This window comes from Falco cherrug, chromosome 5, assembly GCF_023634085.1.
Source record: "Falco cherrug isolate bFalChe1 chromosome 5, bFalChe1.pri, whole genome shotgun sequence".
Lineage (NCBI taxonomy): Eukaryota > Metazoa > Chordata > Aves > Falconiformes > Falconidae > Falco > Falco cherrug.
Window position 1 is genome coordinate 34,182,776 of NC_073701.1, and position 141,960 is coordinate 34,324,735.

General features: G+C 45.1%; 4 protein-coding genes and 2 long non-coding RNA genes across 11 annotated transcripts in view; 2 read left to right on the forward strand and 4 right to left on the reverse strand.

The window, feature by feature from the left end:
• Nucleotides 1-11,968: 11,968 nt before the first annotated feature.
• On the reverse strand, nt 11,969-65,258 carry CACNG2 (calcium voltage-gated channel auxiliary subunit gamma 2). 2 transcript variants are annotated; one of them, XM_005446710.3, is made up of 5 exons: nt 64,611-65,258; nt 63,922-64,067; nt 17,967-18,050; nt 14,039-14,179; nt 12,930-13,535 (listed from the first exon to the last, which is right to left on the reverse strand). In XM_005446710.3, the coding sequence occupies exons 2-5, from the start codon at nt 64,061-64,063 to the stop codon at nt 13,000-13,002; spliced, it is 903 nt and encodes a 300-aa protein (XP_005446767.1). In that variant the 5' UTR covers nt 64,064-64,067; nt 64,611-65,258; the 3' UTR covers nt 12,930-12,999. The 2 variants fall into 2 exon arrangements, with proteins under 2 accessions (XP_005446766.1, XP_005446767.1); XM_005446709.3 differs by having other exon boundaries at nt 11,969-13,535; nt 63,922-65,258.
• Nucleotides 65,259-76,097: 10,839 nt separating this feature from the next.
• On the reverse strand, nt 76,098-91,872 carry IFT27 (intraflagellar transport 27). 3 transcript variants are annotated; one of them, XR_008732412.1, is made up of 8 exons: nt 90,387-90,543; nt 86,956-87,035; nt 85,823-85,882; nt 85,093-85,152; nt 83,452-83,569; nt 82,988-83,097; nt 82,142-82,776; nt 76,098-82,035 (listed from the first exon to the last, which is right to left on the reverse strand). XR_008732412.1 is itself a non-coding variant. In XM_055711567.1 (7 exons), the coding sequence occupies exons 2-7, from the start codon at nt 86,998-87,000 to the stop codon at nt 82,678-82,680; spliced, it is 492 nt and encodes a 163-aa protein (XP_055567542.1). In that variant the 5' UTR covers nt 87,001-87,035; nt 91,558-91,872; the 3' UTR covers nt 76,098-82,677. The 3 variants fall into 3 exon arrangements, 2 of the variants coding, with proteins under 2 accessions (XP_055567542.1, XP_055567541.1); XM_055711567.1 differs by lacking the exon at nt 90,387-90,543 and adding an exon at nt 91,558-91,872 and having other exon boundaries at nt 76,098-82,776; XM_055711566.1 differs by having other exon boundaries at nt 76,098-82,776.
• A 9,184-nt stretch (nt 91,873-101,056) lies between these two features.
• Nucleotides 101,057-112,820, reverse strand: PVALB (parvalbumin). Of its 3 annotated transcripts, none has more exons than XM_014286267.3 (5): nt 112,770-112,820; nt 109,132-109,199; nt 107,072-107,204; nt 106,558-106,667; nt 101,057-101,279 (listed from the first exon to the last, which is right to left on the reverse strand). In XM_014286267.3, the coding sequence occupies exons 2-5, from the start codon at nt 109,190-109,192 to the stop codon at nt 101,251-101,253; spliced, it is 333 nt and encodes a 110-aa protein (XP_014141742.1). In that variant the 5' UTR covers nt 109,193-109,199; nt 112,770-112,820; the 3' UTR covers nt 101,057-101,250. The 3 variants fall into 3 exon arrangements, with proteins under 3 accessions (XP_014141742.1, XP_027671862.1, XP_055567543.1); XM_027816061.2 differs by lacking the exon at nt 112,770-112,820 and adding an exon at nt 109,541-109,559; XM_055711568.1 differs by lacking the exon at nt 112,770-112,820 and adding an exon at nt 108,723-108,889 and having other exon boundaries at nt 109,132-109,194.
• A 5,796-nt stretch (nt 112,821-118,616) lies between these two features.
• Nucleotides 118,617-135,186, forward strand: LOC129736259 (uncharacterized). The gene is made up of 3 exons (XR_008732594.1): nt 118,617-118,697; nt 133,310-133,418; nt 135,114-135,186. It is a non-coding gene; the product is annotated as an uncharacterized LOC129736259 (long non-coding RNA).
• Nucleotides 118,691-136,353, reverse strand: LOC129736258 (uncharacterized). The gene is made up of 4 exons (XR_008732593.1): nt 135,708-136,353; nt 135,093-135,277; nt 133,224-133,398; nt 118,691-121,080 (listed from the first exon to the last, which is right to left on the reverse strand). It is a non-coding gene; the product is annotated as an uncharacterized LOC129736258 (long non-coding RNA).
• Nucleotides 136,354-136,805: 452 nt separating this feature from the next.
• NCF4 (neutrophil cytosolic factor 4) overlaps nt 136,806-141,960 on the forward strand; it is a 10,831-nt gene continuing 5,676 nt past the window's right edge. The window contains exons 1-4 of the mRNA XM_005446715.4: nt 136,806-137,078; nt 138,819-138,903; nt 140,698-140,851; nt 141,151-141,221. Coding sequence (XP_005446772.2) covers nt 136,822-137,078; nt 138,819-138,903; nt 140,698-140,851; nt 141,151-141,221 — 567 coding nt within the window. The 5' untranslated portion in view covers nt 136,806-136,821. The remainder of the gene's footprint in view (nt 137,079-138,818; nt 138,904-140,697; nt 140,852-141,150; nt 141,222-141,960) is intronic.

Below are 141,960 nucleotides of genomic sequence, written 5' to 3' on the forward strand. Positions count from 1 at the left end.
TTTGATAGAGAACAGACTTACAGGGCTCTGGGCATGAAGTGTATCAATAAAGCCATGTGTCAGGAGAGGAAACGACTTAATTCTGTGCTTCTTGATTTTCTCCTACACACAGCCTCTTGAAATAAAAATGTATCCCAAACTATGCAATGGTTTTATAGAAAAGCAAGTACTTCTCAGGTTGTGGTTGTATGATTATTAAACTGACTTTGTGTTTTAGAGGCTGTTACAAAGCACTTGGCTTTGAGAGGTAAAGATATGCGAAGAATTGGAATTCATGTTGCCCTTGCTGTATTTGCAATGAGGTATTCAAGGTTTTCGTTGTCCCTGATAGTTTTCCTTGACCTGGAGGGGAGGCCTGGAAGCTAGGATTCAGCCCTACAGCCTCTCTAGGAGACCATGAACCAGTGATTTAATACAGCATGTGCCTCAGATCCCTGTCTCTGTGACTGGCATAGTATTTCTTCTCAGGGAGTGAGGGCAATAAATCATGAAATCTCTGATGTTCACATGCCAAAATGATTGTAATTTCCTCTATCCCTAAAAAGAGCAGGATCCAGTTTACAGATCTGTTCAGCACACAGGCTAAAAACTAACTCTTCCTCTTCAGAGAATTTTACCGGGTATCTTTTAGCTAAGAAGAGCCTAGATCAATATTTTCCAGGCAGAGATGTGCGTTTTCTTCTTTATTTACCGCTTATAATTCCTCCTTGAGAAAGAACCGAAGCTGCAGCAATCTTTGCTTTGCCAAGACACCCCGCCATTAATCAGAAGTGGGATTATTAAAGCACTTTTCCCTGCTAGCGAAAAAGATCCACTTATAGAAATACACTTTATAAAATACAATTTGTAACTGTCTCACCTAAGCAGCCTTTTTGGAGATAAACATAATTAGTGTTGGAACTGCCTTGTGGGTCTCTGGCAGTGGCTCTTTGCAATCCCAGCTCCGGGTAAACCCCACGGTGCCTGTCCTTCACCCTGCCTGAGCCAGGGCAATGGGCTGAATGGGCTCAGAAAAAAGCACAAAGTTCTGAAGGAAAAAGTGGACTAAGGAATGATTGAAGAGAAGCAATGACAAATAGACTGATAAATGAAAATCCCTTCCTTCCACGGCTTCACCTCTGCTCCTGAGCCTGCGTGAGGAGTGTACAAGAGAATGTAACACTGCTGCTGTCTCCCAGAGATGAGAGATCATGTGCAGTTGAGGCTTAGCCCATCAAGCTACCTTTACTGGGGATACAGTTGGGTACAGGTGTGGGTCAGAGGAGGGAGCAGCGTGGGATATATGCTCCTTTGGGCACAGACATAACCTTCTAGTTTCTTATCAAAGGGAAGAAAGGTTATGAGAAAAAAAAATAGTCTTGAAGTGGGTGAGACTTGCTGCCACATTTAGGTCAAATTTACTAGAAGAGGGGAGGGAGCAGGTCTGTCTCACTTTCTGCTTCACACCAGGCACTGCACCTCTTGTGTTCCATGCCATGCTGCAGCCAGTGCCCCACAACTGCCTGCACTTCTTGTCCTGTCTTGCTGACCCTGAGCATCATGGCTGCAAATGGTTCGCCACCCAGCCTCTACTCTAGCTTTCGTTAAAGGCACGTGAGATATGTCATTTCCCGGAAAAGTACTTAAAATACACTTTCTTGCAATCATTTGATCCTAGATCCATAATTTCAGTTCATCAGTTAATTAATCACTTAATCAGTTAATAAGGGTAATCACTCTTCCCTGGAAGACGGTCATAAGAACAGCCAGGATAAATTGCTCCCATCTGGTTTTCTGTTCGTGTCTCCCACTTCTCCGGTTTTGGGCTGTGTGCTGGTATTAGCAGATCTGTAAAAAAAAAGGGCTTGTTCCAGCACCCTGGGCATTCCAGCACCAAAACCTTCACCACCATCAGCCTCCAGCACAGTTTGAGGCTTGTTGGAGGGCTGTTGCAATTTGAGCTGGCTCTGCATTGAGCAGCAGCCTCCTCCTGCTTAGCGGGGACAACGTGCAGCTTGGGCACTGTTACCAGAGGTTTGCCAGGTTTAAATGAAGGAAAGCAAGTTGAAGCGCCCAGCCCGTTAGGGTCCTTTTCTAGAAAATAGATCACATCTGCCTTGACTGATTATGCCTCAGAAAGCCTTAAGACAGGGATTGCTTTCTGGCTTGGATGACTATACTTCCACTTAAAGAGGCAGCTGAGGATTGGAAGACTAATGTTCACATTAAACCACTATTTTCCAGTAGTTCCTTTTCTCATTCTTATACTAAATGCATCAAAAATAGCCAGCTGGTTTTTTGTTCCTCACTAAACAACAAACACACCGTATGCCTGTGCCATATGCTTAGTCTCCACTTCCCCACGCTTCTTCACAAACCCAGAAACCAAGGGAAATAGTCTTTAGCCTTAACGCCTTCTCACTGTGGAGAAGCCTGATGTTTACACACCTCTTCAGGTCAGACTCTTCTTCTGAAGTCATCGTTGTTGTCTTTACAACAGCAAAATGCACTGCTGGCTCCTAGGCTCTCCTTGCAACTGACCTTGGCTGTGAGTGAACTGGGGCTCCTGGCACAGGGCAGCCAGGGTTCACAGGCTGGGAAGCCCTCCGTCCTTCCCTGGCCTTCCTCTTTGCATCCCATCTTTTCCATTGCACTTTTATCTGCCTTCTCAGCCCGCTGTTCTCCCAGGCCAGGTGCTTCGCTGCGATGCATGGCCTCCTTTCCAGTGCCTTCATCCCTCTCCCGGGTGCCCTGGAGGCTGAACTATAAACCTGCCCTCCTTGCGTGGCAGTTGCTTGCCACTTTTGGGGTGAAATGCTTGACTGGATTTTCAGGAACCCTGGAAAAATGACTGTAAAGCAACTTTACTGTGCACGTGCTGCAAATTTGATTTTTTAATTTGCTGCCTGTGCAATTTAGTGGGGCTGGGAGCAGGTGGCACCTGGCAGATTTGCTGCATGTGTTCATACCAGCCATGTCCATACAGTAAGGTCCATGCAGGGAATGTGCTGAGTTTATTATTCTTGGTATCAGAGACTGTTTTCATTGCAAGCTTTCTCCCTCCTCCTCCTCCTGTCATGCTGAGCTTTCCCTATGACTGCTGGGCCATACCGTCTTGCCCTCAAGGACAGACAGAAACCTGACAAGGGTAGGCCTTCCCATGTTGCTTTTGTAGGCTGGGCTCAGAGCCTGGCCTTGTGTTGTCTGCATCTTCCATGCTACCAGGATAAGCCAGAAATTTATCACCAGTGTCAGATGTCTCCCAAGGCTTCTGTAGCGTTGACCATCAGGGCCTGGGCCACATGTATTGCGAAGAGGCAGCGCGTATCATGCTCTGTCCTCATCCTCCGCTGCTGAACACTGCCCTTTCCAGAGCTGTAGAAGGAGCCTGGGTCCAGCTGTCTCCCTGCAAACTGTCAGCAAGATTGCCTCCTTTGATCTGCACTCAGGGCTGGATTTTAACCCGGCAGCCAACAGGCTAATTCTACAAGTTTATTCTACAAAGCTCAATTAGAGCAGCTGGCACTGGCAGTGTCCCTACTGGCTCTGAGCCTGCAGAAGGAGCGGAAGGCTGGTGCAGTGGCTGGGGTATGAGCCTGGGAGTCCGCAGGCTGAGCTACAAGTCCCTGCTCTGTGGCTGTCCTCCAGGCCACCCTGGTAAGCCTCCCCAGTGGGAGCTTGACACCTCCATGCTGCACAGGGAGAGACATTTCCCTGCCTCACTGGAGGAGAAATGCATTAGCGATACAAGCTATCCTGGTGATGGGGAACTGTGTCAACAGAGGCAGAAGCAGGTCACGGCTGCTGCATCTGGGAAATGCTGTGTAGATCCAGCCAGATCGACAGCAGGCAAGAGGATAGGGCCCTGGGTGATGGAGGGTGCAAGGCATGCTGTGCCTTCTCACCACTGAGTTAGCAGTTTGCTTTTCAGCTGCAGGAGCCCCGCTCCATGCCCTGCAGTTCTGCAATGCCTGAGTTATATTCAGCGCTGCCCTGAAAAGGATCCTAGTGTGTGTGAGCAGAACCGCAGGCAACACAGGCTTCCTATACAAGGGCTTTTGCCCAGCACAGAAGCGCCCTCAGTTATTTCCTTGAACATCATCAGTGTTAAGTTATCCTCAGTGAAAAATCAGAATCTTCTGGGGCTAAACGTGCTCTGCAAATGCTCCTGCCTCACTGGTCCCTCCTCTGGAAGGCTTACTGTTTATGCCAGCCAGGCAAAGATGTCTAACAGGACATCAAGAGGCAGAAAGAGTTCAAGCGATTTCTGCTAGGGAATTGAACCCCATTTGTGCAAGACCTAGTTATCAAGAAAGTAAGGAGCAGAATGCAGATGCTACCTATGTATAGCATGCTGTTCCCCTCCCAGGGACTCTCAGAAAAGTCTCTGCTAAAGACAATAGTGGCAAGGGACGTGCAGGAGCCCCGCGAGCCTGCAGTTGCCATCCCCTTCCCTGCCCCTCAGTAAGTCAAAGATGGGTCTGGCTGACACGCTTGGCTGGGGACAAATGTGCCTGTCGGGGTACAGGGAGTGCAGAGCCTCGGGGCTATTCCTTCCTCTCCTCTTGAGCAGATTTCAGTGCCATCTGCTCTCTTCTGTCTTTGCAGGAGTCATCAGGGCGCTTTTGTCCCTTCCGGCAAAGCCATGCTGCGTATGTCCCCCATAGGGTGTCAGGCAGCCTGAGGCAGCTGGGAAGGATGTGCACTCTCAGCCTTGCTCCAGAAAGCTTCCACTGCAGCAGCCCAAGGTCTTTCTTCCTTTCCTCTTCTCTGTCTGCAGCCTGTCCTTCTGGATGAGGCACTTCCCAAGGTCGCAGCTGATTCCCAAGGTCAGGTTCAGGCTTTGCTGTGGCCTCTGCAGGAGGGGATGGGAAGGGGCTGGGGCTGAGAAGGGACCCTCCCTGTACTGCTCACTCCCTAAAAGGGCCCAGAAGCAGCACCAAGCCCTTGGGGGAGAGCAGCAAGGGCAGGAGGAGACATGGGGCAGCCATGGGGCTCCCTGACCTGGGAACTGCTCTGTGGGATCGCTCTGTTTTCTGCATGCGTGAAGTATTTCCCTGCTAAACACTCCTGGATGATCACTAGCCCCGCACCAGCTGGAGACAAGAGGCGCTGCAAAATTTAGGGGAGGAAAGATGGGGAGGCTTGCTGATGGCAGGCAGCTTGCTGGGACATGCTGACTCAAGCCTCACGGCCACACCAAGCTCCGGGTAAAAGCTTTGTTGTCTGCCTTCCCCACTTAAAATCATACCTGCCTCTGGGCTGGCTGGAGCCTGTCGCAGGTGGGAGTGAGCCAAACCCCCATGTCCAGGTGAGTTACGTTGTTGTGGCCCCTCTGAGCTTTCCAGCTGGAAGGAAAGAGGGAATGAGGGGAAGCAGGTCATGAGGAGCCCTGGCAGACTGGAAGTGGGCCCTCGCCACGTCTGTGCACCAGTGGGACTACTGGGCGAGGGTCCCACTGCCGCGTCTCCTGTGGAAGCTGTGTGGCTGCTCCGGCTCCCACACTGTGCGGCTTTGCGACTCTGCTGCTGTGCCAAGCTTGTCCCACGGGATGGCACTGCCTGCTCAGGAACGGGCAGCCAGGCCGGCGCTCCTGGCAGGCATAAATTCAGCAAATTAAACGGCAGTGGCAGATTCTGATTGACAGGTCCCTAGAGAGCAAAGTCCCTTGTTTTCTCCATCCCTGCGGGGATCAGGAGCAGCAGGAAGAGCAGCAGCAGAGAAAACCCTTTCCCAAGCCTAGTGCTTTGCCCTTGCAGATCTGTTTCTGGGACTCAGCCCATACCCGTATATCTTGACCCCTTTGCTGAAGCTGTCAGTACCGGGCCAGCCGGCTCCTTCACTGCGGACTTTCTGCAATGTCAAGAGCCAACCTCTGCAGAGGATGCCAAGGCCATCTCATCCCAGCCCTGACTGCACGCACAAGCTGTTCCACCCTTGTCATTCTGTGCCTGGGGTGCAAGGCCTGGAGGTTTCAATAAAGGGCAAGCGAAATTAGGCCAGCAGGGTTTAGCGTCATTCACACATTACTCCTCTCTACGGTGTAAAACTGGCACAAATGACAATACCCTGCCAGAATGGTTCATGCCTGTATTGGCTCTGCTGGAGCCAGGTCAAAGCTGGGATTTGCAGCCCAGGAAGTTGCGGGCTGGGTGAGTGCCCAGCCGCCACTCTCCTGCTTCTGCTCCTGCGTGAAGCAGCATGGTCCACGGGGATCTTGGCTCCTCTGATGGGCTCCTCACTGCAGCTCCATGCCTGGCAGGTCCTCAGCACCCCTCTACCGGCTGGTGGTTGATGGCTTTAGGATGGAGTATCCACTGTGGACACTGGGACATTACAGATATCCGCTCTACCCTTGTGGGCACAGATCCTCAAGAAAAGGTCTTTCTAGGACCTGTCCCATGTCCTGGGGACAGGTCCCTGTCCTATCTCCTGGGCTGGAGGGGAGTTTCTTCTCTCTGTAGGGTATTTTGGCTGCACAGCTGCTCTGGATCTCTGTGGAGCCACCAAACTGTGGTGCAGATGCACTCAGTTTGTTTAGGACTTCTTGTAAATGTCCTGCCTGGGTGCAGCAGCCCCTGTGGGGTCCAGTTCCATGCCTTGGCTTAGCGAGAGGGATGATGTCTTCTCTACTCTTGGAGGGGAAACTCAGGCTGGTGACGACATTTAATTCATATCCCCTTAATCTGTATAGGTCCTTGGCTACTTTTAAAATTTACCCTCCCTCTGTCTCCCTTCCCTACAAAACCTGCTTCCTCTTCTTTCTCTCTCTTCAGGGGTGTCTAGAGGAGGGGGGGAAGTCCCCAGCAGCTGGAAGGCACGCGGGGAGCGGATGCTGAGTCATCTGGAGCCACCTCTACCCCTTGGACAGACCTCCACAACATTCAGCTGTCCTGCCCTTTGAGAGCCTTGCTTACCTAGCAGCTTTCATTATGTTGACTGTACCTCCTTACAGGCCCCCTTTCTCCATCAGCTCTCCTTGAGCGTCTCTCCATCCTTGGCCTTGGTGCTTGGCTTTGGAAAGGTGAGATATGTAGTTGTCTTCCTCCCCTTGTGTCAATCCTCACACGTAAGCGAGACGGCAGGCTTGTGTTTCTGACACTTGGCCTCTCTGTAGTCATTTGGCACTAAAAATTATCTGCAGAGAAAAGTACTGGGCTCCAACCCTCGGTCTTAATTTCCTCCCTCACCAAACCGTTATTACTAATTACCACTTCTAGGTGTTTAAACCATTTCAATAATGCTGTTAAATGCCCGACATTAATTTAATGGCCAAGTATCTGGGTTTCCCCACATGAAGAACTCTCAGAGCGTCTCCCACAGACCCAGCCAGCCCTGGCTGTGGTCCATACGAGAGAGGCAGCAGGGGAGCAGTGAGCATAAGTTAATGTCAGACCCACCAGTGCCAGGACCTGAGCATTACTCAGCAGGAAGCACTCCCTCACCCCATACCATCTCCCAAAGGGAGCCCCCTCTTCAGCCATGCTGCCTCCACAGAAAGAGAAGACCTGGCACTGCTGCCAGCACTGGCCAGCATCCTGTGGGCAGAGTGTGCCCTCTCAAGCTCAGATCCTCTGCCAGAGCTGTCCTAGGGGATTGCTCCATCTGACTGGGACAGCACTCTCCCTGGCAGATGCCCTGCCTGCCTTCCACCCATCCATGGCCAGCATTTGAAAGTATGTCCTCAGATTTTGGGGGGGGGGCGGGGGGAGAGGGGGGGGCTGTCAGAAATAAGCCCCATGCAGGGCTGGGAGCTGCTTTCCTCCCGCACCTGAAAGCAGGGAATAGCCATTGCCCCAACAGAGCTCCCAGGACTGCAGTGCAATGGGAACCTGGCTGAAGGCATCAGGCCAGGCTTTTCCTGCTGCATCTCTTCTCCTGCTCCACTGCAAAGGGCCTGGTGGCTCTCCTCCTCCACTGCTGGATCTTGGGACTGAGGCAGGGGGACTTTTCCAACCCAAATGTTTTAACTGACCTCTCAGTCACAAGTGTCCGGCATCTCCAGGACCTCAATGGCTCACTGCTGTGGAGAAGACCCTGGTGCCCTGTTCACCCCTGGTATAACCAGGGCCTGCCAGAGCACCAGCCATCACCAGGAGAAGCAAGCAAGTGGCACAGGGAGCACTAAGACCCAGGAGGGACACAGGGTAACATTTTAGGATCTTGCACCCACCAAGTGTTAATGCACCCTCGGAGAGAGGGGGAATGAGGGCTCCCACCTGTGCGCAAGCCTTTTGCTTTCAGTGACACCCCTTTAAGACATCACTTAATATGACAGCTTTATTTAGTTAATGTTTGTAAAGTGCTTTGAACATGAAAAGTGCTGTATAAGTGCTGAGTATTACTATTAATTATTATGGCCTGGAGGCTGGCCCTGTTTGAGCAGCATTCCCCATGCCTAATTTCAGGGTGCTGCAGTTTCCCTGCCTCTCCCCCTCTGTTGCCCCAACCTGTAAAAGCCAGAAGGAGATGGGAAGAAGCAGAGAGGGAAAAGTAAGCCCATCTGCACCCTGCAAGAAAGGAGCACCTCATGGAGTTGTGTAGGGGGGCTGAGCCATGCATGCACCCCCAGGTGGGCCATCGCATGGGAAGTGGAGACACATCTCCCCAGTGCCCCACTGGCATGGCTGGGGATGAGGGAACACCCCCTCGCCCCCAGTTCTGTGGTGGGCCGGTGTTAACAGCATTGCAGGGAGGATGGAGGATATGCGGGGGGGGTTCTCCAGCTCATCCCACCCATGTCTGGGTGGGGGTACTCAGCGCTGGTGGTGGCTTCAGAGCCAGGAAAGAGGATGAGAAAGGGGTGAGAAAGTTTTGGGGTCTGTGAGCTAGACGGAGCGGGGAGGCAGCTGCGTCCTAGACGTGTTCAGGGCAGGGCCAGGAGCTCCCCACGTCCCCTGGAGCCGGTGCCTGGCCTGCTTTGTGGCCTCTTCCCTCCTCATGCCCTCCTTCTTGCCGAAGCTGCTCCCGGGAAGGGTCCCTGAGGAAGAGCAGAAATAGGGCGGCGGGTGCCCCCAATTACCTCAGTGCTGAAGCGTCCCACCGGCCCACGAAATGTGTGTGCTGAGAGGCTCGCTGGGGGGGCACGGGGTGAGTGTGAGGTGTGAGGTGCTGCCAGGGGCCCAAAGGAGAAGGGTGAGCTGGAGGGGGGTGGGCTGGAGGCTGGGGGCTGGGGAGGGCCAAGGTGGGGATTCAGAGGTGCCAGCCGGGGGATCTGGATGCTGAGTACTGGTATCAGCCTGCACAGGGTGCATCAGGCGGTGGGAAGGACTGCGGTGCTGGGATTGCACTGTGACCAATGGGGATACCAGGTGTGCCTTCACCCCACTGCCCCCCTGCCACCACTGAATTAAACCCTCTGGTCCCACCTGCTTGTTCAGCTCGTGGTCCTGCTTGCCCTCCATGGGTCAAACCCTGGCTGCATTTTGGAGGGGCTTTTTTACTCAGGTGGCTGCCCTTCCCTGTCACCTCTCTGAGCTGCTGGTGGTGGTGTCTGGTGGGGATCCTCATCTGCTTCGGAAAGCCATGGCCGGTCCCATGGCAAGCAGGAGCCCAGTGGTGGGCAAGGGGGTCTCAGCGTGTTGCTGGCACACCTGCTGCTGCTGGTGGGGTGGGGGGTGAGGGGACATGCCGGGAGGCCGGGCCTTTTGCAGTACTCTCGCTTCCCTGCCCTGCTGCCGCCTCACCCGTTTCTGGGTCTGCAGCTCCAGCTGTAAGCCAGCCCCTGCTCTGGGCTCTGACACTGAGCATTTCCACCAGACAGCCACTGCCAACCCAGCTGCTGAGGAAATCACCAGAAACTGCATGAGTGGCTGAACAAAGCCCTGAAACAATGTTAGGCCTGCTTCCTTTTCTTTTTCCTTGTTGAGCCCTCGAGCCTGTGCAAATTCTGAGCTCGCCGGCGGTCCTTGGCTTGCTGCCATGAGAGCTGCTGTCTTCGGGTGGGAGTTGAAGCATCATCCCCTGTGGTAACACCACCCTGGGAGGAATGGGGCTGGAGGGGTGGCACTGGGGGCTAAGTGGGGGCTGGAGCAGACGTTTTGGAGGGCAGCAAGGAAAGCCCACATGCGTGACTTGAGCTTACCCACTCTTGTTTAAAAAAAGTTGTGGCAAAGCCCTCTCCTCTTACCTCATCCTTCCTCCTTCTATCTTGAAGACTGGCTTGAGAAGAGCAGCTGAAGGCAGCCTGTCTGCTGAATCGCCAAAGGGGACAAAAGTGTTTGGAAAAGTTGACTTTTTTGCTGGGTTTTGAGGTACTCCTCTGGCACAGTGGGACAATAAATCCGCCCCAATAAAGCCACATAAACGAGGACCAAGTTATAAAAAAAAAATCTTTATTTCATGTACCAGGATTTTTTTTTGTCATTTTCTCTTTTTAAAATTTTTTTCTTTTTAACAGTCTGAAAAAAACCAAAAAATAAAGAAAATGGAGGTCGGTTTCTTGTACTGGTTTCAGCTGGACATGAGCAACACCCTCAGAAAAAAGCTTTTCAGCCAGCCCTCGCCTCCCGCATGTGCTCTCTGGCACGCTGCCGCAGCCCCCCCATCCTGCCTGGCCCTGGGGGGGCCCTCGGCCCTGTGAATGCTCCCCAGCCCCACGGCAGGGGTCGGCGGGCGAGGGCAGCTGGGGATGGACACCCCAACGCTGCCCTCCCTCTATGCTGGGGTCTGCAAAACTGACTTAACTTATTCCTTGGGGGCCACTGCGGGGAGGGGGTTCCCTGTGAATCTTTTTTAAAGGGCTAGGGGGTCACAGGAGGGGATTTCAGCGGTGGAGGGTGAGGGGTGCGTCTGAACACCCGGCCAAGCCGCTTGCATCCTCCTCTTGCCCTGTAATGCTGTTTTTTGGGGGTGACTCCCTCCCACTTCTGCCCCCTGCCCTGCCCTGGAGCGGGGAGGGGGGTTAAAGCAGCGAGGGGGGGTAGGTGCAGGGAGGATCAGGCTGCTTTAAAGCAGAAATCCCGCTGGGACCCGAAGCGGGGGACTGTGCAGCTCCTAAAACTGGAGCAGCAGGAACGGGGACGGAAAAAAAAGTCAAAAAGTGGGTCTGAGCTGCCGAAGGGCTTGGCGGCCCCATCCTGCAAAACCTCGGCCCTGCGCTGGCTCAGGGCACAGACCCGCAAGGGCCCTGTCCTTGCCCCAGGCTGGCGCTTTCGGGGTGTCACAGAGAGCCCCGCGCTCCCCTGCCACTGCCTCCCCTCCTGCCTGTGTCCTCAGAGGGTGAGCTGGGTTAAAAGTTGTTCCTGGCACCGCCGGTGCCCTGTTCCCCCGCCACGGCAGGGAGGGAGGGGGCTGCGGCCAGGCCAGGGGTCCCAGCGTAGATGGTGGGGGCTCAGCTCAGCTCACTGCTGCGGATGAGACCACAGCAGGCTGGGACCCCCAGCGACAGGGGGACGAGGACAAAACCCAGCAGGCATGGAGATGCCCGACAGCTTCACACCTGTCCCTGGCATGGCCGTTGGGACTTGGGGGGCTCAAGCCCAGAGCCGGGGGCTTCCTGGGATGGGGGCCGGGGGGGGACGTGTGAAGACCGAACAGCTGGCAGCCAGCTTTGGGTCAGGGCGGGCTGGCTGTGCCCAGGGGAGGACAGGAATGATCTCGGGGTGGCTGGGTGGGTCTTGCCGTGCCCCCACAGGCAGGACCTAAGGGCATCCGGGCAGCTGTAGGGAGCATGTGGCTGCCCTGGGGACCCTCCGGAGCATTCACAGGCATTCACGAGTGCCACCCCTGGCATCAGCACGCTGCCCTCGGCTTTGGCCTCCCGGGCCTCCCCCCCACCCCCAGCAACATCATCCTGAAAGGATGGGAGCCCCAGTTCCCCTCCACCAGCCCCCACCTTTTCCCTGTGCCTCCCATCCTGCTCCCCACTGTCTTTTTTCTTTTTTTTTTCACAGTTTAAAGCTTGAGAAAACAAAATGAAAAGAAAAAAATACTATCTGCTTTTCTTGCAAGTAAATCCACTTATTATATTTACATTTATTTATAGCTGTTGTTTTATTAAAAAAATTGCCACTTTTTTTTTTTTTAAGAAACCTTTTTTTGTCCTTTTTTTTGTCTCTGTGTGTGTGTGTTTTTGTTTACTGTGTCTGTTTGCTTTTTGCACTGTCACCATTAACCTCAGGGTCCCCAGGGCCAGGGGAGTGGGCCCCCTCTGGGGACTCTGCGGAGGGGTGACTCAGCATTGGCTCCCACCCTCCCTAGGGACAGGAGTCACTCTTAACCCCTACGGACTTGTAGGGGATGAGCAGATCCCCCTGGATCCTGGGGGCATGGAGCAGATCCCCATGGATCCTGGGGCAATGGAGTGGGTCGCAGTTGACCCCAGCACCCCAGGATCCTCCGTAATTGGCCCAAGGACACTGAAGCTGCTGCCAGGCGAAGTCCCATCCCCTGTCCCCCGAGGAGCCCATGCTGGGTTAAAGGTAAGTGGGAAACGAACTGTAAAATTAAAGAATAAAACCCCCGAAAATCCAAAGAGCTGCCTCCTTCTCCTCCTCCTCCCACTTGATTTATTGTCATTTGTTGTTTCTTGGTTCCCTTTTATTTTTTTTAAGTCTGTTTTTATTAAATGTTAAAATAATGGTACATGGGAAATCATGCATTTTCTTTTAAATTTATTTCTATTTTTTAAATCTCTTTCAGTTTTAAAGTTTTTCTTTTTTTTCCTTTTTTCTTTTTCTTTTTTTTTTAAAGAATTTTTTTTCACTGTTGTCTCTTTCCTCACATTTCCTTTTCATTTGTTTGTTTGTTTTTTGTTTGCTCGCTTGTTTGTCTGCTTATCTGCTTGTTCGTTGTTTTTTTTTTGTTTTTGTTTTTTTTTTGTCATTTTTGTTTTTGTTGCTTTTTGTGGATTTTTTTTTTTTTGCGCGTTGGGAAGGTCCCCACCCCCCCAAGGGGTGCTTCCACCTCCTCCTTCCCACTCCTCTTCTGCCCCCTGACCCCTTCCACCCTCCCCACCCCACAGCCCACCCCGTCTCCTCCTGCCTGCTCCTGCCCCATTTTCAGCTCCTGGTGACGGCTTCATACCGGGGTGGTCCGGCGGTTGGCTGTGTTGGTGTGGATAGAGTCCTTGTTCTCTTTCTGGATACAGTTGTGAACCTGGAGGAAACTGTTATCCCTGTCGGAGTTGTAGGTGGCGGTGGGGGTGGTGGTTGCCTTCAGCGGGTCCCTGGTCAAGGTGTACATCGAGATCTCTGTTGATGGGAGGGTGTTGAACCCTTTGATCCCAACAGGAGAGGCATCCCTGGAGTGTGAAGGCTCGGTGGAGCGGGAGCTGGAGCGGCTGCGTCTCTGATAGCGGTACCGGTAGCTGGGGATGCGGGTGATGGCGGAGGACTGGAGGTAGTCCGTGGCACGAGCGTTGGCACGCAGCTGTTTGTGCCGGTCTATGAACATGTGGACAGCCAGCACTCCCACCATCTCAGCTATAATGAAGGACAGGGCCCCGAAGTAGAAGGACCAGCCATAGGAGTAGCTGTTCTTCTTAGAGTCGCTCTTGGAGGGGTCTCCAGCATTGGCTGATATGTATACGATGATGCCAATTATATTACTCAGACCTGCCAGCCAGCCAGTGGGGGAGAGAGAGGGAGATGTCAGAAGGGTCACACATGGCAGTGGTGGGGGCTGTGGGGTTGAGCCCCTGTCCCTGGGAGGTGAGGACGGGACGGTCCCCAGCCACCCATCCCCTCCTGGTGGGAAGCTTTCCTTGGGAAACCCAGGCAAGACCCTCCTTGCGTGCCTGCCACATCCCTGGACTGCATTCCCAGCTGGTCCCTGAGATGCTGGGTGTAAGGAAACCCTCTCCCTCCAGCAGCTCCCAAGCAGCAGGAAAGCCCCTACCTGCAGGGTGCTGCTGCCTGCCCCTGCCAGGCAAGCAGGCAGGGTGGAGAGGCATCCTTGGGATGCTGCTTTCACCCCGAAAAAGGCTCATCAGGGCTGGGGAACACACACACTTCAGCCTAGGTAACCGTGCCCCTGCAGGATGCCCTGGCTGGGCAGTCCCCCTACCCTCCCGCCGCAAGCCCATCTCTGGGGTGTCAGGCCCTGTGCATTCCTTTACCTGCAGACACAAAGAAGATGCCGGCACTAAGGATGATGTTGTGTCGGGTTTTGTAGAACTCGCTGGCTGCAATGCAGAGTCCACCCATGAAAAGCAGAATCACACTCAGGATCGGGAAAATACTAGAGGCTCTAACAGCCCCTGTGGAGGAGCGAGGGAAAGGGGAAGAAAGAACAGTGCAAGTGTGAGAGCGAGGAAAAAGGGGCACAGAAACAGCGCCGGGGTGGGGGGACAGAGGGATGCGAGCACATTTTGTGGGTGGGGGCAAAGGGGAGAGACAGAGGGCAACATGCAGGCAGGGAGTAATTCAAGGAGGGATAAAGGCATTGGGGGACAAAAGGAGGGAGAGAGAAACAAAGTGTGTCAGAAAAAGAGAGTGGTCCGAAGAAACTCTCCTGTGCTTTGGCCGCTGCCGTGAAGCCAGTGGCCTGGTGTGGGCAGGCAGAGGGGGCTAGTGGCTGAGCTGGGAGCCTGCTTGTGCTGCCTGTCCCTCCTCGTGCTGTCTTTTCCTCTGCTTTTGGGGGGGACTATGGGCTGCATGGGGAGCCCTGGCACTCTGGCTTCTCCTCCTGCAGAGCGCTGCCTCTCAAGCCCACTCTTCAAAGAGCAGCAACCCAAATGCTTCCTGTGGAGCTGCTCAATCTGGAATCCTCCCAAAAGGGCATGAGCATCTCAAGGAGAGAGATTTTTTTTTTTTTTTTTAAGGGCTGGGAAGGAGCTCCTGGTGCTGTGCACTGCTCTGTGGCTGCAGTGAGGACTGAGAAGCGAGTCTCAGCCCTGCGTGCTGAAACACGGGGCTTATCCTAGTGATTAAATGCCTGGGCTCCTTCCAGAGGGCAGTGATGGGTTCGGATGTGCCAGCTCCCACACACGCACGCTCTCCATCGGTCGATACGCGAAGAGCTCAGCCAGCAGAGGGCAATGGCATAGATGCACGTATATACTCACACACACACAAATCATACCCCAGAGCTTCTGGGGGGACTCTCTCGTACTCAAGCAGTGAAAGGCCAGGACTGTGTATACACACACCCCCACACACGCACGCATGCACACACTGCTCGTGGGCTGTTCAGTGGGTACCAACAGTCTGCCTGAGTTTGTGTTGCCAATATTCATATTTTTTAACTAGGAAGGCCTTCCCTCCTCCATTCCCAAAAGAAAATAAGCTGCTAAAGTGTGAAATGAAGCCTTGCTTGGTAACAAAGGTATCAGACGGGCTGTGGTGCAATTCTGCTTGTGGAGCAAAGATCTGGAAGGGGGGATGAAAGCTAATCCCTCCTTGCCTGCAGGAATGAACTGAAACAATCGCAAGACTTTTTCTTAAGTGAGCAGAGACTGTGGTTCAAAGACCCTGTTGGCATCAGGATCCTACCAGGCACAAGCAGTCAGCTCTTTGAGGAGGGCTGTAGCCCACTGCCTACACATGGGGAGTGCAAAAGGCAGGGAGAAACCTCTCTTGCTTGCTTTCCAGTTCTGCTGGTCTGTGTTTCAGGGAACAGGATAGTGATAATAACCATCTTAATAGCTTCTGGAAAGCGAGGTAGAATTTGACAAATGTGAAGCTTAAATGGCAGTAAGCAGACTTCCACTGTTTAGGGGGTTTCTAGAGGGATGCTTGGTCAGTCCCGCAACCTGGCCCTGACCACATCAGTTTTATCTGGGTCTTAATTGTGAAATTCACATCTGTTGGGAGGACACAAAGTTGCTGGCTGACATGGGGAGCTGTGGGCATTATGTGATGTAGGAGGACAGCAGCCTTGCTCAGCTCCTGCTTTCTGCCCCTCAGGGGGACCATACCAGAGAGGGGCAGAATCTTATCCAGTCTTCCTGGGTCCAGAGCCTTTGGTTTATAGAGAAGGGGGCTCAGATGGTGTTTGGATGCTCCCTCGTATCATCCATCTACTCTTAACTCAAGTGTCTTCTAGCAAAAAAATTCAGGGATGCTTCTGCTTCTTCTCTGACAACAGGCACCTGATTTCAAAAAGACATGTGTGGATGGCTGGCAGAAATAAAGTTCAGCGCTTCTAGCCAGACCATGGGCACTGCCCCACAATCATCCTGGTCCCTTGAATGAGGAAATCGCCTGGGCTGATACTAATAAACAACTTCCTAGCCGTTCTTGCCAGTACTGCCAGGCATTGCCCATGCAGAGTGCCCAGGGACTCTGGTTTGGCAGAAGTCCTGGGAAGAAGCTGTTCAGTAGGGTCCCTGTCCAGTCAGGTCTAAGCCAGCAGAAATCCCACTTCCCTCCAGAGTCACCCAAGCAGTCCTTTATTGATTTGCCAAATCCCTCTTTGAACCTGCTTCTTTCTTAAAAAGGGCTCTACCCTGGGGATACTGTCAGGTCCTGACACTGGGCCAATTTTTGTCTTCAGATCTTGTTCCCTCTGAGGGAACAGACCCTTGAGACTTCTCAAGATGTTCTCCCCCTCCCCCCAACTCTTCTTTCTGAAGTGTTGCTGATGCTGCAAGCAGAGTCCTTGCTCCCAAAGCACTCTGCAAGAGCTGGTTTGCCCTCAGAGGCAGCCTGCACAGTCACTGTGCCAAACCGGATCAAACCCCAGTCTTCAGCTCTGCTGTTCAGGGGCCATGCAGCGATTAAGAGACCAGCGCTGCAGAAAGGCATCTGAAGGAAGCAGTCTCCCTGGGTTATTTACAGTGGATGAAGAACTGTTTGAGAAACAAAGAGGAAGCAGCATAAGATCTGCCTCTTTTGACATACAAATGAGCTTCACAGAGACTAAATTATCTCTCTACCGCAGGGCTGGGTCTCCACATCTGGCTTGGAGCACACCAGGGTGACAAGGACCCTTATGCTGAAAGGGTCCCAGCCTTTGGAGACCTTGGACACTTAACCTTGGGAGGTCAAAATGTCAGATTTCTGAAGGGAGAAGATCTCTTCTTGTGATGTCAAAAGGCATTGGGCTTGTGGAGGGAGGGTAGGGTAGCAAGGTAGGGACCTAAGAGGAGGAGTGAACCCTGTTCAGCTGTGCTAAAGGAAGAGCAAGTCCTTGTTCTGGGGCAGGTGAAAATGCTGACTTGTGATGACACGATGTGGATCTGCCCCACTGGCCAGGCTGCCTTCCCTGTTCCCATGCACAAAGTAGTGAGAGCTTCATCTGCACATCACAGGCTGGGCTTGGAGCTCAGGTTAGGTTTCCTTACAGAGGCGCCACGTGCCTGGCATACAGCACCTGTCCTCAGGGCCCTGAGTGAGCACCAGGTCTTTTCTTCAAAGGGCTCTGGCTGTCCTTATTCCTGCTTACCATTCCCATCACTAAAATCACTAAAACCAGCAAAGATCCGATTTACAGCCTCTAGTGGTGTTTGGGGAAAGGTGAAGACAGAAATAGGTGTTCTTCAGACACAGTCCAGCTGATTTCTTAAATCTGATGCAACTGGAATATCAGGTAAGGAAATCATATCATCACAGAATAGTTTGCGTTGGAAGGGACCTTAAATATCATCTAGTTCCAACCCTCCTGCCATGGGCAGATATACCTTCCACTTGGATGAGGTTGCTCAAAGCCACATCCAACCTGGCCTTCCTCTGCTTTAGGAGGACACACACACACATTCACACTGCCCCAGCTAGCCCAGTCCTGACCTGAAGCTCACTCAGCAGTTCTGCAATGGATTTGAATTAAGACTCTGGATTTATATTGTAATTAATTGGTGTTATTAAAAAATATACTATACTATTGGTTGTTACTATGAGTTTGAAACTTGCACTGTCTTATGGGCATTGCCCCAGGGAGGTGTGAGCAGAGCTGGTTTTGGGTGGTGGCAAGGCTCTGGGGTCACCTCCTCTGGCTTGGTGAGCCTCACAAATCCCAGTGTCGCCACCACCCTACCTTCAGAAAGCAAAAGGCACCCGATGCTAACATCTACAAGCCATTGCAAGGAGAAGAGCCTGCAGACTTACGGAGGAAATATTCTGCTGTATCGGCTTCATAATCTGCATCCTCAGGGAAGTGATCGATTTGCTTACACAGACCTTTAAAATTCCCTAGGGAACAAGAGAAAAAAAGAACAAATGAGAACACCAAAACCTGCCTCACAAGAACAGCTGCCTTCTGCGTCGCCCTTTGTGCCTGCTCTGCCTTCCTCCCAGGCAGCACACCCGCTCATGTATGGATGCCCATTAAATGCCCAGGTACCCTCCTGGCACACTCATACACCAAATACCCTCTTAATTGCACAGGAACATGTGATTTGCTGTCTAGATCAAGCCTGGTGCCCTCCTAGCCCCATGCCCCTCGCTTCAAACGGTGGGGAGCACCAGAGGCTTTGGCTAGCAGGTGTGACTCCTGCCACCAACAGACAGGAGAGCACTGCCCACCTCTGAGGGAGGTGGGATGGGAAGACAAGCCAGAGTCTGGGTCAGGCTGTGAAGCATGAGGCTCGGGGGCCTTTCCCTCAGCATCAATCGGCATAACTGTGGGTGTTCGTGTTTCAGCTGGTGTGGTCCTGGTGGATCCCAGCAGTGCTGTGTACGGCGGGGTGATCAGGTTTGGGTGGAAAAGCGTGTGTTTCTCTCAGCTGTGAATTTGCTGCCTATTCATTTCACAGACAGGATACATGCTATTGTTCTGCTCCCATAGGAGAAGAACAAAAGCTCTTAATCTACTTCCTCTGTATGACTGCTTGTTTTTGCATACCTTCGTCAGGCCTCCTCTTGTGTCCATTTGAAGACTAAGGCTACAAGAAGCTTGGTGCAAGTGTGTGTATGCAGCAAAACACCCTTTGCAATGGGGGAGTAAAATCTTCCACCACAAGTGAGGGAAGCTGGGCTGCTCACCCTCAGTTTCGTCAGGCTGGTTTATGTACAGGGCCTTCTGCTGGCTTTATTCATGGGCCACCCTTTTTCACACACTCCATGACAGCAAAGCTACCCCAGCAGGAAGCCAGTGACATCTTCCCAGTCTTTTGCCATCTGGGATGTCTACCAGGCTCTTATTTTCATCATTCATGTCTCTCCCCTCTTGAAATCAGGAATACCACTCCAGGTAATCCTTAAGCCACATCATCACGACCACTAGTTGATTAGTATCTCAAAGGATCAGGTTGTTCATGCTTGAACAGATGTGATCATGCAGAAGGCAATTTCATTATACCTTCTGGGGCTCCCCCAAAGTTTTTATCCTGCCTTCCCTTATATTTCCCTCTGGACTTTTGCACAGAACTGATGGGCATGATCTGTCCAGAAAGGAGGAATGCAGTGCCCACATGAGGTGTATGGATAGGCATGGTGATCCCATGGGCCCCCTCCCCAGAGGTCAGCCACCAAAGTGGGTCAGGCTGACTGATCCGTCAGCAGAAGAGTTTGGAGCCTGAGTCTGGAGAGTGACAAATGCTGTGGCAACCTGGGAAGGCCCTGAGCCCAGCCACTGGACCAGGTGGATGTGCAGGGTGATGGGACAGTGAAGCCACCACACTTGTGGTTGTTGCTTCTGGGAAGGGTTGCTCGTGAGGAACCCAGAGCTCTTCCAGGCCAACCCTACCCAGGTTGAGACCTGCAGGTATCATATCAGGTCCCTGAGTCATGTCTTGAAAAGTTTATTCCAGATAAATTCCAGTGATCTTTCAGGGATTTGGGAATGGCTGAGAGAAGGACCAAGCTCAAAGGATTTTCTTCTTGAGACCAAGTCTTCCTGGAGCAAGGTCTGGGATGCTTTGGGAGGCAGTGCTGAGCAAATAGCTGTAGAAGGCAGGTGGGTCAGCCCCCAAGCTCAGCTCCTTCTGCATCCAGTCAGCTTGTGTCTGATGCTTCTGAGATACCTATTGCCTTTAACTACTAGTTCAATGAGCTTCCATGAAGAGGCTAGAAACAGTAGAGAGGAGTGTGTGTGCATGTAAGAGGTAAGTAGTAGCAGAAGAAGGTAGGAACAAAGCCTCTCCTTGTACCTCTGAAGTATATTTCCACACTGAAACTGTGGGTTATGAAAATAGTTTATTAACCACCCATCCCCAATCCAGTTGCCTCATTCAAGAAGTGCCTGCATCTCAGCCATGGCTATTCTGAAAGAAAAGCTTCAGAGCCGAGAAAATTCCCTTGCACACTCCCACCCTGCAACGCGCCCGTTTAAATACGGCATGAAGGGGGCCCTATCCCTTGCTTGCCCCTGACTGCCTGGGGCCACCTGCCAGCGACAGACGAGCAGCTCGTCACCCTGGTCCTTTGGCTGCGGTCACTGCTCTACAGTGCACGTGAAGACTGCCACTCTCCGAGGCACTGGGGAAGTCTCCAGCCTAAGATCTCAGCTCCTTGCCCAGCAGATCCTGAACGTTGAATGCCTCCTGCCCATACATGCTGGGAGGGCAGGTAGAGACTGCATGCACCTCCCAGGTGAGGCTTCCAGCGCACAGCCAGAGCCCCCCAGTTGGAATCAGCCAGAGAGGGAAGAGGCACTGCACCTGGAAACCCCCTCACTCTGTGCCATCCTTTCCCTGCTCCCCTGCTCCATTTCTTGCTGTATTTGAGCCTGATTAATTCCTATGTAAAGAATCGAGCTGCTTGGGAAAGATGCTGCATCTTGTGCAGTCTTTTATATGGACTTGTGAGAAGCTCATCTGCTCCTGATGCTGAGTGTCCAAAAAGCCTTGCTGATCTAGCTCAGCAAGGTGCTTGGCCACTGGGACGTCCAGCCTTGGCTTGCTTAAAATGCCATGGCATTGAGGAGCTGCCCTTCACCACAGCCTGATATGCTGCACCAGGCTGATCCCCCTCCCTGGCTCAACCCTGCCAAGGTTCATGAGGGCAGGGTGGGCAGCGTGGGTCCCACTTTAGTCCCTGCTTTGTCTGTGCTCAGCACAGAGCACCGTGACTCTGGATGCTGACTATTTGCCTGTGCTACCACACCCTCTCATCCAATGCCTCCTAGCTCCTCTGGGGAATGGATGGGGAAAGGATGCAGAATTTAGGTCATTAATGTGCTAACTGGGAATAGAAGAGAACAAGATTCAGTTTTTGCTCTGCCACAGGCATGCTGTTAAAACCGCTTTTTCCCTCTGCCTTAGAGTCCCACCCTGTGAAATGGGGGTGACCGTACTGCTCTGCCTTGTGCCGAGCGGGGATGCGTTAAAGAGGGCATGGTGTGGGTGTGCTGGTGCCTGCAGCTGTGCAAGCACATGGAGTAGGTGGGTGATGGATGGTGGCAGTTCAGAAACCTTCTTGGTGTAGGGAAGGCCTCGATATCGCTTCTTGCGCCAAGGTCACTCGGCAATTCTCTGACAGACATCTGTGGCCTGCTGAGATGGTGCAGCAGCCTCCCTGGCACCTGTGTTGGTGGAAGCGCTGTGGCCACACACGGGGAGGGGGATGGAGCAGCTCAGCAGTGCTGCCGAGATCTGACATAACAGCCTTTTCCCGTGCTGCACACGCAGTTTGCAGAGCCAGGGAGGGAAAAGCCATGTTCCACCCTATAGTTAATATTCCTGAATGCCTGAGCAAAAGCAAATCATTATTTGGGAAGGCGAGTAGGGCTCTGAGAGCCCCTCAAGGGAGTGAGAGCAATGTCTCCTCTGCATTTGTGTCCCTTTGCCCTTCCCATTCTTTCCAACTTGAACTATTTCATGCTGCAAACCCTGGAACAGGCTGGTGTTGAGCACTCTGGCTTCTCCTGCATGTCTCTCTGAGAACCTTCAGCCACGCGCTTCCACCTCCTCCCTGCAGCTCTCCCAGCACAGTTTGGACTTTCCTCTCATCCTCTTTCTCATGCTCACCCACCAGATCTTCCTCCTGTTTCTCAGTCTCTCTCATTCATTGCAGCCACCTCCCTCTCCCTGGCATATCAGTGTGGGCATCCTTCGAGCAGCCTGCTTTGGGATGTGCAGGCTGCAGAGGAGGCAGGGAGGAGCTTGGATTTTTTTCAGGACAGAAAGTCTGGGGATGCCCAGGTCCATGGAAAATCACAGAACATCCCCCAAGTGCCCTGGGTATTACTGGGAGTCCTTAGACAAGATCCTCACTCTTTGCTTGTTGCTTGCCCAAGCTTTGGAAAATGCAGTCTGGAGGAGCTAGGACTGGTGCAACAGGCATCCCCTCAGTGCATGGACCAGGACAGAAGTTGCCCAGCTGGGGCAATAAGAGCAGAGACAAGCTGCCATGCTGCCAAGAGGGACTGAACGTCTAAGATGCATGAAAATCAGCCCTTCTCCAATGCAGCCAGGTCATCGTTTGGGTACAGGCTGTCTATCCAGGACAGCTGGCAGCCGTCAGCTCTGCTGCAGCGAGAGTCAGACTGAGTTACCCCCGATGAGAACCTGGCTTGGTATTGCTGGTAATACAGTTTATTTTTGTGCTGCTTTGTGCAGTCCTGTCTCTTTCAGAGGTCTCGCTTGCCTGCAGAGTGCAATCCATCACAAAATAGTAAGTTCCAAAGAATGAAAAGCTACTCCCTTCCTGCGGGGTAAGAACACTTTTAAATGGCCAGGACTGTACATCTGAAAACTGGGAGCCAGAGGCAGAGGAAAAGACATCCAAAAGGAGAGAAGCAGACAAAGAGGGATGAGAACAGAAAGACCTGTTTTCCCAGAATGATTTGTGATATTTCCATTTATGGAAAAAAGCAATCCACTGAAAGCTTTCTTTCAGTCTCACTCTCTAATTTAGCAGAGGTTTTGGCATGATGGCTTCTAGAGAAATAAATAAAGGGGGCTGGATATAGCTGTTGTCTCTGAAAGCTCGGAAAGATGGCTTGGTGTTGGCCAAGAATTCAGTACCTCTTTCTCCCACACACTCCCTGTATCATTTTAGGCAAGTCACTTAACCCTCCTTTTCTTTCACACAAAATGAGAATAATGGTATTTCCCTGCCTCAGGGCTATAGCCTGAGGATATTTATATTAAAAATATGGAAGTGATCAGACACTGGATCATTTGGGCCAGATAATTCTCCCCACCTTCCAGTTCAAACATGATGTGCTCATCTTTGATGTGACCTTCTCTCAGATAAATGTGAAGGCTGCATGCATGTGAAAGCTCTCTCAAATTCACACTTGTGATTCTTGCCTTAGAAGTAATCTTCGTTGCAGATTAGACTAATATTTACTATCTAGCCGCAAAAGAAATGTGAGAAATGGCGCATGAAGGGCAGGCAGTCAGACACAAACATTCCTTTCTGGTCCAGGACCCTGCTCCTGAGCATAGCCCATGTGGTACCAGGTGGTGAAGTGGGGCTCAGAGCCAGCCTCTGGGCTTGGAAGACAAATTCCACAGCTACATGGCAAACTGTTGGCATGTCTTTGTTACATGTATTGGCAAAGGGCTTCCAAACCAGGAAAGGAGGTCTGCTGTCCCTGTCAAAGAATGACACAAGTGGCACTGAGTTATTAATGCCCAACCTGACATGACTTCACGAGGTTTCATGAAGCGTCAAGGGAAGCACAGGAAAAGCCCTTTGAAGGCATTTTGAGTGCTCTCCACCCTTCCAAGAATGAAGCACTTGAGAGTACTCACTGTTTTGGGGGATGTGGAGCTGATGAAGAGCACAGCAGCAGGGAGCACAGACAGGGCTCATGGGCATCTGCTTTTACCCACCTGGTTGACATGCCCAGAAGAAAGGCTGGCTTTTCAAAAGTGTTCATTATCCCTTTTGGGGAATCTCTCCATAGATAAGCACCTTACAAAAATGAGACCATCTTTTTATGTGCCTCAGTGCATTTAAAGGCCTTGGCTACAGGGTGTAGGGCTATACCAGCAAACAGAGCCACTGTGCTGCCAGGGATGGTCATTCTGGGGTTTGAGCAGGTGCTGCTCTGACAGCTCTGACCCTGCACAGCAGCTGGGGATGCTGTGCTGGTGGCAATACCTTTTGACTCAGGCAGTTAGTTTTAAGACCAAAGAGTTCGCAGCTCTCCTTAGGGGCAGAGGAACAAGGTAAAGCTCAGTGGGGCAGCAAATGAGGTCTGCAGGGATGAGCCTGGGACGATAGCAGAGATCTCATGTGAACAAAGGACCATCAGAAATCTTGCCACCTTCCTGTCTAAGTGCAGTGCACCTGCTTTGATGCGGTCTTCCCCAACACAAACATGCAGCAGTGCATATGTTAAAAAACCCAAACAAAACCCTAGCAACATAACCAGTATGTTGCATACATAATTCTCTCCCTGGGGAGAGGATAAAAGAACAAACCACATGTGACTGTTATCAAGCCCCATCACTTAGTGTGCCACTGGAAATCATTCAGATATTGTGATGAAGAAGCCTGTAAAAGAACTGATGGAAAACAAAAATTAATCTTATGGTTATGAAAGAATATCCCTGCTGCCTGCAAGGTAGAACCATTATACCAGCTCTCCTCACCTTATTATTAATAATCATGTTTATTACAGCTGTTGCCAAGCATCAGATGATAAAGGGAGTTTACTGCAGTAAATATGGTACAAACACTGCCTTATAGACCATTGCTGCCTTGACGGGCATGAAGGAAGGGGTATATCACAGCGCATTAGCAATGACCAAGGCTACATCAGTAAAACGGCCTGATAATACCAATCCTGGGGAGATGAGTTTAGTCAGGAAATAGTTAATAAATAGAAAAAGAAATACAGACATAGATGGGCAGGGGAGAAAAAAGTGGACAAAGCCAGTATGGGGTAGCACTGAGGAGAAGATGACAAGGTGGAAGGAAAGAGGTGTTGTGAATGGCCATCGAGCACTGGGGAGAAAAGTCCCATCCAAGCCAATACAAAGCTCCTGTTCTGCCTTTTTCAGCACTTACTCCTCGCTTGCTCTCTGTAGCCCTCCCTGAGAGACACTGGCAAAGGAGAGGGGGCTAATGACAGAAGACACCACGTGTGCCACTGGAGGCGGCTCGGATACCCTCCATAGAGCCTTTACAGCGTGGGAGTGCAGAAAAGCCCCATCACATCCCAACGTCACCCGCATGGTGCCCCAGCAGCGCTCTGCCTGCCTGGCGCTGCAGCTGAAGCTGCAACGGGGATTGCACTGCATTACGGCCGGACCCTGCGCCTGCTCTCAGCCTTGAATTGTTTTGCATTTTTCCTTGGAGGCGGCAGCCTCCTCGCCTTCCCACCTCACTCTGTAACACTGCTGCATGCTGCTAAGTAGCTGATAGATTCTGCCTTAGAGCTGGCTATAGCTATTCCTTGTACGTGGGTGGAGATGCAGTGGTAGCAAAACCTATTATTAAGATTATATGAAGATTTCCATTTATAAACACCCTCTTTTTACAGGGTTGTAACTTTCAAAAATATCCTCACTGTGGTTTGAAATTTCCCATGCTTTGTCACCGGCAGAGAGTGAGATTGGCTGGGAAAACTGGGCAAAGGCTCTGGAACACATTTTGGTGCAAACACAAATCCAGCATGCTTGAGCTTTACAAGCTGAAACATTGCGGGTGGCTGGTTTTCAGGGACTGCTAGACAATTGTCCAAGTTACAAATGAAAAACCTCAACACAGCAATGATAAAAATAATTCAAAAAATAATTTTTGCATGCATCCAGTACAAACATCTCCCCCAGTAAACAATGGCCTCTATTTTCTAGACTTCGCCAGAATCAAACCTGAGCTGAATTTCTTCTGAAAATAGTGCTAAACACAAAAATGTATTAGGCTCATCTAGATCACCTAAAGCTGTGGATAACTTTGCTCCTCTTAATATTGTATTTCTCACATTTCCCTGCTGTGCTGGCATTCTGAAATAGAAAACAGCTTTATATAAACTTATATAACAAATGCATGTTATGATTTCATATCTATGTCAATGAAATAATTTGTTTTTTCTAACTGATGTTTTCCTGTGTGATTCAGTGAATGTGTAAAGCATTGACAGTATCTCTGATTCCTCAGCAAAGAGGTTAGAAACGATTTCTACAGCTGTTAGAGTGACTAGTGTCGCTGTAGGTAGGAAAAACATAGGAACTTTCTGGCATACGAGCCCTGTTGCAGAGCTTGCAAAGTATATCAGCTGAGTTGGTAAAAGCTATTGCTTTCACCTTGCAAGAAGAGGCAGAACTGGTCTTTAAATGAGCTTGAAAATAGTTTGAAAATGAGCTTGAAAAGAGTTTGAAAATAGTTGTGCTCATATGCTGTAACATGATGCTGGGTTTTAAACTCGTGGAGTGCAACTTAAGGGATGGAGCTGCTGGAGTGAAGGATGGAAAAGCAAAGGCAGAAGTTGATCGGGACATTGAGAGAAGTCCAAGCACAACAGAAAGGGCAAGTGAAATAAATCAAGAGATTACAAGGATTAAAGTAAAACAAACCAAAACTGGCAATTTGTACCAAGAACATTTGTGTATGTGTGTAATGAGTCAAATGTGACACTACAACTGTGAGCCGAGTGACAGGAAGGGTGATGCAATTATCTGCAGTGAGAGAGAAATGATGTGCATAAGGTGTGGGAGGAGAGGAGATGTTCCATAGCTACCACAGGCAATCCCAATCCACGGCTGCACATCCAGATGTCACAGGAAGGGAGATACTAATGTAAGCCTGGAGGGAAAGGGGTGGATGGGATGAAGGGAGTATTTAAGAGCTGTTGCTTCTCTTTTTCCCCCCCTTCTATCACAGCAACAATATTGTTTTGCATATAGGGTTACAACATTAAACTCTTAGAACTAAATCAGAGCATCCTAGCCATATGGGGGCGTAAGGGCTGAACCATCTCCAACTTGAACTCAAAGACCTAGAGCTCAGATGGATTAGTCTCTCCCCAGAAGTATGTAGAGAAAATCCATGCGCCAGAAAATTTATAATTCATCTCATCCTATCGGGTTACATTTTTCTCCTCAGATATAACTGTGCTGCTGATCCGTGAGCATGTATCAGAGGACAGAGACAGGCTCACCTTGTACAGTAGGTCGTGTTTTGGGTCAGAGACTGTAACTCTAGGGGTGACTGGAAGTTATTGTGCACAGTATTTACTAGGCATGGCTTTACCAGGCAAAAAAAGAAGGAAAACCATCCCTCCTTACACCACGAAAAGTGATGTGCACAGCCTGGGACACAGCCACGAGGCGTACAGTGCCTTGGTTCAGATGCCGGCTGAGCCCCTGCCCCAGTAGGAACCTGGGTTTAGCTATTCCCAGACTCCAGATCTTGAACCTTGCAATTGTAATGCTGCATTCACAAGGCTTTTTGAATGCAATTTCCTTTGTCGTTTTTAAAATATGGAGGAGAAAAGGCAACTCAAATCTTTCATCTGCAACTCCACGCTGCATATGTCTCTGACATACCCAGCCAGATCTATAGGGACACACTGTCCTCAGTTAGACTGGAGTAAATCTAGTGTGACTCTGAGCTGCTCCTTCAGCAGATACGGTCACAACCAAGAGGGGAAATAGGCTCACAGCTGGGAATTAGTTTATGAAGTATGGGTTGTGCTTTAGGGTCCTTCAGGATGCAAAGCGCTATATAAAAAATATTATTAGTTATTAATGATAAAAATACATGAGAACCCCAGGGAAATAATCCATAGAGTGGAGCAAATAAACAACAGAGGCAGCTTTCACTCCATCCTCCCTCTTCTGTGCCACTTAAACCCTCCTTCCCTTCCCCTCCACAGCTCAGACACTTGGAGGAAGGGAGAGACCCCCATCACGTGTTTAGCAATTTGGCAGTCTCAGCAAGTCTCCTGTGTTCTCCCACACAACATCGTCAGCCTGCAGTAGGAATTGTCAAATCTGTAATGTAATTGACAGTCAGCAGTAGAAATTTTGGAGAATAGCGGGGCGTGGGAATTCCTCAGCTTGCTTCCCATGGGAAAACTGCAGCCCTGCCCTGGTGGTTCTCAGGACCTTTCACCTCATTGCTCTCCCTGCCCCTGGGAAAAGGACTGGGCAGGTAGGCTCTGTCTGATTCCTTTAATGACCTCTGGGTAAGAATTCGGGGTCTGGCCACGGTTGCCCGGTTGCCTGAGTTGGGGTGAGCAGCTCCACTGGCGATGCACAACCTGTTTTGGCTATTCCAGCCCAGCAGGTGAGTGTGAAGTTTATTTTAGGCGAGGAAATAGAACAAGGGAAGGGCTGGGTTTTCTCTAGCACTTTTTATACCCCAGGGAACCCAAAGCCCTTCATGCAACACTGAGAAAGATCCCCCAGCGCAGTGGCTCTGCAGAGGAGCATGGCAGCCATTACGTGCTCACTGAGCTCACACACGCTTGCCCTCGGAGAGTGGAGGCGGATTTACCCAGGCAGGGAATATTGGTTATCCCTTACTCTGTTCAGAAAGCATGCTGGAATTTTTGCTGTCCCTTCAGGCAGCCCACCAGAGATGGCCAGGAGGGAACTCTGCATAGGATTTCCTTGGCAGAAAGCCCTGCTGACTGCAGTGCTTTGGGTTGAGCTGCAATGTGCAGGGCCATGCACTCGTGGAGCTTTTCTGCCCTGTGCCCTTTATGCCCTGAAATGCACCACTTCAAATCAGAAACTGAAACCCTCGAGGAAGGGGTCAGGACTTTCTAATTTTGCAATTTCCTCTAGCAGTCGCTACATCTTGGCCTGCAGCACTGGTGTTTCAGGAGAAGCCAACCCAGAGAAGCTCCCCAGCCGGACCAGGGCTGCCCAGCACTGTGCTCTGGGGGCAGCCCGGGATGAGGGGAATGTGAGTGTGCCGAACCTCTTCAGGATGCTCACCTCCCGTAAATCCACTCCTGACCTGGGCCTCACTCACAAAACGATCCAAAGCCTCCCAAATACTCCTCAACTAATAAAGAATATGAAACTGGGGGGAAGACAGGGCAGGAGGAGTGGATGGCTGATCTGATGTACAGTAAACCCCTTCTTGAAGACAGCTGGGGAGGAAGCCACTGGTGTCCCCAGCTATCCCAGAAAGGGGAGCTCCCTGCCTTGGCCATGTCCCCAGGGTGGGGACAGCCTCCATTGCAGCCCCTTCCCAATCAGCCTGAACACTGAATCCAAATACGGCTTAATATTGTTTCATGCATTTCCCAGCTATGCTAAGATTCAGGATTTGAAGATTTGCATGGGTTGCATGTATGGGTCCCAAAGAATTTTATGCTCCTGATTCCCTGGGATTATTTTGGTGCAATTGCTGGCAGGGCAAGTATCTGGAGTAACAACTGGCCTGGTCTGTGAAAGCTGTAGGAAAGCAGTGCTCTCTGTGCTAAAAGGGCCAGGACACAGAGCTTCCTATCTTACACACGAAAGAAAAATTACGCTTACTTTTTACTTGGGTTGCTGGAGTTCAGAAAGTGTTGGTAAACACAGTCTATACCCCACCAGGCTGAACAGGGTAGCTGGCCCGTGTGAGTATGATCAAATTGCTTTAGCACAGCTATGCTGTGGCTCTCAATGTCTCCAGATGAGCTGCTGCTGTTCCAACTTGCTGCTTTACTCATAATCCACATCAAACATTGGGTGTTAAAGTAGATATTGCATGGATTTGATTTTAGGTTCCTTTTTATGCAGCTGAGCAAAAAACAAATGTCAAGCCTTGCGAGTGGTGTTAGCTTTTAGAGGCTGCTATTAGAACATTAATAATTTTATTATTGTTATTTCCTCTGGGTTGCTGTTACCCCAGTGATTTACAAGGAAACATAGTGACTTGGCCCTCTCCTGAAGTGATTACAACAAAAGTTAGACTTAAGCACAGCACTGGGCTTGTTTAACAAGCAAACAGTGCCAGCAGGGTGTTTGGAAGAGGGAGGTTTATGGCAGCACAGGATCATGAGACATTTATGGTTGTGTGTGTGTGTGTGTGTGTATCCTGTTAGTTTATGCTGGCTTTTAAAAGAAAACCATGGAGGGGAGAAGTGTGCTAGATTTAAGGGTGATGCGTGCCAGAAAGATGAGAGGAGGTCAGTGAGGGAAGGATGATTTGGAAAGGGGAGGCTGAAGGGGAGGCTGAAAAGGAGGAGTGTGAAACTACCTGTGGAGCAGCCAGAGAAGACGTACAGGGGAGCAGGTACTGTTGCTCAGTCATAATAACCCTTCTGAAGCTTGACTGCAAGCCGCACTACTGCACCAATATTTTTTCATCCATTGAGCACGCTAATTTATTACGGAAGAGTCTGTAGGTGTGAGCTATGTGCTAGGGCTGATCTCTGAAGCGTTTTCAGCTGCTCTCTACACATAACATCACTCTTGCGTCCTGGGGAGGAGGCTATTCATAATGGGATAAAATTTACTCGCAATACTAGACTAAGGAATATTATTTCTAATGTGATCTGGTCCAGTTACACTCAGTTAGAAACCTGAAAGGCTGTTTCAAGGTTTTGGATCAAGTCCAAGCCAGGTACCAAGCCACCTTCTGTGGCCAGGATTGTACTACCTAGAGACATGCCCATCAGAGCTTCTTACACCAAACCGTACCTCCCCACCTACCCCCCACACAGAGTAACATAGGTCTCAGAACTGAAACTCTTAAGTCTGTAAAAAAAGAACTTGTCTCTGAAAGACTGCCAAGGCCCAAACTCCTTCCATATTTGCCCACTTTTCCCTGGAAAAAAATCACCAGTTCTGCACTGGAATTGCTGGTCTGACATTCCAGCCCCTTCCTCAGTTTCTAATTTACTGCTATAGCTATAGTTATAGTCTGTGAAGCAACAACAAATGTTGTGCCGCACCTTAGATCTTAACCTCATTACCCTACCTTTGAACTGGAGCTGCCAGTCAGGAAGTGTGCCAAGATAAAGAACGGCAGCACTTCAGTTCCACTGTGTGTTTGCCTCCATGAATAAAATCCCTTTTTTTGCCCATGCTACAGCCACTGCTGAAAGTCTTTGTCTCTTGAAATTGGTCAGAGTTTTTCAATGAAAATTTCTCAGAGGGATACAGAGACTTTGACCTGACCATCTGAATCCCAGGTGAATAAGGTGAATACCTGAACTATTGGCTTACTGACAATTTCAGTGCATCTAACTCACGGTTTTGGTCTAAAAAAAAGCCTTTAAAAACCGTCTTTGTCCCAACCCGGTGCAGAAGAGGAAGCTTTCTAATTTCAGAGTTTTGTGGCGCAGGAAAATAGTTCTTCATGTTTTTTCAGCCTGGTCTCTTCATCTACCAGACTTCATGTCAGCTACTGTGCACCTTATTTAGCATATGTTTGCAGCTTCTCTCTGGGTCCTGCTGGGACAGCTGTGGCTGTTGAAAGTACAGCTGGCCCTTGGGGACTTAGGCTTAACTCTACCCACAGTTGCCACATCTCAGTCTATCAGTCTGCTTCTTCCCAACTGATCTCTGAGATACCTTGTGTACCAAGAACCTCTTGGCCCTCTTGATCAGCACAGCCTGGGAAAGCTGTGGCCTTGGTTTTGCCAAGCCAGCGTTAGACTTATGTCAACCTAAACCATGAAATTCCGTCTACGCATTAGTCTCTGATCCAAACTGTCTCTCCTGGAGTCACTTTTAGTGGACACCAAAATGAGTTTTGGCCAAGCTAGAACCACAGCCGTGTGAGTTTTCCTGTCGCCTCTTCTGTGACCTGACATAACAATTCATTGTGTAAACGCCTCTTCAGGGCTGCCCTCCATTCCTGCTGAAGGGCTCCTCTTCTCCTGTAGTGCACTTCATGGTGCGCTGCGGAGCAGAGGCGATTAAAACATCAGAGCAAGAATGAATGACTTTGCCTAACCACTGGGATCCTGTAACAACCCCGGCACTCGGAGACTCCCCTGTGGGGGGGAGAAGAGTGAGCATTTCTTGACTAGCTGGAAGCCCTGTGTACAGAATACCTGTGGAGACTGGCAGGGAAAGCGAGTGAGCTGGGACTGGATGCCTTCCAAGCATCAGAGCAAAACTGAGTCTCTCAGTGGAGGATGCTAAATTTTGACAACAGGAAAGAAGCATAGACAAAGGGTGAGTGGGAGGGGAAAGCCTTTCCCTGCTAATGCTGTCTGCTCGTAGTGTTAAGCATTATTATGTATTTCCACATGCCATCATGTGTATATGCTGTTTTACTGGCAGCTAAAAAGGCAGTATCTTGCCCCCCAGGATTTCACAGTACAAAGACCCCAGCCTTTCTCAACCTTTCAGAAGAGGCTCTCAGCAGCTGTTAGGCAGCAACTGTGAGGCCTGGATCTTGCTTCTGGTGAGGTCAGTGGGAAAACAGTGGGGACAAGATTAGGTCTGAGACGTGCAGGCTGGAATGAGGGAAGGAAGTGCCCGAGAAAGGTCATGAGCTGAGCGATGGCATGTTCGTGTCTTGTTTGCTCCTGGCTTTGGCTGGGTATCTCTGAATCATTCCCCATTCTAAAGATGTAATATAGTAAACAAAGTTAATAGTCATAAGGGGCAAATCTTGCCAAAGGCATAGGAGAAGTAGAAGTCATTAATGCAGGAAGACTAGCTGCAGTAAATGAGTCCTGAGGGCAGGCACGAGGGAGGTGAACCAGGTTGTGCGGTGAGGGGAGAGGGCAGCAAGAGAGAAGGAGCAGAGTCATTGCTGCAGGGAGATGGAGGGGGGGCCGGGGAGGGGGAGATGTGCTGACTGAGCACTGAGTAGGGTGGGAGAAGAAGGAGGGAGCAAGCTCTGACAGAGCCACGTGAGGCCTTAAAGATGAAATGGGGAACTGAACTTTGATGTAGAAGGAGACTGGAAGTCAGCACAGGGATTTGAGAAGAGAGTGACACAAGTGGAACAGCAGGTAAGGAAGAGATAATGTAGTTGCTGCATGCTGGGTGTTTTAGTGTCAGTATTAAGCCTCCCCTATAGTCCTGCTGGGCCTCTCCGGCTCTGAGAATTGAGTGGGTTTGTGCTTTCGTGATCTGGTCTAAATAGCTTGGTAAAGCATTGTCTCTATATTGTTTTTGCCTAATCAATCAGCCATGCATCAGGAGTGTTAATTTGTAAGGGAAGGCAGTCACAGGGAAGGGCTGTCTATGAGCAGTGGGATGGGTGCCATCGCAGCAGCGGAACAACAGGACACTGAGGAGCTGAGGATCTCCCAGCCCAGCCCACAGGTTGTAGGGTGCAGAGCATTTCTATAGAGAGGAAAGCAGTGGGATTGCCTCCAACCTCAGGACCTTGCCAGAAGGTGACCAAGGGGATAATCCCAGCACTAGAGCATTTTCCACACTCAGCAGGTTCCCAAGCAGATCAATACCACTGTCTCTGTTGTTTATTGCAGCTTCCCTAGATCATGTCCTACCAGGGGTAGTCCTTGCAGGACAGAACTGTAGCATGAGCAAGAAACATCCCTGTTCCTTTGGGTCCCTCCTGGAAGAAGCCCCATCCTCCTTCTCTGAAACTCTGAATAGATCCTATGTCTTGGTTGTATTATTTTTTTTAACAGTTCATCTCTCTTTTCAATCCTGAAGCAATTTTCTGCATGTGAATTTCTTCTATTTTCTTACCTTCTGTGATCTTTCAGACTTCTTACAGTCTTTGCTTTATTACTCCAGCTGCGGTAACTCTTTCTTCATGCTACTCCTTCTTCATTCTTCGTCTTTCCCAACTATTGGCACACAGTTTCTCAGCTCTACCTTTCTGATCTCTGGGACGCTGTCCTAATGAGCCCAACTTTTCCCTCCCTGCCCAGCGGTGCCTTGCTTGATTTGCACCAATCCCTGTTGTCTTTTCATCTCAGGATTGCACTGAACCTTTGATCCCCTTCAAGCATTCTCCCCACATGCTTTTTAGTGCACATCTGCAGCCTGACTGGCTCCCTCCTTCCCTCTCTCAGTCCTTTATAGCAATACCTGCAGTGCTGTGTTAATCTCTATTTCTGTCCAACACGGTGTGCATTAAAAACCAAAACCAAACAAAATCCACCACTTCAAGATATTCAGGATGCTTTTTCCAGTCTCTGATTTTCAATCGTCTGGGTTATATTTTCAGAAACAACAGTATGAATCCCTTCTTCATATCCAGCAGGAGGCTTAGGGCATTTTATTATGGATAGTGTTCCTATTCCTTCTTCATTTCTCAAGCTGCTGTTAGCCCTTCCTCCCTGTTTCTCTGACACTGGGATTCTTCCAAGCACTTCCATGTGCTTCTTCCATGTTGTTCTCACTTCCTAGCCCTTTTCCAGAAAAGTACAATATACCTTTTTCATCCTTCAGTCACAGATTGCCCTGATTTATCTCACTTAGACTTAACACCCCCCTTTCCTGAGCCTTTCTCATGCCTCTCCTCCTACTCTCTTTGCAGCCCTGGAAACATCTGACATAATTCAGTCGCTCAAGAAAACAACTACTTCTCTTGACCCTGGTACCTCTCATCATTTAGGCCTATCTCCTTACTCCAGCTTTTTACTTCACTCCTGTTTCCAGTAATTCCTTAGCTTCTGGTACTCTGCTCAGCTCTTTGAAAATAAGCCATTATCTGCTGTGTCCTCAGGCTCCTCCATCGACACCGCCGTTCCATTTAACAAGCACCCAGAGCCTCCTTATTCTTCATAGAGCACTTAAGAGAGTCACTCCCTCCTATCTCTCCTACATGACTGTCCTCGTCCATTTTTGCTGTAGGTTCATGCAGACTGTAGTGCAGAAATCTAATGATCTCCTTTCTGCTAATGACGCCTGGTCCCATTTCTTTTTTACCTCGTTGCAGCCTTGTGAAATGGTTGCCCACTCCATCCATCTAGGGGTATTCATTGCAATGAAGGTACTCTGGTTTCTTAGCAACTGCTCAACTTTCAAGAAGTTCTCCAGACAGAGATACCCCCTCTGTGCTGGGATCCCTTCTCTGGGGATAAATGATCCTTTACATCTTTTTCTACTAAAAATTGTAATTATACTTAACATTCATACTGCTTTTCATCTGTAGAGCTCAAAGCATTTTGCAAAATCAGTAAGCATTGTTTTCTCCATTGTAGAGATGGAAGAGCTGAGTCACAGAGATATTAGGGCCAATATTTTCATGTGTTCATTCATTTTATGCATCTGCATTTCTGGGAACCCAATCTGAAATAACTTAACCTAATTGCTTTGCTGTAGGACTTGAAAGGGAGCAATAGGTCTTCAGCACCTTTGAACAATACAGAATAGAACAGTAGGTGCAAAGTGTCTCAAATGAGGCACTGAGAAATAAGTACCTATGAAAATGTAGTTGTATACCATCTGATCAAGTCCACACAGAGCTCAGTTACTTTGGGCATCAGAGCCAGAGACCTCTGTTCATAAGGATACTGCTGCTTCAGGGTCAACTTTCTGCCTTAAGTGGCGGAGAGATGTGATGGTGTAAAGCATCAGGGTATTTTAAAGCTTTCAGAATAAATCTTCAGCTTGTGCTGTGACATATCCATACCTCCTTGGATGTTTTTTTTCTGTGAGGAAGGGAGGAAACAACCTTGCCCTAGAAGAATTAGTGATCTAGGAGCTAGACTTAATATTGAAATGGTGGAAACTGGTTGAAAATCTTTCTTCTCACCCAGCAAAGACTTCACCCTGGCTTTCCTGTATTCTAGATGAGTGAGTTAATTATTTGTCTCTTCTGATTGCCTCTTGCCTTTCTCTTCTTCTGACCAGTGGTCCCATCTCAGATCTAAGCAACCTTTTCCGCTGAGACTGGGAAGTATGTTCCTGCAGAGTGTCAGCTTCAACAAACTGACATTCACAGACAAAAGATGTGTTTCAGTAAAAAATTCCTGTGAGCTCTAGCAGTCACTTTAATGTCAGCAGTATTCAAATACACACACCTTTTATAACTGCACTGGCTCTTCCCTGCTTACCTGTAGCCTTTCCTGCCTAAGAAGACTTCTGGATTTATATCAGCTTTTCTCAGGTAACTCCTTCACAGGTAGAATACTCTAAAATGCTTCAAATAATGTATATTTCTTTCCTGTCCTTCTTTGAAACCCATTCTGCATATGCTAGGCATAACCTGGGCATTTCTGTGAATTTTTAACTCGTCTTCTCTAGCTAGGTATGTCACAACAGCAAATCTACCAGTCACAATGTCTACAGTATGGTCTGACCTTTGAAATGTTCTTACTCAAGGCTTTCCCAAATTTGTGTGAGCAACTAAACACAACTGGTATTGCGTCTTTGCTTTTCATCTAAAACTCTCAGTTTCCCACTTGTTTTGGGGTGAATTTTGAGATTCCTCTCCTTTATCTTCTGAGCTGATTTGCTCCAGTCTGTGCCATTACTCACAATTCTCTGCTACCGCCGGCTTCCTCAGTGTCCCACAGCTCCAGCTGTTGACATATCTTTTTCCAATACTGCTTCCTTGGCCTGGACTAGTGTTTCTATCTCTCTGCTTTTTGGATTTTCTTTTTCCTCTCTGTCTTGATTTCAATTGATCTCATATTTGTTTTCAGTTGTTTTTTAAAAACTTTAGTCTTGTATTTTTCCACTGTGAACCCGGGCCAGCCTGCGTTCCTCTAGCACACAGTACAAATGTTACAAAAGATGGGATTGAAAGGCGATGTAAAAGTACAACTCCATGCACGATCAACAGAAAACCCTTCTCTCTTTCAAAGACCCTGGCAGATATCCACTCCCTCAACACCATTAACCCTCACTCCCATCTGTTTTCAGATAAATCTTGGAGGGAAATAATAATAATTTCCCATAATTTGTTTGTTGATTGACATTTTTTGACAACATAAGGGCAAGTCAGCTTCTGATTTGTTTGCTAATCCATTTCTTCCAGCACTATTTTACATATATGCAATGTAAAATTCAGTTCTTTTCTGACTGACATGCACACTAAATGACTTTTATCCTGTACCATCAACATGAAATAGTTTCCATTGCCTCCACAAAAAAAAGAATATATCAAAAATATGCCTAGAAAAACAGATATATTTGCATCTCTTGTAATTGTGTGTAAATTCTAAGTTTCCCTCAGACAAAAATTTCGTAGTGGCTTTAACTCATTAATAGTAGTGTCTTATCAGAGTGAGTACTATTTGATTATAGATCCAACATTTGTTTTTTACGAACATGTTCACTTAAACGTTGCTGTTTGAGTGAAAATCCAGTGCCAGTAAATATGTTGCTGGAAGAGCCACAGAAGGCAGACAAATGGAGTGGGAACACAAGTGAAGCAAATTTGTTTAAAGTAAACTGAATGATCACACACAAATACTTTATGTGTTATTTACTACAACCTATTTTCTTGCCGATCTGATAACTACCACACAATTTTTGCAAAGTAAGACACAACATCCTAACAACAGGTCCATCAGAGCATAACCTGTCCCTTCAAACGGTGGGAGTTAACAGGGAGATGTAGCATGCTGAGTTTTCATTAAAAGGGTAGTTTTAGAGGTTAGTCCAAAATTCAGGTCACGTGCACTTTTCACTCCAAATGCACGTATATGCTCAGTCAAGGTTTGACTGCAACCACAGAATCCCTCCTTGATGAAATAAGCCATTTAACAAAGAAAATGTGACTGGAGAATCAATACTGAAGGATAATGATAGGTAGAGGGTATGAATTGCTACCTTCTTCTGGTGGAAATATATCAGCTTTCTCAATTACTGGTCTGCCAAGCTGTTTCTTTTCTTGGCTGCTCCGGGAACACTACTGTTGTAGTACAGGGCAGTCTTACAGGTGCTATTAGGAGCACCACATCACTATCCTGTTTATTGGGCAGCAAGGGACAAGTGCGGGGGAGTCCAGCGGTAGTTAAGATAGTTTAAGTTGTGTGAGTTATGTGCTGGCAGGACAGAGAAAATGACACATTACAAGAGCTCACACTGCCTCCAATTCTCTCAGCTCAAACTGTGAATGTAGCCAAATGTATATGATTTGCTGGCATTTTTATTAGTTATAAACTTCCATCTTCTTCATCCAAGCCAGTGAAACTGCTCTTGTAGCTCACTGGATGAAAGGCCTTTGCTCCTGAGTGGAGAAGTCCTGAAATTAAATCCCAGATGTTGTGTGCAGTGAAATGGCTGCAGTGCAAAGTAATGGCTGCGGGTAAATAAAGTTGGTATTGGAGACTTATATTGCAAACATCTGATGAACTGTTCAAAAGAGAGATGACAGAGATGACAGTGTCACCACATCTAGCTCTGGATCAATGATGCTACTGTACACCATTACATGCCTAACATATAGATTATAAGCCAGCTATAAAACCGATAAGCAGCCCTGGGAATCATACACATTTCAAACCTAACAAAACACCAAGTGCTCATCTACCATACGTAGCGCGGTGACACTCGGTGCCATGGGGCGTGCTAGTGAATACAAGCAAGCAGATTCTGGGCCATTTGCAAAGTCATTTGACTGGGTTCCTCTGGCTGCACATAATTAGGTTTGGAGCAGAGTATCTCTCTCTAACATAGCCGCATTTCCTAGCTGGCCTAGGCAACCAGCTCCAGGAAAGTGGAGCTGACAGTAACCCATATGTGTGCGTGCAAGGAATTACTGGAGGTGACAGTGAGGAGGAGATGCCTGTGACCAATGCAGCCACTGCTATGGCAAAGGGGAAAGCTTCTGATCATGCGAGAGGCCCAAGCTGTTACCAGGGGTCTGCATGAAACTGTTTGCAGCCCTATGGCTGCTGTCTCTGGAGCATCAGTGTGCCGTGCCACCCAGAGATGCAGCCTCTCCCAGCAGCCCAGAGTTTGGGAAGGCTTCTCTGGCTCCAGGTTTGAGTGCCCTGGCTGGGCTAGATCCTGTGGGCCAGCCTAAAGCCTTTTTTTGGTGTTTATCTAACATGTATCACAGTAGGAGATACTGCTTTATGAAATACTTTTCTATGATGATATCCTGAAATGTTTCTAATTACAACCTAGGGTTTTCCAGAACAGTGGCACGGGCTGGCGGATGTTCGCGTGGTCTCAGATTGCCTTTTACTGTGTCTCTTATCCTCTCGTTTGTCCAATAGACCATTGAACTATTGAGCAGCCCTGGCTGACACAGTTTTGCAGCTCTGAGACCTACAGCAGTAGATCCTTAGCACATGGGGACTATGATCCTTTGTCACATTTAGGGAAAAAAAAGAAGTTTTAGTCTGAAACAGCCACATTGGTTGGTGTTGCTGTTAAAACTTTCCTGTCTACTTTGCACTGCATGATGACAGTAGCATAGTCTCTGAGCTGTTGTACAATTTTCTGAATAAGGAGCCAAATAAATGGGATTTCAGAGGGATATTTTTCTCCTTGTCCCTCCTGACCAGGTATTATACCTTGGTGCAGGAATCCAAATCCAGTAGCATCCATGCTGACCAAAGGCAACTTCACTGCACTCATACACCCACCCCTGCTCCCAGGACTCTGAGGATGACTGGGATGGGTTATGATACAGTGATTCCTCCAGCCTAACCCTTTGCCAACAGAAAGGCATGAGTTCCTATTCCATGTGCAGAAGCCTGTAAGATGTGGCTGTAAGAAGGGTCCACTCATCCCCAGGACAGAGGGGAGCCCCATGTGCACCTGACTACCAGAACGAGAAACAGGGTGTGTGGGATTTCACCTACTGTTGCAGAGGCATCAGAGATGTTCACATGGGTTCACAGCCTCTAATATGCACACTGTGAGCTCCCAGGGAGCCTGATACTGCAGATCACATTTTCCTACATCACTCACTCTCTGGCTACTCTCTAGTTATTGTGATATGGTAGATGAAGGACTGCTTTCTCTCTACTTGTGTGCACCACCTAGGAAAAGTCATACAAGGTGCTTCCTTTGTAGTTTTCTTACAAGTATGTGGCCCAAGCAGGGCTTACAGCTTATATTGATTTGAGATCTGAGACGGGCTATTTTCAGTTCTTGATCTGTACCTACTGAGGACTGCTAGAGCAAGGAGCTGGGATAAGTTTCAAAGACATGATGCACAAACCACTAAGACCAAAGTATTACTTTTTAAAAAGCTATGTGCCTGTGGAAGTTTGACCAGGGCTGTTCTTCAGTGATGTACCACATTCATTTGAAGTTCTGTTGGGATATGACATCAAACCTGGCCCTGGCTGGATAAAGCCCTAAGCAACCTGGCCTGACTTCACAGCCAGCCCTGCTTTGAGCAGTAGTTTTGGACTAGGGACTTTGTGAGGTCCCTTCCCACCTGAATGCTTCAGTTATCTTATGATTCAAACTTAACTAACACAACTGTCCGACTGACCTTTTCTTTACCAACACCTCCTGCCCTGCAACTGGAGGATGTATATAAACAAGCACAACCAGAGATGAAAGTCAGTGCTATGTCATTGCAAAGCCTAGAAAGCCAGTGCTAAAATGCATGCACAGCACGATAATGACCAGACTATAAATACCTATGGAGCAACTGTAAAATTTCAACCCACCACAGGACCCAGCTGTTGAAACTTGTGTTATAACTAGAACTTAAAAGGAGGAAAGGAATCAAGGAATCAGATTGAAGAACATATACAGGGAAAAACAGACTTTCCCAAACCGGCAACATATTGACAGACTTCTGTCAGTGCATCATATATTAAAGTAAAAAAAGAAACTTCCGTGCTAGTCTAAACACAGGAGAAGGATGAGTGCTCCAGCGGATACACCACATTAGCTGGTCATGACTTTCTTCTTAACTGGTAAGCCTCTGAGAACATTTTGGGATGGAAGCTCAGACTTCACCCAAGATTTGTGATGCATTATTATTTCCAACTTACCAGTGAAACTGATTCAGAGAAATAGGACTGAAACTGAACTCTGACTCAGGCCAGGGGTGTTTTATTTGGCTTGAGGTGACCATGGGTCAGCATTTGAGAAGTGCTGTGCACAGAGCAGGAAAATTGGAATCCTGAAATCCCAGGGAAGCAGTCTCAGCTGCCAAAAAGCAATGCACTTCACTGGATATTGCTGCATTCTGGTGGAAATTTAAAAATCTGCTTGTAGTTCACAAGAAATTACAGCAAGAATCCAAAATCCACTGTCTCTTAAAACCACCAGCAAACCCTAGTTCCTTCCCTCTCTAGCCCTGGGCATAAGGTTTCCTCAGAGGCACACCAGGTCATTTCTGGGCACACACTTGCTGCAGAAGAGAAAATCAGGATTATTAGTTTTGTCCCTTCTCCAGTGGGGCTTGTACAAGTTCATTCCATTACTGCACCGATGAGACTGGTGCAGGCAATGAGGTTGTGACTGCAGTTACCTTGGACCTTCAAGGGTCTCTGGGGAATTGTAGCCTTTTTCTCTAAGCATGCAGCTGCACACATTCAACCTGCATTTATCTTGCAAAGCAGTGTGTCCCGAATTGAAGTTCTGCACAACAGGATTCTTCATAATGGACTTGACAAATCTGGGGCAGTGCATAGAAAATCTCCCTGAGAGGGAACAGGTTCAGGTGCACCAACACCAATTTTCACTCTTCAGCAGATGGAAGGCTATTTAGAGGTGGAACACTGAAGATGGCATTATTGCCAAGACTTGCACCCTGGGGTTGAAGGGAAGGGAGCTGTCAAACAGAGAGTTATGCTGGTAAGAAACTCCCAGACCATGCCAGCTCCATTGCAGCTGGAGGACTGAATGATCAGTGACCTTGAGCAGATATTTCTTTTATGGGGGTAGAGAGCTTCATAAAGAACTTTTTGTCCCTGTGGAATGTGTCCAAGGAGAGATATGAGATGTATCTAAGGAAAGAATCTACAGCCATCCAAGCAGATGGGAAGTGGTAGCACTGATTGGCTTGACAGACTTGTTTGTATGTGCATGGTGAAGCCTGGAGATGAGCTGCCAGGGATGGCTGAGCGCATTGTCTCCCTGAGGACATCTGGATGGGATCCTTAGACTGGGATCTCCCTGTGAACTCAATGAAGCATACACCAGTTCCAAACTGGGTTGCCATGCTCAGTAGCTTGTGGAAGAGGAATAGTGTAAAGACAGTCTTGCCACTCTGGACTTTAGAGGTTACTCTGGCAGGGGCTGGGATCTTGACTCCTCTGCTGTAATGAAGGAAATATCCCAGGCAGGAAAAGAGTCCTGGGGGATCATACAAAATAAATCTAACACAGGCATGCTTCAGCTTCTGATGAATGGTGAAAGGAGAGGGGTGAACCGGCTTTCCCTGTTGTTGCCCCATCCTGCCAGTTGCTATTTGACTCTGTACAGCTGCTGATGTATTGCTAGCTCACTGTGTTAAAATCTGCTTGTTAATTCCCCATGGATATAAGAGAGGAGCGAGAGCTCATTTGGGAAAAGGCAGAAAAAGAGGCAGTATGGAAAAGATCTTGGAAGGAAAGCCAAGGACAATCAGATATAGTCACAATGCTTTGGCTGGGATGTATATTGAATAATACTTCCGAGTTGCCCATAAAGTCAAGATCCTGGCAGAGAATGGATCTGGATGCTAACTCAGCATTTGTGTCCTATGGTGAGAATACCATGGGGACTCAGTCCATTTTCCTCATTGAAATGATCAGCTCAAGTGAATTAACTTGGTTTCCACCTCACCCAAGCTAAAGCATTCTCCTTTGAAGTTCTCCATCCTCATTTGTGCTATGTTTCTGCCCTATATATAAAATCCAATGTGTCTCAAAAGCAACTGGAGTAGAAACCATGGAAGGAACACAGAAGCCTTTTATCCAAAACAGACCTACACAGAAAATGAATCCCGTTTTTGGACACTGTAAAGCTCTCAGCCTAGAGAGGCAGAAGAAGGTAGCACGGCTGGACTGCTGACTGTACCTCTGCTTGCTGCCCTTGAAAGGGACTGATTCAGAGGACTTTACCTACCCACACTAAAACACTTGGTGAGTTAGAGGAAGGTGATGGTGGAAAACCTTGTCCTGGTGTTACATGAGCACATCGTGTAACTTAAACTGAGGGATCAGTTCAACTCTGTAACTGTGAGCAGGAATAACTGTAGTGAAGCAAAATTATTATGAGAAGGAGTAAGAAGGGGGTTAGGGACTGACTTTTCTGTCATATTTCTCAGGGAAAAATCTCAATGAAAACCACCAGTATTAATGAAAGCCAATTGGAACTTGATAGGAATTATTTTGCTATTTTGTCAGCATTGGTTGGAACACAGGGATTTAGGAAGATTTCCTTTGTAGAAGCATATCTAGGAATGCTATGCTGTCTCCTCTGAGCTGTGAGATGCACAAGCCTTTGGGAATTTGTATTTCTCTCCGTATCTGGTTTTTATTCAGCTTTTCAGATTTTTATGGGAGACCAACAAACCCACTTTACTGGCATGCGTTAACTGGATGAGAACATGTGAGCACAGGCACAAATCCTACCTACGTGCTGTGAAGGAACCAGAAGGATAGAAGGGAAATTCAGGTTGCCAGCTCTAATCACTGCACCTCTTCTAAAAATCACCCCCATCAGCTAAGGAGAGGAGAGCCAGGATGGATGAACAAATACTTTTTCGCAGGGGGATAAACTGGCAAGTCCAAAATGATGGACTTAAAGAAAGTCCTTCTCAAATTGTTAAACAGGTCATATCAAAGAAATGACAGATGAGAAAGTGGCCTCTGTTGCCCGCTGTCATGATGGGTCCAGGAACTGGAGTGGGAAGGGGACATGGTAAGTGGGGACCAGCACAGCGTGTAGGGATCACAGAGAAAGGCACATGCTACAGCTGAGACATCTCCTAACTGCATTTGCTGATATTGCACTTGACTGTGACCAGAGCTGTTCATTGCTCTTTCTCAGGAACACACAAACATTCCCTCCCATTTAAAAGGAAGGAGAAGGAAGAGCTTAGCTGCAGGGGAGAATAGAAAAATCAGAGAGCGAGTGAGGGAGCAGCGAAGGAAAGAGCAGGTATAGTGCACGTCCGATGATGTCCATCTGTTCCTCATTAACCAGATGTCCCCCACCCACCTCCTGAAGTGCCATTGACTGTATATTGTCAGGACAAGAAGGGGATAACAATGCCACCATGGTGCAGACATTCATACACCAACAGGGGTCCTGCCATGCAGCCATCCCTCCCTCTACTACCCTTCCAGATTGGATGCCAAGTCCCTCTTTTCCATAATCAGCTTTTAAACAGTTACATCCTCATAAAGCTTCTTGCATTATAATTGCCATGTGTTCCATCCCTCTCTGAAAATGGCATTATTTCAGCCCAGTTTACCAGAATCAGACCTTACTTCCTGTAAGTGTGTCACCACTTCCTGCAGGATGTAAATGAGAGAGGAGTGAATCCTTGATTTTAAAAGCGATTTCTGCTTGCCAAACTTCATCATTTTAAGAGTCAGAGAGTCCTTGGATTCACACCTGTATCCAAAGAACAGCAATAGATTTATGGACAATTCAGCCTACTAAAGATTATTCAGAAATGCAGGAAGAGCCATAAATTACTTTGTCTATGTTGTTAGCCAAGGATCATTTATAATAAGAGCCCATCGAGTCATCCTTACTCCAAGGGTGATCTGTGCATTGGTCTGTGTGTGGGCATGTCAGCGTGAGAAGACTCTGTCTCATACCCTGAGCTGTATTCACAGCCCGTTCATGGGAAGCCTTCCCTTCCCTCCATGTCCCTGATGAAACCAGAGCACTCTGTCCTCTGTCCTCTAAATTATACCTCAGCACGGCTCATAAACTGTGGTATGCAAATGGAGCATCTGCTGAGCTGCAGCCACAGCTAACGTAATGCATCCACCTATTCCCCTTTATAAAAACATGCAGGTTATGCTGTGCACTGGGTCCCTGACTCATGTAACACTTGGAAGACAACCTGTGTCCTGATCTTGTCTTTTTGCTCTGAGCTCCTGCTCCAGGGAACTTGAATGGGTGGAGAAGATCCGGGTGAGCGGGTGGGCAGAACCAGCAGCTCTGAACGCTTGCCAGATGAGCAGCTGAAGGCCCCAATCGCTTGTTGAGATAGATATCTCTACCTCTTTCAAAGTCATTGTACTTATTGAGCCTGCAATGCTACTAGAATAGCACTAGGTTTAAATGCCTCTTCCCTGGGTGCTAGCTGTTGAACAGCTGGTCCTGAGCCTCACGTTGATGTGGGACCTCTGCTTGAATTATGCACTCTCCTTGATGTCACAGTGTTATTACACTGCTGTAACCATGAGAGTAGCTTCAGTGTGGATGCCTGCTCAGTATTAGGCAGAAGAGTCCTTCGTACATCATTAACAGTAGCTGGTCTTTGAACCCTGGTGGGTGATGATTGAGATTGAACATGGGGTGGGGGTATTGCTGAGCCCTATGCATATTACAAAAAGCTGAACAAAGCCAGGTAAGGGTGGAAAGGATTACAGAAAGGCTTAGGCAAAGAACAAAACCAGAAACATCAGCAAGAGGCAGGAGAGAATTGACGGCAGTGAGGGGAGTGGACAGTTTTTGAAAGAAAAAAGCCTAGTTTAGCAAAGGAAATAGCCATGTTCAGAAAAGACAAATTATGAGCTGGCAATCCAAAGGGGTAGAGGGAGCAGTGGGTGGGGACATTGTGTTTGCTTTCTCATGATCTGTGTTTTCTGAGAGACTTTATGTGCCAAGCTCATCTTTATCACATGTATAACATCTAGTGTGCCTGATGAATTAAAGTGTAAACCAGACGGCTCATGCCCTGCGATAGGATTCTGTGAAAGGCTGTGCTTAAGCTACCTGGGGAAGCTGTGTGAGCCTGCAGGGAGAGTCAACTTCAGCAGGGTCAGACTCTCTGGATGGATGGTCGATAGAGGCTTCGTGCCCCTCAAACATCCCTGGAGATGCCCAGTCAGGTGTAGTGCTTTTGTCTCTCTTTACACTCCAGAAGCTAAAAGCACATTGGAAATTCAGCAGCTGGACTCTGCAGCAGCAATATGATTAGTGTCCAACAAATGGCTCCCAGCCAGGTTTGTGACAACCTGATCAATCACATTCAGAAAATCCCTTTTTAGCTCCATAGCTGACATTGGAAAAGATCTGGGAACATGTTTGGGAATTGAAGGCACCTGCTGAACATGAATGAGAAAGAAAAAAACCCACAGAGAAGCAGGTGGAGAAAGACATGGAGGATGGTGAGATGATTCCTTGTGCTGGTGTGTGGAAGAAAGCAAGCAACGTGAGATGCCAAACTGTGTCTTTGCCTTGCGTCAAAGGCAACACAGGAGGCTGTGCTGGGCTGGCAAGTTAACGTGGATGCATTTCCATGTCTTGCTTTTGCAGTAGAAAAACACGCCTGAAAATTTCTCCAGGTGAGTTACAACTGACATGGAAAGCCTGAGGAGAAAGCTGGAATTCAGCAAGACATGGAAAGGCATACCCACCGTGACTGTTGTTGCTATTAAACACCATCTGTTGTAGATGTACACAGGAACACAGTGAATGCAGTATTGGAGCCTTCTTACATCAGAAAGGTTAAATGAGACAATCTGCATTTTAGCCTCACACGCATCATCACTGAACATAAGAATCAGTCGTTTACGTTCATTTGTAGTAGCTTATCCATATATATATATGGATTTGACCCAATATGTCAACTTCAGGCCTTACTTCCCTGACACTGCTCAAGACTTCAACAGCATGGATTTTCTTTTTCTTTTTTCCCTTGCTGTTTTCTTCTTCTCACTCAAAGCATTGTAGAGTTGGTTTGTTTTTTAATAAAATTCTTTTTAGGTGCCAAGTAAGCCTGCAATTGCAGCAAGAGCAATACCCCAGAGTTCTGTCTTTCCCCTTTGGTTCGAACAACCTCTGAGTATCAAACGGGCTTTGCTTTGGAGAGAAAAAGATAATAATGAATGACTTAAAACAGTTCTGCAGAGGAAAACATGAGTTCAGTTTCAATTGCAGAGGGAATAACTTTTTTCCTGGCTCACTCACTGACTCCAATAGAAGACCAGCAAGATCTGATGTGACTCCTGCAGAGACCTTCCATGTTCAAAGAATCTGGGAGCTTGCAAGGAGTACTGCAGAGCTTGAATCAGCTCTAATACATTGCTGATTGCAATCCACGACATTTCCATGGTGCTTTAGGCATCATCTATGTACTTCACACTTGGAAGACAGGCAACACCCTTCTACAGTGTGATAGGCAGCAGGGCCAGGGAAACAGTGCTCTGGAGGGATGGTGGAGTGATCTGGGTATGGACTTAAGACTTGGCAAAAAGTGAGTTCAGCTCTGCTGCAGTCCTTGTGTATATTTGACTAACCACTTAACCTTCCTGCGCCTGAAATTTTCCACACATGGAATGGGCATGGGAGCATTTTCTTATGCTCCAGGGACACTGGGTGATGAAATGCATCAAGGAGTGAAAAACCATGCACTAGCAGAATGACTTCTGTTGCTGTGAGCAGAGGACAGCAATAGCATGCATTGAAAGCACAAGTTGAAACCTCACCAGCAGCATTGTTTTTGCTGATGAAAAATGGGGCATTTCCTTCAGTAAATCATCTGATAGTCTTTGTTTACCTGACCAGCGATGGCACTAGTGGGTTGGGAATGTCATCCTGATTGGTACCAGTAAAACTTGCATACCACAATCTGCCACTGTCTATTCTGGAGGTGCCATGTATGTCATGGAAAATAAATCTATTTTGAGAGGTTTAAAAATATTATTGAGACTATTCTTATGCTCCTCTGTAAAAGCAAGCATCAGTTACTACTCAACTAACCAGACAGACCTCACAAGAGGCCATAATAATCTAAAAAAAAAATTCCTAGAACAGTCTTTCTATGCATAAAAATCAACAATTTAAACTCTTGCTGTGCAAAGTGACTTCCGTAGGGAAGTTGTGGATTTCCAGCTTTCTTAGTGGTATCTGAAACAGGATGGGTGGTGTGGGGGTTAAAGGTGGCTTTGTGCTGTGTCTGTAGTTTTCTGACCATCAGACCAGAAAAGATTGGCTTAGTTTCTGATGCAAGTCAAGAGTACATCAGGGCTGTTCTAACATATACCTGACCAAATCATAACTCAAAAGAAGGTACCAGTGAAGCAGGGGACTCCTGGAACATGATGACTTGTTACTTGCACTGTTCCTCCTTTAGCCACATCCCCTAACTGAGGGGAGGTTTATGCATTTCTTGTCCATGCGGGGGTTTCCTTATAACAGGGAACTTAAACCAGTGATGTGCAGCAATGTTAGCAGAGGACAGGATCTCTTTCTGACTCTATGGAGTCAGGCAGCAATATAATTAACTGATAATAACTGATAATAAAATGATGTCTTTTGTTCTGAAAAAAGAAGTCACTGGCTCAAGACTAGATCTCGCCTGTTTTGGGCCTTGGGCAGGTGTTGTTTTGGAGAGGATAAATCACAAAAGTCACAACATCTGTTTAAACTGATAAATGAGACAAATGCACATTTTCCAGGGAAGAGATACTTCAGTCATGAGAAGAGGCCTTAACCAGGTGCACTAGAAGGCCACGTGCAAACCCTTCTCATCATTTCCCTGATGTGCTCCAGCAGGGCTCCTGGTGAGTTTGAGATGGTATCCGAGGAACCCAGCATGACCCTGCAGAAACCTGTATGACACAGCAATACCTGATATAACCAGTGTAAAATCACCACAACCTAGCATGACCCACAAGATTGACCCTGTGACAACATTTGATTTATTACAAGTGACATGGATTTAATCACTCGCTGGAGAATGCCGAATGATGCAGCAGTGCTGCTCACTGTGGCTCTGCTGAACTGGCATGCTCGGATTGGCTTCAGGAAACCACCCATTGGGTGATTCATCCAATTAAAAAGCAGCCAATCCTCCTAACACTAATGAAATACATCTCTATTTTACTTGTAGCACTTTCTAGCAACCCATTTAGGCTTTTCTGCTGCTCTCATCACCCTAAGGTATGAGCACATCGGAACTGATGGACAGCTAGTTTGCAGCTGAGGTTAAAAGGAAAACCTGGTTTCTAATAGGATAGAATTGAATAATTTGTGTGTTTATAATAAGAATACAATTGTTCAGTCACCTAATGAACTACTATACTGGCTTAGCACACAAGTTGGATGATGTCCCCCACCCCAATAACATTAAGAGAGAACTCTTAAGGACTGTGTGTACTAAGCAAACCCGTGTTAAAACGTTGTTGCAAAATGTGTAAAATATATCTCAAATATCAGACCATGAGAAAGACACTGTGGTTCTTCTCCACTGGGAGGAAAAGTAAAGACAGCTTCAAGGTGCATAGCAAACTGCCCACTAAGATCGCTAATGTGTTGGCGTATGTCAGCAAGAGCATAGATATAGGGCTACCTTCAAATTCATTCCAGTTGTTTCACCCCAATTAGTAGAAAAAAACCAGCAAAGAATTTTGCTTAAATTCCATCTGAAGACATTCTGTATGTAGGGGAAATCCTGGATGACATAAGTTCAGGGACATGTGAATGTGACAGTAGTTTAAGACTCTTTTCTCCTCCTCTGTCATTGTGGACTGAGTATAATCCAGACATGCTGGAAGATGCAGTCCACATGTGAAGGACAGCCAACAGCATCTGTCATGAACTAGACTGGTTCAATAGTATTGTCTCAATCCTCATAATAGACTTAATTTTTCCTATTAGAGCCTCAGTTTCCCTTACACCTTTAGCATGTCCCTTGGTCTAACATCCATGAGGTCCCAGCTCACTTCCTTCCCTACATGAAAATGAAATCTTTCCTCAGCTGTAGGCTTTATCACAAGTCCCCACTCATTTTGCTGCTGTACAATTAAAACCCAGATTATCCCTCATTCCCTCTCACCATCTTCCTAAGCTAATACCCTGGTGTTATTCTCATAACAGCATGTAGAGATGTGAACTGATCTGCCTCCCTTCTTGTCATCTTCCCTCACATATCCAACTCAGTTCCCAGGGTCCGGTTTTGTACAACTATGAACGTTTATTCTTGAAAATTGATCACTGGCCCGGAGGCTAAATGTTTGTTATCCAGAAAAAAAAGGGATGACGTTACAATTATTCTTATTTTAGGTCCTGAAAAGGGCAGGAAGTCCTACTACATTAGCAGTGAAAAGAACAAGGGTGGCTCAAGAGGGTCTTGGCAGGTTCATAAAGCCACACAATTTGAAAGCAAAGTCCACATGTGATCACCTATCAACAATTTATCAATAGCTCAGTGATTAAAAACAAAGCTCTTTCACTTCATTAAACACATTCAGTGCCGTTTGCTCTACATTCCAAATGGCTGAACTGATGTTCCAATGCAGCCTATTTTTAGTATTTCTGATTAGTTCATTATTTGGGAAAAGCTACTGACTGTGTATCTGTTGCAGAGATCTAATTCTTCATGTGGATCCCAAAGAAGAGCAGGGATTTATCTAGGTCTTAAGAATCTGTCTGGATGTGGGTTCAACCTCTGTCCCTGCTGTGGTGCAGCTCAGAGAAGTGATGGCCATGGAGCTTTCCTCTCCTTGAGTCCTTCCCTTTGTTTTTGTTACAGGGAGGAAGCCATGTAACATATTACACCTTTTTCCAAGAAAACTAAGATCAAGAATGACAGAAAACTAGCAGTCTCAGTGAGAATTGAACAAGATACTTAAAATAAGTGATCTCTTGGGTGTCTGAGTAAATTACCACCTCCAGATCAGATTTTATTTATTTTCAGAACAAACTATTTCTTTGCTGATAAATCCTGCAGTTTTGTCATGAATCCAATGAATTTTCACTGGTAAGTGACAACCCTAGAGACGGAAGTGGCCATGTATCCCCAGGGCAGATGCCACATGGACAAAACCATTACAGCATTGCCTCTTCAGCAAGCTTCAGCCCTCATGTGAAAGGACAGGATCCGCAGGTCACATGGAGATTAGTGTCTGTGTCCTTCAGCCCTGCCTGCTAAGACTGCAAAAGAGAAATGCAGCTGTGATGGCATCTTCTGGCTCCAGATTTCTCAAGCACTTGGAGACACATCTGGGACCAAGCTTCCTTCCAGAACCCCAGGTAATATGGTACCCCTCCTATTGGAATGGAATGAGATGTGATCGTTCATTCCTTTCAGACCACCTGTGGTTACCAGGTACGGAGAAGACCCCCTCCAATCACATAGGGATGTCCATATGGGGATACAGGAATTAGATTTGGACTGAGAGCTGAGAAGGGCTCTCACTATAAGTCTCCATGGCACAATGTGGTGTGACCTTGCACAGGGCTTGGAAGCAGCACACCTGAGTAAGCGCTGCATCCTGACAGCTCTCAGACACACTGCTAATTTGCCTGTGCAGAGCACCATGCTTGAGTAGCCATTAGGGCTTGAAATACTGAAGCTAGCTTGCTCAGAGTTACTTGGGTATCTCCTTCCAGCACTGCCTGGCACTGGGCAGACGTGCTCTGTTCTGCATTCTGCTCTGCCTGGAGAAGGAGATGAGGTCGGTTATAGGTGTAACTTACTGATGTCAAAAGCAACAATGCAGAAACCAGTTCTACATTTTTGCTGCCTTCTGCTTTGCTGCCTTTCATATGTCATTTGTCATCTTAGATTGTCACTTCTTTGATGTAGGGACAACAACTTTTGTGTATGCGCAGCGTCTAGCATAAAGGTGTTTCCACCTTACATGAAACGTTTTGGTGCAGCCCCAATGGTACAACGGCAATAAAAGGTGAAATACTCAGAAACCCTCTGCCAAAGAGTAGCAGCCAGAGAGGAGCATTAAGTTTTGGTCCTCCTGCTTTACCGAAGATAGTCTGGCCAAACCATGGGTTCTCTGCCATGAAAACTGTACCCCAGGCCTCCGGAAGAAAGACTAACTCATGTTCTTACCAGCTGTGAGACCAGCAGAGAGCCTCAGTGTAGGAGGTGGCCATGTCTGCCTTGAGTTGCTTATATAGATAGATTTCTTGGCATCACCAAGTTGGGACAAAAATGTTATACTCAGCTCATTTGATGCTTCCTCTCCCCAGCTTTCCTTTATCACACTTCACTGCATGGAGCTGTGACCACCAGTCACATTTTCCAAGCTGCTGCAGGTCCATCATTTGTTGGTTGGTGTGATTGGTCCTGCCCTGTCTATGTGTGTCTAAACCCTAAACATGGGCTGCAGCAGGAGGGAGGGAGAAAAGGCCTTTAGGGGTGGCAGGTGCTGGCATCAGACAGGTGAAAATCTGTCCCATTCCACAAGGCAGAGAAGAAGGATGAGGAGGTCCGTCTCTCCATCCATCAGCTCCAGCGGATATTCCTTCTTCTCTCAGCAATCCAAGCCTCTTGAGCCTCCGAGTCCCAGGGTTTCTCCTGACTCATCCTTCTCTTTCAGACCTTATTTCTCCACTATCTCCTCCCAGTACTCACACTGCATTCCTATTACCCCTTCTCCATGCCATGCTGTGGCCAGGTTCTGGGTCCCCTTTGCCTAGTGTTTCCTTCTGGCCAGCTGTGCTTTCCTGCTGCCACAGACCCTTCCAGCCCCAGCCATTCCCCTGTTTCCAGCATGCAGAGGTGCTCTGCTCTACAGCTGAGTCAGTCTACTCCCAGAAACAACCTATCCCTTCAGTTTCTGCGGAAGAGCATAAATCCTCCCTGGCCCTAGTGCCTTTACATCCTCACAATGCTCTTTCTCACAGTCTTGCCTTGCTCTGAATGCTTTCCCCCTCGCTGTTCCTGTAAATGTGGGCCAAGCTGTAATGATGCAGCACACAGAAAAAACACCTTTCTCCTGTGATCTTAGACAGCCCTTGGAATTAATTCCTCGAAAGCCGTTCTTGGCCTTTCTGTGTTATGCTTTTCTGTGAACACATGGACAAAGCGATGATTGAGGAGGGGAAGAATGGAGTGATGATTGGGCAAGAGTGGTGCAATGATTAGGTGGTCACCTGAAATTTAGGAAAATTGTCAATCCCATGCTTTTCCTGTGTGCTGTGCTGCTGTTTGTGCTGCAGTTGACTCGGCAGGGTAGACATATTAGTTTCTCTGTTGCTCCCTTTCCCAACAGCAAAACAGCTGCACTGCTCTGCTCTGCTCTTGGCAGTAGTTTCCTTTGAGACTGTTGAGTACGGTTGCAATGGAGGTGTCTCAGCTAGAGCACACTGCAGCGTTCAGCTCCAATTAATCTCCAACACCAAGCCTGTTCACAGCCGCTCCGTTACGCCAAACCCCTGCACTTCATGATAGGTGACTTCTCTGTAATCCTCCTGATTTCTTCCCAAATTCCCCTCCTGTTGAAATTTTATGTGAATTTTCTCTTCCTTGGGAGGAATACATAGTTCCTACTTTTGAAGACACAAGGGGAGCAGGAGAGATTTAAACAGCTCCTCTCCATGACTGGAAGTTTTCGGGGTCTAGCCCACTGTACATTCCTTCCCAGCCTGGAAGAGATGAAGGAACCTAGCCCTGGTTATTTCTTGAGGGAGCAGCAAACATGTCTCCACTTCTGTTATTTTACAGGTCAACACACAATTTCTCTTTGTGCTGCATACACTGAGATGATAGGGCTCCAGGCAGGCAAATTATTTGAGGAATATCTGGGACAGAAGCTTCTACACCAAACTCTAGCACATACGCACACACCCCATGCCAAAAGCACACTGCAGAGGTGCCCTGAAGCAGGCTGGAGGGGATAGGAGCCTGGAGATAGCCATTCCTGGGCCTTTTCTCTCCCATCAGCTGCATTTCCATAGTGTGTTTGGGATCTCTGTCTCTCACTCAGTGGTTCCCTCTGGACACCAGCCCATCTTGCTCTCCCCCAAATACTCTAAACCAACTCTTTCACCCTGCCTACAATGTTCCCACTGTCTGTGGTCAAGTATGAACTCCCAAATGCAGAAAAGCCAACCATCCTGTGGTCATGTCATTCAGTAAAACTTCATAGTTGCTTCAACCTATTCACTGTACTTTATTTTACCTCTCAAGCACCATTCTTTAGTCTCTGAATATTTGATTTCTGTTTCCCTTCCCCCTGTCTTCATGCAGGTTGACATTCTTTTCTCCTCGAGTCCTTTCAGGCGCTGCTGATCTTGAAGTTCCCCAATTACAACCACTTTTCTTGTGATGGTGACACCTTAAGAGACAACAGCAGCTGCCTATAAAGGGCCTCTGCCATCTGTTTCCTCTGCCACTTCTTTGAGACAGTTCTAGCTATATACAGAAAAATATTTATCACAGTTCATTCACTCCCTCACTCAAAAATGAGCAAGAGAAAAATGTTCTTTCATGATTCTGCCACTGCCCTTCAAAAATCCATGACCCTCAGACTAAGGAAAAGGGCAATGCTTGAATCTAAAAGGAAGCAGCAGAAATTCTTGATGATTGATCCCTTGACACCCTGTACTCTGAAGGCAGTTCTGTGGGGCATCTGCCTTTGGAAATGACTCCTCATGGCTGCCTGAAAGGCAAAAGTCAGACCCAGGCCACTTCATCTCAACCACCAAGCTTTCATACCGACTCTATCTGAAGGGAGATGCACATGTGCACGTGTGCACAGACACACCCATGAAACACACTTAGTTGCCAGTTCTTTTCCGCCACCTCTCCAAAGAGGCTAAATGGGATGGGATCAAGGGGAGTAAGTAGCTCCTACCCAGGAAGACTATGGGCTAGAAATGTAAAGGGAAGAGAAGAAACATCATCAGGGGTGAGGGCTAGGGGAGAAAATGGCAGACATGAGAGATGATGTGCAGAAAAAGGTAAGAAAAGAAACAATGAATTCTGAAAGGGTATGATGGAGGAAATGGAGAAAAATTGAAATCAAGAATGAAAAGAAAAATTGAAATTAAGAAATAAAAGTATGAGGCAACCTCTTCAGGAGAAAATAAAGCTCCAGGAACAGGCTCTTAGAAATTTACTGGTTACAATGGACAGGTCACAGTAAGGTTGCAGGAGGCAGCAAATAGGGCTGGATCAAAAGTCATTTGATTGACAGTGCTTGGTTTATGATACTGAATGAGCATGACCATAAACCTGGAGAATATTCAGTGTTCAATTGTGATCCATTGCACTGCAGCCACACTGGTGGTATAAACAAGACCTGAAGAAAGGAGTTCTCTGAGCGATAGCAAATTTAAGAATGAAATGTAGTTATGAAGCAGTGGGAGGAGAAAAAGAAAACAGACACTAAAAAAAAAAATCATGTTCAGGAGGAGAATGAAAACTGAGAAATAAGAAGAGAAAAATCAGAAAGGGATAGAAAATCCAGGGGACGGAGGTGGGTAGTGTTATTCTTTATTTGACAGAATGTATACTTTATACAACAAGCTAAATCGGAAATTTATAGTTGTTTGCTTCTAGCAAAAACACACATCAGAGAAATTCCTACCCATGGATAACATGGTTCTGCCTTCTCAAGTTTTTGTATACCATCCTCATTTTCTGTTTTTCACAGCTAGCAGGTAGGAGTATATGCTCTGGGGGAATAGGAGGTGTAGGATAAAGTCCATATGCTTCTCTGGGGAGTTATAGATTTGATAGGAAGCTAGTATAAAAACTTCAGCAGCCTGTGCCACAGAAACAGAACTGGATTTCACCTATCCTGCTGGGCTTGGTATGAAAACTCTGATGGTGTACTTTGGAATTTTATGGGAGAGCTTTTCTGTAAGACCAAGAGGAAAAACGGAGCTGGGAGACAGAAAGCTGTCAGAAAATAAAAAATATTCAATGAAAGACAGAAATGCAGAAAGAAGAAAAAGAGAAAGATGAATACCGGGGGTTCATGATCACCTCTGCCATTTTACACGCTCACCGATCCAGGGTGAGGAGCCCGTAAGAGGATTTTTGCCCCACAGGGAGGGCAGCCAGGTTGAATTTTTCTAATGAGGGTGAAAGATGATGAAAATGGAAGTAGTTAAAGAAGGAACTGCTGGACTGGATGAACAGCTGGCAAAAATAAATGCAGAATCTCATTAACTTTGGGGCTGTTGCCCCACACTGGAAGTGAATTTAGCCCCTGGTTTGTTGGGTATGGCACTGGCAAAGTGGGGACACACGGTGGCTTTGGAGACATGGTTGTTTAAAGCATGCACAGCCCTTCCTCAGCCTCATTCTCCCCTTGTCTGCACCGACAGCGTAAGCAGCATGGCTCCATCCGAGTCAGTGAGGCTGCATTAGTGCCAACAAGGGGAGAATTGGGCCTTCATCTCTTGTGCATAGAAACACTACAGTACTGTACGTCATCAGATGCCAGTTCAGTAATCACTTCCACAGATACAAGAGGAAAGAGACAACCTTGTTTCTAATTTAGTCATGATAACATCAAAGAGACCCAAAGCCTATTGCTTTCTGGGAAGCAGGGACTTCAACAATAATAATTCTTTGCACATATATAGCCCCTTCATCGCTAAGTACTTACTTTACACCCTGGGATGTGAAGAAGAAGGACTCCACTTAATTCCATATGCTCTTAATTGCTCTCTGTCTCAGATCCTTCCTAGCAAAATATGATAGAAATACCTAAACTCACTGGTAATTTGTCAAATTAGAGCAGTCATTGACACCAGCAGAAACACAGGCCTAGTTTGCATCTTACATCGCATCTGCATAGCATAGCACCTAGAAACAAAAGAAATGCCAGACTAAGTAAATCTGAGCTCTGTTTAATCCCTGACAAATGTTTCAGGGAAGAGGCAACAACCACATGGCAGTCAGATAGGGGATAGACTGCCCTTGTGAAATGTTATCCTAGTTTTTTATGGCGACTGGCTTAATTGCTGAATTACAAAACACCCAAAATGCTGTTCACATCCATTAGGAGGACGCTTAATTTTCGTGAACTCTGTCGTAAATGCTCACTTACTTGCTAAATGTTGTTAAAATCTTGGCCATGGGAGCTCCAGTGGCAATGAGTTCCACAGCCCTGATACACATCTAATGAGAAAGCTTTAACTGGGTCTCCGGTGACTCACGTCAGGTCCTCTTGTCTGTGTGTTACAAAATGGGGAAATCAAGAGCTACTGATCCATCTTCTCTAGCCCATTCATTATTCAATACAATCCAATCATTTTCCTTTTCATTCACCTTCTTTTCCAGGCAAGCACATCTAATCTTGCAGGCTGCCTTCATACACACGGCCTTTCCTACTCCTCCTCATCCCTGTCCCCTTTTTATGAGCCCTCTTCTGACTTTGCAGCCCCACCACCTTGGATGGCCCTTGCTCCTCAACTCTCTGCTGTCCCCTCACTCTAATCCTTATGCCTGGGGACTTGCTGGTGGTGGGTTTTCTGTCTACAGCCATGTGCTGCACTGGGCCACTAGCAGCAATATCCCTGTTTCTGGCATTCAGTGAGCTGCCATGGTTCATGCAGAGCCCTGCACGGTACACAGTCCCCCTTTTCCCACCAGCCAGCAGTACCCTCTGAGCTGACTCACTGAGGTTCATTCTGCTGATCATCACGATCCACTGGGCCTGGAGACCCCAGCCCCATTCACCTCACCCCCTCAGGAGCTCCTGAGAATCTGAGAGAAAATCATCCCCCTGTAAACAGTTTGAAAAGGATGGCTGCTTGCTGAGACACTTCTTCCTGACAACCAGAGATCCTTCACTGTAGTGCACAACAACTGCCCTAGGGTTATGGCTACAGAGACCCTTATTTTCCATTTGGATCCTGGCCTGATCCATGTCTGAGGGTTGCCAGGGAGGGTATTTAGGGCTGCCACGAGCTCCTTCCAGCCCAGTTGCTGGCTGCATGCAGATGAGCCAGCTCATCAGCTGAGCTGCCAGTGAGCCCTCCGGCCATGGGAGGTTGGAGGCAGCAAAGTGGAGAGATGTTGGCTTGACCACGGGCAACAAGCAATGAGGGGAACGGAAGGAGGGGCTTGGGTCTCACCCCCCTCAGAAGCAGCCAGGCTGCCCTGGGGGCAAAAGAAGACAGTGACAGCAACTGGTGTCATACGTTGCTTCAAGGAAGGGGGACACTGGCCGGAGACAGGAGGAGAGGGAGAGCCACAGAGGGGTTGGAAAAGAGTTGCTTTAGAGCATAAAGGCAACACAGCTCCAAAGCAATAGGGTCCTTCAGCTGGCGGGAATGACTGTTCGTGAGATGGGGGAAAGCCAGGGGGAGTGACTGTGTGTGAGACAGGGGAAAGCCGGGGGAAATGATGGCAGAGAGGAGGGGAAAGAGGACAGAGAGATGAGACGGCGGGAGCAAAGGAGACAGAGAAGAGCAAGGACAAGATAATGTAACAGAAGAAAGAGCAAGGGGGGATGGGCTTCAGAGAACTTGGAGAGAAACAGGGAGAAATAATGAAGGAGAAGCTGCATTTGAGAGAAAGCAGGGAAGAGACATGAAGATGAAAGAGAAAAATAAAGAGGAAAAACAGTGGAGAGAAAAAAGAACATGCCCTGTTCTTTTGGATGGATAGAATGAGTCAAAGATGGAGGGCAAGAAAAAAGCTGGGGATACAGGCAAGGGGAAATTAACTTTTAGGTGTATTGTATTTACAACACGGTCTGGGTATGCCTGACCCGTTCTGCGCTCTGTTTCCCCTGTTGGGCAGCTGTCACCCTGTGATGGGGTCTGTGCGGGGAGGAGATGGGGTGAGAGCCCCGCTGCTAACCTATTCCCCAGGCAGCAGCCCCCTTCCCTCCCTGAGAGCCCCCTGCAAGGGGGAAGGTTTCGTGCCGTGGAAGGCAGCAGCACATCCCCTGTCAGGGAGTGCAATATGGAAGGGAGAAGCAGCGCAGAATGGAGCATCGAGGGCTCCCCCTGGGATAAACCGGGTATGCTTGATTGGGAATCTGCTCTTAAAACAGGGGCAGGGGGCAGAGCCATCTGAGAGCCTGAAATGTTCCCTGCTCCCCCCGGCAACCTCCTCGACACTGCTTTGGAATTAAATAAATAAGGAGATTCTGCTGTCAAACCTCAGCGGTCCTCCTTCCCCAGAACTCTTGCTTAGATTGTACCAAACCACAGCGAAGTGAGACAGGGGCTCAGTGGGCTGCGTGGGGAAAGGGATGGGTTAAAGAGAAAACATTGGATAGGAATAGCTCCTGGTCTCCCTGGCAAAGAGACATTTGTTCTATCTCTGTGTAATTTCTTTATACATTACTGCTGCCACACTGCATCTCCATGTCCCTCCCACTGCATTTCGCTCTCACTCTCTTCAGCAAGGCAATTTCTGGTGCATTTCAGGACAATATTAACCCATTCCTATTTCACTATCAGTAGGAAGATTTATAATTTAAAAGCAATTTGAAAATTGGTGCTAGCAACTCAGTGAGGAGGAACGGCATTTCCCTGTGAAATCTTACAACGGAACTGAGCTTGCTGGTCTCAGCCTCTCAGATTGATCCCTGCCTCAGATCTCAATACCGAGAACGGTATCTTACAGTCCAGGTGTGAATTTGAGCTGAGAGGAGAACCAAACCCACCCAGGTCTGTGACCCTGAGTTATTCTCCCTCACCATCCACCACCCCACTTTTAAAGATCCTTTGTCTTCCTCTTCATCCAAGGCCTGTCCAGCTCTGCAGCGTCCTTCTTCCCGGCAGATGCAACACCAGCAGCAATCAGCTATGTGCCGGGACATTGCCTCCTGCTGCATCTCAGGGCTGTGCTAGGCTGCTCCTGGTCCTGAACCGCGAAGACATGCAGACCCTGACATAACCTACTGCTACTTTAATTCTGTGTTCAGAAAAGCCCCTGGATTAGGACAGCAAGAGTCAGGGGAATGGACCCCAGTAGATTTGTGGATCCTCGGAAACGACAGCAGGCAATTTTGCAGCACAAAACTAGGGACACTGACAGGAATGAAGGGTAAAAGAAAAGAAACTGGGAAAGGTAAGAGGGAAGTTAAGGAAAAAAACACTCATAAGATGAGTGTGAAAGGAAAGGTGGCCCAGGAGCAAACAGCAGTGGGATAAGGCAGGGCAAGGAAGCAACGCAGCGCCAGAATTGTCTGGCAGAAGCATGTCCACTGCCTGTGCCCTGCCTCACTTTGCTGTCAGCTTTTCATTTTTGCAAACACTGGAACTGCACTTAACTCTCATGCACTGTTCAGATATAACAAGCTGGAAAGGGAACAGATCAGCTCATTAATTTTCCTTGGGAAGGGTCTCTAGGCAGGAATTATTTTCTGCACCAACATCCGTTCAATTACTTGCCTTCACACCCGTCAGATCTACAGGGATGTCTAACCCCATGTGCATCACTCATGCCTGCCTGCCCTGGACTCTTCTCTCCCTCCTTCTCAGCATAAAAGCCTCCCAGACCTATCCCTTTCCTAATAATAATGACAACATGACAAAACCAATAACCTACAGATATAAAATACATTTCATTTGCTTGCTTCATAAGACCTTGATAAGACATCGTTGCTCACTTTTTGAGATTCTGTAGGAGATCTGCAGGAGCTAATGAAAGAATTAGACAAGGCGTCACTCATAATAAAAAGTGGTTTTAAAGCATTTGGTGCCAAGAAGGAATTAGGCTGGAAGATCTGCAGCCATTTCGAAGTTGTAAGAGGTGTAGTATCCATGTGTGGCATGAGCTTGCAGATCTCAGTTGCTTGGTGCACATGTGTGTTTTCTGCCTACACAGTTAAAGAGCTGAGAAAGGCCATTTTTCTTCAAGGGCAAAGATTTTTGAATGGACTGGGGACATGTTTGGGCAACCCCAAAGTCTGAAAAAGAATTATCTCAAGGAAAATTAGGAAAAAAATCAGACGTGTGATCTGCAGTAATGTGAACTGACATCACCTTTCTGCTTTAGCCTTACCATGGAGCAGGGGCTCATTGTAGGACACAAGAACGGGGGGAAAGAAATCCTGATAGAAGAGGAATACCCCACTTCTCTTTGGAGCAGTACAAAGATCTGAAAATGCTGACTGAAAGTCTGCAGTGGGGAACAGAATGACTGAAAATAAGGGAACCTGAAAATTGGAAGCCTGGGGACCAAATTCTCCAAGAAGAACAACTTGCAATTCTGACCACAGTGTATCTGTGTGTACAGCCTGAGACCAAGTCCCCACATCCATTTTTGCTACTGGATATCTTGGCCAAGAAGCAAAAAGACAGTTTAGCACAAAACAAGAACACGAGAAGTCCACCATCTCTGACAGTCTACAGCATTGACTAATGCCAGCATTCCTCCACATCCCCAGAAATGAAGGCAACCTCATCAGAGGCTTTGTACCAGTAGCAGGAGGCAGTTTGGGCTCCTTCTTTGATTATTTCTTGTTACAAAGCCTCCTGCCCTCCACTACCTCCCCCCACCCTATAGACTGCCCTGACACGCACCTCAGGCAGTAGAAACAAGTCTGTCCCACACCCTGTCAGGTGCCTTTGCCACACCTTGGGCAGGGTGTGAGCACAGTCCAAGGATTTTGCCCTTTTTACAGCCTCCTAGGACCAAGCCCTTTCCTCCACAAATCTCCCACTCTCCATATCATGGGGCAAAGGAGCCTTTGCTGCACGTTTCTCCCTCCTGCTCACCAGCAGGAAGCTTTCAGCACAGAGACTGAGTCAACCAGGGACACCTTTCTGATTCCTTCTACCGAGAAAGAAAATAACCCCCGCTAGGTTATCAGACATCACAGTAAGAGGCCTGCTGTTCAGGGGCTGTTGGGGATATTTGGCTGTGCTGTCCTGGGAGCAAGAGAGAGCCAGTCACCAGCCCATGCAGGTCGTGGGGCTGAGCGAAGCCAAGCAGAGGCATCCCGGCAGTGGCGGTGCCAGACCTGTGCCGTGCCACCCCACGAGGCAAACCCATGCCTGGGTCCTGCTCGGCATGTGGCCATAGGGCTGGTTTTGCCTGCTGCTGAGATGCTCTTGCTACTGAGCCTTTATCCAAGTTGTGGTGCAACCTGTGTCCTCAGGCTAGAGACTCGGCACTGGGCTCCACTCCTGTGTGGTGCATTGCACCCTCCTGCCCTGCTCACCAGTTCTGCCCAGTGTCCAGGGCATGGCGGAATTGGCCAGCCCAACTCTCACATGGCTGGGGCAAGTGGGAGCACCCTGCCAGGGCCATGCAGCTTGCGCTCAGGCTGCATTTCACACCCCTTGTGCAGGGCTGTGTTTTGAGCACACTGGAGAGCATCAGCGGGGAGGGCAGGGGGCTGGGCTGGCAGCACAGCACTGGGGGGGCTGGGGGCACCTCAGAGCTTTTAATTGGAAGCATCCTGGCACATTCCTTGGCCGTGCAAGCCACTTCTCCACAGTGCCTGTGGGGTCCTGTCAGATGTAAAGGAGAAGGAGCCCCAAGCTCCTCCGATCTGACAAACCTCACCCGCCTCTTCCTCCTCCCCCTCAGACCGAGTCCCTCTGGGTACGGCTCTGTGGGCAGATAGACATGATCTGAATTCACTGCCTCTCCTGGCTGGGGTCCTCACACCTCCTGTCTCCACCCCAGCCTCCCTCCGCCCTCCAGCTTGGGGACACGGCTCAGGAAGGGAGTTCTTCCCTGCAGCCTCCCTTCCCCGCATGGCTTTGCATTTGGGCTTTTTTTTTTTTTTCCTCCCCTTCCCTCTCTCATTAATTTTTAATTAAGGAGATGTCTCCTTCCCTGGTTGTAATGAATAGCTGTGTGAAAGGCTTTTCATTTTTTATTAATATATACCTCTATATATTTATCTATTCAGAGGAAATGTGTGCGTGTGTGTGAGCGAGTGTGTTTAAAACATCCCCCATTAATTTACCGCTATTGATTTTCTGGCGTGGAGACAGCATATAGTATTCAGCATAGAGCTCCTCTGCAGGATATGTTAAAAGGCAGCAGTTTGGGTTGACAAAGGGCACTAAATGCAGTATGCGTCAAATAGACCATCGCTCAATGAAGTCACTTAGCTATTCAAAACATGTCCAGCCATCACTCAACCGTTTGCACCAAGAATGGGGGGGAAATTCGCGCTTCTTCCCGGACACAACCATTTCCAAACAGCAGCTTTAGCTTGCTTTGGTGAGAGACATCAGTACATACATAGTTTATTCCCCCCTCCCCCCTGTCTTCTATCTCCCAGTGCCGGTCTTAGAAAATCAGTTCTGCGGTACCCACTCCCCGTTCTCTCCCATCTGGGAGCTCCAGGCACACCCAGCTCTGGTGGACACTGACAGATACAGACATTATCCCTGGATGTCCATAAACCCCCGGCAGCCCACCCTCCAGCTGGGAGCTGATTCATAAACAGGGCTTTTACAATGGGCTGTAATGTGCGCTCCTGTGCTCTCACTCTCCTCGCTACGTGTGTAACATAAACCACGCATTTACATCGGTTGCCCCTGTCCCTCCAGCACAGGCTGAAGACCACCTCCCCAGCCCACATGCACGCCAATCGCAGTACTGAGCAACACATATTTAAAAGCGAATCACTGGCCCCTCTTTTCTTTCCCCCTCCCTTAGGAACGTCTGATTCCAGAAGTTGGCTGCAGCGGTGTCTCTTCTGCCATCAGACATGTCACTGAGTTGCTGTTCAGTTTCACCACATCAGACTTAGGCTGATTTTTCCATTCAGAGACTTGTTTATTTTTAGCCTCTACCATAAACCTTAAAAAAAAAAAAAAAAAAGAAAAAAAAAAAAAAGCGCCCCAAACAAAAACCCACCCCCCCAACAACAAACAGACAGGGGAAAAATCCCAGCCCCAAACCAAAACAATCAGCCACCGACTAGACCCCCCTGCACCCAGCCCAGAGAGATGTGGTTGCTTATAGACATTACGAAATGCTCTGAACTCTGCTCGAGATGACTGGAATTGTTAGATTTAGTGTATGAGGCATTTTGGACATAACAGGGTTGCTTCCCTTTCTTTTTCCCTCCTAAAGCGAAGTAATAATTGCATCCAAAACGCTTTGCAGTCACCCCCTCCCCACCTCACTCCTCACTCCCAGTCTTGTCTTTGCAAATAAGCCGTTTGCAAAGAGAGCAATTATTTCGCTCTCTGGTTGCAGCCAGAGCACAGCAATAATACAGCATTTTGGCATTGCTTTCCCAGGCAATACAAACAAGCTGAAGACAGGCAGACCTCACGGCTGCTTTTTGAAAGGGTCTCTCAGTGTTTTTGTCACACACACATCATTCCAGTTAGAGGGGGGAAGTGAATTTTTGGGAAGGAGTGTAGGGGGGAGGGTGGGGAAGAGGAAGGGAGAAGGGAACAGAGAAGAGAATGTTTTGCCTGCCTTCTTGCCTCTGTGCCCTAAGTAACTGAGCCCACCACTCTCGATCCACGGTGAAGGGAATGAAGTGAGAAAATGGTGGAATGTGGAGGGATTTATTTGGGGGGGTGGGGAGGTGGGGTAGAGACGTGGGGTGGTGGGAGAGGAAAGGGGGTGTGTGTGGAGATCCAGAATCAAATACCTTCCAGGCAGCAGGTTCTCCATAATCCAGAATGGGTCATGACTTCCTCGTTCTTTTTGCTGGTTTCGTTCTCACTGACAGTTTTAGTCTTGCAAACCCCTCTGGAGTAAAGCCAGTAGTCGGTCCCCACAGCTATGGTCATCAGGCTGAAGGCAGCGAAAGCACCAACGGTGGTTAAAAGCATCTGAACACCTCTGTCAAAGAGCCCCATAATTCTTCATTATACAAATACCCAACCGCCTTCTGATTCTTGGGGTGTGTGTGTTTAATAAAATAAAAGAATAATAATTCCGACTAATAATATAATGGGTATATATAGAGAGATAGATATCAAAAAAGGGAGGTAAGAAAGCCCACGGAAAAGAGTGTAAATTAGAAAGACCACACGGGAAGAGGCTTGCCTTTTAAATCGGAAACGTTCTGGTTGAAATATAAAAAAAGGAAAAAGGAAAAAGAAAAAAAAAGAGAGAGAAAAGAACCAAGAAAAACCAAACAAATAAAGAGAGAACCCCCCCCAAAATGAGACGCCTTAATCCCTTTTTCTAAAATTCTGGTCTCCAGTTTCCATATGTAATGGCTAATTTGGAGATGGCTTCCACAGTGAACAGGGGAGCAGCAGCAGCATCCTCAACACAATCTCTCATTATCTGGACCTAGACAGTTAGAGACTGTAAGAGCAGAGATGCAACCTTCAGTCTTCTTGCTTAGCTCTGCAGCCTGCGCCATGAAAATCCTTTTCCTTCCCAGTTATCTTCCTTGGGTTTTTATTTTTTTTTTCCCGGCAGCGGCAGTTGCTCCAATCCTCTCTCACTTTTTCTCGCTCGCTTCTCCTTCCTTTCGCTCGCTCCTACCACCAAGCCAGACTGCCCAGTATACTGTAAGCCCTTGATTTCAGCTGAACAGGTGCCGAGGTCTTGCCTCCCATGGCTTTTCCACACAGCCGCGGCGCTCGCTCCCGGCGGAGGTGGGCGAGGAGAGAGGGGGGCTTCTGGGGGTGGGGGGAGGAGGGGGACGGGCGCGGCGCCCCTCCCGGGCGGGGGGCGCGGAGCGGAGCCCGGCTGCGGCACCCCCTGCCCCGCGGCGGCCCCCGGCGGCTCCCGGGCCCCGCTACTGCATCAAGGCGGCGGCGGCGGCGGCGCGGCGCTGGACGGCTCCCCGGCGGCGGCGGGCGGCGGTGCTGAAGGACAGCTCCCGGGCGGCGGCGCGGGAGGCGCGCTGCCGGGCCCCCGGCGCTGCAGGACCGCTGCCGGGCGGCGGTGCGGGAGGCGCCCGGCGGCCCGCCGCGCTGAAGGACAGCTCCCCTGCCCGCGCCGCCCGCCCTGCCCGCGCCGCCCGCGCCCCAGCATCCGCGGGCGGCGGCCGCCCTCCTCCGCGCTGCGCGGGCAGGCGGGCAGGGAGGGGCGGGGGCGGCCTCCCCCTCCCTGCGCCTCGCCCGCCCTGCCGGCCCCGGGCAGGCTCGCTCCCCGCCGGCGGCCGCGGAGCCGGGGGAAGGCGCAGCTGGGGCTCGGGCTCGCCTTCCCTCTCGCTTGCTGCCTTTCCCCCCTCCTCCGCCCCCCAGCTCAGCCTCCCTCGCGTCCCCGCCGTACGTGCCGGAGCTGCGAGCGCGACCCGCACACCGCAGTGAGACCCGCACGAAACTTCGGTCAGCCGTTTCTCTCCCCGGGAGATGAGTGAAATGTAACGTGGAAGGGTAATTTAAAAATCAGCGTTTATCGCTGTTACTGCTGCCGTTGTTACGATTTCCGAGTGCTTGCTCTTCACTCTTCCCGGGTGTGCTGCAAGTTGCCTGTGTTTTGGTGTTGCTCATTTTCCGTCCCTCTGTCTCCCCCTGACCAGTGTTGTGTGAATCCCTGCGCTCTGACTTTGTCTTTGTAGCTTTCTGTGAAATCCCGATGCCTGCTCCAAAAAGCAGACATTTTGGGAAGATCCTTCATGAGAAAGGACGATTTATTATTACTATTATTTTGTTGAGGAAAGGAACCACCAAAACCGGATACCTCCCCCCACCCTCACCCCCAAACCCCAGAAAGCAATCTACCCATCACATCTTCGTTTTACACAGAAAGATGCAGGAGCTGAATGGATGCAGACTGAAATCTATCGCTGCTTAAGTTCCCTGTGTCAGACACAACCTGATAGTACCGGGAACATATACAAAATTGTGCAATACTGACATCTAAGTATGTCATAATACTCTCTCTCTTCCTCAGCAGTATCATTACACCAGGTTAATTACATTAGTCACCTCCCGGTTCTATACATGTAGCTGCTCATTAATGCAACAACCATAAAGAAAAGAAATAATCTAATTCTTGATGCTAGTGATTTTGTTTCTCTCTGATCACATTCATTGTTTGGTGAAAAAGAGACCAGAAGAGCTGCTTGAGGTTCACTGCTGCTCTGTGCGGGGGAGCAGGGAGCAGGGTGGAGGGAAGGGGGTGCTGGCAAGTTGAACCACTTGGAGGGCTTCAGCCACGTTGCAATTTTGTAACTATTTCTCTCTCCTCCCTCTCAGGGAGCACACCGGGACTGCCCTTTCAGGACAAGCTGCCCCAGGACTGTTGAACATGAAGGGCTCTATAGTAAGCGGCAGGGGGGCCACTGGCTGCCCTACAGACCACCAATCATTTCCCCCATTTGTAGGGCACAGACCGGGCTTCCCTCACAGCTGAGACCAAGGCAGAGGTGTTTACCAGCAAGCGCTCATGGTGCCTGGCAAAAACCATATGCATGCAGATCACCACTAGCAGACGGGAAAGGCCCTAGGGGAGGCAGGAGAAGGGATGAAGGGAGGGGTGGTAGGAGACAGTGCAGGCTGGGACAACTGACACATTTCTGGGGGACAAACACAGTCCCTAGCCTCCCCTGGGGGAATCCTGGCCCTGCCCTCTGCCACAGGATCTGGCGGTCTCTTTCTGCACTTGTGGAGCTGCCAAACGGCTGAGGATGGGCAAGGGGGGAGGTGGCCCCAATACACCTTTAGCGCTCTGAGTACAGCCTGATGCAAGAGTGTGGAGGATGGTAGCTCTGGACAGGCTCTCTGAACTGTTGTACTGAATTCAAAGGAATCTGAGAGACAGAGATTTAGAGAAGACCCCTAAGCTGGCAGGAGATTATGGCTCTATAGGGATGGCCTGTGTTGAGAAGGAGGCTCTGTGAGGCTTTTAGTTGGGGAAGCTAAAGAAGATCACCTGAGGACCTCTCCTCTCCTTCTGAGATGTTTCCACCGAAGGAAGGAAGGAGCATTGATGAGGGAAGGCGTAAGGGAGTAGTAATTGTTGGGACTCCAAGCCATTTTCTTTTTGTGTTGGTGGCCGTTCCTCCTCAACCCCAAACCTGTGTTCATGTCTTCTCATTCTTCAAAGGAGGGTAGAAAAGCTGGGTCAGGAGTCTGAAAGACTCTGAAGAGGAAAAAACTTCAGCTGGTTACTCTGACACTCAGATCCATCAGGCACCATCACATGTGTGGATGGGAAAGGCACTCTGGAAATTCATGGAGCTCATAGCTCCAAGGAAGGTGGGATCCTCAGTTACTCTGTACTCCCAAAAGAGTGTAGCACAGCTCTTGTAGCAATGCCACACAAGCAACCTGGCTGGAGTGAGTGGAAGCAAAAAGGGCTTAGACCCTCTGAAAGCTCACCCGTCCTTACATGCCAGGGTAATTCAAAGAGCAGAGGGAGAGAAGGGCTGATACTGTGTGTTTTCTCTTAGGGCTCACCTGTATCACCCATGTGATTGTGTGTTTATTTTACTGTTACAAATGGTAGTGCTGCTTTGGGTTCAGCATAAGCTGGGCTGCACAGACAGGGGGTTGGCTCTGGGCTGAGGAGCTTGCTTCTGTTTGTATCTGTGCCTAGTGAGACTAGGAGTGTGAGCAAGCAGTCACTGCGGTGGTTGTGGATTTGGGCTTGCAGAGGACCCCAACACTGTGAGGAATCACAGCTTTCATCTATAACAAGAAACACAGGATTACATATCTTTATATTTAACGAATCCGGTGAGATCCAGAGGATGATGCAGCAGCTGGGCCAAAACAGAGACCCACAAACCGATCCAGAACTGTTGACTTTATCATGTATTTCTACAGCTTTGACAAGTTTGGTTTCAAGTGCCATGGCAACAGGAGAGGGGCACATTCTCCCCAAAGAAACTGCTAGTGTAAGAAGGGCAGTTTTTCAGGGTGGTGAGCTTTTTCATCTCTGGCTAAGAGTGCAGCCTGTGAGGGCTCATGTCATCTCAGGATCAGGACTAAACACGGCTTCCTGCCTCACACTTCCCAATTTCCAGAAATAATTCTCTTCCTGCTACCCTACTTATATACTCTTAGACTATTCACAATAATCCCTCTACAGTTCTAAATGCCACAGAGGAAGAATGGAACAAAGGCAATGCAAATGCCAGAATGTCCTGTGTGACTGCTTGTGCTGTGCCTAGATGCTGTGCTGAGATTTCATCTTTCCTACAAAGAATCATTAAAAATGGTAATACAAAACAAGCGTACAGAATAAAACCACTGTGGCAGGTTTTTACAACAGGCGCATCTTACTGAACAGCGCAACACAGAATGACATCTATAGAAGAGTAAGGAGAGAGAAATTAATAGTCTGGAGGAAATAGAGAGATTTTAAATTACATTTTAAATTACTTGAAATGAGAAGCTGATGAGACAGGGAGCTGCAGGAAGTCTGCTTCCAATGGCAAACCAAGAGTGCTGCTATTTGTGGAGAGAAGGGGCAGTGCTGTAGGAAAAGAAGGGGTACAAGAAAGATGCAGGAAGGGAGATGAAGGGCACAAAGTCGGAAGCAACTCCATGGGATGGTAATGGAACTGAATAGAGTGTTTGTGGTTTGAGTGCTGCAGTGGAGCTTTTCGGTCCATAGGAGAAAATCAGACCACGATAGTGTACGAAAACTGGTATCTGGGAATCTTCATCCAGGGGAGACCACCTCAGAAGGAGCTGCTGTAATGAGATGTAAAAGAGATGGAGTTCGTGCAGCTGTATTCACAGGCAGAGCAGAGGTGTTAATAGGCAGATGCACCAGCAGAGGAGATGTTAGGAAAAATAAATTGAGGTTAGGGTGATGATTATAGAACTGGAAGACAACGGGGCAGAGAAGATAGAAGTGAGATATGATGCAGAAAGAGAAATCAAAGTTAAGAGATTTCACTGGAGAAAGTTGGAAAAGTCGCATAACTATGGTTAGACAATGAGAGGGTGTGATCAGAGCAGTAATCACTGGCATCCAAAGCTGAGGGTCCCAAAGCACTTTAGAAACATTATTCACATAATATCTGCATGCTGCTGGTTTTCTAAGATCAACTTACAAACTAAACTAGAAAATTAAGGAAAGAAGATTTCTGGTTTTGCCAGAGAACTTCAGGTGGAGATGATAGAGATGGAGATGAGATAGAGATAGGGAGATAAATACAGATGGAAAAAGCCTCAATGGTCCTCTCTTCTTATCTTCAGGTTCATATAACTTAAAGATCAACATAAAAGACAGTTTAAGCATTGAATATTCAAATATTACAGAAGAGTCATCTCTAATATAACACTGTGACCAAAAATGAAGAAAGAAGAAGGGAGATACAGGTAACAGAGGTCTAACAATTAAAATTAGTAGGTTTCCATGCAAAAGTGGTGCTGGTGCTGCCCTGAATGCATAAAAAAATCCTGTGTCAGGCAGGAGTGGAACTCTGGCAGGGACCAAATATGAGGTTATAAGGCTCCAACAGTTAACTCCCTCAGTTTCTGACCTATATCCTCTTCCAAGCTAAATGTTGTGCAAACAATTCGTTTAGCCTCATAACACTCTTATAAAGTAACACGGTCATTAGTTTGCAAAGGCAATAAGGCACTGAAAAATTCAGAACATGATCACAAAGCCCCCCGAAGTGAAAGTTTTTGCACTGATTTTAGTGGGATCTGGGTGCTGTTATAAATGAGTTGGTTACTCATGGATACCAAAGAAATCTGTTCCAGATCAAGTCTTGAAGCTAGAACTCCTGTGCTCTCCGTGCAAGACTCCTTTTTTCTTATGCAACCTTTTCTTCCATTGAATGGTAACCTTTGAAATGTTTGTTACTTGAAGACGGTTGGGAAAAAAAAGTGTCATCTCATGAGCCCTACGGGTTGTTTACTTCAAAAAGGGAAAGGCTTCCTTCTTTACCTGAAAGAGATTGTGGGAGAAGACTGGGATTCCCAGGATGAATTTTCCACCATGATGAATTTCTGGGATGTGAACTGTTTTGCTTCCCTTTCTCTTTCCATGCTGTGCTGAGGTTTGTATGTACAGCAGCCTCCTAATCAATAGGAATAGAAAAAAAAAAATCAATGCCTGAAACCCATTAGCTCTAACGGAGGGCAGGCTGCTAACAAGCCACTCTAGCTGGAATTCCAGTATTTGGTAAAATATCCTCAGTGAGAATATATGCATAAATATACATGCAAACTTACTGAATAAGACTAGCAGAGAAAATAAGTTGTAAGAACACGCTCCTCCCACCAGCATGTCTATCCCCACATATTTGCCTAGCTATGGTAAAGACACTATGCCCACCCACACACCCCCAGATACGATCCTTCATACTTCCCCACTCCTGAACACACATTTTTCTGCACTTGATCTATAACCTCAGGCTACCTTCATGCTGGATCATCTTCAGTATAAATAAATACTTGCCTCTACACACCCTTACCCCTACACAAACTATACACCTTAGAAATTCAATTTGAGACCCACTTACTCACAAGCATACAGCCATTCCTTCTCCTTTGCTATATCCCCACATCCTTCATGGAAATCCTCTTTTTAGTTCCCATTCATATCCAAAACCCGGCACAGATAGTTCCCACTGATACCCACATGCTCCCAACCCTGGAAGCATAATCCAGGAAACAAAAAGTTGGTGAAAAGATTATGGCACAGGTTTTGCAATCAGAATCTGCTCTAAGGTCAAGGCATGGGGAAAGGGTCTCCAGAATGGATCAAGGAAGCAATGGGTCTCACTGCCCATTGTGTATGAAACACGAGCACAACTAACTGTCTTGCTCCCAATAAAGCCTTTGTCCATCCATCCACTGACTGTAACTAGAATAGATTCTCACTCCTGATCTGCCTCTCATGGAATGGATGGTCTCTCCTGGTCAACTTCAGGATCCATGAGTTAAAAAAGCCAGAATTTCTTGACAAACTGGTGTATGAAACTCCTGTGAGGAAATGTGCATTGGCTGTGGTTTGGTTCTTAAAGAAGAAAAAAGCCTATTTGCATGTAAACATAGCAGTAATCAGAGAACTGGAAAGAATAAAGCAAGAAAGAGGAAAGCCTTGGTTTTTTCTGAACTAGGAGGTTTTCAGAATCTTCCGGAAGCATTGGTACAATGATAAATGCTGAAGGAAAGGTGAGGCCTACAGTGAGGATGGATTATGTTGACACCGATTGATATTCCATGATATCAGGCTTTCTTCCAGTGTAAAGGGCACAGATGGGGACAGAGAAGAAGATCCTGTGCAGCCTTATCTATTCAGTATCATCATCTAAAGCCAAAATCCAGCCCAAACATGAGCTTTTGCCATCTGGCCCTCAGCAGCCACAGAAGCATCACTGGGGCTGGGGCAGAATTACTCTCCTAGGTCTGGTGGTACTGACACAGGTAACCCTTCGGAAAGCCAGCTAGCCATACACACTTTTGTCTTCTTTAAGACATCCCTAGCTCTTCTTCTGTCAGACTGTTTAGGGTATCAGGGGAGAAATATTGCACTTCTAATTTCTCTGATGCTTGGTAACAAATCAGGGTTAAAAGACACTTTTGAAGGAACATCCTGAGAAAAACAAGAGAAAGGGCTACTCTCTGGGATAGGTTATTTAGTCCTACTGACTTTGCATAGGGACAAATGAAGAAAAGAACGTATCCCAACACCTATTCAGGAGTTCAGTGAGTGGGAAATCTTAGAAAATTCAAAATCACCAAGTCCCACTGATGTCAGTAACAGACTACCAATTTTAATGTGAGAAGGGCTTGTTTCTGTAGTCTCACATAATCAGGGAGGCATCCCATGAGATGTACATGTACTTTAGACACTGTTTCAGAGAAAGCCAGCTGGTATATTGTGTCCACAGAGCTATTATATTAATTCCTAGGATTTGGTTTTACATTACCATTGTAATGGTTTAGGATCCCCAATGTGAATTCTTATAGAGGAAGTAGGTTAAACACCTCAGATTAAGGCAGTCATATGCTAGACTGGAGCATTATGGTGATGCACAGAAGAGTATACCATCGATAGAAATTGTAGAGAGGTGATATTCTCTGCCTTGGTAATAGAGGCCTATTTTAACAAGAAAGCAAAACACATATGTCTATTTAGGCTTCTAACTCCATATTTAGACATCGAAGAACTGCCCTGGTTTTCAGTTGTGCTGAGCAGTCAGCATCTCACATTGATTTTGCAGAGGTGTAGAGGCTCCAAATACCTCTGAAAATCTGAATGTCTGTTTTGATGTCTTAATGTCAATTTAGCAGATTAACTATGACCTCATATAACAACAAAATTTTTAGTAGAAACAAAATCAAAAGTCCCAAGGCCAAATGCTGGGCTCATCAGGATTTGCCACTTCCAGTCATTCGCTGCAGCTACTGACCACTTGTGAAAATTTCTGGGAACAGTCTGAAAGCAGAATTTACTCATACAGTGGCAAATCGTGGGCAGTGAGGAGTCTACTGCAGAGCAAAGCAATTCCCAGCAGTACTTGGCTCGTGCAGCTCCACCAGTCCAAGCTCAGGGCCTTGATGATGCCTCTCTGCTGGCCATGTGGGTCTCCTTGGCAGCACCGACCTCAGCAGAGGCTGGCCAACACTCCAGGCCATCCTCCAAGGGTGTGGGGTTATGGCTTTCCTTTGTGGTTCTCTAATTTTTTGCTCTGTTGTTGTCTGCTCTGACACAGTGAGCAAGTCTGGCAGGGGGCATGGGCAAGCGTATCTCAGCCATGCTCCCCACTACATGTCAGGGGCACAGGAACATGCACGGGAGAAGACAGCTCAGAGCAGGAAAAGGGAATCTCAGGCTGGTTATTCCCTGGGTTAGGGGGTGGCTGGGAGATGAGCAGTCCCCTGTGCAGAACTGGTCCTCCTCCCACGCTCACTACTACTGCACTCTTTGACAGGACACATTTCCAGGTTGCTTGTGTCTGTTAGATAAAACTATTCCATTGCCATCTTCCCAGTAGCCAGTCTGAAGCGACAAAGCACTTCTCTATTTCACAGACCATTGGGACTCTTCTCTGCAACTGACCTATATTAGTTATAAGCTTCATTCGTTCTGGCCTGCACTCCTCTCTCTTCTCCCACATGGAGCACATGCACTGCTCCTCCCCCTCAAACAAACACCTTTACACATCCAAGGACATTGTAAAAATAAAATGATCACAACCTGGCCCTCCGGGAACCTCGGTTTTACAGTTTGTCCCGCTCTGATGCCAACAGAATTCACAACCCAGTTCAAGAGAGACAGACAGTGAGTGAGAGAAAGCAGGCAGACAGGCACAGACAGAAGGAGACAGAGGAATCAGGGAGAGATAAAAAGGAGCAGAAGAAAGGGAACAGGACAACTGGAAGGAATAAGCTGCAACAACAAGGGAAGGCATGTAAACTGGGAGTCTAGAACACAACAGAGAAAGGGGGATGGGGTTACAGGAAAGGCTAACAATTTAAAATGATAGAAAGTTGAAGGAAGAGAGAAAGGAGGAGATGAAAAAAGGCAGAGGAAAGAACGGAAGAGAAAACAAATGTTCAGAGGGGAGGGGGGGACGTTGAGTCAGGCAGCAAAGCAAGGTGGTGTCTATGACACAAGGCAGAAGAATTAAGAAGGTGCCTGTGAATTTGGGCACTTCTGTTTCATGTCTCCTTTTCCACTGAGGATACGCTGTGAAGAAAAGGGCAAGAGGAGGGGGGAGAAAAGGATAAATAAATGCCTGAGCTGCCATCTTAAACAGCTCCTAGCAGTCAAGCAGGTACCCTGGAAACAGGCGGTCCACAGGTTGCAAATGCTCAGGTACACATCGCAGTTCAGCAGGCAGGAAACAGTCTGCGTTAGCATGGTGGCATTTACACTCCCAGGTCTGCTGGGTTTCTCCGGGCACTGGCAATGAGCCCTGCATACATAAAAATGCTTCTGTCTAGTATGGGGAAATCGTGCTCTGATCTCTGCCCTGCGCCCTCTCTCCGGTCCCCATAAGAAAACCTCAGCCCCAGACACATGGGCGCTGTTAGTCTCCCTTCTCCTCATACGAATCCCCTGCCAGCCCCCTGCCTGATCCCAGTTCTTGTCTGCACTCCAGGGGCTGCCTTCCCTTCCCGTGCCTCTCTTTTCACCATGGTTCATCTCCAGCCTTGCTATTTTGTTCCTCTGCTTTATCTCTCTCCTCTTTCCCTTTGGCTCTTCTTCCTCACTGTCATTCGTTCACCTCCCCCTTACATACCCCCCTACATACACCCCTCCCCCTGCCCCATTTACCTATCTGTAGTTATCCACTTACCTATTACTGTAGTACCTAGCTGACACACATCTCTCTCCCACAATCCATCCATTTCCACATCACACACCTGCCAAATCTGCCTCTTTCCTTCCTTTTCAGCCCTTCTCTCACTGTCCCACACCCAGTCCATTTCTTTGTCTCCCCCCACCCCAGTTCTTCTGTCTGTCTTTCCCTCTCCACAGTCCATTCCTCTTTCCTTCTCCCCCACTCTGCCCATCTGTCTGCCTGTTCCTCCTTCCCACAGTTGTCTCCAGCTGATACAAATGTACCCCAGTTGCTCCTTCTCTCCTTCTCCCCCCCCTCCACACATTTCATCTCTTTGTGTCTCCTCCACACCCAGGTCCACACTTGTTCTCTCTCCCATACTGAGAGGAGGCGGAGGCAAAGAATTTGCTGCTGACCGCTGCATTGCTAGGAGGCAAACACATGGCCGGCCTTGTGCAGGCCAGTTTCTGCCTGAGTGCCCCAAGTCACATATCCCCAGCATCATCTCCGGCACTGGGAAAACAGATGGTATAATAAATGAGTGCAGTCTGATAAAAGGAGGAAAGAGTGCCTGCCTTGGATGCCCCTCACCCGTGCAGAGACACACATCCAACATGGGCACAGCTCTCTCACTCCTGTACCCACCCAGTTTCGGTGCCAGAAGTAGCCAGCCAAACAAGGCACAAGCTCTGGGAGAGGAGAGGGGTAGGAGAGGGTGGTAGTGCATAGAAAGACCAATGGGGTTTTTCTGACAGCAGTTTATAATCCCAGCAAGAAAAGTACGTGGGGGGATCTTAAGGTAATGAGGAGGGCTGTTAGCATGGAGAGGTGTAGCAGAATTGTGGGGACGTATAGTTACAAGATGTCCCTGTGCAGAGACAGTTAGGAGGAAAAAGGCAAGAGGTGTGGACAGTGTAAAGGAACCAGGTATCAAAATGGTTGGGGACTGAGATGGCATCCAGTGATCACTTCTGCCTTGGTGAAGAGGGAAAGCCACCCTCCTGGCAGTCTTAGCTGGGAGGGCCATCAAGGGCAACTGACTTACTCCACATGAGGGAAATATCCCCAGGTCTCAATAGGTGCAGAAACTAGAGGATAGGGTCTGCATTACTCTGCTTTTGCTCTTACCAGAACTGTCCTCCTGCCTTTACCCAGTTTCATGACATTGCCCAAGAATACTCATTTACCTCCTCCACCACCTCTCCAGACATCTGCATCCAGAGACTTGCAGCATCCTTTCCTCTGCATTTACCTCAGTTACAAGAAACCCACACTTGTTACCCATTTCCAAACGCACCAGCATTCCTTCCCCAACTAACATTTTCACATTCACTGTAGCCTGATCTCTCTCTGCTGACAGCAGCACTGAAACACATTATCTTAACCCTATAAGACGTCTTTCCTGGATACTCTGTTCTGCTGTCCTTACAAGCTGATTTTATGCCTGATGCTTCAACTGCAGCCTGAATTTCAGAACTTCCAGTTTCACAGTCCCCAGACTGAAACCACCCAACCTCACAAAACCACAGTCCTAGAAATAGCATACACTGGCCACGCACAACTCTTAGACTGAGAGAAAGTGATGCTCCACAAAAATCAAAATAAATTAGCACAAGCAGAGAAGGGAAACCAACACATAAAAGAGATTCCTCCCATGCACAGCGAAAAGCATTTTTTATTGTAGGTAATTTTATTCATGAACAGAGTGATTTCTATCTGTTTTACAATGACCTCACACAATAGTGTTTTTCTGTTTTTTGAGGTTAAATACTGATACCCTGAGGAGACCTTCTGCTGTATGAACTGATTGTGAAGTTTTTGTTGTGAGATGTTAATGCTCAAGTTGTAGAGGGCACTTCTGCTTGGTCAGGTGAGGTGCAGGTTCTGTGTCCATTCCCTGCATAGATGAACATAATATACTCGGGATGCTGCAGCACAATTAGGCATAAATTTATGCATTGCCCCCTCCCCTCACCAAAGGAAAAAAAAAAAAAAGAGTTTTAAGCAAATAGATCACCCCACTTTCTGGCAAAAGAAAACAGAGATAGCGCTGGAACTAATTTGTGTTTTAAATGATACAAATACATGTGGGTAACAACTGTAGGCGTCTATTTCCCTCCACTCAGAAATCCCCTCGGACGAACTGTACTTGATCTGAATTTCCAACACCTCTTCACACTCTTCCACCCTGATAGTCTGGTAGTGTCCTTAGCTTACCTACTCCATCTTTTTCTGGTCTCACCTGCTCCAGCCACTGCTCCTCACAGCATCACAGCTTGCTGTTATTATCTCTCCACACTACTCCTAGGCTTATCATTCTGGATTCTCGTAGTTGCCCTATCAAATCCCAGTGTCAACCCTGTCATGCAGACTTCAATTCATTCTGCCTTGTTCTAATGCAAGCCCTATGTCTTGAACCTAACCCAATGGCTACCACTGACCTTACTCATCATGGCTCTGAACTCCCCAAACCGACCTTGGCCGGACATCTTGGCCCTGAAGATCTCGGTTCAGTTATTTATTCTTACCACCTGCCCTCCCACCTGCAGTGTCATCCAGCTCTACCCTATCCTCATTTTCCCTCAATGGCTCATGCAAAAATTACTCGTCCTCCCACTTTATTTCCATACATCATTCTACAAGCCAGGAAAAGCCTTAGGTCTTCCCACCCCTAATTCCCACCCTCCCACTCTGCCTCAGCAAATCCTTTGGGCTCTTCCTGAAGAGGTGTAGACCCCACTCTTTTCCTACATATTCCTATTCCCCTACTGCTCCTGCGTGTCCCATTTGGGACACAGCAGCCAACCATTTCTGCCTTTGTACCTTTCTGCTCACTGTCCCTAACATGAAGCCCTCATATCGCATATTTTTCCAGTACTTGTGCAGAAAGATTACAGGCTCCACATTTCTCCAATTGATGCATATCTGGCTGGAGGGAAACTCATCAAACTGACCCCAGCCCTGACCCCAGCCTGACATGTAGGGTCTGTCACATTTCCCTTTTAAACATTGCCAGATTTGGATTTGATCTCAGAGACCAAGAAAGAGAGCAATTCCAGGCTTCTCTTGACAAACAGCTCCAGGGGAGGAAATATGTGAAGCTGTGACAGAAGAATGAGAGAAAGACCCCCAAGGAGTAAAACAAAACAAAACAAAAAATAACAACTCCAAGTCAGAATAAGAACAGCCAGTGTCTGTGAAAGTTACACTGCGGCAAGCTCTGAGGAGCCAAGACGAGGCTGCCAGGTCTCAGCGGGGGGTCTCCTGCCAGGAAATTGTGCTCTAGACTGAGCAACATCCCCGTCTCTCAGGTGGCTTCGACAGGGAGTCACAACAGCTAAAGAGCCCTGAAAAGACTTGAGATTGTGTAGCGCTCTTCTTTCTCCCTCCCCCAAGCATTGCTGTTCCGGGTCAACAAAGCGAAGGGCAACTGGCGCAGAAGACATTGTTCTCAAGGCAAGATGACAGCAGGAGGAGGAAATAGGATGCGAGAAGCAGAGAGATGATGTGCCCTTAGGCAAAGAGAGACATTGCAGGGCCCAATGTGGCCCTTGAAGAGATCCTGTTCAGACTCCACCTCTGCTGCAGAAGGTCCTAGAAGTCCCTTAGCCACAGCTTCCATGGAGTACCGTCTGCAAGATGGAAAAATTACTTGCTTAGAACAAGCAGAGGTGGATATTCTCCATCAAGAAGTGGATATGAGATAGGAAAAGAAGGACTGAGAAGGCATGGGGAGAGAGGAGTCCCATCATGCAGGTGTCAAGAACAGGAACGTCCTGCTACTAGCAGATAATCTGCCATCACACTGCTGGCTTTATACAGGCAGATGAGACAACAACCGCAAGCAGCTGCCACCTGAACATCATAGATACAGTAATTATTACAAGCAGAGCACAGTGTCGAGCAGGGTATGGACCCCCGTGGATCTGTGTAAGCACCAGTAGAAAGCAGTTGCTGCCTCCAGAACAGAAATGCAGTGTTTTCCCTGCTGTCAGCACCTGCGTCAGGCTCCCGGTTTCTCTTGAGATACAGCTCTTAATTGGGATAGATTGTACGTTTTCTGCTGTAGCCCAGCCCAGCTCCCAGTTTAATTGCTAGTTTATGACTTAGCCTGTTTTGTGCTTTCCACGCTACTTCTTTCCCCACTTAATCTAATAGAATTATAGAAAGTATTGCTGGGAGGACCTCAGGATGCCACACAGTTTATCCTTCTGCCCCAGGGCAGTATTTCATTTTCAACAACATCATGTGTCTTTTGCTATCAGGTCAGATTGGTCCAAGATGTATAGTGGGTAAAGAAATGAAGCTTACCCAGGGGAGCCAGTTGGCATAGAAGACTAAATCCGGCCCTTTAAGTCACTGAAATTGTATTAGAAATAACCCTGGTCCAAATGGTGTCATGTATCAGATCAGTTTTCTGAAAGATGTCCTTTCTTAAGTTTTAATTCTCTAAAATGAACAAATCTCCAGAAGAAACTGTTCTGACAGCCCCATTTCAGTATATTTAATGCTTTATTATGAACAGCAGTGACCACTCCATTATTAAGACTTATCATTGTTAGCAGATCTTATCACAGTATGATCACCTTTGAAACTATTAACTCCCACAATAAAACCTGATCTTTCTGGAATTTTACATTCTGCATTTCACTCTGCAGTAGAATATGTCTGGCAAGACAAAACAAAACCATTAAAGCATCTTTAATATGACAACTTTACACAAACAAATTTCCAGTAAAATTTGTGAATGTCAGAAACTGTTCTTAAGGTTCTTTCTTCCAAGACAATTTGACTAAAAATTCCACTTTTGTTTTCTTTCATCTATTAATCTCTCTAAGAAGAAATGTCTTGCAGCCTTGGGAATAGATAATGCAGAAATTAGAAGGATAAAAAAAATCAGCTGGTGATGTATCAAGCTAAGTAAAGCAGGGCACAAGTATAACAGGGATTCTGTGCAGTAGAACCATGAGGACCAAAGGAAAGGTAAGAAGGAGGGACTCCCAAGGAGGAAAGAATGTTTTTGTCTCATCAAACAAGCAAACAGGAAAAAGAAGGACCATGTATATTTTAAAAACAGTTAAAGGCCTGTTTGTTTCCTCCCCCTTCTTTTGAAATTTCAGTTCTGGTTGAGCTGGGTCTCTTCTGGGTTGTAAACACCCATGCTGAGCACCTGCAGCACTGCACAGCTGGACAAAGTAAGGGAGCTGTCAGAAGACAACAAGCTTCCCGGTCAGCAGACAGGCTTTCTGCCTTCCTCCCACTGTTCTCCACAGTGTCTGTAATTCAGAGTAATGCTACGGCTGTAAGCAGCAAACATGCATCCTCACCCTACAGCTGTGACCACAACAGTTACTGAACACAGTAAGAGAAACAATAATGGCTTCAGATTCTTACTCATCCTGCTTGTCCAGCTCACCTACTCACCACCCTAAACTCATTCACACATACACAAAACTATTTTCCACAACCTTCCCTTATCTGGCTCCCATGTTCTCTATCTACTCTTCACTACTAGCCTCTACCACCAAGGTCACAAATAAGCTAGGAAAATGGCAACAAGCATCACCTGCCTCATTCTGGTACTATATAGCACATTAGCCAGTAAGGACAATACAGTGTGCTTTTAAAACACATTCAGAAGGACTGAGATGGTTATTGTCAAACATACCATTTTGAAGGACATTAAATTGTGTCTACATTAGTGCTTGAAATAGTCCTCTAAAAAGCAAATTGGACAACATGCTTTAGACACAACCTCTTTTCTAATTCTAGTCATGGCCTGTGGAAAGAGGGAAAGGGGCAGTGGGTGAATCCCTACTGCTAGCTAATTAGATCATACATTTCCTCTCTCAGGCAATATATCTTTCCCTGCATGGGATGCATTTTTCTTCACTAACCTCTCAAAAGCAGCTTCCCCATAAATCACAGATCACCACTGCAAGCATTCCCTTAATGAGATCCTCCAGCTTTTGCATTCATTTAATAAAAAAGTGTTCACCAGTCTTCATCTTACTGGTGCATTTAAACTGTTTATTTGAAGGTGAGGTCCTTCTGGTGCAGAGATTGAACTCCCTGGTTAAAGATTGCACAGAATTCATTTTATTGCCCATTCCCGAGGCGTACATCCCCTCTATATACATCACAGGTGGCATACACACCTGGCATGCTATTTTCAATATGAAAAAATATCTGTCTTGTGTTGGAATCACATCATGAATAGAACTATGGGGAAATGAGCTACCAAATCAAAACAAACCTTCTTTAGTTCTTTAACTAGATCAGCACAGCATCCAAAATAACTTTTATTCTTCATAGTCAGAGGTACTAGCACCTGCAGGCAAGAACTCTACCCAGCCCCTGTGAATCAATAGACACTTGCCAGGATTAACAAGACAACCCTTGTAAAGACACAAATGCCAGTAATGCTAATCCAGTTCAAAAGAGTGAGTTTTCTAGTTACCCTAAGCCCACAGAGGAGTCCTTCCTTCTCTGGAGGAAGCAAGAGCCTTCCCAGTTCTTCTGTCATTTTTTTGAGGTCGCTTCTAGCAAAAGAACCTATTGCTTTGCTTTTCTTGTGGGCTGAGCTCCTACTTAACCTCTTTAGCTTCTGTTCATGCTCCCTGGCTAATTCCCTATCAACACACTGTTGCCAGTGAAATGAGCCCAGCTGCTTCTCCAGATTCTTGAAGTGCTTCATAAAATCTGCTACAACATCTGCAGCCATATTTCTTACGTTCAATCCGATGCACTTTTCCTAGCATTGGGCATAAAAATGGTTATAAAACACACATATAAAAGTCTTGAAACACAGATTCTTGAAAAGCCTGCCTGAAAAATCACTCAGTGCTTACACTCCAAAAAATTCAGCTTTCCCTGCCCAAAGGAGGTTAACAAAATCTGGGAGAAGAGAAAGGTTACAGTTTTGAACTTCTTGGTGTTGCACTCAGTAACAAGGCAGTACCTTACCGTGGATGCTTTCACATAATGCATTAGCAGATAGACTCTTACACATGCAGCATCAGTACTCCACACAAAAGAGAAGTTCTCTCTAGGCTTTTACCCTTTCTGATATGAAACTTCTAGCCAGACACAGCTGAGTCAGAGTAACTTAGCCAAGCTGTCTTTTATTTCCTTAGTCCTGTTTCCACTAGCAACATCAGAATTGTGGTCTTCAATATGAAATGCAAGGACAAACAGGGAAAGTTTAACAAGAAGGAGGACTCTGATTCTAGTAAGGGACTGAGAATTGAACCTAATGAGAACATAGTATTGCCAAGTTCAGCTGACAAAAAGAAAATTGACATAAAACCACCTAAGATGACAAAGACACGAAGAAGGAAAGATAATTTGTTTTAAAATTTGGACTCATGTTTAGAATAAGAGAGGTATCTTACTATCTGACCCCATTTTGCAGATAAGCCAATTTGGATGTGCCTGTAGGAAGTCCTGCTTGCTTCAAGAGGTAGCTTCTTGAGAAATCTTGTGACCTGGGACCAGCAGAGGGCACTGCATTACCAAGTGACAACAGTACAGTCGCCAGACAGTTCCCACCGGGCAGTGAAAGTGAGCCACATTGAAGAAAAGAACCAGATTCTAGAAGTCAGAAACATGTATTAGTCATCAGCATATCAGTCCTACAACTGATAAGGGTAACACTGTTAAAAAAGGTCTAAAACTCTGGACACTCCTAGAAACACACCTAAATCCAGCTTGGTCCTTGCACAACTGAGTCTCCACACGTTGATTTTTGGGCACAGGCCTCCTACAGAAAATGCTTTTCTAGCAGCAAGGCCAAATCGGTCCTGCCCTGCAACATATGTATCAAGGTTGGGTTGCTTAAGTTGAAAAACATTCTGTCAGCTTCCTCTCACCTTCTCCAAACCTCTAAGTACTTGCTTGTAGCAGCAGGAAGTCTGCTCAGACAAGAGACAAGACAATATCAAAGCAAAAAGCTGGCAGTTTCCATTCTGCCCACCCCTTTTACTCCCTGCCTCCTCCAACCTAGCAGACTTCCAGCGAGCAGAGAACCAAGTTAGAGGACATGAAAGGAATGCTGAGGTAGCAACTTCAGAAGAGTCCTTCCACTTGCTTATTTCTAGTTAATTTTGAATTATCAGAAGATGACCATGAAGAAGCAAATAGCTCATCTTTTTTCTTCTCACTGTATTCCATCCTGCAGGATTCTGGGCACCTGAAGAAGCTTAGAAGATAAATAACTCATGCCAGTCACAGCCCTCAAGCTAGTGAGTGAAAAGTTTCCACTTTCTCTTTGTACAGTTGCTGGAATGACTTTGCCAGGATGTGGAAAGGGGCCTCAAAATTTTTCATCTCCTTCTGTAAAGAAACAAGAAAGTTGTGAATGACAGATGGAATAAGTATTTGACTATTTCTGCTCTAACTGCTTCACAAAAGACAGATTACAACTGAGGGCGAGTTAGATGACAGACAAGTGGAAGGGAGCCCCCAGTTATCTTTCTCTACCTGAAAGAGAAGATAACTTCACAAACACCCACTTCCACAGATGGTGAAAGGAGCAGACACTCACCACTGACATCTCACAGTATTCCAGGCCATGTTTCTCAGCCCACTCCTGTGCTTGTTTCTGCTCCACAACTCGACGACCAACTAGGTCTGTTTTATTCCCCACTAAGACACCTACAGAAAAAAACATAGGAAACAAATGGAAAACAAAAACGTTTTGATTTTCCTTGATTGAAACAAAGGAAAAACAACAACCCAGAAATGCTGACTTGTTAGCAATAAATGCTGGAACATTTGTAAAAGTAGCTGAAAAAGTTGGAGGCATGGAGAACAGTCTACAACTACCTAGAAAAGGTTCCACAAAGGAAACATACTCATGCCTTATCTGCTTTGTGATAAAAGCAAATGAGTTGGAAGAAGCCATGCCTGCCCCTGGCTTAAAAGCAATGCTCTATGCCACATCTTAAGGGGAACAACTGCTGTCATACAAGAGAAGAGCAGATAACAAGAATCTCACCTATTTCTTACCTGGGATGTGCATTCCAACTGCGTGAGCCCTCAGCTTGTCCAACCACTTGGCACAGTTGTTGAAAGATTGCTCATTAGTGACATCATACACAAGGCACAGGACGTTGGGTTGCTCCCACTGCACAGCAAGAAAGGAACATTGTCAGCTCTAATGAAACTGATGTGGTCAACAGCCAGTCTGTAAACAAGGCATACACAGATGCTAAGACAAAAATAAAAAGCCTAACACACAGGAATCCTGTGCCCTGGCTGAGGTCTCACATTTCAGTTGAGCTGACTAAACGGGTAGCTGGCACTGTGAGAGGTGGTCTTGTTCTCTTTCCCCATTCCTGTCTGTACAGTCCTGCTCCTTTACTTGCACTGGCTCTGGCAATCATCTGATCCCTGGGGAAGCTGATTCTTCATGCTGAATCAGCACAAAATTAATCCTAGAGAAAAAAGTAGGAAGATTTTCTTCCAGTTTGAGCCAGTTTCTAGAGGGGCCCCTTGCAAATCAGACCTAGTGCAAGGACAGAAGTGGTATTGCCTCTTGTGGAGCAGTGAACCATTAGGTTGAGTTAGCCATCTGTGGTGGGTTGACCTTGGCTGGACACCAGGTGCCCACTAAGCTGCTCTATCACTCCCCTCCTCAGCAGAACAGGAAGGGAGGGAAAAAATAAGATGAAAAAATATAACTTGTGGGTCAAGATAAAGGCAGTTTAATGAAGCAACAGCAAAGGTTGTGGGCACGGAAGAAAAGGAAAACAAAATACATTAATTCTCTACTTCCCATCAGCAGGTGATGTTTGGCCACTTCCCAGGAAGCAGGGCTTCAGTACACGCAGCAGTTGCTCCGAAAGACAAATGTTGTAAATAACGAATGCCCCCAGTTCCTCCTCCTTTCTCTTAGCTTTTATACCTGAGCAGATGTCATATGGTATGGAATATCCCTTTGGTCAGTTTAGGTCAGCTGTCCTGGCTATGTTCCCTTCCAGGATCTTGCCCATCCCCAGCCTACTGGTGAGGGGAGTGGGAATGTTGGAGAGACAGCCCTGATGCTGTGTAAGCACTGCTCAGCAGTGGCCAAAATGCCACCTTTCTAGCTACCAATACAAAGCACAGCACTATAAGGGATGCTGTGGGGCTCAGCCAGACCCAATACACCATCTTAAAAAATTTCATGTCAATTAATTGATTCTACCTCTCAAAATGAGATAACACAATGGAGAATTGTACAGGCAAGGACACAAATGTGTGAAGGAAAAAAACAAGGGCAGTATTATGCTCAAGGACAAGAACGAATCCTGTTGGATCAAACACATCACTATAACACAAAAAAACCCCACTGTTGGAGTAGCAGCAAAATAGCTGTTTTTCTAAGGAATAAAAATAACTTTAACCGACAGTAGACAGCAATTCTCAGTTAAACATCACCATTTCTACTGTAAGAAAACTGAATGACTATCTGCTTTTCTTCCTCTAGAAAGTAGTTCTAGTACTTGTACAAGTTTTAGAAAGATAGAACAGGATGCATTGGCAACTGAGGTAATTGCTCCCATTTACACTAAAGACAAAGTATGCTACATCTGCCAGACTGGGGAGTTCAGATCTTCAAAGCAAAAGCACTTATTTGGAGGAAGAGGACTGTTACATAAGACTTACCAGTTTCTCTAGCATTTCAGAAAATAGATCTTTTCCTGCAGAGTCAAAAATGAAGAATTCCTGAAAGTGGAAGCAGAAAGAATGCTCTTGCCATAAAAATGCAGTGTAGGGCAAGATTTTGTAAGTAAATACTGGAACTTGTAACTCCTATATTTTGTTCAGTACAGCAGTGTTGCATCACTAAGGGGCAAGCTCCCTGCACTGAGAATACTCCAATTCAGATCGTATGAGAAAAGAAATAGGTATTTTCATGTATACCCAATAAAAGGGTTACCTCCAAAGCCCCAGGTTTGGTTTCCATCCCTGCTGGAAACAGAATACGTGGAGCAGGACAGTAACCTGCACTATCTATACAACATTATACATATGGTCTACATTCCACTACTGAGAGTATAGGGCATTAAGGAAAAATAGCATGTAAGTTCCAGCTTCTGTAGTTCTAAGAAACATGAACTAAACCTGAGTGCCCTAAAGGACAAAACAGAATCCGAAAAGCTGGCAACAGCTTTTGTTTAAGACATCGTGTTGGATACAAGTATGTAAAACTTATATTTTTAAAATTAAACTAACCCTGGAGTATCAGTGATTGTACATGATCAGCCTCATTTCCTTCATGCAACTTAATGGCCTGATGAACATGCACAGCAATCTTCCACCAGAATGAGACTAAAATGAGGTTTGAGCTCTGGATATCTCTTTCTGACCCAGTTTATGTCACAGAAAAACTCACCACACTATCACTTGTCTCTGGAACCGATACAGCCTTCACCAACAGTTCTATGCCCGTTGTCTGTCAAGAGGAATCAGGAAAACAAGGATCAGAAGAGTTTTTAAGAGCCTGTCTGACTGCATACCAACTGTGCATTGGATTGAGGCAATTCTTGTGAATCATTACAATCCCATCAAACATAAGACTGCTGGGAACTCTGCAGTCCTCCTCATAGTTCTGGTAACATACTCCCACCTACATGTCAAAGCCACGTAGATTTGCTCAGAGCAGGGAAAAAGACAGAAAAGAACCAATGTCCATCGGTTTGCTTATATACAGCTAATACTCTTAGCTGATATCTGCAGGGCTATGTTCACTATCACGCTGCTCTAAAGTACACCTTAGAATGTTTAGCACCAGCCATGTGATCAACTAACATATGGGGCTGAAGTTATTTGTGCCTCTTCCACCTTTTATCTCATTCTGCTTTGTAGCTTGTTTGTTTGTTCTATTTCTATCCTTAACTTCTGGTTTCCATCTTTATTTCAATGAATAAACATATTTTAGGGTTTTTTTCTCCACACTCATATTTTCCTTTTTTTACTTTACTTATATTTACTTTTATTTTTATCCTGCTTCTGATTAGTCATCACCATTGATTCTCACACTGAAAGACTGCAAACTGTATCCTCTTCATCTGGGAACAGTTTCTGTAGATTATAATTATCTTGGGGCTCTGCAGCACATCTTCGTGTTTGCATAGTGATAAGCGCACTGTCCACACGCACATTTAATAGTTGGAATTAAAAGCTTTCTCCTTCAGCAATGCTTTTTCACAGAGCACTCCCTAAAGGAGGAAGCTCTCTAACACCACAAAACCTTGTGAAAACATTGGTTCAGCAGGAAAACTACAAAATTAACTAAATTACTCTGCATTAAATTTCAAAACCAGCACCCACATAATATAAAGACTTACAGAATGTTAAATGGCTTCTATTCAGAATCTAGGGTGTAAGAGAAAGAAAACCCTGTAAGACTCCACCTTGAATGCCTCAACTTAAAATCGTAGTATTTATTTTGTTCTAGACTTTCTTAGTTTTCTCATGCAAACTAGAAAAATGTTGGATACCAGTTTGAGGCTGTTGTATGCTTACCAGTGTGTAGTTCTTCTGAAAATGAGCCCCATCATTGCGGAACATCTGGGCTAGAGCACTCTTCCCCACAGCTGGATCTCCTGCAAAACCAAGAACATAAAAGATTTTTGTTTCATCTTAGAGAATCTTATTTTCCCTCAGTTCTTTTACTTCATGCCATAAGAGCTCGAATGCTCGAACTCTGAATACAGGCAAGATAACTGTCACAAGAAGCACAAAACAATCTAAAATCCACGTGAGGAAATTAATACTGCCATTATGACATCAGATTTCTGCTCTGTGAACAACAGTGAAGGCCTCCCAGATCAGAGTGGAACTGCTGTTAGCTCTAAAATCTATCTCTACTCTATAGCCTTTAACTAAAAATTAAAAAATCCCAGATATGTTATCATGTAGAGAAAAACGCAATGTGATAGGGAGACTGGGCTACATAGGAAGCTATTTCCTCTCAGATTACTCGTTTCCCCAGATTCAAATCCTTGTTACATACTGAGTTTAGGGAAGAGACAGGTAATTTATTTACTACAAAGCTGCTTAAGTTGGTAACATTCCTCGATGAACTCTTCTTGCTGACCCTGCTAAGAGAGTAACTCTTGCTGACTCAGAGCTGCTGGTGGCTCATTAGTTGCATCCTAGGCAAAACAGAAGCAAATGTCATTTAGCTGGAGAAAAAGAGCCTGCTGATTCATCCCTATATGGAAGGAGAACCAAGGGGCTTTACTTTTTGCTCTTCTACAGCCAAGGCTTTCTGGTACGGCTTGCACAACACTTTGGGCAAACCTGGCAGCTGCCTGGTTTGGCCTACTGTTACAAAACTCCATCACATCCAAAGCAATGGCAGAGAACTGCAGAACTCACATATGCCCACATTACTCCAAGGAATAACATCATAATTCTTGCAAAACAAAGACTTAATGTTCTCCAAGGGCTTACTCTCTCTTCACATACTGTCTCACTACCCTGGATAGTACAAAGGACAGGAACCAGGAATTAAATACTGCAGCGGTTCTAGCTTTACCCTTAAAGGAACACTGCTGGCAGCTAAGCTTGGAATACAAGTCTTTTACATTATGTTGTTAATAAATAAACCCAGAGAGAAGTACATTGACCCTATTACAGCTTTCTAGATGTTGTTTTGAAGGAAATTGGTGAAGCTATCTGCTCACATAATATTATAGAGGAGGAAGGGTGTTTTGGATAGTGACAATTGCTCCTAGATGCATTAACCAAATGTAGCTCTTGTTTAAACATTTTCAGCATGCTTGCTTACTTTGAGCTGAGCTGGGCTCATAATATTTAGACAGGAAAATCTGGTAAGCCAGCTTGTTTGTTCCCTGATCAGTTCAACTTGTGCTGAAGACAACAGTCTGTTCTGAGTGGAAGCTATTCTGTACTTCAATAGACAATTAGATCTGTCTTTGTAAAATGAGACAGAGAAGCATACATGCTCTAAACTGTGAACGCATCATCCAGTGCAAATTCTTAACTAATGTGTTGCCGTTCTTCAATTTGACAGCCCCAGTTGTTCTTGCCTTCTTATTATTCTTTGCCATCCTCTTAGCCCATTAGATCACTACACTTTCTCAAAATAAGTTTCCTTGCCCTTTTCATTTAGCTTGGTCTCATCTGCCAGTACTCCCACAGTATTTACTCCATCCATATTTCTGTTATCCTGCCAGAATCTGTAGTGTGTCTAAAATGCCTGCTACTGCCAACTGTCTTTCTACACCAAAAACCTTTTCATAGTGTCTCCATAGTAAGTTCAAACAACAATATCTTCTGTGTGTCTGTAAATTACCCTTGAGATAACACAGCAATCGCTTTCTATTGTCAAGTTAATAGTCTCTCTTTTGCTAATAAAAGCCCTTTTCCCCTGTTGTTCTCTTTGACCTTTGTGTAGCTCCTGTGAGCCACTCTGTTCTTCATAACCGTTTCCTTAGGTACACAAGAATTCCCTATTCTATTTCTGATGTTTTTCTCCTACCTATGTAATTGCATTTTCTTGTTCCCTTTAGGTTGTTGTGGTTACTCATCCCTTATGTCTCTTTCACAATATTGGTCTCTTCTGCAAGAAAGAAGGTATTTTGCGTGGTCTGCTTCATTGATTTATTATTTTTAATAATACATGGATATTATTGTAGCACTTAGGAGAACTACATATGGGACAGGACCTTCTTGTTGGTTGTGTTGCAAACAGAACTGAAAAGGCAGCTCCAGACCCAATTAGGATTAAGCACATAACTAGGTCACCCAGAGAAAATCTATGTGAATTTAGAACAGTCATGGAATTGGCCTTCCCTAACACTAAACTGCAAAACTGGAAAGATCTAAGCAAAGCCTGTGTATTGGGACCTGAAAACGTTGAAACTGGAAACCATGTGTAAGTTTCAGATCTGGAGGACAGGCAAGATACTCATGCTGTCCACGATAGCTGTCAACAGAGGCACGAGGGAGATTCATTCTGGCGCATTTGCCAAAGACCACACTGGCTTTGTGCAAGTTATCTGCTTCTGAGGTTAAAAAAAAAAAAAAAAAAGGCAAACATTTTATTCTGGATGAAAGAAAAGAGGATTGCAACAGAGTTAAACCTGGGAGTTGTCTGCCCAGAAAGGTTTTATGGATTTGTGCTTCTAGCTGAGGCTGCACAGAGCTTCAATATAGACAGAGGGAGGAAAAAAAGAAAAGTTTTCTTCCCCTAGTGTTAACAGTCAGCTGTACTTATGCTCAGCACCTCCATAATTCATCCTGACTAAACAGCCTGTGTCTTCACCTCACTTTTTTTTTCCAGGTTAACCTTCAGTTTGCTTGGGGAAAAAGATGCCTCTGTGAAGTGCACACGCTTCACCCTTCTATTCTTTGCTAAAGCTCTACCTTTCCATCACACTCTCAGAATCACCCCAGCCTCTGACGTGATTTTTTCTTCTAGCACAAAGGGAGCCTCCTGTCTGAGGCAGGCCTCGGCTGTCCATCCTGCTGTCTTCACACTTCTCCCATGTTATGCCCACCTTTCCACACTGGAGAAACACTCTTTCCTTTCTTTCTGCCTTCCTTTCAGATCCTGTCCTTGCATTTCAGCCGGTCCAGCCCCGCTTCACGCCCTCCCTCCACGCAGCTCGTGATTCTCCACATGTGGTGGGAGGGGAACGACACAGGGTAGCTAACAACAAGCACTATGTCCACCGTTCCCGAGGGAGCCGAGGTCCCCACCTCTCTCCTGTCGCCTCTTCCCCCACCTCTTCTCCGTCGGGGCGACTCCTCGACGCGGGGCCGAGCGCAGCCAGGCCGCCTCCCGGCCGCCACCACCCGCCGCTCCCCCCGTCGCTGACGGGGCCCCCAGCGCCGCCCCGCTGCCGGCCTCGTCTCACCCCACGGAGCCCGCTCAGGGCCCCCGCGGCCAGCGGGGCCGATGGCACCGCCCGGGCCGCACTCACCTGCCAGGAGGCACTTGGCAGCCAGCTTCACCATCGCCCCGGCCCGGGGAAGGCGCCAGCGCGACAGGAGGGCAGCGGCTGCCGTCGCCGCGCTCTGCCGCGGCCTTAGCAACAGCGCGGCCCTAGCAACCGAGCGCCCCGCCTCCTTGGGGAGGCGACCGCCCGCCCAGCTCGGTTGGCTGTTAGCTCTGCTCATCAATGCTACCCGGAGTTGTTATTGGGTCACTTGACTTTTCCCGCCCACCAAACGTGCTGTCATTCAAACCCGACCCCCCGGCCCTTCGGGTAGCCGAGGTGGGCAGCGCGCTCAGCGGGTGGGGCCGTGGTGTTACGGGGACAACGGTGTCGTTTCCGCGCAGCAACTAAGTACGCTGTCAGGGGCCGGCTTCTCATTGGGCAGAACGCAGGGGACCGTGCCACGGGGCGCATTAACCCACCGGGGACAGGGCAGAAAATAGTAAAGTTACGGGCAAAGAGCTACGTGATAGGGGTGCGGCAGCACCAAGGCGGGAAAAGACAAGTGATCGCGAGGGAGAGCAGCCGCCATTTCCCGCCTGTGCCCCCGCGGAGTCCGACCTTCCGTTCGGAGCGCCCCTCCGCCGGCACGGCTGGGCGCCTTCCTGCGCATGCGCGCGATGCCACGTTCAGCTGTGTCGTCCCCCTCCCCCCACCCCCGGCCGGCGGGGACGCGCGGATCGGCGCGTGCGCCGGCCGTTAACGGCGGGGGAGTTGCGCGTGCTTCGGCCCGTTGCCGGCGGGTGGGTGTCGGTCACGCAGCGGCGGGGGCGCCCGCAAAGGGGGAAGGTGCCGGCCGAGGCCTGTCACCGTCTGCGGGCCGAGGCCTGTCACCGTCTGCAGCGCCGCGCGTTTGGGGTCGCTTTTCCCTCAGGGCTCAGGCGGGAACCGCGCCCCGCTTTGTGCTTCGCTGCGGCTGCTTCTGAGCCAGCCCCGCATCCCCGTGTGCTTGTAACTCGGGCACCGACCCCGTGTCGGTCGGGTCCGCTCGGTTAAAGCAGCCGGCTGAGGAGGCCTGCGTGTCCAGTGTGGACGCTGAGCAACGTTTCCTCTCGGCCTGAGCCAACGCTTGCTCTGTTGACCTTTCTCCCAGTTCGTACTTTGTCTTGCTTTTGACTATGTTACTGATCTCCTGGGGAGAGGGTTCCTTGCTCACCTGTGTCTTAGTTGCTTTCTTAGTATCTCAGAATTTTATTCCTCCTTTCCCACTGTTATTTTTGTAGTCTTTCACACAGCAGTAGGTTGGTTCCTTCAATTATTTGTCTTCTTTTTTTTCAAATACTTTTCCTGATATCTGCCTTGACTTCTCTTAAGCTATTTCTATGCCCTGTTCTTAATCTTCATACTGATCTTCTGTCTTCCTTAAGCAGTTCGAGGCAAACTTAATGCGTTTGGGTTAGAGCTGAAAAAGCTGACTGCAACTTCGGGGGTCTTCCCCTCCTTCCAATCTCTTCGAAAGATCTTATGCTGTTAGAAAGTATGCCGTTAATAATAAACAATACTTTTTCAGGGTATAAACTTTGCTTGGCTACACCTTAGTTTGTTTACTGTGGAGCACAGAATCTGCTTACTGTGAAAGGCAGTAAGTAAGCTTGGGAAGAAGAGAATAATCAATTATGCATCAATGTTTGGGTTATACGATTGGATGTTGCGAGAGTACAGTACATTGAAAATAATGTTTTCTAAGTTTTATTTTAATCTCAAGGTAGTCCCTGCTGCTTTTTTTTTTGCTTTTTTTTTTTTTTTTTCCTAGTATGAGTGACCCATTTCACATGTTTGGGACTACATGTCGTATCTGCCAGACATCTGACCAGGCAAGCAAATAACATAAAAATAATAAGTACCTATAGCAAAATCAAAGGAGTCTTTTATATGCAGATAAAAGCATTGTTTCTGTGATTAAAAAAAAATGAAAGGGACTTCTGTAGCCTGAGTGGGCAGTGGCTTTAATTGTAGATGATGACTGTAGTGAAATAGAGTGGTGGAGACACTACTAGGGGTACCATTAAAAAGGAAAAGAAAAATTAATCCCATGTCTCATTATTGCTTTTACTGTTTTCTCTTCCATTCCTGAATCCTCTATCACCTAAAACAGGTGTGCGGTTATTGATGTTCTCCATCACTTACATCTAAATAACTTACCTCCTTTTTCATCTTTTCTGCCTTCCACTCCACTCCATCCTCCAAGAAATTCACCTGTCTCTGTGTTGTTCCATTTTTGCAATCTTTGCATTATCCTTTGTTGTCTATTTGTAATATTGTCCCAGTTTACTGACAGGTCTATATAGGAAGGCTTTGAGGTTCCATTATGATGTACTTGAGATTTATTGATCATAGCTGTAATGTGGTAGTATCCATCAGCATTTTCTGAGGTTGCAGTTCTCTACCATTTTACACTGGGATCAGTGTAATAGAAGGAATAGATTATGTTGGAAGTGAGATTTTCATTGCTATTGAAAAATTCTGCTTGGAATTTGGCTATCTCCTTTGTTACATTCCTATTAGCACCCTGGTCCTTCATTCCCTATGTGCATGCACTTGCACATAGAGCTCTTAATGGAGCTCTTGTGTCCTCTCTTATTTCAGCTGTCCTTTTGCTCCATGCTTTCCCCACCCCCAGTCTCAGTCTTTTCCTCTTCCTGACTTCTCATAGGTAAAAGTTGTTCCCTTACTGGCATTGGCAGTGATAGATTAAGGATGGAATTACTTATCTACACCTTGTAATCCAAGCAGAATTGCAGTCTGCTCTTAGCAGTCCACAGGGGTTGCTGCTGAATAAATTGGAATACTGGTAGCTGTGCTCACTGACGCTTGTCTCATCTTGAATACGTGGGAAAGCAAGGGGAAGAGAAACCCTGTGGATTTAAACAAAAAAAAACAACAGAGGATGTTGTCCTTACCCTAGAGAAGTGTTTATGAGCTTAAATCCTGTGTTTACCAGCTAAGGAGAAATAGAGTATTCTTTTTATTCACTCATTTCATTTCGTCCTCCAATGAAGCAAGATTCCTATGAGTGGGAAGCACCCCTTCTCTTATGTGAGCAGGGTAAATTGCCCCAACAGCCACAAGATCCTGAAATTTCAAGTCATGTTCCTCTAACAGTGGTCACAAACAGCAGATAAACTGCACGTGTCTGTGTGCGGCTTGCATTTCATCGGGCTACAGGAGGCAGCGATGGTGGAACTGCAGCCCCAGTAGGAGTGGCAATGAATTTCAGGAGCAAGGTAAGGCTTTACAATAAGGGTTAAACTGAGCTCATACAGTCTTTTAGATTGATGTATGGCTTGTGCTTCAGATTCTGTTGGGCACTGTGCAGATCATTTAGTTCTCTCCTTCACAACATATACCTGTTAAAAAGTGATTTTTGTGAGGCAGAATTCACTAATATTCCTAGGACTTGTTTTTATAGTTACTTGTGTATAGATGCAAATGTTCTGGATATGTTCAGAGTTGAGCAGGTTACAACCTGTAACTTGAACATGCTGCCTAATAAAAGCTACTTTCTCTGTAATAAGAGCTACTTTCTCTGGAGTAAGCAGTGCTTCGCAGGAGAGCATTAACGTTGAGGAAAGGAAACAGATCTTTCTGTAAAAAAAATTCTCTTAAATACAAAGTGTTTCATCAGTTCTTTTTTAAATCTTACATTACTAAAAGGAAACAGTGACAACATCAGAAGTATCTTGCAAATGGATGAATATTCAAAGTTCATGCCACTTTTAAATCTGTATAGATTCTTACAGAATTGACTGAGTGTTTACTGATATGTCTGGAGAGCTTTGAAAACTGCAAGAACGGATGTGTAAATTTTATTGTAGATTTCCGTTCCTTATGCTTTCGCCAAGCAGTAGAATAAATAGAGACTTCATATATTTTGAGGGCTACTTCACTTGGCATCCCCCAAAATAGCCTTTTGTTTCTCTTCAGAGTGGGGCTATTAGCACAGAAGTATGAATTTGGATGCTTTCTATATCACTGTTGATAATGGCATTATAGTTCCAGGTCTTCAGATTTTGCTCTTTTGTGGTAGGCACTGAGACACAGATATGAAGGCTTTTTGGCTGAGACTTGGTGCACTGAAATGTAAGATGATTATGAAATGGTTGAATCAGCCAAAGGATTTGTTGGCAGTTACAACAGCACTTCTGACTGATCTGGCATATCTGTCGACTATGGCATTGGGAAAGTAGAAGTTAGAAATGAATGATGGTTGTGGGATCAATGAAAAGTGATAAATTATTAGATGTAGGGTAGGTACCTCTACAAGGCTGTAAACTTTGAGTATGCTAATTGTAACTGTAATTGTCCTCTCTTCCGATGAATATGATATGAGGGGCAGGTTTCTCAAGGATGCATTCGAATCCGCAAGGATAAAGATAAAGAGAATTTCGGGGGAAAAATTATTCTGCACATGTCTGAAAAAATTCCAGCTTGAATCTTTATTTGTTTGTTCCTGTACGTGTAAGCTAGGAAGAGCACCGGGAACAAAACCTAAATCTTTATTTAGTTTTTAATAATATATCCCAAAGCATTAGACATGGAGAGTTGATCAGGGATCTGGAACTTCGTACAGAAGGTCTTTCTGTTGTATAGATCTTTCCATGAGGGAATATCTATGACAGACTGAGGACTTGCTGTGGCCTTGTGTGTGGCCTGAAGCTTTCTTAGCTGTGAGTATGCTATTATTGGAGCACTCATTGTCACGCTGTTTTGCACAGTCCCGTGCATAGGGAGATTAGATGCTGGTAAGTGAGCGTTGAGTATGCTTCTGCATCATGGGGAAGGGGTTAATCTGTTGAATATAGAATGTACAAATACATGACATCTTTAAATAAGCTACCCATAATTCCAGCATGTCAGTCATTATGTGGTGATGATGACTATGATAGCAGCTGGGAATCTTTTTTTGGATCTCTAGCTGCTGTCTGCTTAGAAAGCAGCTGCTAGGTTTAAGCTAATGCTGTATCTTATGTTAAGAACTGTAAGACTGACTACATTCAAATCATGAGGCTTACTACAAAATAAAAGACTATGTTTTGGTTTATATTCTGTTTATGGTTTTAGTGTTTGAATGTTCAAGGTTTTCTCTGCAGGCAGGACAGCTAGATTTCTTTTCCCCTTGCTGAAAACTGAGTCAGGCATGTGACTCCAGGACCTGGAGGTTTAATGGAGGAAGGAGAGGAGAAATATTTCAGGCTTCTAATTAAATTTTTGAGAGTTTACAGCACTCTGGTTTCTATCATGCTTACTTGTCTAATGTTAATTTTTAGGCATAAACTTTTCCACATTATTAATGTCCTTTCTTTTCAAGGTCAATTTATTATAATGTATTTATATTATAATAAACCCTCCTCTGCTCTAGCTTTTCAAATCCTACCTCTAATCATTTCCCATTCTTCCTGCTCTGGCTTTCCTTTTCCCCAAGTCCCAGACCCTAGATTTCTGTGTTGTTCACCCTCTGGCCTCTGTCTCAGAGCTCGCTGTCTGTGTATTGCTGTTCTCTCCTACTTCAAAAGCAAGACTCCCTTTCCTGTGCTCCCAGTAGCTGTTACACCAGTTAATTCCTTCCCATTTACTGCTGAGCCTTGTTGGTCAGAGGCTTTGTGGCTTTGTTCCTGTAGACATAGGGCCTTGGTTCCTGCTTCTGATGAAGTCTTAAACATCTGGCCTACATACTGAACTTATAAAAATTCTGAATGAGAAGGATCCTGAGCTTGTAAAAAGAGGATACACCCAGGAAAAAAATTACATGGGAATTCCTCATTGTTATGTGTTCTGTGTTTTGTATTCAATAGACTAGATTAAATTTTAGGTTAATTTTGACCTATCAGGCTGCCTTTGGTGAGAAATAATTTCAGTTCTATTGTATCAGTTATCTTCCTTTGAAGCACTGAAAACAAAGATACATTTGAACATGCTAGGATCCTAAACAGGCCAAACAAGAATGTAGACTTATTAAATATATGGGCAAGTATCTCTTAAGACTCCTTTGCTTTGCTAAGAAGGCTGTCACGTGTGAACAAGAAAGTTAATACATGCAAGGAGGAACAGAAAAACACTGGCTCTGGTAATGGAGATTGTTACAGAACATAATTGAACACTGACTGCAGCAAAGCTAAAAGGAGACTTGCATTACAATGACAAAAAATCTTTATTTTTTCCCCTAACCTCTGATTTCAGCTGTCTGACTAAGAGCAGGTGCTGGGCAATAGCTCAATTTCAACAACCCATTGCAGCTGAAAGTAGATGCAATTGTGCTGTATCCAGCAAAATTGAAAATTACTTTAAGGGGGGAGAGGGGGAATGCAAATGTTTTAAGACTGAAAATCTTCATTCATCTGCAGAAGGAAGCATAAAATTAGCACAGCCACATAGTTCTTATTCCTCTTTATATTAAAGCACTAATAAATGCTTGATAATTTGCTATTACCTGTATGTTTTAGTATCTTTCTAGTGCTACATTTTTTTTAAACTGCATTGCATTGTGGAAATACAGGAAGTGGAGTTTGTTAACAATTAAAATGTTAGAATTAAAAAATCCTTCCAAGCAATGTTTCCAAAACCTGAAAATATCTCTGAGCTATTTGGCTTTTCCATAACCCATTGACCTTCCCTCCAGTAATCAATGGTTGAGCATTTGACTTCTGGTCCTGTGTTTCTTATGACCTGTCTAGAAGCTCTAGTGGCAAAGTTGGGATTAATAGTTACGTGTTCTTACCACCTGAAGGCCTGAGTATCCATTTGGTAATGCCAGTGTCACGCCACTGTAACATGAGTGAAACCAACTGTATTTTTTGTACATAAACATTAATTGCTCAGATAAGCATCTCCTAGAATTAAAAACTGTAGTTGCAATAAGAGTTGGACATTCTGATTCAGGCACTTAAAAGATTCTTTTACTTAGATTTTCTGAGGTGGAAGACCAAATGAGTTTATGAAAAAAATGACTTTTCTAATTGCATGTTCCATAGGCTTATTAAATATCTTCCAGTATTTTTATTTGGATCTTCTAATCCATTTATTGTTGTAGCTCATGCAGTGCCTTCTGTTTCTCTGGTGGGTGGAGGAAAGTATTTGTATTTATATTAACTTCTATCTTTAAAACTGTATCAACCTTTGTTAAACTTTGTTACTTTATTGACCAGAGGAGCACTAACCAGAAACATACTTCCTCCACCGTGAAGTCCAGAAACATACTTCCTCCACTGTGAAGTAACTATCCTGCATTAGGAGATCCTACAGTCTGGGCAAGTTTTGATGGTTGATCTCACATGCACAGCTAACCCGCTGTAGACACATTTGGCTTCACACTCTCTTGTTTAGGAGAAAAGTTGTTTTAAATGTTGGAGCTCTAGAGAGTGTTGGGATTTGTGTCTCTTTGGAAAAGAAAATTGTCAAAAATACTGGCTCAGAATGAAGGTGCAGCAGTTCAGGTTCAAGCAGAGATTAGCAATGAGAGAGTCCAGGACCTAGAGGAGGTGTTTTAATTACTGGCATGTGCTAGAGCCTGTGCTCTTGTGTCTGTTACCAGTGATTCCTGGGTGGTGTTAGAAGAACATCAGCATGGACTCTAATCACAGCTGAATTTTGGGGTGTTAATGCATGCCATATAATTTCTCTTTAATTTGCAATTGATTTATAAATAAAAGAATATGTTCTCTGTCCACTGACCACTTAAATCTCAATCTGTGATTTTAGAGTCAAATGAAGTTCTTCTGTGCTCTATGCTCATTAATAAAAATGTTGTGGGCCAATTTGTGTCTTCACTTAACTTTGTATAGATTCATAATCTTTAATGTTATCTTGTTGAGGCAGAACTTGTTGCAAAAACTGTGCCATGCTGCAGTTTTTAATTCCATAACAATATTAACTCTCCTTTGGACAGAATATTGTTAATGTTTAGATACTATAGCACAGAGGCTTTGATAAAACTTTGTGTGTGTTGCTGGAAGGGAGAACATGAACTGGATTTCCAGCCTTTGAAAGTACTTAGAAACTAGGGAAAAGTGTCCTTACTTCCCCCACAAAGATGCCAAGTCAGAAAAGGCAAAAGAAGCAAACAAGCAAGCTTTGCTTTGATGAAGTGAATAAAGTGTGGAAGCAATCATATGACATTAGGCAGTGTTGAACTCAGGACTGGTGGATAGACTGTAAATATAAATCCTAGCTCAGCTTCTGCAAAGTGAACAGGTGTTATGGCCTCCAGTCCATTGATTCCCAAAATAAGACATGTGGAAAATTGTTGATCCATGAAACTCCATTAAAAGCTTGGCAGGTCCCTTAAAGCATAAACAATTATGAATTTGTTGGTTAAGGATTTGGTAATGGTAAATGGTAATAGGAGAAATTTTAGGAGTTGGTGATGATCTGATGGTACAAACCCATTTTGTTAAATGCTAATGTAATTTGTCAGGAAATGATGGTTTGTCTAGAACTTGAAGATCTGGCTCTTCCTTTTCAGTTGTAGCTGAGAGTGAACTGTGTTTCTTTCCTAGCAATATATAACACCAATGTGAACAAGTCTTTTTTTGTATTTGTGAACATAATTTACGTATCTTGAATCATCCAGTTGTGTCTTGTTACAAACTGTTGACTGTATGGATCTAAGGAAAGGATGTGTACTGATGATTTAAAATTTTGTCTTCAACATGACGGCTGGAGTTGTTTGGGTGTTTTTTTTTTCATAACTATTTCTGTGTTATGACAGGGGAGAAAATTATGGAACACTTACTGTTCAGGACAAAGATGATGTAAGATGCCAATTAAAAAATGTAAGATAAATGTTTCATGGAGAAATTTAATTTTCCTCATTTTCTTATGCATGTGAAAATTAAAACATCTTTCTTCATGAAATAGTATATTGCAGGGTAATATGAATTTTTTGTTTTTGTCAACCGTACTATAATCCACACTCAGCTGAAATCCTGACTAAATTTTGTTGCAAATTCTGCTTTCTTCAGTCTTTACAGTAGTTTCTGTGACAGTCTTAAAGATGTTAAAATGAGTGTGGTATGAAAAAGAACGTGTATGAAAAAAAATGGAGTGAAAGATATAAAACCTTGCAGGTTCAACAAATAGAGAAGGACTATAAATGGCTTTGTTTATGTAGGGTTTTTATGTCGATTCTCTGATTCCTCGATTCTTCATTCATAATACTTCAATAGCTGAGTTCCTAATGTTTTTTCTGAGGGCCTGTATATTCTTGTAATTACACTTCGTTGTCACTTGAGGTCAGCAGCTCCCGAGAAAAAGAGGAAAATAAACTGGCTTCATTGCAATCTGTTTTAATTTACTTTATTTATAATACTTAAAAATCAATACATTCTTCAGATCCGTATATACATTGTGCAAAATCAAAGCATTTCTTTTGAACACGCAGCAGGCTCAGCAAAAAGTCCTCCTTGTAAGTTACTGCAGAGTGAAAATCTAGAATGGCTTTAGGGAGTGTTTATTGGCTTCCTGAGCAGCATTGAGTAACCGCTGTGACAGAGAAACGGTATTCTGTATAATGTGATGCTGACAGGGTTCCAGCCTTATCTTTTTGTTTATACTAAATCAGCGATAATAAATCTGAATGGAATAAGGTGTTCTTGCTGCAGGGAATAGTTTGGAATCTAGAAAGGGCAAATATCCTTCCTTTTTATTGCAGTAGTAATCACTGCTCTGTCAAGATGGGGGGAAGATATTGCCTAAAAGGATGCCCCCGTCCCCCCTTTAATCTTTGCTTTAAAAAAAAAACCACCAACAAAAAAAACCCAAAAAAACCCCCAAACATAAGAAGCATGAGCTTGGTGCCAAAGTTACCAAACAGGATTTGGGAAACAAGTGTTTAGCTCTTGGCTCTGTCATAGGCTTACTGTTGGCTAATATTTCCTTAGCTTGAGTCTCAGCTTCCTGTATGTAACTCAAGAAGAGACACTCACTTCTCCAGTAAAATTTTAGAAGAAATGGTTTTTGATGTGATTTTTTAATATACCGTTTTAACAGTGGGAGTGTCAACAGCAGCATCACACCTGAATCTTGGTGTCCCCTTTCCTGAAATTCATACTGTTGTTTCTTGTGAGTATTCCATTCTTCCAGTCAGATAGTTGTGTAACATTGCTAGTAAAAATATCCTGTATTTCAGAAGTGACTGCTTTTTAATATTTACAAAGTTATCCCCATGCATGATTGGCACCAACTGATATTCCTGTCAAACCTTTTATCCAAAAATCCCCCTGCACAAGGCAAATTTAACGAATGATACAGACAAGGATCAATTTACTGATCACCAAAATGCAGCAAGGGAGATGTAGGCTAAATATTAGGAAATACTTTTTAGCTATAACACTGATTAAGTCAAAAGAGCAAACTGCCAAATGAAGTTGGGTAATTGCCATCACTAGAGTTTTGCCATCACTAGAGATTTTTCAGGCTATGAGTATGCATCCATTTAGCAGGGATGGCTTAAAAATAATGTAGTTGGTTTTGCTGCAGTTCAGAACTGGGACTGAATGACTCATTATAGACATGTTTTATCCCAAATAATATTTTTAATTTCTTCCCACTTTACCCTAGCTAGGGATAAAGCAGCAGGGATGTCAGCAAAAGAGAGTAACATTTTCTCTCAGCGTGTGCCAAGCCTACATGAAATAAAAACAAGCTATAGTGAGAGAGAATAAAGCCCAGATTGATGTGACCTTTATTATTTTAACAGTGTCTTTCAGCACAATTACAGAGTTGCAGGATTGCAGAGAACAGAGCTGGAGTATAAAATAACATAAATAAATAGACAGGAGCCAAAGCAGTCAGCAGGAGGTGGTTGGAATTGGGCAGTGAAGGATGGGTGAAGGGTTTGCATTGGTCAAAGCCTTTATGATTCAGCCACCATAGTTGCAAATTCTGGAGAAGGGAAAAATTTTTTTAAAATATTAAGAAATGGAAAGAAGGAGGAAGCATATTACAATGATTACAGACTCACTGGTGTAGCAGAAACATCATAATAACAGAAGAACAAAGAAATCAGAATTAATTAAAGGGAAAGTATGGCTTGGGAAATCTTCCAGTGAAATGAAAGTATTTTTTGAGGGTAAGGGAGAAATGCTATACATGCCAGAATGCCAAGACTGTCCACTGCTATTCATCTGAAGAACTTGATTAATTCCCTGTTATTCCTTTGTAAATCTCAGTGGGATGAAGGCAAGAACTAGAAATTTAATTTTTCAGTGAGATAAATTTCCTTTACTTGGAGGCAAAGTTTGGCGAAGACTCATTAATGAGTCTATCAGAGTATTTGTGTCCCTGTATTATAAATATATTACATTTAAACTCTATTTTGTAATGGCAAGTTGACTGAAAATGACAGATCACAAAAACAGAAGGCTGACACCAACCTGTGTAGCAACCTTGACCACACTGGTGATAACAAGAAAAATTTCTGTGATCTCAGAAGGCCAGGATTTTACCATTTGGCTTTTATTAGTGTTACATCTGTAATATTTACATACATGTATCTGTCTGCAGTTTGGGGTTATTTTATGCTTTGGTGTATATATAATCCCTTTCAGCAGGGTGATAAAGCATGGGAAAGGCACGCTTGTATCCTGGTGAATAGCTGCCTGGCATACTGCACTCTGAATACTGTACTACCCGAGGAGGTTATAATTCCTAGCTCCATCTAACCTTGGAACAGTTACATATAAGAATACCTTGCACAGTTGTGTGTGCCTCAGAGCATTAAAAATGACAGACTGGAGGGAATCCCAAGAAGGGCAACAAAGATGATAAAGGGATTAGAGGGTATACAGAGAGAGTGGTTTATAGGTTTAACATAATCAGTTGAGAGGAAAATGGCAAATAGGGGAGGCAGTCATCTGTAAAGGCTCAAGAGGAAATTATTGAAGTCTGACATAATGAAGAGTAATGTCTTGCAACAAGAAAAAGATAGAAGATGAAAATTAGGCATTTTAAAGAACATTCTGATGTTCAGTTGAAAAACGCTAAACTCTAAACTGGGAGATCTTCACTGACTGGTGTGTGCAAACAGGACTTTTGATGATGTGTCCAAAAAACATATCGCCAAATGTTGACAAATCAAACTGAGAAATAAAAGTGTCAGAGAGTTTAAATTAAATCCAAATTTATCCATCATTTTGAAAGATGTAAATCCAAATTAGGATTAGTGATGCTGATTACTTAACACAAAACATATATAAATCCAATACATGGTGGGTACATAGTTTGAAAGTGTTGCAAACTGAATTTAAGAGATAACATAAAGTGCTTGTGGTAGAAACTCAGACTATTCTGGGCAGAAAGGGGAAAAGGCTATGATTATTAAATCACTGTGTGAATAAATTCTGCAAAGAGAAACATGAACTGCAATGAATTAAACCCTTCCAAAAGGGAAAACTAACTATGCATATTCTAACAGAACAAGTTATCATACTTGCTACTGCTAAATTAATTTTTTTATATAATTACATGTATCTACGGAATATATTTGGGAAAGGTTATTCAGACTTGCAGCCGAATATTGTCTATAATACGTTGTGATATTATCACTGAAGGGCAATATATTTCATGGATACGCTTTCCCAGGGTTTTCAATATACTTCAAAGGCATTTCAGTTGAATAATCTTGTAAACTAGTTCACTATTTCTTTTTGTATCAAGATTAGCCCAACCACAGCTGGCTTGTGGAGGCACTGTTGCAAAGTGTATTCATACATGCAAAACTGTGTATTAGCCCGTCTGTTGGTCGTTCTGACTGGCCTGTTAGTGAGAGAATCCTTGTGATTAACTACATCCTCTTTTCCAGTTGTAATTCTCTTCCCAGACAAAATTACATTATATCTTTCTTTGCACAAATAATAGTTTTAAATTACAGGGATTTAGACTATTTCGTCATGTGAAATAATTTACTAGCTGTCTTGAATCAAAGCTCTGACTTAAAAGGAGGGGGTGGTTTCACTGTGCTCAGTATAGTTTAGCAGTATACACCAGCCTAATGCATACCCTGTAGTATTTTACAGAAATGACAGATAAAATTACAGAGAACCTCTTGTAGGCTAATGATTTCTCTCATCAGACCATGTTTTTTTACATTGTCTGTACAACAGCAAATCTTAGAAAACTTTGTAAGTAATGACTTACACTAGTTTCTTTTAGAAGATGCAAGAGAACAAAGAGGGATAAGAAAAGAAGGACTTCCAAAAGATTTTTCTTTTTTTTCATGACTTTTACCTGTGGCAAGGTCATGACTTATCAGTTGTAATTTTGAATGCTTGATGTCTTGTGTTTACAACACTTGAAGAAAATAATTGAAACATTTTAAAATACTTGCAGAAGCTGAGCTGTATCAAGGAAAAGATTTTGATTTACTTGGTTAAAAATTTTGGGTTTGTCCTGTCTACAGTGCATTATCTTTGAAAATTCTCTGTGTACTTTCTCAAGTCTATTAGTATCAAGAAACTTAAAAGCATGATGTTCATGTCCAATGCTAATACACAAAACAGAGAGCAGAAATCTTCATTTTCTTTTCTCCTCTTTCTTATAAATGTTCTCCTGAAGCTGACAGAGCTGCTTCACCATCACTTCCCAATCCAATATGGAAGCTAATGCTTGTAGTTTTATTAGGTAACCTGGCCTTGACCTGCGATTTTTTCAGATTCATCATCTTCTGTTCAGATCCGTGGAAATTGGAGGGGGCCTGACATCACACAGAAGATGATCATGTCTTGTATGAATAGGCTGCAAGTTTTCAACTATTTGAAACTGGCAGATCAGCCACAAATTACAAATCTTGATTGGACAAGAGGCAAGCTGGTGAAACTGTTTCTGAGCTGAATGGTCTTGCGGGGATGATAAAAGGTTTAAAGCAGGAGACCTAAGATAAGATTTGTGGTGTGAGACCCTAACTGGAAGAAGACTGATTAGGATTAACATTTGTGATGATACATCTGGGAAAGATGGCTCTGTGGTGTTAAAAAATCACTGAAGATCAGCTGTATGGGCTCCACAGGGACAGCATTCAAGGGCTTTCTAGTAAATTAACATTAAGCCTTGTGAAAGGCTGTATGTTTGTGATCATTTAGTGACATATGAAGCTGATGTTTGAAACAAAGGCTAAAAGTGATGCCTGACAATTCAGTTACAGAGAAACAAACAAGTGGTATGCAACAGAAATACAGCATTGCAGTACTGAATATGAATGTGATGTACATTTGTGACCGTATATTTTATTTACATAGACAGTTATAATCTGGAAGTGGATTTATGAACCAAAGGAAAAGCTGGAAAGTATTGTCATCCTCATCTTTTGGCCACAGTCCCAGCTGCTAACTTTGCATGTATTTCTAGCCTTTCCAGTGTAACAATTTGCTGTTGGAGTCAAATTTAAGAAATGGAAAAGGAACAGATAACGTTTTACAGTAGGGATATGGCCAGAAGAAGCAAAAGAAAAAAGCCCTTCATCTCTTCTCATTATCAAATATAAATTCAGAGTAATTCCAGTTCAAAGTTAAGGAAGGGTAAAAGCTGCAGAAGAAAGAGATAAGGAGAAGAGGTCTTTCATATTGCTTAATTACAACGTACTGGCTTTCAGGCATTTTCAACTTTTTTTTTTTTTTAAAGTTATGGGTAATCTTAAATAAAAAAAAAGTTAATGCTGTATTCTCATGTTTAAGCCAAAAATCATTCTGCAATGTGATTCTTTTACTCCAATTGCTACTGCTTTTGTTTTGCAGCCTTACAGGAATAACTGAAAATTTATCTGATGTGAGGTTGGTGGATCAACTGTGCTTACTTACCTGAATTAAGTTTTCTTCTGAAAATCTTGCCCACTGATTTTAGTACCACTGCCACTAATTTTGATGGGAATAAGGAGGAGCCATATAATAAGGCATATGAAATTTAAAATAATTCCACACACTCATCAGGTTCAGTAGCACTGCTGAAGTTTAGCAGGAACTTCCCCTAGATGCTTCACAATTGCTCCTCTGCAACCGTAATATAATCATGATCTGAGAAGTTAAAAGGCCTGAGTCTAGAAACAGGGTCACAGTCACTGATATTCCGGTGTGCTATGAACAGGCAGTTTAGCTGATATATAACCTGGGTAATATGTCAGTGGCTGATTTTGTATGTGACTTTTTCCAGCTTCCTAATTAGGAAACTATGTTAGTTAACTGTATTTTACTTTTTTTTCCTTTTTAAATTGCTTTTTATTTTTGGAGACAACATTTTTACAGATCCCAGAGATCAGGTAATACAGAAAGAGTTGAAGGGTTTTTTTTTTTATTTTTTTTTGGATTTCAACCTATCATATGGCTTATCAATATGGTGAAAACTTAGCAATTGCCTGCTGCCTAGGTGATTTACTACTCTGGCCACAAACTTCCACTACTGTCTCCTACAATGAGGAAAGATTTAATTCAGCAATGTATCTCTTCATGTCTCTTCCAGTCTGTCTCAGGGATACAGAAAAAGGAAAAAGGAGAAGTTTTGTATGTGGGCTAATTTATTTCATCCCGAGGGGAACAGAAAACGGCAGTATTTTTTTAAGCAATGCTGTGAAGTAGTTGTTCTTTTCTTGTAGTTCTCATGTTTAGCAAAAAGGAGTGACGGGCTTTCTTAGCTGCAAAGATCCACATAACACTAGCAAAACCTGAATAGGCAGTTATTGTATAGAAATTCTGTAGCAACCTGGCTGTACTTGGAATTTTAAGAGCCTTGCTTTGCTAAGTCATGCATTACTTTCCTGTTTACTACACATCAAGCAGAAATGCTGGTACTCAGCTTTTTTTTCCTTTCTCTTTTCTAAGTTTTATAGTCAAGCCTGAGTCTCTGAACTCTCAGTGTCCTGATTCTCACTCCACTGAAATCAATAACTTTTCTGTTGAGGTAGACGTGGGCTGGGTACTTAGTGCTGTGCTGTAGTGTGCCTTAACTACATCTCCGTTTCAGTCAGCTCTTGCCCCCTCTAGTGTTGGAACTCGGCCCCTGTTTCCCCTGAAGCCTGCAAGCAAGGTATGGCAAATGTAGCAGGACTTTGCATTTCATTAAATCCGACTCGTGCCCTTCAGAAGGTCACAGCCCCCAGCGATTCCTAGACTTCCTCAGTTCTTGTAAGAGTAATACTCGACTGTTACTGTCAAAGTTTACTCCTCTAATCACATACCATCAGCTCCAATTTTACCATCACCGTCCTTATCACCAGCAGCCAGAAGAGCCTTTGTTTCCTTGTCTGAGAGGTCTCTTCCATCAGGGGTAAAGCCCTTCAGTACAAACCTAAAGAAGAGGCATGGAAAAAAGGAAAGTTGTTTTTTTTCTCCCCAGAACAGTTTCACTTCATATTTATTTGAGATGTGATATGAGTTGGAATGCAAGGTTGTATCATCTGTTGTTGACATTCTTTAACATTCAGGAGCACTTTATTCTGAAACTGCACTTGACTGAAGAAGTATCTGCAAGGTATTGGTCATTCATGTGTTTCGGGGATTCTGCAATAAAAGTTACAACTAGCTGCCTCCAACACACTTTAGATCATATAATCAGCAAACAACTGATTATTGCACACCAAATACTAGCCAAGAGATTGAATTGTATGCTATTATTTAGTCTTGTAAAAAAAGAAAACAAGAAGGCAGACTCTTAAGGCAAGGTTATTTGAGAAAGGATGTATCTTTACTTACTTTAATTCTTCCTCTTCGATGAAGCCACTTCGATCTTTATCAAGAATATGGAAAACCTTCTTCACATCTTCCGGGCTTTTCTTCTTCAACCCTACCATCTCGAAAAACTTCTTGTAGTTAAAAGATTCTGCCGCTACAGGGGATGAAAAGCCAGGATTAGAAAAATCGTTGCAACATATACCACACCACACACCCACCCCCATGGTTTTCTTCCATCCTGCTGCGTGATCTACCCTGGGAGGCACAGTCGAGTCCAGCTGTGGTAGGAGCTGATGTACGTGCTGTAATTGTCCACGCTTCACAGGCGTTAATTGGAATAAACACAAGGGGAAAGGGACAGTGTCTCCGTTTTGCAGATGAGGAGCTGAGCTACAGAGGGACGGAGACTTGCCCAAGGTCACACAGGAAGTCAGTGACAGAGTTGGGAGCTGAAGTCTAACCTGCCTGGTCTTTTTCAGTGCCTTTGCCTTAAACCCTTTTTTTGCTAAGTTTTCCACTAAAACAGTCATCTGAGAGCGGACTCTTGACTATTAGATCGCTGTCACTTCCTCACATTTCCACCCCTGGGAAAAAAACCCAAGAACCCGCTCTTGCTCAACCACGGAGCCTAGCACTGCCGAGAAATGTTTTGGAGCACATGGCTGTTCCAGTTCCGTTTCGGTTTTCCCGAAGGCTTCCTAGAAATCAGCGGTGCATTTCGACCGCTGAAGGTACGTGCAGTGGTGGTTTGTAAGCTCAGAGACTGCGAGGGAGTGCTGTGCTGTGCTGCCTGCAGGACCTTGTGAGGCACGATCGCCGGGGGGGAACCCCACAGCCTGGAGCCCCTGAGATCGGAGCCGAGACAGTTTACCTGCTCCACCTCTCCCGTCCTTTAACCTCACCCGCTGTTGTCACACCCATGCAGCCTAACGGCTGTGGTGTGGGCTGGTAATCCGATAGTGACCTCCAAAACGTGCTGGGACCTTTTTTTTTTTTTTTTGGTTGTTTCCCCGCGCATCCTTATTCCCGCCGCAGCTTTTCCTATGACATAAAATTAAGGAGGCTCAGTCTTTCGAGATCTGCTTGACAGATCTACCATTAGTTGCTGCTAATTGCATCTGCGCCGGGACTTGGAGGTGGCCCTAGAACAATAGATGCTAATGAGAAAAAGCAGCTGCTGGATCGAGCTGAGCAGTTTGTCGGTCTCGTCGACCCTCCGGCCGCTGGGTTTAGCCGAGTTCGGCAGGTTTCGCGCTCCCGCCCGTTCGCGAAGGTCACGGCACAGCCGGGGGCAGCGGGGGGCTGCTCCCTGGGAGGTAATGGGCAAGGGGCGAGATAACGTGCACCCCGGAACACGGTTTCTGGCGTTTCTTTGAGAGCAACCTTAAACACCTGAGCCTCGGTAAACGCGCAGCGGGGGTTGCTGTCAGTTTAGGGATCGCGATGAATTAGAGGGGTAGGGAGCGTCTGAAAGCCGGAGGAGTCTGAGAGGGAAGCAGGGACCGCTGCAGTCCTGCAGAAAGCTGCTGCAGTGGAGCCGCGCACCTGCTTGCTCTACTGTTGCCTTCTGCTCCGTCCCGAAAAGCAAAGCCCACCCGGGGATTCCGCATAGGAAGTAAGGAAAGAGCCGTTTCCTATCTCCTAGGAACGAGCAACAGCAGCTCTGTAATACCTGAAACCGAATTTCCGGGGTGAGTGGGAAGCCGCCGACACCCGCGGCTGACTTCCCTATCCCACATCAAGATCCAATCCAGTCTGGTCTCCGAGGGGTTTGTTCCCTTTGACAGTATGTATCCTCTCAGTAGAAGCAAAGTCTGTCCGCAGTTCCTGCTTGCTTTCCTTTAGAATAAATATTTCACCTCTGTAATATGCAGGGCAACTTTGCTGAGGATGCAGCCCCGTACTTAATAAACCTGTCAGGCTTCCACTACACTTCAGAAAACACATCCTCATTTGATATTTTGTTTAGCCGGGTCCTCTAATCTTCCCCGAGCTTAAATAAATGCACTGCTACTCTAAGATGAAAGGACGAAAGGGGATGAAAAGAGGGGAAAGGAGAAAAAAAAAACCAAACCGCTCACCTGAAAAGGCTCCCACAGCCTTCTTGATATCCTCAGCGCTGAGCACGTCAGTCATAGCCATCCTGCAACTGTTTGAACAGGGAAGCAAGTGCGAAAAGATTAAAAAGTGCTTTTCTCATCATTTCTGCTCATATGACCAAAGCTGCAGTGCTGTGTGGGGATGGCACACCGGGAGAGGCTGGACCCATGCCAGCTCTCTAGCTCTGCGTGGAGAAGTGTCGTGGGCTGCTGCTCTCCAGTTTGCAGAGCAGCAAGCAGTCGGTCCACAGACGCGAAGGTTCGGCTAAAGAGAGGGCACGGGGGTGCCTTTGCGGGGACCGGCGTGGGGGAGGGCGTGAGTGGGGGGTCCCTCCCTTGGGAAGTTGGAGCCTAAGCCTTACTGGCACAGTGCCAGAGTCTGTCGTGATACCGGCTGGAGAAAGAGTTGTGCCAAGGTCAAGTTCTGGGGTGCGGTGGAAGAGCTAGTGGTGCAGGGACGAGCCTTGTCCTCTAGTAAGTCAGGAGGAGCTTTACCAGTTATATTCGGTGATGAGGAAGGAGCTGCAGCATATGCCACGCTTCAGGCGGCTCTTGAGGTCGGGAAGCAAATATAATGTAGCTTTGGAACATTTGCCTTACCGTTCAAACACTTTAAATGTCTTCCCCTTCTCCCTCCGCACTCCCCCCCACACCCCCCCTCCCCGTTCACACACATACTCCTTTTAGACCTCGTTTCTTTCGGGCCAATCCATATTAAGCATCATCATCGCTGAATTAATTATCACATCCCTGCGAATCCCACAGATTCCGTTTGTAATGCACAATATGCTGCAGAATCTTCTGCGATATGATATGGTGAAACGGGATGCGAGGTGACAACGTGCTCGTGTGGAGCTCCTGTGCAGTGGTGGGCTTCCCAGGCGGGACCGGGCACTTCCCGACATCGTAAAAAAAAAAAAAAAAAAAAAAAAAAAAAAAGATTTAGGAATAGTAGTGTAATTTGTAATTTTTAGGTTCTTGGTTGTTTGGGGTTTTTTTCTCTCCAAGAAACTGTGCCCATTTTTCACATGAAATATGGCAAGCAATCCAACGTGTTGGCAGGCTGGGCGGGAGCCAGGCTGGGTAGCCAAGGTTGGAGCCCAGTAGTAGGGCAGATCTCCGCAGGAGTGTTGGCACCTCTGCCAGGAGCGGTGGCCGGGGGACGCAGGGGCTGCGGTCGGGTACGGCCCGATCCCGCGGGCGCGGTGCGGCCCTGGAGGGGAGGCGGCTGCTGCGGGCACGGGGGGCTCCCTCAGCCGTGCCTCGGCGGTCCCAAAAGTACGGGCTCCCTCGGCGGCCCGAGTTCAGCTGTAACGGGTGAGTCATTAGCATGCCACAGCGCAGAAGGATGGAGGAGGAGGTGACACTGGGGTCCCCTTTTCCTTTTCTTTTTTAAACAGCGACTCGTCGTTGGAGGAGGGACTGTCGTTTTTCCCTCGTCGTTACTCCCCCACCCCCATCCCCCCAGTTTCCGCGTATTTCCTGAGATACAAGAGAGCCTTAGTTTTCTCCAAGGACAAGTAAGAAGGCGGGTGGGGGAGCCAAGTCCCTCTCCCCAGGCTGAGCGTACCTTCCCCAGACCCGCAGGGCGAGCGGGGCTGGGCGCCGGCCGCTGGCCCGAGGCAGCCCCGCAGGGGGCTCCGCGCACCCCCCGTGGGCGGCTCCGGCCCGGCTGCCCCCGTTCGGAGCTGGGAGCGGGGGGCGCCGTGGGGCCAGTGCTGCGGTTACTCGGGCTGTAGCGGAGTTCAGCTTGCAGAAGGGAGTTGAAAAAAGCCTTGTGTAGCATCGGTGAAAACCCGATCGTTAGGTCTGTTTTACGCTTGGGTTGAATGTGGACCCATCGATAGACAGCTGTTTACAAAAGAAATCGATGTGCCTGATCTTATGCAAGTGGCGCCCCGTTACTTTTCCCCAAAGGCAGAGGAGAGCCCCTCCGTGTTGCCAGCGCAGGCGCCTCCGGCCTGGCGGGGTGCGCCCGTCCGCTTCCCTGCTCGGCTAAATTCAGCATCGGTGCAGTCCGCAAAGGAGCTGGGCCTTAGTCCCCACAGTTCCTTTCATTTCTCACGAACTTTTTGCAAACCCGTTGTGGTGGTATCCTCGTTCTTGGAGCCACAGGGCCTCCTTTTAGGTCCCTACAAACAGCAACGCTCCTGACCGTCCGCCAGCGAGGATGCTCTCGTTGCGGGTGACTCGTGTTTCGGTGTCAGCCCCTCTCTGCTGACGAGGCAGAGCACATTTGGAAGGCTGCCCTCGGAGGTAACTCAAGCCGGTGGCTGGCAGGGGCGATGCGGCCGCCGGGCAGGTTAACGGGCCTCCCGCCGCCCGCCCGGGCGCGGTCCGTGCCGTGCGCCGGGGCGGCAGCGCGGCGGCTCCCCCGCATCCCCGGCGGTGCGCGGACCGCCCCTCTCCCCGCCGTCATCGGATCTCGTCCTGCTGCGAAGGCGAAACGTGAGAGGTGCCAGAAAAATGAGGCTTCGGGTCAGGTGGGGCCGTTGGTACAGCGCAAACAACATTTCCCCCCGCTTCCCGTGCCCTGCGGAGCCGAGGGGCCGTACCTGCCGTGGCCAGGAAAGTGACAGCAGCGACATGCAGGCTGACGAAGCGGACAGTTGGAGACCTAACGTGGAGGGGTGGCGGAGGCCCGTCTTTGATCTCATCAGTGCATCCGTTTTAAGGACAGCTAGCAAACTCCTAGAAGCTTTTAGCCACGAAGCTTTAGTCAACACTGTTATGTTATTCTCATATAAAAGGCGTTTCACGAGCTGGCAGTTTCACGCTCGACCCCTTCACCTTTTTCTCATCAGCCCTGCGAGTTGAATGACGCGTTTTTCTTTATGTCTGAGATTTTGCCAGTTTTCCTGCCCGAACTATTTGCAAAATCCACACCGTGGATTTCCGAGTTGTCTGCATAGAAGCTTTTGTATAGATCAACTCCCCCTTCCACCAGCTCCAGAATGGTGATATTCTTGCTAGGTAAACTATTTACGTTAAATAGAAACCAACCCGCCCCTGTCAAAAGCAAACAACTCAGGGAGAATTGAGTGATCAGCAAGAAGCCCCCACACCAAAAGCTGAAGCAGAAAGCTGGGGGTCCTTTGCAAAAAGGCTCACACATTTCCTTTATCTTCCTAATGACCACACCAAAGAGAGCAACTTCATCCCCTCGCTTACGGTCGTCTGTGCATAAAGAGAGCTGTCATTTCTGCCGGGTCTTTTGGAGGGGTTTTTCGCCTTCGGTTCACGACTGAGCTTTTCAGTAAATTCTGTTCACTGAGCCCTTGCTCACGTTCTCGTGCACTCCCACCCCTCCCTTTTTTGTTATTTCCATTTTCTCACTTTCTCTTCTCCTTTTCTCCTCATCTCCCCTCAATGACTTCACCTATTTTTGCCTTTTAATGGCCCTTTCTTCTCGTTTGGAGTCTTCTCTGCGGGAAGCCATTCCTCAGGATTTGGGAAATTTGCATCTCTGTCTCTGGGCTTTTGTTTGTGGCAGGGGGCCGGGGTCAGAGCGATGGGAGAGACCCTTATCTGCTTTCCTTCGGGCGAGGTCCCAGGGTTCCCGCCGGGAACGGGCGAAGCCATGTTTGCTGTGGAAGTTTGAACATTTTCTTGCTACTTACCTTTCGGATCTCTCCTAAGCACGCTTGGAAGGGGTGTTAGATATGGAGGTGATCAAAAAGAGATGGAACCCGGGGTAGGAACCCCACTTATATAATCTCTCCTGCTCTTTCTATTTTTGGCAGGTGATACCCACTCCTCACTGGTATCAGATATTCAGGGATTTTGGTGGCGGTGTCACATTTATCTTTCCCTTAACTAATCAAGGAACACTATTAATAATCCTTGGCGCTCACCTTCCCTTGGCTGTGAAAACCCATTACCTCGGCAAACCGACGGTCCGCTTGAGACTTCATTGTCAAGGGGGGGCAGGCGGTGTGCGTGAGCTGCCTGGGGGCAAGTGGGCTTCCCTTTCATCTGGCCCGGGCGGCCCCGGGGAGGTGACGATGAATCAGGAGGTTCAGTTCGAGAGGTGGTACTCTGCTCAGAAGGAAGGGAATAGGGAGATGCAACCTCCTTAGAGTGAGGGGAAGCAAAGACATACTCAGGAGCTTGTCCTTTCCTCTCTTCAGCCGTGGCAGGTACTAAGAGAGAACAGCCCTAAACTGCCCCCTGCACCCAAAGCTGCCACATTCAGCTTTACCTCTGGGCCTTGAAGAAGGGCAGAAATGATTTTCCCTGAAGGCAATAGCAAATGCAATTCTGTAGTTCTGGTTGCTCATACTTAAAGGAGCATCCAAAATCTCCATTCTGGGCCCCACTGGGCAAGGTGCTGTAGTAGTCTGAAAAATTTACAACCTGAGCTTTTTTAGCAGAGGCAGGGCTTTGTAAATGAAGAGATACTACATATACAGTCATAATACCCTGACTGTAACTTTTTCAGCATATAAATTCTTTTTATGCTGAGTTGCTCATTCTGGGGAGAGACACCCTTGAAGACACCTCTATTTTTACTCGGTCAAGCAATAACAACAACAATAAATATGCCATTGAGACCCATTTGCCATTTGGTAATCCATCTGGGGACACTTTTCCTGGTATTTAATGTTTCTCTGGCAAGGGGAAACATTTTATAAAGAACTAGGAATCACATTTATCTGGAGTATATTTGTGAGTAAAAGAAAAATCTTTTATGTTTCAGGACTCAAACCCAACAGTTCTCAGGTTAAAAAGCAACCAAGGCTGTTGTGATACAACTGAAATTATCTTTTGGGAAAGGCAGGTGCTGCATACATGAGATTTGATTTTTCTAGCTTGATTAATTGATCCTAGAAGGGAGGAAAGAGAATCGAAGTATGTATGGAATAAGAATATTTTAAAATATTTCACTATCATTTTGATGCTGAGTTTTGTGACAAACTGGAAATTCTCCAGCAGCTTTAGACAATTTCTAAAGCAGAAGCTTTATTGAATCAAACATGAGAAAGGTTAATTAAATCATTTTAATCTTCTCTTATTTATTACACTTTCTGTAGTGGTTTTTGAATTTTCAGTGTGCTACAGTAGTAGGGGAAGTAATCTTACTTTTCAGGTAGCCTCCTTTATTTCTCACAAACACTGTGTCTGTGCCTTAGCTCAGAGCAGGTGAGACTTTGTATTTAATTACATGTGAGATAGCTGACTCTTGTGGGTCCAGATGTTTCAACCAACTGGTGTGTTGCCTTTGCAACAGTACGATTTGTGGGCTGCTGTTTGCTGAATTGAGTGATGTGGCGTTTCCATTACACTTTCACATATTATATACCCTTGATGTAGTACCAAGATTAGATTTTGGTTTAGAGATACCAGTATCTCATGGTTGTTAGCAGGATGCTCTATTTCCATTTGGTAGGTGGCAGAACAACGTTTCTCTTTTACCTTCTTTTGGCAGTTTAGAGAGGATAAGGAGTGAAGGACTCTTTTTGGTTGCTGGAGTGTGACTTCCATTTCTGTCTGCTCCATTGGAATGAGTGCATTTGTCCACTGGTGAAAGGAGAGCAAGTGCAGGGCTAGTCATTGTGGTTACTCTGTGTAATTCAGCCATGCAAAAGCAATCCTGATCAGTGGAAATCCTTTCTTATCCTTTTAGTTAGTTCCTACTAAGGCTTGTTTACAAAGAGAGAAGCAGATCTGTAACCTCATTGGGCATATCGTGAAGTCTTTGTAACATGTCAGGTATGTGTTGGGAATTTTTTTTGTGGTAAGAAGAATGCAATCAATTCTAGGTTTTTCATAGGAATCTGCCTGAAGCTGAAAGACATGAAGTACTGTGGCAACAGGATCACTGAGAGTTCACCTATGTGAAATGGTAGAATTTAGGGAGGAAGTTTGTGTTAACTGCACTCATCAGTTTCAGTAACGTGGTTACATATTTACTATCATCTCAATCGAGTTCATTCAGGAAAAGATTAGAACTAGGCTTCCCCTTTAGGATACATGTACACTGCAGAGTTAATGCATGTCATCCATTATAATTTCTTTTTCTCTTTCCCACCAGACATAAATAACTGTGATCTGAATAATAAGGGACTCCAGGTCCATATCAGCCAATGTATCCAAAGTTTTTGATGTAATCATCACAGTGCTAGCATAGCACTTTAAAAGGGAAGCTTGTTCTGTTGCTATCTCCCATGTCTAGTACATGTTTTGTGAGAAGCAACTTCAGTCTGCAGGGATACCAGTCAGCCACATTTCACTCACCCTGCATTTCTTTTCCTACTTATTTGCTACAGAAGCCATATGACTTCCTTCATTTGAAAGTATTCTAAAATGTAGAGGTTTAAAAACCAAGAAATGTTTCTTGGTTGCCAGTTAGAATTTCTCTTACATGTTTTTATCTCATCAATATCTCATATAAGTCTCTGGATCAGCCTTCTTCCTCCCTGTCTTCTTGGTGCTTATGCCTTTCATTTGATTTTACAAAGCTGTAATATCCTTCAGTCCTTGGGTTAACCAAGCTATACAGAACTATTTATTTTATGTATTTTCTCACAAATCAGCCTCTTTAGACCTGCAATCATTTTTTCTTTGTTTTGGTATTCCTCTGGTTTTGTTGGCATCTTCCTGGTGTTGTGGTGCTCAGAATAACATGGAGTTACTTTGCTGTCTGAGCTTGTAAAATATTCTAAAGTATCTGATATTGTCTCCAACCTGTTACGTAAGACAAGAACGATAAAACAGGTTGAGTTTACTGAGTCCTAGACAGGTATACAATCTAGCACCCACCCACATTGCATTTAAATTTGGAAAGAAATCACAAAACAATTTAAAATCTTTAAAAAAATATTTTGTATGCCTGCAGCGTATTTTGGTTTAAAACTTCTTGAAGCATTTTATAGCCAATATTCATTATATAGAAACTCCTTCATTTTCTTCTAAGGCAAAGCTCAGTGCTGGTCTCACCTATGTTTAGATGCAGGATAGGAATCCTTACAATGGCAGTATTTTCTTTGGTATTTTCCCTGTAAGTTATAATGTAAGCGTACATGTCTTCCTCCTGCTCTTGCTATCAAACCTGCCCCTTCACACAAGGTCCTAGGTGTATTGTCCTCTTTCATCTTAGTTCTAAAAAAGCAAGAAATATCATATTGCTATCTTTTGCTGAAATGAGATGCCTGAGGTGCTCCATGTAACCATAAACCTTACAATACTGTGGTTCAGGATATCAAAAGTCTTTTGGAGAAGTAGGAGTAAATATGAGTTTTAATTAATACAACACATCTGGGAATTATTAGGAAGATGAAATGTCAATACCCACAGTAGAAGTTGTCCAGAATTTTAGGACAAACCTCTCCTGGCAAAAGAATGACTAAACCTTTCATGCTGGTGAGTACAGCTTGCAGCTTTTCCAAAATATACATTTACTTAGTAAAGAATGTAGCACCTATTAAAATTAGTCTGCCAAGGATAATGTGATGTTGAGAGCTTTTATTTGTTGGAGAGGAGAATGGACAAATTCATGGTCGAGAAATCCATTGAAAGTTACCAAAATCATACAGGCCACATCCAGCCTGAGAAGTTCCTGAGCTAAAGCATTTGGGACTTGGAATAGGATTAGGGGAAAGTGTCATAATGTGATTGCCTTGTGCTTACATTCTTCCAAAGGCTTCTGTCTATGTCCGCTGTTGGGGACAGGATACTGTGTTAGAAGACTAGAGGAAACTTGATTTGATCCAGTATGGTGGTTCATAACTTACTTTCCTCAGCGTAGTTTATAAGTGGAAGGATCAGGTGGACGGAATGTATATGAAAAATAAATCAGTTAAAAGAGTGACTCACAGTAGCCATTTAATTTTTTTAATTATTATTTTTTGCTAATATAAACCAGGAAACTTCATGTTTACTGGGACACTTTGCTTATATGCTGCTCTTGAGTTCCTATATGCCCTCTTTAGGCTGCATATGAGCATATTTGTTCAGAGATATATATATATATATATTACACTACTACCCTGTGGCTGAAAACGTCAGTTGTTTTGTGTATACTAATTGTCATTTCCCTCTGCCAGATGGAGTATATCAGACTGGTTCAGGCCTTTTAGGTTCCATTACTTCTTCACAATCCATGCAATGGACAATTCTTTGGCTCGCCTGAAAGAAGTCTTTATTCCTAGGATCAAAGCTTAGTGGTTCCATTTTTATGTACAACTCCTCTGATAATTGGCTCAATAGCTGGAAATAGCGAATGGCTACAAGAGATACCCCAGAGACTAGAAGTAGGTCACTAATAGTCCATGCTACTAGTGGGCTTTGGGGACTCTCCAGCTTGTGTTGCAAATGGTGTGGAAAAGAAAGTGAAGTGTCTTGAGCAGTATCACCCAAAGGAATTAATATAAATGAAAACTAGCAATAGGTGTTTCTGTGCAAACCCCTGATGAGAGTTAGGCTTAGATGACCAAACAAGAAAAAAACTAGTGCTGAAAGAGTAGGTCTGTATATCATAACACCTCCTAGCAACTCTCAAATGGATATTTACAGCAGGAAAAAAAGCTGTTAGTCCCAGTGGGAAGCCTGACCCCAAGGTTAAGAGAATGGAAACAGCTGGTTTTCTTTACAACAGACACTTGTACCCACATAATTGACACTCTGGTGTTGTTCACACTGGGATGGATAAACCCATGTAATTATTACCACAGGGGTTATATTCCAGAAAAACTAGCACAGCAGAAACATGACTTCATTACTTATTCCCATTTATACTAGGCTGCTGGTAGGACAGCAGTCAAAGCATTTAGATCAGAGTAAACAGCTTTTGGGGAAATTTGACTTCAGTTTTAGCAGTTGGAATCCTGTGGTAACACAAATTTTGATAGTTATTCTTTAATGAATCTGTTGGGTTTTTTTTTTTTTCTTATGCTCTTAGGATTTGTTTCAGAGCTGTTAGTGCACAGTGAGATGGGTTTAAAAGTCAGAGGTTTGTAAAGGAGTGATGTATTTCTGGGTAAACAGTGAGTGGGAAGAATTTTATAGCAGTGATGCTCAAATGGCAAGTTAGGTCTTTTCCTGCCAACCTCCCAAATGGAAATTTCTGGCTGAGAAAGTCCATAACTAGTAGCAGAAAAGGAGCAGGGTTGTGTCAGCTGTTTATTGTCAATATTTCATTAGAAAACAATTCTTCCATTTACATGATTGGTAAATGAGATATCTTCTGAGGTTTAGGTCATGATCTGAATCCAGCCAAGGAGAATATCTGTAAATAAAAGTCATTATTCTGTAGTACTGTTTTCCCACTGATGAAATGAGTTTAACAGCCCAAGTCCAGTTGTTAATAAACAGATATACACAAAACAAATTTATTGGCACTAAAATGAATATTTCCATGTAGCTCGTGGCCTGAATCAGACCCAAATACTGAATTCTCCTGTACTTTCTCTTTCTCTCTTTAGTTGCCTGAAGGGAGGACTGCAGGAAGGAAACCTCTACTCTTGTTACCTATGCTAAACTTCTTAAGAGAATGGATGTTTTAGCTTGTCCAGAAGCATTCACTTCTGCTGTGTCTGGGCTTCTCTTAGGTAAATGTCAGATTGAAAATTTGAGGTTATCTTTTGTAATATCATCTTTTGTATCCTCTGTCTTCTGGAGAGATTTTTTACTAAAGAAAGACTCACTGGCATATTCCTAAGGGAAGTGATTTTCCCTGCCATTACCAGTGTACCACAACTTCTTACAATTCTCTTTTAGATATTCCTTCTTATGACCTTGTTCATAATCTTACGTATGGTAATGTGAAAAAGTTTATTCCTATAATTTAAAACATTATTTGCAAAAAAAATAGTTTTATTGGACTAACCCATGTTATAGAAACTTACATTATTTTTTTTAATATTCTGCACATCTGAATTTATGTTCATCATGAGCATATATTTTTTCCTTGGACGTTTTTACTGTTTCTCCTTCCTGAAAAGGTTCATGATGGTGCTCTCTTACATAAATCACCTTCTTGCAGGGCCTTCTTTCTCTCCTTTTAAAACTTTGTGAACATTCTCTGTGTCCATAGAAGAGATGTAATCTGGAAGTGGTTGTAATCTAGAAGTGGAGCATCAATGCATCATGTGGTACAGATGTGTGCAACAGCATTTTTAGCTCATGCTATGGTATTTTGACAGTTATTTATAAGAGGTAGTAGCTTCCAGGCCCTTTGAGTTTTGATCTTAGTGGGACACAGAAGCTGCTGTCTTGAAGATGAATGAGATATTTCATAAGCTGATCATTAATATCTTGCTTTTGGATGAAGCAGAGACTCACAAGATACAAGTGATGTGCTGATTCGCAGCATTTTACCTCTTTGAAATGGGTCATCTTTGCTATTTTTCTGCACTTATGTTGACATTTCTACCTTCTCATCTGGGAAAGAAAAAACAAGAAACAGGGAATACTAAAAACCTCATTGATCTCTGAGGTAGCGTACCTCCATGTTGTCCATTAGTATCATCTGACTGTCTTGGGATTTATTTTTCCCACCACACTTTCTCCCATTAAAGGGCGTGTTGGGGTCTGCAGTGGGTCTGCAGATGAGTTAGTTGACTTTAAAGACTTAGTTGTGTACCTTTAAGACAGCCATAAATTGTCAGGTATGTAAACAGTATGTGAAGAACCAGAACTTAGAACTGCAGCATACGGGCACCTACAGCAACAGCAAATAGCAAACAAGAAGAATACAGAAAGCCTATCAGGGTCTGACACATGTACTATCTAAGATATATAAGCAATTTGTATAAACAATAAAGGCCATTTTGCCATTTTGTCAGAACCCAGCCACATAGACAGTGTTTTTCAGTCCGCCTCGACTTGCATCACCACAAGGGTGGATAACTGAATCACCAACAAAGACTGCGCAGTAGTGGCACAAGAAATTGCATGCTATGTCCTCTCCTGGGATATTATCTTCCAAAATGGACCATTGTTTTCTGTTTTGTTGCTCCATATCTTGACTGTGAGAAGTATAGCTTGTGATAGCAGTTTTACTTGGGTGAAGCAAAGGGATCATCCCTTTCACAGAGAGGATCTGTTTGTTGCTTGACCTCTTCTTTGCTACTGGGTTCACCCTGTGGATTGCACAGAATGTTTGCTTTTCAGCCGGCCTTCTCTTACCTTTTCTTAATAGAGGTAGATTTTTTCTGATTATCAGTATTACTCATATTACTTTGAGGGTGACAGAGCACTGGAACAGGCTGCCCAGAGAGTCTGTGCAGTCTCCTTCCCTGGAGACATTCAAAACTTGCCTGGATGCAATCCTGTGCAACCTGCTGTAGGTGAACCTGCTTTAACAGAGGGGTTGGACTACTTGATCTCCAGAGGTCCCTTCCAACCCCAACCATTCTGTAACTTTGTGATAAGCATGTGTATTATAATAATGTTTAAAGCTGTAATCACAAGAGGTAGGTGAAGGAGAGTGGCTGTTCCTTCTCCCAGGAGAGGGAAGGTTTGCTGTTGCCCTGTGAGGGAGTGACAGATGATTTCTCTCTCAGGTTACACATTCTTTAAATCTTCTTCACCATTTCTTTCTAGCAATGAGGAGACAGATGCTACTGTAACAGCACAGGACTTGTGCGAAACCCTTACAAGGACCCTTTATTACTGCTAGGAGTGAAAACAAGTGACTTGCTTAGGCTTTCATCCTATTTTTAGAGAGGTTTACCTTTCTGAAGGACATATTTGATTCCCTTACATGACTTTGGCTAGTTTTCTGTTGACTTTTTTTCCCCTTTGTTTTAGTGTGATATGGGAGGATGAAGGTGGGAGAAAGCAAGCGTCTGTTTGTCTGAGCTGTTGTGTTGGAATTTGTTAACCTGACATTTTGTGTGCTGTGCTGTGCCCAATTCCCTTTCTAGCTGTTTCTAGTAGCCATGGGGATACAGACAGCAGAAATCACACTTCTCACACACAGTTTCTCTCCTGGAAGAAAAAAAGAAAAGCTGGTGAAAATGACAGACAAATTATTTTGGAAACAGATCTTTGATGTGTCCTCAGAGTAAATGGTATGAAGTCTTTAGAGACAAAGTTTGTTTTTATTTCACGAGTTTACTGTAACCTGGTTTGCAAGAATTGCTTTTACATCCAGAGAGCTGTAGTCTTAACTTGGTTGTCTTTTTAGGACCTCAGCCATCTTCCACAGTTGTCACCGGGACTCTCTGGTGTTTTTAATGGAGATTTCACTAGGCCCCTCTTTTAGAACTTTTTACAGAAACAGCAGAGAGATAGGAATCAAGTAGTGCCACTGAATAATTACTTTGTAGGGAGAAGGCCAATCTGTTAGGAATTTGACTGACACCATCAATCTGTGTGGGTACTGCTCTCATTAGATGTGACTTCTCAAAACTACTGATGTTTTAGATTGCAATTACTGGCTTTCAGGTAAAAAATCTGTATCTTATGCCATTTGCTCTTAAGCATCCGTATTTTTTCTATCTTCTTTTTTCTTTTTAAGGAAGAGTACATACTGGACTGTCTCTTTTTATGTTTCAACTTGTGTGGGTTTTTTTGTTGGTTTTGTGGGGTTTTTTTGTGTGTGTGTAAGAATACCTAATTTTATCTCCTCTGACATAGAAGTACCATAGAAATTCACAGTTCTGGAATAGTAAGGAATTATCATACTTCGACATCAAAACTAACCAACTATTGATGTTGACATGCAAATTATTTAAGACACTGTGTATTTTACTACTCACTAAGAGCAGGAGTGAGAGCAAGAGGGATATCTGTTCTGATAATTACTTATGAGTGATTAAGAGAAGCAAACAAGGGAATGATTCATTATGTGAGGACAAAGACTGGGGAGCAGACACATATATACATACACACACATACATGTGTGTGTATGTAAGAAAGAGATATATGTAGATAAATACCTTTTCATCAGGTATGTCAGTTGGAACAGATGTCTCAAGCATGCATGCAGCCTTAACCTAAGTGTGTGTGTACACACACTTTCTCCATATATAATATACACATTTGTAGAGGAAGTATGTACCTGCATGCAAATTTATGCATGTGTATGCATGCACACACCTGGTATGGAGTTAAATGACAAATTGTTTCAATAGTTGAGTTCTTGGTCTTATCGAATCAGGGAAATTGTGGTGATCTTGAAAAATGTGTGGAAGCTTTGAGAAACCTTCAGAGAAAAGCATGGTTTTCCTACCTCTTTGTAAATGGAACATTTGGAGCTTTCTGCTCCACATCTCCTACCAGAAGTGCATCTGATACACTGTACGGGGATTTCAAAGTTTAATTTAGCTTAACTCTTGGCTGCAATCAACTGCTGATAAATTTAGTTGGGGTATTAGGGAACCTTAAAGACTAATAGCTCCTTAAAAGGAGCCTGAAGATGAGACAGCAAAACAGAAACATCTGCTAAAGTCTCCCTTAGAATGGTAGCACACCATGCAGTCATAGTTTAGAGAAACAGGTTGGTTTTGGGCAAGAAAGGATTTTTGTTGATAAAGACACTTGGAGAAAGAAAACCAAATGTGTAAGTATTTAAGGGAGTTATTCCCTTTACAAAGTGAAGGAAAGGATATCCTGATTGGAATCAATAGCATGTAGCAAACACTTTTCTCCTGTAGTTCTAGATAGTTTGCTAGCCCATAAAAAAACTATTGTTAACTCCTTTTCCCCATTACATCTTTTTTATAGACTGTCATGTTTAGATAAAGTCTTTGCACTTCTGTGGCAGAATTAATTCAAGTGTGAATTCTTAGAGCATGGCTACCACATCTTCTTAACACTGTGGATAGTAAAGTTGATGTGTTGTGCAGTACTTCATGTGTGCAGTCAGAAATGGAGACTCAAACCAAATCAATACAAGAAAACTCAGTCAGATATTTGGAGAATAGACTTACTAAAAATTACTAGAAGTTTCTTTTCCTAGACGGTTCTTTCTCACTTGTTTTTATACTGCATCACATTTTGTAGATCCAACTGTAACTATGGCCTTTCATAAGTATCGTACTTACATGTCTCCTAGTGAGAAACAATTACTGTGCCAAAGGCACTGTGATCTTGCACAGCCTTTTGCTTTAGGCTTTACTTTTAAATGATGAATAGTCCCTCTGAAGCCAAATTTGGAGCCTAAATCAGAATCCAGTAACTATATCATGCCTTTCTTTTTCTTTCCTTCTTCTGCTATCTCACAGTTACAGTTTTAGTTTTTCTGTTGCCTAAGGGCCCAAGAAAGGACTTGGGTGAGAAAAGGTTAAAAAGAAAAAAGTATTTGAATAATTAGTATTCAAACTAAGATGGAGTAATCATTTGATAAAATTTAAATCTGCTTAAAAAGAAATGTCCTTTCACACAGTGTTTAATTGTCTCGTGGGATTAGCAGCTGGATAGCTATTATTTCAGCAAAGAGTATATTGAGATTTGAAGAAGGGTTATATGTAAAAGTAGAGTATCTGCTGTTAGTCTGGCTAAATCTGATAGACTTTGAAAGCATAAGACAATCATCAGTGGGAGTAAGTATGTGAACTATTTTGCCAAGGCAAGTGTGTTTCGTATTGAAATTTTTTTTTCTGCAACATGGAAAGCACTGTTAGAAAGTATTCAAAGTAGGAATACATGTTTTCTCATAGTGAAAATATGGATTCAAGATTGAGAAAAACTAACCATTTTTCTAGTATAAAAATCTGTGGTGGTCATAAACACTTTGTATAGTTACATCATGGCATGGGTGGACTGGTAAGCATTATGTCTGGCATCCAAACATATGTCAACAGTGACTTTTCTGTAACTGAGAGCAAAATTACACTGAATTTTAAAATTATGTCTCAAAACTACCAATTGGACTTACATAGTTATGTGGTGAAAGTGTTATCTTCTGTGATTCTTGTTTTCTGAACCGGACGTTTGTAAAACTGCAGCCTTTCTGACTGGTCACTAGTAAACAGTCTTAAGAGTCCAATTTCAAGTTGTGTGATTTTTTCTTCATCCTTTTTTTTCCCCACTGTGTCAGATATATAGTCAGGCATCCTAAGTTTCTATAACCATTTTATTTCTTACAGTAAGAATTCTGGTGTCTAAAGGCCACAGCGCTAACAACAATAAAGAGTCTGAGGGTAACAGGAGCCAAGCTACTAAGGCAAAAGAAAATCTGAAGAACTATATTTATTGCCAATAAAATCAATGCAGGCATAGTGCTTCTGTGGTGCATAAGTTTAGTCTCTCTCCTAATTTTCATGGTAGCCATATTCCCCTCCTCCCCCATTTCAAGCACTGAATATTTGATGTGTCAGGCAACATTACATGAAGGCTGCTCTAAGCTACTTTAGGCATCAAACTCTCCTGTTTATTCTACAAGAATCATTAATGCAGACCAGGCTTTCCCTGGGATTACCTGGCCAGCTTATGGGTTTCTTCATCATTCCAAAGCTTCCCCACACGCTCAGTAGATGTGTTGACAAGAGACAGCTGACAAAGCAGGAGCAGGCCAAAAGCCAAATAGTTGCTCTTTAGGGGAGGTGCTATGAAGAATTACTTTTCAACTCGAGATTTAGGACTAGAAGAATAAAGGGTGAGATAAGGATCAAAAAAAGACAAAAAAAGGTGGTGTGGAGAGGAAAGCAGGCTGAGGGGGAAGATGGGCTTGCAGAGGGATGAGTGCCACAAGGAGAAAGTGGTGAGGAGGGAGAAGTTGGTGTTCAAAGAGAAAAGAATTTGCAGGTGCAGGAGGTAGGTAGTATAAGCAAGGCACAGAGATCAGTTGATTGTTTCTTACTGGCAATCCAATCTGAGAATATCCACTGATATGATTTGCTATGAAGTTATTGAAGATAATGTTTAGATGTCTTGGTTTTAGGAGAACTTGTATTTCATAGAATCATAGAATCATAGAGTAGTTTGGGTTGGAAGAGACCTTAAAGATCATCTAGTTCCAACCCCCCTGCCATGGACGGGGACATCTTCCAGTAGACCACGTTGTTCAAAGCCCCATCCAACCTGGCCTTGAATACTTCCAGGGATGGGGCATCCACGACTTCTCTGGGTAACCTGTTCCAGTGTCTCACTACCCTCATTGTCAAGAATTTCTTCCTTATATCTAATCTAAATCTACCCTCTTTTAGTTTAAAACCATTACTTTTTTGTCCTATCGCTACAGACCCTACTAAAATGTCTGTCCTCATCTTTCTTATAAGCCCCCTTTAAATATTGAGAGACCATTATAAGATCTCCCTGGAGCCTTTTCCAGACTGAACAACCCCAGCTCTCTTAGCCTGTCTTCATGGGATGGGTGCTCCAGCCCTCTGATCATCTTTGTGGCCCTCCTCTGTACTCAATCCAACAGGTCCATGTCCTTCTTATGCTGGGGGACCCAGAGCTGAATGCAGTACTCCAGGTGGGGTCTCACAAGAGTGGAGTAGAGGGGAAGAATCACCTCCCTCAACCTGGTGGCCACGCTTCTGATGCAGCCCAGGATTCAGTTGGCTTTGTGGGCTGCAAGTGCACTTTACCACACCATGGTGAGCTTCTCATCTAGCAACAGCCCCAAGTCTTTCTCCTCAGAGCTGCTCTCTATCCATTCTCTGCCCAGCCTGTATTTGTGCTTGGGGTTGCCCTGATCCACATGCAGGACCTTGCACTTGGTCTTGTTGAACTTCATGAAGTTTGCACAGGACCACCTTTCAGGCCTGTCCAGGTCCCTCTGGATTGCATCCCTTCCCTCCAGCACACTGACCACACCACACAAATTAGTGTCATTGGCAAACTTGCTGAGGGTGCATTCGATCCCACTGTCCATGTCACTGACACAGATGTTGAACAGTGCTGGTCCCAGTAACCAGCTCCTGAGGAACGCCACTTGTCACTGGTGTCTACTTGGACATCAAGCAGAGCAACTTCTTGAATGTGACCATCCAGCTAATTCCTTATCCACTGGGTAGTCCATCTGTTTCCTCCCATTCCTGGTTTTTTTTCCCTTTTTATGCAGGAACTTTTGTTTTATGTACCAGTGTACCATGAACTGCCTGAAACGCTCACAGTTGCCAAATACATGTAAGATTTTAATTTAGGTCAAGCAGATTGTCTTGCATAAGGTGACCAGTAACTCCGATGGAGACTTTGGTTAGCTGAGGACAGCATCTGGTATCTGAATATAGAACAAGGTTGGAAGGGGCCACTGGATGTCATCTATGCAATGTCTTGCTGAAAGCTGGGCTAATATAACAAATCAAGCTTGTCTAGTCACAGTGTGCAAATCTCCCCAGGTGGAGATCCCATAGCCTTTCTGGTCCCTTGCTCCAGTGTCATATTGTAATATTTTTTCTTATGTCCAAGGAGATTTTTCCCTTGTTGCAACTTGTGATTTTTGTCTCCTGTACTTGCATTGTCCACCTAGGAGAAGAGTCTAGCTACGTCTCCTCTTTAATCCCACTTTGTTCAGTTCAATTAGCAATTTGATCGCCCTTCCAGTCTTCTCTAAGCTAAACAAACCCATTTATTTCAGCCTTTCATCATATATCTTATGCTCCAGCCTTATTTGTCCTCTGTTGAACTCTATCCAGGTTGTCAATATTTCTCTTGCTTTAAGAGTACTGATAGTATTCCAGTTACAGCCTTATAAGCATTTAATTAAGAAGAAAAATAATTTGTCTTGACTTTCTGGCTACTGTTTTGCTAATGAAAAAAAAAAGAAAAAAGAAAAGGAGTGCATATATATATAAATAAAGGAGATAAACAATGAAGGTATTTGAAAAAAAGAGGAAAAAGCAAGGATTTGAGCAAAGCTCGGTCAGCAAAATTGCAAGTATCACGCAAGTATCATGGATCTGAAAGTGTAGTTGTGCTAGGCAATTGTGTTGTCAGGCAGTGGAAACAAGGTTCTGATCTATTAGCTTTTATAATGGAGGTGTCTTGGCAAGGAACATTGCCACCTCAGGACACCTGCAGATTTTTAGGTGCCAACAGAGTAGTATATCCCAGGCAGTGCCCTGGAGGGCAAGGGCAAGATTCTTGTTTTTTCAATCACTCCTAATTGTTGTGGTTTAACTCCAGCTGACACTGTACCACACAGCAGCTTGCTCACATACCCCCCCACCTCTCTGTGGGATGGGAACGAGAATCAGAAAAACAGTAGAACCTGTGGATTGAGGAGGTTGAGGTAAGAACAGCTTATTAATTGAAATAAAATACAATAATAGTAATAGTAGTAGTAATGACAAGGGAGACAACAAAAAGAAAGAGAGAAATAAACCACAAGAAAGACAAGTGATGCACAATACAATCGCTCACCACCCGCTGATCGATGCCCAGCCAGTCCCTGAGCAGCACATGGTGACTCCTGGCCAACTGTCCCCAGTTTATATACTCAGCTTGGCATTCTGTGGTATGGAATATCCCTTTGGCTAGCTCAGGTCTGCTGTCCTGGCTCTACTCCCTCCCAGTTTCTTGTGCACCTCCTCACTGTCAGAGCATGGGAAAGTGAAAAGTCCTTGTCTTAGGGTAAGCCCTGCTTAGTAACAACTAAACCATCAGCTTGTTATTGACATTATTCTCATACTAAATCCAAAACACAGCGCTGTACCAGCTACTAGGAAGAACATTAACTCTATCCCAGATGGAACCAGGACACTAATGTAAATCATCTTGGCTTATCTAAGACAGATAATTTATGGCCAGCCTGCTGGCTGGTCAGCTTCACGTCTGTCATAAATTAGATAGCTAGACACATGTGGGTCAAGTTTGGAAATGCGATGCATGTCTTTAGAGGAAGGATGGGTTCTTCCCAATCCTTTTTTTACATTTGATTGTTTCCACACAACCCTATTATTTCCTTTTATATTCCTCTTCTTGTCAGCTGTCCATTGTCCCTATTTTTCCTCTCATTCTCTTCTTTTTCTCCAGTGGAGCATGTTGATGGCTGTACCAGATCAGTATATGAACTTACCTGACTTTTATGCTTAATCTTTTTTCTACCCCACACCCCAGATAAGGAATAAAGGACTATGTTCCTCTTCCCAGTCTTTCCTTCCTTGTTCTCTCTGTGTAGGCACTTACTTCATGATGAAAGGAACTGCAAAGAAAGTTCTCTGGATGTCAAAGCTTGTGATGCTGTTGCAGCTGAACAACAGCAGAAGTCCCAGCTCTTCTCAAATTCTCAAGAAAGATTTTATTTGTTCTTAGATAAGTCTGTGGGCTATAATAGCACTTGCTGTACAGCAAGGCCTGGGATCCATTTGTTTTAAGACCAGGTCTTTACTTAATACCGCTGGTCAACATAATTATAAGAGAAAAAGCATTAGTGAGGTGGATGCTGTACCAACCAAAGAAGTCTTTAGGCAGTGCAATTTATTTTCTTCTGGCATGAGGTGTTTGCAGTAGGAGACGTTATTGATATAATTCTGTTATCAAAGTTCTTTTTTTTTTTAATTTTTAACCTGTAGTTCCCTCACTGTCTATTGGTTCATACATTCAAGAGAAAGAAAAGTTGGCACTGAGAGAGGAGAGTGGTATAGAGTGTACCCCTTTTGGCATTATCAGCACCAGGGCAGAAGTCAGTAGTATCAAAAATGGGTCTGATTCCATACTTTTTTTACTGTGGAGAGTGATGATTCCTCTAAAAGGCTTCAGCAAAAATCGGTCGTTAGCTGGAAGCAAAGAGGGGTGTCTGACACAAAGGCTTTTCTAGTGAGTTAATGGGGATACATACATGTGGTTCAATCCCCTTTTGAGTATGATCAGGCCAGGTTTTGAAGGTTACTTGTCCATTCTCATTTTAGTAAACTGTCTCTGTAAGATGCAGAGATGTTAACCAAGGTGGGAAAAAAGTCACCAGTTTCTCTTTTAAATCCTTGATTATAACCTTGCAAAAATCACTTTTTATTCTGTCTTAGGGTAGTATTAAAAGAGCTTTTTGGCCAACAGCCTAATGTAGTATTAGAGCAGCCAGATAGAACCTAATATGGGAAAAAAAGGTGAAACCTCAAAGTGACTGAGCCCTTGTAATTGCTGGCAAATCCACTGGGCTGGTTTGTTGACAAACAGGATGGGGAGGGCTGGAGACAGATCCCTGGTAGACCTGAGAGCCAGAAATCAGCCAAACATCTTGGACAAGTTTGGAAGCTGTTTCTTGTTTCTTGTTTGGCTCATTTCCTTCTCCCTTCCCCCATTTCTCTGCGGCAGAAGCAGTGTTGAAGGGTGCGTACTCTGTCTGGCAGGCTGTTGGAGGAGTCTCTGGCCTCAAATTACACAGCATGAGAACTCTGTGCATAAAATTAGCAGCAGAGTTCTGTGTATTAGGTGCCAGGGAAAAATGTCACATTCAGCAGAACTCAGAGGCGAGAGGTGGAACAGAAAGAACTGGAACGGGACATCAGTCCCTCTACCTTTTGCTGTTTTGCAGTAGACACATCTGAGTGTCATAGCCAGCTGGCTTGGAGCAAAGATTATTTGGGTAATTTATAGATTTTTTAACATGTCTTAGTAACAGATATGTTTGATTTTTCTTCCCCTCGCCCCCCCCCCCCCCCCGCCCCGCCTTCACTTGCTCTTTTTCCTTTATTCTGAAGATTTCTTACTTTTTATATTTTCACAAGGAAATCACTTTTAACTCCTGAAGAAGTGCTATACACATACAGTTTTCTGCCCTTCTTTCCACCTTCCTGGGGCCTGATTGCTGGTGAGAAACCCACTGTAATGGCACTACATTCAGCTTGTGCAACAGTTTATACAAGTTGTTTGTAGTGAAATCTGGAAAACAAAATAAACTGCTGGCAGACAGGTCAAAGGCATTAAAGCAGCTATTCAAGGACTGGATTCTTCAGATACTATCTCAGTAGCAGCTATCTCATTCAGAAAAACTGTTGCAGAAAAGGTCATGGTTTGAGGGTGTGTTATCACTTCTTCCTTACACCATAAAAGCAGTAAAGTCCTTGCCACACCAGTGTTAGATCACTCTAAAGCATACACGAGAGAGGCTGCATTAGCATCTGTATGCTGAGATGGAGTGCCAAAAGACATAAATGTACAGTTGCCTGAATTGTTTGGGTGTGTACATGGTACACATATACATTCAGTGTGTTGTCAGAATGTTCTTGTAAGACAAAGTTATCGAGCAGCAACACTGGTTTAATTTATTCTTCCCCATTTGTTCTCCATATTGATGCCTGTGCTGTGAGCTGGGCTGGGAAATTGATCCGTGGCTTAACAAAGTGTTTCTACAGCTGGGTTAGGGAGCGCACATATTTTGCAGCACAGCTTTGGATGTGCCATCCTGTGGGGTAGGAAAAGGCAAGAGCAGGTGAGGACAGGGAATTTCCTGAGCTGATACCATTGCCGTACACTCATTTCTTGAAACCACAACTTCAGAGCCTGCCATTACCTTGGCCTGGCTCAGATTACTGAAGCGATGTGCAAGCAGGACGGTGTATTCCTGGATTAGAGAGCCCCAGTTTCATTTCCTTGTTACGGTCCGTAGTAGGGCTGGCCCACTGGCTATTGCTGTTTAACATATGTGATAGTTTAGCAACTACATTCTTTTCTAAGGGTTTGGGAATCAGTTCTAAGGCCTGGCATCAGAGCATTACCAGCACATTTTTATATTGTTTTCAACTTGCACTGTAGGTGATTGTGAGTGCAGGTGGGTTGCTGAGGATAATGGTTGTGGTTCCTCACTTGTCACCTGTTTCCCAAAGAATTACACCTCTGTTGAGCACTTTTACTCCTCATTCTCCCCCCATGAGAAAAGTATTACTGCCAACCCCATTTTACAGATGGCAAAGGCATAAATAATCACAATGCGAGCCACTGGCTGAGCTGAATGCAGTTAATTGAGAGGTCTCTTATTTAGACCCGGCTTTGTGTAACGAGGCAGCCTCGGTCTACGGAGGTATGGGAGACACAAACTCCAGCCTTCTGCACTTGACATGGACAGATTGGCAGCTGTCTTGGGATCAGGTGGCTTATTGATACGGTAATTGGTGGGCTTATTCCACAAGTTTATCTTCCAAGGAATAAAGGCTTAAGTGACAAACAGCCAGTAGGTGAGGCAGCAGGTGAGACAGGCTGTAAGTATACACCGTGAGGAATACTGACAAAACAGAACTTTGAAAATTACGGGATCTTGATACTTACTGACTTTATATTTGCCACTTGCCTGCCTATTGTAATCTCTAGCCCCCTTGCCACTCAGTTTTACTAAGGAACATTGTCCCAATTTATGAACCATTAGAAAATGAGCCATAAACACTCTATAATGAGCAGACTGGATGTGTCTGCACCAGAAAATTGTGCTTTTTTGATGATACCAGTGTAGCTTAAGTAGTACATCTCCCCTAGGGTAAAGACAATTATACCAGCGTAAAAGTGCATTTCCAAATATAACTGAGTCCCGAATGCGAAGGTATCTTTATGCCAGTAATAACTAGGTCCACAGTAAGGCACAGATTTGTTTCCTTAACTTTAGGAACCTGAGGTGACAAAATTGGGAATATAGTTACTTGATAATTCATGTATATTCCAAGGAGACAGAGAAAACCTTCAGAGGGGGAGTTGGCCCAATTGAGGTCCGATTTATTGGCCAGTGGTGCCTGTCTCTTTTCACTGTCTGTTCAGACAACTTCCATCTATCTAAAGATGCCTGTCTAAAGTTTCTAAATGAAGTAAAAGGAATTTGGTCACAGAATTTCATCAAATGGATGGGGAAATTAAACTGTTAGGGGCAGCGCAGGATGGTTTGAATGCAGCACTGCACAAATTTTAGCAAATCCCAACCCTATTTTGAGATTTGGGAAAATTCAGTGAAAATTTGATTTTGAGTAATTTTGACAGGTCTTTTCAACTTGTTAACCAGATGAAGCAGATTTTTCTTTGTCTTGAGTAGCAATAACTCTGACATATTTTTGATTCTCAAGATGATGAGGAGACTAAAACACTCTCCTGCCACAAAGGCTCACTGCTGTCATGCACTTAAAACTAGATTTTAAGCTTCTGGAGGAATGGTTGTAGCCATAGGTCTCTCAGGAATTCTTGGATGGAGCTATCCTACTTTGTCTACAATGGCCAGTTACCAGATTTTGACACTGGTGTTGACTGGAGCATACAGGTCCACCTCCAGCCCACATCTGTCATACATAGTAGCAGTGGCAAGCACTGCCCTACTTCTTCCTTATTTGCCTCTTTTATTCTGGAAGTGATATGCTATCTGGATGAAGAAAGGTTCTCTTGCTGTTTCCGAGTTTCCATTTTTCTCGCTGAGCCTACTCTTGGGCATCAATACCCATCTAACCTCTGCAAGAACAAAAAGCCCTATTGCTCATCAAGGGGAAGTTACTACTGTTCTGGTAAGAATTCTTCCAACTCTTCCAATCTTGAGTGATCCTACCATATCAGAGAGAAATCCTGTTGTCTTGTTAAAAGATTTTAAAGGCAGAAGTTTTATGATAAAGGAAGAATTGTTTTCCACAGAGAGGGACATCATAATACTGCTTCTGGTATTGCTCTGCATAAGAAAAGCTGGTAAGATCTGGCTATGGCAACATGAGCTAACAAAACCTAGAACGATACTGTTGAATGCATCTTTCCAAAACAGCTGAAAATGACTAAAGAAAAAGCTCACTTTGGGGGGAATTTTTTCCTGCAATACTTATTTCTTGTTTTGCTCAAGCAATTGAGGTGCAAAAGCCAAGGTTCGGTTATGGGATTTTAGTTTAGGCTGATGTTTCTTTAATATTTGGCTCAGTAATGCCCTGTCATGTTGAGTGGTAATTTATTCTAGCAATGACACCATCAAATTCATTGTCAGGAACAGTGGTAGATGCTGACCTTTAAATTTCTTCAGTTGATGATGGATTGTTTAGTTGTGTTTATATCAGCAGGGCATGATCATAGTCTTTTTCTGCAAATGCCTACTACTTTCACCCTAAGAAAGCAGTCATGGAAACTGTGTCCAGATTTAAATCAAAGCAAATTTCCAAAGGTATATTTGTTCATACTCCTGCGCCTTTTTTTCCTCCCAACACAATGTGTGACAGAAGAATATCCATGCACTCAGCCAATATGAATAGAGCCATTATCTAATGAAGAATATAAACCCAATCAGCTCAACTTACCTCCTCTTTGTTTTTTTTCCAAGAAATTCAGAAAGATAGGACAACTTCAACAACGTTTTTTTTGAGTGCTTTGTTTTCATTTTCAGTTGTCCTGAAGCAGGTATTGAGGGTCTCATCATTTACCATTGGACCAACTGCCTTCTAAGGATTTTGTAGCACTACCTGCAAAAGAGCACTGAAAGTTACAAGGCAGATGTGAGTAGCTTATCTTACGTAATTTCTGTCAAAAAATTTTGCAAAGCTGTAATTCATTATTCATGTGCTATTGTAATAATGATAAGGAGTTTAGACATTAATGTATTTGAAAATAAATATTATAAAAGTGTATTAAAGCAGTCTGTAAAGCTGATAGTAACCGTAAAAGCAAAATCTGTATAAGTATGTAATATGAATGTAAAATGGAATATAGCCCCAAATCACTTTTCCAAAATCAGTGTTACTACTTGCAGCTCAGTCTCAAGCAGTCAGAGGAGAAAAGGCACTCAACTGGAATGATGTGTATGCTACAGAAACAAGTATTCCATGTATTCTTTGCAAACAATAGGTTGAATGAAGCTATCTTGCAAGCCAGATCTGCTGTATGTTTTTCTATTGGATATTTAGTTTCTTTGCAGTGATTGTTAAAATGTTATTTCCTTTACAGATTAATGTGTGATGAGACAAGACATCTTTTAAGAATATTATTCTTCACTTTATTCTGTCACTTAAATTTATTCTATGGTTGGTGATTGAACGTAACTATGCAGCACTTTCCAACATCAAGTCCATCAGAGAGAAGCTGTTATTCTAGAGCATACAGACATGCACAGCCAAAATGATCCAGTAGCAGCTGCCACCATAGTAGACATGACAGTAGGTAGACACTACACATATGTAGGAGTGTCATCAGAATTGACTTAACTGAGTATTTTTGCTGTGTTCCTTTGATTTAACTTTTGTTAGTGGTTCATGTTTCTTTAGTGATTTGGGATTACATTCCCATTTTTCATTGAATTTTCATGCTTGCTCTGGCTGTTTGGTTATAGCTGATACTCTCAGATTTCCAAGGTGCTATGTATCCTTATACAAGTATTTTCTAACAAGATGTGCATTAAACAGAAGGCCACAATTTCACAGCTCACAGGCGTACATGGCCAAAATAATACAGTAGATGGTGAACTCGAAAAGGTATGTAATGGTGTCAGCTCATGGTCATGATTCAGTCATCTGAGGATTTTCTTAGCAGTCTCCTTGAATTGATTTATTAGTATTTCTTGCACATGAACAAAAGTCAGTGCATAGCACCTTAATGACCGTGTGGCCCATGGCATATGGGTGAGTTTTCTCAAAACTGAGAGCTGACCATGTCAGCTGATGAAATTGCATACTTTCCTAGTACAGACATATCTCTTGACATGGGTATGTCATTATGGTATCAGTTTTGCAATGGGCATTTAATTCATTCATCAATAATAAAGCAATCTTTTGAGCAGAGAGAGAATGTGGGTTTGACTAGATTCAGTCCATTTCCTCAGCCCAAATATTAGCAATTGCTATTTTTACTGTTATAGTACAGTAGGAGAAGTTGAGAGAAAACACCTGGTAGTTGAGGCACTGATTTGGCACAGAAGAACATGGCAAAGCAGTGTTTCAAATCTTAGTATCTCACGACCTGGGTGAGCCCTCTGACCAATCAGCTATCCACTCCTCTGAGGCAGGAATATGCCTATCCATCAGAAAAGAAGGTCTTGATTTTGGTTTAGTTCAGAACAAGAAACTATTGCAGAATCAGAAACTTTCTTAGCAGGTTTAGCATTATTCCATCAGATTGGGATTATTACTGGCTATAATCTCTTGTAGAGAGTAGTGGAGTTGAGGAGCTGCTCTCACCTTGTTTTACTCATCTTACAGCAAAGCAGTTGCATAGAGAATTTGTCTGTGATGTTGCCTGTCGACTTGTTCTTGTAAACGCCATGTCTCCAGGTAAACAATGAACAAGTATTTTAGCATTGTATCATATCCTCTGACTCTTAAAAGATGTACCTACATTGTATCTAGTTTATCTTCCAAGAGACCTGAAAAGATTAGAATATTATTTTTGTGAATTTCTTGTTAAAACTATTATATGCATCAAATATAAGCAGTTAGCTTAAAAGCACCCCTCCAGCCTTTCTGTTTCGCTTCCGTTAAAAGTTTGCACGGTTCTTGTGCTTTCCACAATCTTTTTGCACGTGTCAGGAAGGGTCCTCTGAATTTTCATGAGTTCATGTACATTGATATTGTGATTAAGAGTTCTAGTCAAGGTGATTTGTTTCTACTTCCTTCTGAATGTCAGGAGAAAGCAAAAGGATTGCAGTTAGAAAACTTGATAATTGTCTCTCACTCAAGGCAAAGGGAAGAGAATAATGAGCCTGATTTCAGGTTACATGAGGACTGTACACTTAGCAGGACTAATCAAGAAAATGGAATACACAGCAGAATGTGAAGGTCTGGGGAAATACTTACATCCGACATTGCCACTTAAAAATACTCTTCTAAATCTTCACGGGCAGCACAGTGTAGCAGATCACTCAGAAGATACAGTTCAGAATTTTGTAGCTTCTCCTGTCCCTTTTGAGCAAGAGACACTGTATCCCCTCTCCTATAGTGGTGCCTTCAATTATCCCCAGGAAATAGATGGGTGAAAAATTTGCTTCATTAATATGCAGTAAAATGCAGTTTACTCTCAAGGCTAGATGATTACAGTTGTAAACAGAGTTTTATTTTGAAGGATGCTGGTCGACTTTTGCTCTATTTGGTTAAGAAATGTTACGCTTGACAGCAGGAGGAGAAGGAACCAAATATATACTGAAGATGAAAATGAAAGAGTCAAAGACTGAAACAGGGAGGCAAAAATACTACACATAACAGCTTTTAACGAAGGCAGAGAAGCTATGCTGCAACTTATCTGCAGTGTTAGGAAATGACAGTTTCCTTGTGACTTTCTTAATTTTATTTTCTTCTTGAAAGATTGTCAACTGATGTTACACAAACACTATGTCACCCTCCTTTGTGTACAAGGCAGGACAGACAGGATTATCTTTGGGTGAGCCATTACCTTGTCTTTGTAGGTGACAAATGTGGATTTTTTTTGAGCACATAAAGCTGAAAAGATCTCTGCTCTTTCAAGGACTCATGTCTTACTTGCATTGATCCATCCTTCAAAGCTCATTTCCTAATCTCCTGTGCCTGATACCCTGGCACCTCTATGTTTCACAAGGTTGAATATCCTGACAATATTTTCTGCTTCCACTTGAAAATTTATTCTTTAGCTCCACCTCCTGGCTCTTGGTCCATGGCAAGGAGGATTCTCAGGAATCACAGAGCCTCAAGAAGGGATCAGCAGTATTCACCCTAGTTTACAAATGTTAGCGTAGAGGTGTATATGGGGACATTCTAGCTGGGGCGAAACAGAATTTTTTGAGACCACTCATACTGGTTTCCCATAGAGGCAGATTTTTTGGTGAAGAGGTGGACAAATGGAATATGTGGTTTATAGTTTCTGCTTTTTGTTCGGCTTTTGGTTTCTCAACTGTGGCAGTTTCGATACATGACAGACAACACAGAACAGTCTTTCTTTATGACTGTTTTTTCTCTAGCACTTCCTCAATCTCATGGGGGTGGGGAGGTACAGAAGAAATTGTCGGACACTGAAACATTAAAAAAAAGATCTTTGAGGCCTTGCAAAGGAGTCTTGGTTCACACACGGAGAATTGCTTTGACTGTATTCATCATATTCAAGCAGGAACTGCACAAGAAGTGGAGGAATAGAGCTCAGCCATCTGGATTTAAGAGGCTGAAAACCATGTCTCTTCCCCGACAGCTGCGAGAAAAGAGGTAATGTGTCTGTCCCTCCCCCTGCCTCCCCACAAGCCTCCATGTAACTGCAACGACCTGTTATTTTGCTTTGGATGCAAGCTTCTTTGAAGATTCTAAAAGGCTTCTTGTTATCAGAGCTATTAGGTTGCTCAGTGTGGAGCAGAGCATTTCTTAAATTGGAGTGGACTTTCTTTTTGTGGGGAATATTCAGCACTTAGGGCAATAGTGGGTCATTGTCCTCTTTACAGCTGTAAACAGTTTCCTTTTTACTGGGATTTGTGATATGAATGTTTGTGATGTGAATAATGATATCTTTTGATCTCCATAACCACATCCCTCTTCACTGTAAGTGGTAGTATTGACAGTGTTGTGGGTGATGCTGATTCATGTCATTCTCCTCATACAGGAAGCTATTGCAAGTCTTTGCATCATTACTTCAGCTTTCCAGATGGGCTACGCATTGTGGAGGTCCCTGCTTGGGATATTCTCCTAGCTGAATAAACTGAGCCAACTGCCATATTTTTTGTATTGTCAGAATATTTAACATTACATCAGCTTGGCATTTCTTAGATGATCCTTTTTTAAGTTTTTCTCTACCTCATTTGTTATCCTTTTTTCCTCACTATTGATCTTTTTTTTGCTTAAGTGTTAGTATGAATACCACTCTAACAACACCGAGTTCTAAGATTGACGTAAAGGTGAATTTGCCTTCTGTTTGTCAAAGATGTTATACCAAGGAGAAGGTCCCAGAAGAAAAAGCACCTGCCAATTCATGCTGTTTTGTTGTGTGGACAATATAGACAAGAAACATGAGAGTGTGGTCATATGGATGCTCTTTAGGTGTTCCACAGGGGTCCTTCCTTCTCTCTTTCTTCCAATCTGATACTTTCTAGGATCTGCAAAGCTTATTCTAACCTTGACCACTATTGTGTGTTCCTTCACACATTTTTGACATTTTCAAACAAGTACCTTTGTGCTTGCTTCAGGTTATCTGACTGGGAGGTCTCTCTGTAAATATTTGCTAGGCTACTCATTCTTTTTTCAAAGCCTCTTTAAAAGTCTGCTTTACTGTGATGTTTACAAAAAAGTGGTGGCACCGCTAGTCATGATATAGAACAATACTATGTCTTTGTTTCTTTCCTTTTTTTCTGTTTGTGCTTATTCTTCTGTTGGTTTATCTTAATGTAAAGGACTTAGTATGCATCTTACACATACAGTGTAAGGTTTTTAGGAATTAACTTTGTGCTGTCAGTTTCTACAGCACCTAGCACAAGCTCTTTTCTTAGAACTGTTTCTTATTCTCTACAGTAATGCAGTAATAATAGCAGCATAAATCATGATATATAATGATCTCCTTTGAATAAGAGATGCTGCTATAGAGTTATTATTGTAAGTCTACCAGATGCTTTAGGAAGGATTAAGAATGCACCCAGAGTTGATCACATTTCTCAGGGAAAGCTCACTAGCTCAATTGTTTCTTTTGTAGTCCTGCCACTCTCACAAGCCTGGGAATGATAGGGATGTTTTTCAGGCTTGCTGAATCTTCACAAAGGTCACTGACTTGTGCTGAACTTCTAGAAACTTGACATCTCAAGATCAGACATCTGGAGGAAAAGAACGACATCACGAGTTTCTAACTTTTTAGTTTTGACAGTAGATGATGTGATTTGCCTAACTGTCTTTGTTCTGTATGGCATAGAGACCTCCAAAGGCTAATGCTGGTATGAGTAACCTAAACCTTTTGTTCTTGCTTCACAGTGATTTTGACCAGCTTCCAGATGATGTACCTGTTTCAGCAAACATTGCAGATATTGAAGAGAAGAAAGGCTTTACTAATTATTATGTAAGAAGCGAGATCTATCCTGTCTCTATATGCCCTTATCTTTGATTAGTTTGGTTTTGGGAAACAAAATGCAGTTAATCTTGGGTAGCTGCTTTTTGGCATGAAGAATTCTGCGTGGAGAACTTTCCAGTGCTTCCTTTTTCTGGAATGGTGGTTAGTCTATCACAGATTTAGTCTAAAAATGTACTGTCTGGGTGAAATGTGACAGAGGTATCCTCTAACATTGCTTGTTTTCTAAATTCTTAGCTGATTTCTGATCTATTTCCTGTTAAGTGCTGTACCTTTGGTGAAGATAGTGGGAAAGGAATGCAAAGAAGGTAGAAGGGCAGGGTCTTGTCTTCCTTATTCCATGGTACTGGCAAGTTAGCATCTCCATCTCCACAGAAGGTAGCATATTAATAAGTCATGAAAGAGCACACAGGAATAGAAGAGTAGGGAAAAGCAGTATGAGGTTTTCTGAAGAGTGGTTTTGGATACGACCAGCTCAGTCTGACTCAGTATGCTGCTTTTGCTGGAGACATTGCTTATAAAACCTTCCCACTGCAGTATGCAGGTTTTACTCTGTTGTGGTTTGACCCCAACCAGCAACGAAGTACCACACAGCAGCTTGCTCACGTACTCCCCCCTGCCGCCCTGTAGGATGGGAAGAAGAATCAGAGAAAGGTAAAACTTGTAGGTTGAGATAAGAACAGTTTAGTAATTGAAATAGAGTAACATATACCACTATTACTACCACTGCTACTAATAATAGTAATGAAACGGGAGGTAACAGAGAGAGAGAGGAATAAAACCCAAGTGATGCACAATACAATCGCTCACCACCCGCTGATCGATGCCCAGCCAGTCCCTGAGCAGCACATGGTGACTCCTGGCCAACTGTCCCCAGTTTATATACTCAGCTTGGCATTCTGTGGTATGGAATATCCCTTTGGCTAGCTCAGGTCTGCTGTCCTGGCTCTACTCCCTCCCAGTTTCTTGTGCACCTCCTCACTGTCAGAGCATGGGGAAGTGAAAAGTCCTTGTCTTAGGGTAAGCCCTGCTTAGTAACAACTAAACCATCAGCTTGTTATTGACATTATTCTCATACTAAATCCAAAACACAGCGCTGTACCAGCTACTAGGAAGAACATTAACTCTATCCCAGATGAAGCTGGGATACTCTGGAGTATAGTGATGTTTGGTTGCTCTGTCTTTATGTTTGCTGAAAGATCTGGCTGCAATGTGACTCAGAGGTCAGTGCATGGAAATTGTGGGCTCCTTTAGAGCAAAGCAATTTTGGGAAGAAACAAGAAATAAGATAGTGGTTGGAAGAGGTCAGGCCGTAATTTCTGAAAGTCTGTACTTTAAAGTCAAAAAGAAGTATGAATGCCTTCAACTCTGAAAAGCAATTCATTTAGGTGTCTGTCTATAGATTTAGATGTCCAAAGCATCCTACTGTGAAATATTTGCATTTACCTCGCTAGTATGGTGGGGTTTTTTTTTTTTCACTGAGGGATGTTGTGTAAGCATAAAGTAGCATCTAGTCATTTCAGGTTTCCTTTTAAGATTATGAAATATAAAGCAGCCACAGGACATGACGCATGGGAAGGCTGGACCGACACTGTCTTGTGCTAACTTGTTTTCTAGTACCCGAGTCTGCAGATGCTTAACTGAAGGCCTTCTTTCCACTCTGCCCCTAAGACAATATTCCCACTACCAGAGCACTGATCTTATGTTCCTATTGTATGTGTCACTTTCATTTGGTAGGTGTTTATAAGTATGAACATCAGCCTGAATCCCCCTTCTCTGTTTCAGATGTTTGTCATTGAAGTAAAGGTTAAAGGTGGTGGCAGATACCTGATTTTCCGACGCTATCGTCAGTTCTATGCCCTGCATGCCAAACTAGAGGAGAGATATGGGGCAGAGAGCAAAAATAGCCCTTTTACCTGCACACTCCCCATATTGCCAGGTAAGCTGTCAGTACCAAATCTGTGCATGGTTAGCAGTTTTCTCAGCCTCAGGCTGTCCTAAGGCGTGCATCATAGGGATGCAGTTGTGACAAGGAACTAGTTCCCAGCTGTGGATGCTGGAGAAGTCAAGTTCCATTGGCAATCCCTCCACTTGTGGTAATGTTCATTTAGAAACCTAAAATCCTTTAGGAAATATGTATTTTCTTGGAGATCTTACTTTTTCCGGACTGCTTGATTTCTCTGACAGCCTTTTTTTTTTTTTTTCTTCAGTAACTGTCACAATTTTTATATTTTCCAGGAAAAGTTTATGTTGGGGCCAAAAAGGAAATTGCTGAGAACAGGATTCCTATCCTAAATGTCTACATGAAGGTAAAAGTTAATTTTAAGGTAGAGATTGCACTGAGCACTGCAGATACTTACCCCTTGAAATCAGCTAAGAGAGACCGTACTGTTGAAGTCTTAGGTATCGGCTTCTCTCTGTATTCTTTTTCTGAAAGACGCAGTTTCCACACTGTGGGACAACCTGCAGTCCAGATCGTTCAGACTGTAGGATCTGCTGGAGTACACAGTTCATAAAGGCTTACTCTTTGCCTTCATATATAGATAGATATCTTTAAAAAAACACCAACCCAAGATGCATGAGGAAATGGTGAATCTCCAGATGTTGTGTGAATGTGGAGTTGGTACTTGCACTTAAGGGACTAGGAGAGTGGGGTGGGCTTCTGGGTATACTTGCTCTGCAGTGAAGACACAGCCAGTAACATCAAGGAAAGAAATTCTTTGTGTGCAGGTTAACCGAAGACCTAACTTTAAATCAGTAAAACTCTGAAGCACTGGCCAAGACTTCCAATACTTAAGCTTGTCTTTTTTCTACAGTCATTCATGTTCTGAAGTGAAACAAAAAGAACAATTTACTCATTCTGCAGTAAATCAGGCCCAAAAAGAGTGAAGCAATACATTGGCCAGTTCCAGGAGTAAACAAGAGAACTGTTCAGCTGTGTCCTGCTGAGCGAGAAGGGAGAGGAGGGAGATTTCTGGCAGTGATGAATATCTTTCATGATCCTGTAGGTCAGAGATGCATATTGGTTACATGTAAATAAATAGAGAA

Bases quoted from the DNA above. Each gene is read 5' to 3' on its own strand.
- CACNG2 (XM_005446709.3), bottom strand. From the start codon at position 64,132: ATGGGGCTCTTTGACAGAGGTGTTCAGATGCTTTTAACCACCGTTGGT. The intron at 18,051-63,921 runs GTATTTGATTCT...CTTGTTCCCTAG, and splicing joins GAGAACCTGCTGCCTGGAAG to GGAATTTTAAAGGTCTGTGT. The intron at 14,180-17,966 runs GTAAGTCTGCAG...GCTCCTCCACAG, and splicing joins TACAGCAGAATATTTCCTCC to GGGCTGTTAGAGCCTCTAGT.
- PVALB (XM_055711568.1), bottom strand. From the start codon at position 108,789: ATGTGGGATAGGGAAGTCAGCCGCGGGTGTCGGCGGCTTCCCACTCAC. The intron at 106,668-107,071 runs GTAAGTAAAGAT...CCTCTTCTTTAG, and splicing joins ATCGAAGAGGAAGAATTAAA to GTTTGTACTGAAGGGCTTTA. The intron at 101,280-106,557 runs GTATGTGATTAG...TCCCTTCTCCAG, and splicing joins TGGTAAAATTGGAGCTGATG to AATTTGCAACTATGGTGGCT.
- IFT27 (XM_055711566.1), bottom strand. From the start codon at position 90,420: ATGGTGAAGCTGGCTGCCAAGTGCCTCCTGGCAG. The intron at 85,153-85,822 runs GTGAGTTTTTCT...TTCCACTTTCAG, and splicing joins CAGAGACAAGTGATAGTGTG to GAATTCTTCATTTTTGACTC. The intron at 83,570-85,092 runs GTAAGTCTTATG...CTTGCTGTGCAG, and splicing joins CTGAAATGCTAGAGAAACTG to TGGGAGCAACCCAACGTCCT.